The 144,179-nt window shown below is 42.5% G+C and overlaps 1 protein-coding gene and 1 pseudogene across 4 annotated transcripts; one reads left to right on the plus strand and one right to left on the minus strand.

Annotated features, from left to right (window-relative positions):
• Positions 1–26,457: 26,457 nt before the first annotated feature.
• SKIP16 (SKP1/ASK-interacting protein 16) lies at positions 26,458–75,226 on the minus strand. Of its 4 annotated transcripts, none has more exons than XR_015691059.1 (6): positions 74,905–75,225; positions 37,213–37,908; positions 27,485–27,706; positions 27,279–27,385; positions 26,871–27,168; positions 26,458–26,762 (listed from the first exon to the last, which is right to left on the minus strand). XR_015691059.1 is itself a non-coding variant. In XM_087679220.1 (5 exons), exons 1-5 carry the CDS (start codon positions 75,121–75,123, stop codon positions 27,164–27,166), a joined length of 1,266 nt encoding a protein of 421 aa, XP_087535346.1. In that variant the 5' UTR covers positions 75,124–75,226; the 3' UTR covers positions 26,458–27,163. The 4 variants fall into 4 exon arrangements, 2 of the variants coding, with proteins under 2 accessions (XP_087535346.1, XP_087535345.1); XR_015691058.1 differs by having other exon boundaries at positions 26,854–27,168; XM_087679220.1 differs by having other exon boundaries at positions 26,458–27,168; positions 27,262–27,385; positions 74,905–75,226.
• Positions 33,192–33,911, plus strand: LOC148034279 (uncharacterized; annotated as a pseudogene).
• Positions 75,227–144,179: the final 68,953 nt, after the last annotated feature.

Consider the following 144,179-nt stretch of genomic DNA (forward strand, 5'->3'; position numbering starts at 1 on the left):
GGACTTTGTGCATTTGGCGTGATTAAAAGGGGCTAAAAATTAAGTTCTAGAATGCTTTACAGATCTAAAATTGTAGGCTAAAATCTGTCATTGAATATATGAGAGCTTACACTTGAAGTTTTGGAGCATCATCCTAACACCTATTTGGTACTCCGTAAATGCTTGGATGTTGGTCCATGAATGAAAGATGTTTTGTGGATGTAAATGAGCATTAAATGCTCTGATCTAGGGACGTGAATATTGCTGGTTATAATAGTGGACTAGCTATAAATAGCCTCTGGGAAGAATATTTGGCACTACTACTTGCATACGATGGTGCAAGTATTTATGCTTTTTTGATCATATATTGAATCCCTGATGTAATGGGACATATATATGACAGCTTGAGGCTGTTTTGAGCTAGAAATACTTCAAATTACATAGAGAATTTACTATTGGTTATAGCATTGAAGTGGTTGAAAACTATCTATTACAATTATGGAAAAATGAGCAAGCATTTATGCCTATATGATCATGTATTGTTCCCTACGAGTCATGACATATGTCTAATGTGATTTGAGGATGTTTGTGGCTTGAATTTTCTTTAGTTTTGCACAGAGAATTATTGCTGGAAATTGTAGACTATGATCTATAAATGGTTTTGGAAACATACATATATGCCCTACATGTAGTGAATGAAACCTACTTTGCATGCTACTGAACATGGTTGCTATGACATATGTCTTGAGATGTTTGCCATGTTTTTGAGTTGAGAAAGCATTGATTTTTGTAGTCAACTTACTATCATAAATGTAAGAACTGAAACCATCATGTGCAAGGTTTACTTGGTCTGTAGGGAGTCAAACACTATCTAATTCAAACTGCATTAAATACATAGAGTTGCAGAGATGGAAAATGTTGAAAGGACTAATAATATAACTAAAATAGTGGGTGTTGAGATATGCAAGCTTAGTCTACCTACTACCTATCGACTCTATCCAATAGTAGATTAGCTAGATGGCATGTGTGTGTAATAAAGTCAGTCAGACTTAGCTGGTACAGTTAGACTACTTTTTTTTACACTATTAGACTTTGGTTGTAGTATATTGTACATTTTGTTACTTAGTTAGAATAAGTGTGATGAATAATAAAGAATAAGAACATTGAGAGTTGTCTGCTCTCTATTGTCCCTATCTCTCTCTCATCTTTCTTCTAGCAGTAGGGGCCGTATACGTGGGATCGTGCATTGAGGTCTAGAGAGCTTTCTTTTTCTCATGGATTGTGACTATTGAGATCCTTGTTTGGAAGTAGTAGGGGTCGAGTCAATGGTTTTGCCAGTCAAGGCTAATTGCCTAGGTAAATCCTTAAACTGTTAGGGAGTGGTTGTGTCTTTAGCTACACTTTGCACATTTTCTTGCTTAGGATGAGGAGGTGCGCTTCCTATTGCTACTTAGCTGAAGAATGCTTAGGAGGCTTGGGAGTCCTAAGCATGCTAGTTACTGCCTCTTGTTGCTGCTTTTCTTTCCTAGGTGGCTTTACATTTTCCTTCTTTAATCATTCCTCTATAACTTGGGTAGCACCTTGTGAATGGCTCCTTGCTCCCTCTTTCGAGGTTGATGGCTCATTAAGAACTCTCAATCTATCCTCAGATTTGGCGTCTACATCAAGGAGTTGTACTTCAAGCATGTGGAGCTAAGATTCTTTCTTACGATAGATGAAGTTCAAGTTCTTGGGTTCTATTTTAGAGGGCTCAATCTCTCCAATGGTTTTTATTCCTAACCTTGAGTGTGTTTTGGTCTTCTCCTTCATTTTCTTACTTTGGATGCGATTTGGGCTTTGGCTGACAAAGATGGTGGCACATATGGTTTAGGTACCAAAATCCATTGGCTACCTATGTAATGCCCTTGAGCATGTAACAATGCTTTGGGTACCTAGCATGGCATTGTGCTAACTTTCAATCTACATTTGTGGTGATAGTTTCAAGATCTTTGTCTCTTTTGATAGGATGGTCCTTTTCAATAAAGAACTATATTTGAATTACTAAATGCTTTGTCTGTCGTCACACTAGGATAAAGGAAGTCCCTATTGATGGAAATTCGCTTTTTTTCATGTGCCTTCAGTAGCTCCCTAAGGACTTCTTGACTTTTCTCTTTGGGGTTTTGTGGTGGCTCAAAGATACTTTTCCTTTGCTAAAAGTCACAATTATCTTGACACCATGCATGGTCATGTCAAGATTGTGGGAGAGAAGGAAGGAGTCTCACTTGAAGCTTTCTTGCTTGCACAATGGGGGAATACACACAAGGGTGGAGGCTGAAAACAGTTTTCCTCTTCTTAGTTGTGTAAGCCAAAAGAACTCTCATACAAAGAAATAGAAGAACCCTATATATGGGTCTCAAACCAAACTCAACTAACTAAGGTGGCATATTAACCAAGCCATGGACTAGAGTAGATAAGGATAGCTATCATCTAGCTATTATTCATGGGCGGTGTACCAACCGCATCTACAACTGACAAGTCGGTGACATAAATACACAACGGTCACCCTGGCGTATCACGAGTGGAGCTCGATATCTCAACACTCCCCCTCGAGCTCAATCCCAATTCCTGCACACCAAGCAGGTCTCTGAACTTGCGCAGCTTCTCTGCGCCCAATGCCTTCGTGAATATGTCAGCTACCTGATCCTCTGTGCTGACATAAACTAGATCAATAAGACCTAGTAAAACCCTCTCTCGCACATAGTGATAATGCACCTCAATGTGCTTTGTTCTAGCATGATAGACTGGGTTATTTGCCAAGTGTATACTACTCATGTTGTCACAATAAATGACAACTGGCCCATCTGTAGACTGATGCATATCATAAAGTAGCTTATGCAACCAAGCTACCTCACATGCAGCCATTGCTGCACCCCTGTACTCAGCCTCTGTGCTCGACAAGGCAACTGTAGGCTGTTTCTTGCTGCTCCAAGTGACTGTAGCACTCCCAAAAGAGAACACATATCCACTGGTAGATCGTCTATCAGAAATACTACCAGCCCAATCAGCATCAGTGTATCCATGCAACTGTATCTGAACCCGAGTCTCATAAAATAGTCCATACTGCAATGTGGACTTCACATACCTGAGTATGCGTCTAGCCGCATCCAAATGTGGTTTCCTTGGAGCCTGCATAAACTGACTTACCAATCCAACAGCATAGCTCAAATCTGGCCTGGTAATAGTCATATAAATCAAACTTCCTACTATGCGTCTGTACATAGTAGGGTCTTCTAGAAGCTCACCTGCATCTATGCTCAGCTTCACATTCTGCTCCAAAGGAACTGAAATAGGCTTACAGCCTGTCATCCCATATTTGGACAGCATGTCCAATCCATACTGCCTCTGCAAGAGCTGTATCCCACTTGGTGATCTAATCACCTCAATGCCCAAGAAATAACGCAGCTCTCCCAAATCCTTCATCTCAAACTTCTGCTTCAATAGCATTTTCACATGAAGGATATCTTCATCACTGTCACCTGTCATAATCAAATCATCAACATAAATGACAAGTAGCATAATACCTTTCTCTGTTTTTCTCACATAAAGTGAGAAATCTGCCTTGGAAATCTGAAAGCCAATAGTGACAAGATACTGTCCTATCTTGTCAGACCATGCTCTAGGTGCTTGCTTCAAGCCATACAAGGCTTTCTTCAACCTGCAAACAAACTCAGGATGAATATCATGCACATAACCTGGTGGCTGCTCCATATAGACCTCTTCTTGCAAATCACCATGCAAGAAGGCATTCTTTACATCCATTTGATGTAAAGACCATCCCTTTGATGCAGCCATAGCAATGACTGCTCTTACAGTTGCCATCCTTGCAACTGGACTGAATGTTTCTTCATAGTCAATGCCATATGTTTGTGCATACCCCTTGACTACTAATCTTGCCTTGTATCTGTTCACAGAACCATCTGCATTGTGCTTCACCTTATAAACCCACTTACAGCCAATTGCATTCTTACCTTTAGGCAAAGGTACTAACTCCCATGTAGCATTTGCTTCCAAGGCATCCATTTCTTCATCCATGGCTTTCTCCCATTTTTCTTTTCCCATGGCTTGCTCAAAAGATGTGGGTTCTGGTTCCTGTATCACTTTGACCATATATGCATAGTGAATGGTTGTAAATCCATCATATTTCAGCCTATCCACAGGATACCTAGCTCTTGTAGACCTGCGCAAAGTAGGTTCACTCCCAGGTGCTCTCAAAACATCCCTGGTCTTCCTTACTCCAGGTGTAACAATAGAAGGAATACCCAACTCATCATCAATGCTCTGTTCTGAGCCACTGGATTCACCATCCACATAAGAGTGACCTGTATTCACATCAAACATGGGCTGATCAACCTTCTCTTTTTCTTTTCGTGATACCTGCATACCACTATCTGCATTACTTTGAGAAGATTCTCCTTATCTCAATCTGCCTGTCCATGGCGAAGAATGTGAACCACTGCTAGAGGATGCTCCAGGTCCACTAATATTTTGTGACTGCTGCTGTGAATTCTGTGCAACATTACCATTTTGTGCATCTACATCATCAATCACATTTACTGGTTTATACCAGCTACTCATCTCATCAAAAACAACATCTCTGCTCACTGTAAACTTACGAGTAGAAGGGTTATAGCATCTATACCCTTTTTGCTGTAGAGAGTAACCAATAAAGATGCACTTCTCAGCTTTTGGATCCAACTTGGATCTCAGCTCATCTGGCACATGTACATAGGCAATGCAACCAAAAAATTTCAAATGAGAAATATCTGGTTTCCTACCAGTATACCTCTCCTCTGGAGTCATTCCATGTATTGCTGCAGTGGGAGTCCTGTTCATTATGTAGACTGCTGTAGCAACTGCTTCAGCCCAATAAAAATCTGGCAAGTCTTTTTCATTGAGCATGGCACGAGATACCTCTCCAATATGCCTGTTTTTCCTTTCTGCAATTCCATTTTGTTGTGGGGTATGACTGCATGAATATTGCTGCTTTATGCCATGCTCCTGCAGGAACCTTGCAAACTCATTTGAGAGATACTCTCCCCCTCCATCTGACCTTAGGCATTTTATTTGCAGGCCTGTTTCTTTTTCAACCATAGCTTTAAGGATTTTGAAATGCCCAAAAACTTCACTTTTCTTTTTCATAAAATACACCCAAACTTTTCTGCTATAGTCATCAATAAAAGTGACAAAATAATGATAGCCTCCAAGAGATGCAGCTTTTGTAGTCCACACATCAGAGTGGATTAATTCCAATGGCTTCTCACTCTCTTGAACATGTCTAGGAAATGGTTTCCTTGCCTGTTTTCCAAACTGACAGGCTTCACATACCTTATGCATTTCTACAACCTTGAATTTAGGCAGACCTGCAACAATATTTTGGGCCTGCATTGATTTAAGTCGTTGTACATTAACATGACCAATGCGTTTATGCCAGATATCAATATCTGCAACTACACCGGTCCCATGTGCAAACATTGCTGCACTCAATTCAGACATGTCTGCATCCAATGTAAACATTCTGCCCTTCTTCTTTCCTTTTGCTATCAAGCGACCTTTATTTTTCATATCCTCAACAAAGCATCCATGAGGATTAAATCTGACCTGCAAGCCCTGCTCAACCATTTGACCAACAGAAACCAGATTCTTGGTGATATTCGGGGCATGAAATACATCGGACAGGTATTTCTTTTTCCCATCCTGCATAGACAAAGGAATTTTTCCAATCTGCACAATAGGATGTGCAGTATCATCACCAGTCTCCACAAATCCTGGTTTTTTCATTTTTCTTGCATCCTCCATCCATTCTGCATGACCTATCATGTGGTTTGATGCAACTGAGTCAACATACCATACATCATTGCTTTCTTCTGCACTTGTCACAGAATTGTTCATGTGATGCACCATAAAAAGATGCTCATTTCTGTCATCACCCTGTCTACTAGAAGATGCATAATTTCCTTGTTGCAATTTCCCATTCATGATGTCATTCTGCTTTTTATAGCAGTCTTTAGCCATATGACCCATTTTACCACAGTAATAGCATTCAACATTACTGTTTGCATTTTGACCTCTTTGCCATCCACCACGACCTCTTTGGCTCCCCCTGCCTCTAGAGTTACCACGTCCTCCTCCATAGGACTGGTTTTCTTGAGTTTGCTGCATATTCTGATTTCTACCACGGCCTCCAAATCGGCCTCTTCTACCTCTGCCTCTACCTCTTCCAGCATTTGAGTAGAAGACAGCTTCTTTTGAAGTTTCTCCTGAAGAAGATGCACCACCATTTCTCTGCTCCTCAGAAATTAGAAGACCAATCAACTCCTCAAAATCAGGAAATCTTTCACGAACTGAAATGGATGTCCGAAACTGTGCATAATCCTTTCCTAGACCATTCAAGGTCACAGAAACTAAATCATCATCTTCCACTGGCGACCCAATGGAAGCAAGTGCATCTGCAATCTTCTTCACCTTCATGTGGTAGTCATTGATGCTTATATTTTCTCTTTGCACATTATGCAACTCTTGCTTGAGCTGCATTTTCCTGGCTTGCGTATTTGTGCTATACATTTTTGACAAAGTATCCCATGCCTCCTTTGGCGTACTTGCATCCTGAATATGCACAATCATAGAGTCTGAAATACTGATAGACAGCCAGTACATAACTTTCCTGGCTCTCTCATGCCATGCTTTAAATGCCTGCATTTGCTGTTGATTGGGAACATCAGGAAGAACTGGTTCTTCTTCATTTCCTGCAACAAATTCCCAATATCCTTTTCCCATAAGGAAATTCGTCATTCTAAACTTCCATGCTTGGAAGTTGTTCTTGTCAAGCTTTTCAGTGACAATCTGTGAGAGAGAATCAGACGCCATTACAGAACACTGCAAAAAGTTCTGTCACTGCAAAGAACACAGCTTCAGCCTCACAAGGGCTAATCTGTAAAACTGACGAAAGTGGTATTTGACCACACAGTCACTTCCTAGTGACGATTTTGCATCAACAGGCAACAAGGATGATTCTGTAACTCTCAATGTCTCTGCACACAAGTATACGATGCAATTTCTACAGTAACTTTTGACTGACCTGTAGAACAGTGGTCGCACAGCATAAAACTGGGCCTTTTCCTGAGTGCGTGCAGAAAACTTCCGCCTCCAAAACAGGCCCCGAAATGGCCTCAAATCAAAAAAATAGGGTCGCTCTCCCGCAGCATATATTGCCCTCTTGCTTCACCGCGAAGGGCGTCTCAACCTGAGACAGTGCACTCTTGCAATTTTCGACTGTGCTGCCTGCAGAGATCTGTTCCCAAAACAGAAAATGAAAGCAACACTGCTCCTCTTACCAGAACACCGCGAGCTTGGCTTGCTTTCTTGAGCTCCTTACTACGAACAAGGCTCTGATACCATGTCAAGATTGTGGGAGAGAAGGAAGGAGTCTCACTTGAAGCTTTCTTGCTTGCACAATGGGGGAATACACACAAGGGTGGAGGCTGAAAACAGTTTTCCTCTTCTTAGTTGTGTAAGCCAAAAGAACTCTCATACAAAGAAATAGAAGAACCCTATATATGGGTCTCAAGCCAAACTCAACTAACTAAGGTGGCATATTAACCAAGCCATGAACTAGAGTAGATAAGGATAGCTGTCATCTAGCTATTATTCATGGGCGGTGTACCAACCACATCTACAACTGACAAGTCGGTGACATAAATACACAACGGTCACCCTGGCGTATCATGAGTGGAGCTCGATATCTCAACAGGTCAAGTGTATTCAATGTGCTCTATAGTCCACCTAGCACTTAGTGGCACACTTGAAAGATCTTCCAATTAGAATTTCCTTTCCAACTTCCTCTCGATTCGAAAACACATAGAACATAATCAATAAGCTTTCAAACCTCTAAGGTTATTAGAATTTTGAATTTTCTTAAGGGTGAGTATTGGGATCCCCCATAAGCATAGATTGTAGCATCCATAGGCACAAGTTTGGGTTATCCAATTTGAGTCCAAGCATCATAGGTAAGGATGTTATAATCCACTCCGTTAATGAGAGCTTTAGTAATTTGCTTTCTTTTTGCAACTATCTTGACGCTAAGGTAGGCAATTGGGATTAGGTTATTGTCTTTTGGTTCAAATGTGACAACCTTAGCTATGTGTGTGGAGATATTTTAGGCTTGGTATACGTATAAGAATTGCGTTTGTATACCCTATGTTTAGGACACTCCTAACACAATTGAGTGAATCCACACTCAATACATCGAGGTTCATTTGCAATTATTCACTATTTTGGGCAATAGCGGGTCACATGGCCTAATTGATGGCAACTCCAACAAGCTTTAATCTTGCAAGGCTATGTGGCATGAGATGACTCCATAGCATCTATGATTTGTCTTTTCTCCCTTAATTGGTCACCTACGTTTTGCATTCTGCATTGTAGTTGGGTCATCTGATGATGTTCCCATTCCAAGTCTAGGTCCCTTGAAGAAATAAGGGTTTCTTGTTCTAGTTCAAGAGTGTCACCTTTGGGGTCCTCAATCCTCTCACTCCCCACAATGTCTACTAGCTTATTTATACCTTGGTCATTTGGGTGCATACAATCATAAAGTGAGTGCACTTCTTGCATACAGTCACTTGGGTGCTCTAGACAAAGGGGCATGCTATGAGAGTGTAAGTGCAACCAATGGTGCAATATATTCTAAGGAAAAATGTGCACTAATTGAGGTGCAAGGATAAGGTGTTTTCTTTTTGTGTGTGTGCACTAGATATCCTAAGATGTGTCTAACGCACTTGGTTTTCGTGCCTAGCCTATGTGATATGCCTAAATGTGTGTACTTTTGTATGAACGAGGTGTACCTAGGCTATGTGAAAATGCATTGTGTGCTAAGGTGGTTGGTGGACTAGGTACACTAAGCGAATGTGCCCCAATTAGATGTGAATCCTATGTAACAAGGTTGATGCACACACTATGTATGCAGATGCATGATTGCATGTGTATGTGGATGTGCGATGATGCACTAGGGATACACTAAGATTCATATGAATGCACAAATGCATATGGATGCATAGCGCATGTGTAGGCAGATGCACATAGTGTATATGTGAATGCATGATGATGCATTAGGGATGCACTAAGATGCATATGTATGCATAGTTTGTGGTGTGTGGTGACGAATGCACTATATTCTAAGTGGATGTGTTGTCCATTCTCTGTGTGTGTCTATATGTGGAGGTACATTGTAGGTCTTTGGATGCCTAATGAGTCTATGGGTGCATAATAGGTTTGTGAATTCCTAAGATATGTGTTGATTGTTGCACACAGTACATAGTGGGAACACTATGAAGTGGATAAAAATTGGATGCTCAAATGAGGATGCATTGTGTTGCTATGGGTGTAATAAGTAATGTAGGTGGATGTACAGATGCACACATATGCACGCACATCACACCAATGAGTCACCAAGGTGCCCTACTCATCTTTTCACATCATGTTATCCCCCTTTCCAATAGGTTGGATCTAGGTAGTGGAGAAGGATAAGGGGTTATTGATGTGCCCTAGTATGAGAGGTGTCTATATGTGTTAATGGAGTATGTGCAGTCAGTGTGTATATGCAAGGTGTGTGCAAGAAGATGCACAATGTAAATGAGCAGGATGCACGATGTTGTATATGTGTGCTACTATGTGGGGTGAATTTACTATGTGTGTAGTGAGATGCACTCATATGTGCATATGGATGCACTGTGTGTGAGTGGATGCACGGTGCATTATGGAGGTAAGTTAATGAGTGCATAGTGTGTATATCTATGCCTGAAAGGATACCCATACACTCATGTGTCTCCAAGGCGTCTTCCTCATGCCTCACTTTCTATTGTCCTTCCTTCGCAATAGGCTAGATTTGGGTTGTAAAGAGAGAGAAGGCTCCCACGGACGCACAATGTGTGTGAGGCAATGAGGCCCCTTAAAGAGAATAGATGGATGCACAATGTATTAGTGTGTGGATGTGATGTGTGTGGGTGGGTGCACACAATGGATGAATGCATAATGCAATGATCTTGTGGTATGTATCACACAAATGCCTCACTAGTTACAATCTCCCTATCTCACTCCCCTACAATCCTTCCTTCCAATAGGTTGTATGTTGGTTTGTGGAGAAGGTCTCCAAATGCACCCAGTTGCCTATGTGCTCTTATGTGTGCACAATGTCTGTATAACAATTATGTGTGTGTTGTAGTGTGCACCACAGTGAGGTGAATCCTTTACAAAGTGTAAGGTTTGTTGTCACTTGTGTATCTATGCAACCAATGTGTATAATATATTCACATGATATGTGCAATCATTAACATAAGAATCAAAACACACCAATTGTGATGCATGTATGTCGACATGCACCTATGTGTGATGGTGGTACACGAGCTTCATCCCATATTGCTAGTCCTTCGTCCCAATAGGTCAAATGGTTGAGTCTATGAGAAGGTAGGCTCTATGCTCACACGGCCACACTTGGGTCTTTGCAATAAAAAGAAAATATCATTTTCCTAGTTACACAAAAATGTATGTGTGCATGAACCTATATGTGGTAGTGGTGCTTCAGAGCTTCATCCTAACTTGCCACTCCTACCAATCCTTTTTCCCAATAGGTTGGATGGCCGAGTGTGCGAGAAGGTGGGCTCTATACTACCACAGCCGCACTTTGTTGCATATGGATACACACAAATAGTGCTATACCGAAAAGAGAAAATGTTATATTTCCAACTACACAAAACTATTGACAAGAAGAATTCTTTTATCACAGAGAATCATAGTGGCAATGATTGCACCACAATAGTTGCACCACACAAAGTAGATATCCATGTATTAAATACTTCGTGCATTAAATCTTTTCCTTTCAATGCATGCACCAAGATTCAAATAGCCACACATATTGCATTTAATGACTACCCATGAGCAATGCATAGGCTATTTAGGCCTTTCCTTCTTCCCATAATGCAATCTTTTCCCACCCGGAGGGGATTGAGTCACGTGTGGTTGTTGGGGTCCTCTTTAACAACATGTGCTTCCTTCAATTTATAAAATTAATGCTTTGCACAAGAGGTGTCAGTGCACATATGTCGTATTGTGGCGACTATGATGGTGGTAATGAAACCGCTCTTCTTGTTCCTAAAGGTATCTCCTCCCTCTCTTTGGCAACAAAGAGGAAGAAGGTGATGGAAGTGATGAAGGAAACCGATAGAGGTGAAAGCAATACAATAAGAGAAGAAGCACAAGTAAAGGATATGGAGAAGATGATTACTCTTGCTTATGTAGATGGTAATTCTTAAGAGGCTCAAGCCAGTAAAGATTACTTTGATGGAGATAAGAAGATAAAAAAGATCAATTAGAGTATGGGATGAGTCTACAAGGAACCTAGCAATCCCTAGGTTGAACTAAACACGAACTGAACACAAAAATAGATGACTTGTGATGCTATAAGTGAGAAGGAAATTCTAAGATACATGAAAATGCTTGAAATGTGTTATCTTGAATCCCAACCTAAGTAAAATGAGATTGTTATGGATATCGTTCTCAAGTAGTTGCGCTGTTTGGAGCATTATATTCATAAATTTATTGATCCTTGTTGGATACTAAAAGGGATTGTTTGAATCCTATTTTGTCTTCAACAAATGTCATACTTATCATGGAAAAATATTGCTTTTCTTAGTCTAAAGATAGGTTGTTTGCCTTGCTTTCATTTGAACTTTGAAAATCCCCCAAGGAAAAAAGTTGTACTCGTCCCAGCGGCTTTAGACGAGGTTTGATGCATGGGCAGATTACTTCCATTATTGCACAATGAAAAAATGTCAATAGAGGCAAGGGACCTCAATAACGCACTAATCAATACATTGGCCAAAGCTCAAGAGGTGACAAGGCCATTGTAGAATGCTAGTTCGCTCCTACAATAGCATGCGGGTGAGGTTCTAGACAAACCACACAATGTAACGTGCACGTTTGTCCGCTTGCGGGACACGTCTTAGCAGCCCATCGAGAGGAGGGTCTAGAAGGCTCCGTTAGCACTCGCAGGGAATGACGCAGGGTTTGCGATCTAGGTCTTTCCGAGTCTGCCCCGAGCGGAATTGTCCAGCCGTTCCCACTTGGGATCGACCTGATGTCAGGGTTCATTTCCTATTAGCAAAGTCTCTAGGAAGAAGCTAGCGTCGAGCTTCAGTTGTACCACCTTTCGTAGGAACAACAGAGACGAAGCAGTTTCAAGCTGCACTTGGTTCATGGAGAATGAGAAACAAGAGGGATGCAAAGCTCAACCTCTCTGCCATACGGCATAGTCCCATTACTTTCCCCTACAACAGAATAAATTGGAAATTCTACAACTACTGACACTAGGTCTAGGTCTTCATTGTCTTATTCTCTCATCATTTGAGAAAAGTTTCCAACTAACCGGGACCACCCTTCCGTAGGATGGACCTAAATCACGTCCATTGCACTTTCCTCAATTTGCTTTAGTTATCTAATTACCTAACACATTATGTTTTAACATGCAAAATCAGCTTCCTTAATTAAACAAATTAATCACGGGTTCCTTTACGTAACTTAGGTACTGACACAAAAACAATGCCAAGCAAGTTCCTTTTTCTCCAATAACTGCTCTTATTTATCAAAATCTTGAAATACATCCAATATCATGCCCGAAGGCTATCCCAGCAATCTACAAGATTGTTGTTCCAAGTTTCGCCTGTTGATTAGTACACGGGCCTCGAGATCCCATCTCAAGTCACGTTAGTCTCTTGTACGAGATCTGAAGGCAAGGGATTTACAGCCAGAGCCTCCCCTGGCACGCAAGCGTCCTCCCGCTCCAAGTAGCACCCACGGAGAGACCTCTTGCGGCGGGTTAGGTCCATATACTCGGTGCGGCTAACAACCCCCTTGGATAGGGTGAGGCAGACAGTCGGAGGTAATTGTTCCTGCCTCTCCCTCCAGCTTTCAACCTGAAGCATTAAGTGTTTTCCTTTAATTAGTTCCTTGAGCAAAGAGATCAAATAATGTACCTAAGTACAAGCATGAACATTTCGGAGGTCGTTTTGTGTGACCGACTGCTAAGGTGTGACTCATTTTCTTCCCAAATGCTCCCATCATCCGATCTTGGGTCTTTTCACGACTTGGCGAGATCCCAATAATTTCAAATAAGATTACGCAAGCAAATGGTCTTGGTAAGTTGACTTATACCTGCCCTTCTCCCTTGGGTTTTACCTTAGGATATCTTAGTCCCTAACTCAAGCATTAGCCGATCAGTCAAGGCAATGGACATGCCTTATTCGCAACCCAACCAAGGGTCTTTTAATCTCTAATTCCAACCAAGCTCGGTTAACACACTTGGCAACACATGATTCTTCATTTAGACTTTAAAGATGCAGTCTAGATGCATGCGATCCTTTCAATTGTCTTAGTGCGGTTCTATGCAGGATTTCCCAATCAACCTTAACCATCATGCACATTGTGTGTTTAGTATAGTTGTACCTCCCAAATGACTTTTATCTCTCTACTTTCTTCTTGGGAGCGAATATCTAGCGGAGATTGGGCAGTCCGGACCTTGACGAGTTTCGGGTTGACAGGTTTGGTAGAAAAGACTGCTGGATGGGGGTCCTTTGCCAAGAGGGTGGTTTGGGCATGGCTTCTTGCAGTTACCAACTCTCACTTCTTTCTTTCTCTCTCACTCTCTTCTTCTTCTTTTCACTTAATCTCCTACTCTCTCTCTCTCTCCCTCTCTTCTTTCTCCTCTTATTCTCCTACTCTCTCTCTCTCTCTCTCCCTCTCCCTCTCTTCTTCTCCTTCTCCCTCTCCCACTTCTTTTCTCCTTCTGCTCCTTCCCTCTCTTTCTCTTCCTCTTCTCTTCTTTTCTCCTTCTACTCTTCCTCTTGTTCCTCTACCTCTCTCCTTCCCTCTCCCACTCCTTTTCCTCTCTCCTTCTCCTTCTCTCCCTCTTCTTTTTTCCCCTCACTTTTTTTTCTCTCCCACTTCTTCCCTTCTCTCTCCCACTCCTTCTCACCTTCTCCTTCTCTCTCCCTCATCCTCCTCTTATCTCTCTCCCTCCTTCTTTCTCTTATCTCATTCTCCTTCTCTCCCTCTTCTTCCCTTCTCTCTCTCCCTCCTTCTTTCTCTTCTCTCCTCCTTCTCTCCCTCTTCTTCCCTTCTCCCTCTCCCTTCTTCTTTCTCTTCTCTCCTCCTTCTCTTCTCCCTCTTCTTCCCTTCTCTCTCTCCCTCCTTTCTCTTCTCTCCTTCTCCTTCTCTCCCTCTTCTTCCCTTCTTCTTTCTCTTCTCTCCCCCACCCTTCTTCTCTCTCTTCACTCGACTTCTCACGGTCGAATTGGATGGCGCTCACGGGGGGAGACGGCTTGTTTGGAGGTCCCAGGGAGGGTCCCGCAACGTTTAGTCAACGGCGGTGACTATGGTCGAAGGGCCCAAGGCCCGTTTCAGTATGACAACAAGGGAAAAAGGTGGGTTGAGCCGTCCCCTAGGTGGCGGCGCAGTACATCAGTCCACAGCTATCGTTGCAGCGGAAATGCAAGGGGACAACACCGTTCGGAGGCCTAGGCAGTGTCTGGCGATTATGGACAAAGCCCAAGGGAGGGGTGTGCAACGTCACCAAGCGAGGAGATGGGGGGAACCTTCAGTCAACGGCCTCAAGGCCCTGCAGCAGCTGATGGGGGGGCGATGACGTGCATGGAAGGGCGTAGCCTCCTCTCTCTCTTGCCCGAGAAGGGGAGAAGTCCTCCCCTTGAGGGGAGGAGGTAGGTGGCATGGCCACCCCTCCACGTGGAGGTTGCATGCCTCCCCCCCATCATCCACCACTCCCACTCTCTCCCCCCTCCCCCGACTGCTGTCAGCGGGGAGAGAGGGGGGAGTAAAAAAATTTGAACTAGTGATTAAAAAAATATTCTTTTGTTTTAAAATTTTAGGGGAGGGTTCCTATGGCCCATTACATTCTCTCCCCCTTAGAGGAATCGAGATGTCCTCATCTCGAGAGAACCTGAGGGTATTGTTGGGTAAGAGTATCTTCGTCCATCCAGGTGGCATCCTCTTCAGGATAATCTTTCCACTGGACGAGGTATTCTCTCAAGGTCCTTGACCTCAAATGCCTCTCCCTGGCATCTAGGACTCTATCAGGCCGTAGCTCAAGGACTCCTTGGCTAGGCATTACAACTTGCTGATCATCAAGTACATGATTTGGATTAGGTAGATACTTTTTCAATAGGCTAACGTGGAATACATTATGAACCTTTAGGATTACGGGCAGCTATAGTCTGTAAGCATTAGGTCCTAGACACTTAGTGATCTTATAAGGTCCACAATACATTGGACTTAGCTTCTTGTATTCTCTCAAGGACAGTGAACTCTTTTTAGGGCATACACGGATGAAGACCATATCACCTTCAATGAAGGATCTGTCTTGCATTTTCAAGTCCGCGTAAGCCTTCTATCTATCCTTAGCAGCTTGAATGTCCTGTCTTATTGACTTGATTTGCTCATCCATATCTTCCAGCATCTGCCTTGAAGCTTGTACCCTCAAGGTTGGATCCGAGCAGCTCAAAGGAGTACGACAATCGTGCCCATACAATGCTTGAAAAGGGGTCATCTGAATACTTTGTTGGTAAGAAGCATTGTAGGCAAACTCAACCAGTGGCAAATATTGAATCCACTTTTTGGGTTTGCGACAGCAGTATGCCCTAAGCATATCTTCAATGACTTGGTTGACTCGTTCCGTATGACCATCAGTTTGGGGATGGTAAGCTGTACTGAAACAGAGTTGAGTCCCAATGGCCTCGAAGATAGCCCTCCAAGTGTGATGTGAAGAGAGAGTCACGATCATTAATGATTCTTCTGGGTAACCCATGTAGTTTGAATATTTCCTTGATGAATAACCTTGCAATGTCTGAGGCTTTATAGTTTGTCTTTACAAGGATAAGATGTGCAACCTTGGTGAGCATATCCACTATGACCATAATGGAGTTGTATCCTCCCTGAACTTGGGGCAGGCCAACAACAAAGTCCATACTAATGAATTCCCATTTCATTTGGGGAATGTCAAGTGGTTGCAATTTCCCTGGCATTTTGACATGTTCAGCCTTAATGCATTGATAAGACAAACATTCCGTGACATATTTGAGAACGTCACCTTTGAGCCTATCCCAATAATAGCTCTTCCTGACCGCATTAAGGGTCTTGGCATAGCCAAGATGCCCTGAGAAAGGGGAGTCATGGGCTTCCCAAAGTATCTTCTGCTTGAGAGATTGGCTTGCAGGGATACATAATCTTGTCCTAAAGTAGATAAGTCCACTACTGACAGAGAATTCTTGATACTTTGTTTTTAGCTTCGGGTCTTGATCCTTGACGGGGATCTCCCTTAGAAATTTATGATAGACTGGGTCATGACATGCCTCTTCTCTAGCTAGCTCAAGAATTGGGTTGTTTGACATTGATACCTTTGTGGTTAGAGATCTTGTTGTTGATGGATCTTGCAAAATAAGAGAATTCGGAATGCCTTGCAACTGAGTGTATCGGCAACTACATTCTCTTTTCCAGGCCTATATTTGATTTCAAAATCATACTCTTCCAGCACTTCAATCCATCGACGTTGCCTCATGTTAAGCTCATTCTGGGTAAAGATCCATTTAAGGCTCTTGTGGTCCGTCACTAAGGCAAATTTGTTACCCAACAAATAATGTCTCCAAAGTTTGAGAGCATGGATGACAGCCAACAGCTCCAGATCGTGGGTAGCTTAATTCCTTTCATGGCTCTTCAGTTTCCTTGAAGAGTATGCTACGGGATGACCTTCTTGCATAAGCACACATCCTAAAGCAAGTGCGTAAGCATCAGTTACCACTTCGAACTCCTTACTAAGATCAGGAAGTTTCAGGATGGGTGCTAATACTAAGCTTTGCTTTAGTTTGTCAAAGTTGTTCTGTTCAGTAGGTGACCATACAATTGCTACTTGCTTCTTTAGTAGATCAGTCAGAGGTGTTGCAATCAAAGCATAGTTTTTGATAAAGATCCTGTACCATCCTGTCAATCCAAGGAAGCTACGTATTTCTTTGACAGAAGTTGGTGTTGGCCATTCCAGAACATCTCTGACCTTGGCTGGATCTGTCGAAATTTCATCCGTTGATCCAATGAATCCCAGACATTCAATCTGTCGCTTGAAAAATGCACACTTCTTCTTCTTGGCATAAAGCTTGTGTGCTCTCATTGTTTCAAGAACAATGCAAAGCTAGGGTTCATGATCTTTTTCCTGTTTAGAGTAGACTAGGGTATCATCAAAGAATACGAGTACGAAGTCATCAAGATAGGGCCTAACGATATCCTGCATTAACCTGTTGAAGGTAGCAGGAGCATTTGTCTGCCCAAATGACATCACTAGGAATTCAAAGTGTTCATACCTTGTGTTGAATGCAGTCTTTGGGATATCTTCTTCCTTGATCCTTATCTGATAATATCCAAATCTGAGATCTATCTTAGAGAAGATCTTCGCACCTTGAAGATGGTCAAGTAATTCATCTATTCTTGGAATGGGGTATTTATTTTTTATGGTTGATTGATTCAACCCTCTGTAGTCAATGCATAGCCGAAGTGTTCCATCTTTCTTCTTTTGGAACAGTATTGGAGCTCCCCATGGTGAACTGCTAGGACGGATGTAGCCTTGGTCTAACAGTTGCTTGAGTTGCTCTTTCAGTTCAATAGCTTCCGGGATAGACATCCTATATGGTCTCTTTGTGACTGGTGCAGCTCTTGGCGCTAGCTTGATTTCGTGGTCGACTTCCCTTTGAGGAGGAAGTTCTGTCAGCTCTTCAGGAAATACGTCAGCGTATTCCTTTAACCATGAAGGTTCTTCCCCAGATTCTTGATTCTAATCTAGCTTATTCAGATTAATCAGATAAACAGGTAGGCCCTTTCTAACTCCTTTTATTATCCGTGTTGCTTTTGTCAGCTGAATTTTTGGCTTACCAACCTCTCCTTGAGTCATAACTAGTCCCCTTCAGAATTTCGGAAGGAGACTTGGCCCTTTCCATAGTGGATGTGGGCATCATTGAGTATTAGCCAATCCATTCCGAGCAAACATTTGTGGACACCTAGGTTCATTACCCTGAATCTCTCCGAAGTCGGCTTTCCACCCACCAGTAGGAATTTCACCTTAGCAGTTTGCCTAGTACAAGAGACCTCACGACCATTTGCCAATTCCACAAGTAAAGTAGGTGCATCTATTGTGGCTATGCCTAGCCTTTTTGCACAGATCGGTGAAATGAAGGAATGTATATTGCCACAATTGATTAGGGTTTTGAAGCTTTTCCGATGGAGTTTGGATCACCGAGAATTGGCGATTCGAACCCTTCTTGTGAAGAGCGGCGTGAACGGTTTCCCTCTCAATGTCGGTATCCATGGATGGATCTTCTTCGTTGCCCAGCTCCTTGTTGGAAACACCGGAGGTTCTTCCTCTAGCCATAACGGTGGCTCCTTGGCCACGCGGTTCCTTGGAATGGCTCTTGGCGATGTCCTCTGCTAAACTTGGGACACTGCCTCTTGAAGTGACCGGGCTTGTTGCAATGGAAGCAACGTAGATTGTGGTCTTTACCTTGTGTAGGAACAAAGTTGTTGACAGCATTGGTCCTAGCTTTCTTTCTTTGTCCCTGATTCTGACCCTGCGCTCTCTTAGTTTGAGCCCTATACATTCCCTTGTTCTGATCCCTGTAAGGCCAAGTCCTGTTGTTCCTTGGCTTGGTCTGCACCTCCTGTATTATTGGTGCAGCTCGAATGAGTGCGTCTTGTAGGTCCGTTGGGCGCATTGATTCCAAGCAGGTGTTTATGGGTGGATTTAACCCAGCACAAAACTTTGACACCTGTTGTGTCATATCAATTTGTGGCGCGTACTTTAAGAGAGAGACGAACTTTGAATAATATGCATCAAGGGATAGTCCGAGCTGCTTTAATTCATAGAATTCGTTCATCTTTTGTGTGCGGTAGGCAGGTGGCAGATACCTCCCTCGCACAGCTTCCTTAAGCTTCTCCCAAGTGACTGTCCCTTCTGAGATCCCTTCGTCTCTACACCACTGTTTCCACCAAAGTCTTGCTTTGCCTATAAGCTTAAGTTTGGCGAGCATAGCTTGGTTAGCAGGTGCAGTTCCTGCTGCCTCAAAATAGTCCTCCATGGACTCAATCCAGATCTCGGTGTCAGTTTGAACAGTCCTTCCCTTGCCATCGAATTCAGGTGGCTTAATTTGTTTAAGAAGGAACTTCTTCTCTTGAATCACAACTGTACTTAGTGCAGGGGTCAGACTTGGAACTTGCACTTGGGGTTGCGCCTGGACAATAAGATTCTTTATGTTTACAACTTATCCCTCATTCCTCATATCACATTATTATGACTTGCACAGCTTTTAGCCAAGTGACCTAATTACTTAACTCATTTGCCAATATTTACAATCAAGATAGACAATAGTAAGAAGTTTTATTCATTCATGAGGGCATAGCCCTTTGAGTACATTTATTTTGGAAAAGTAGAACAAGGTAATTGGTACATCAGTTTCGAAAAAATAGGTTTGTGTTACAATCGGCTACAAGGACTGAGTAATAGTATGGAGTGGGATCATGGATTTTCAGGAAACGATAAGTCATAGGAAGCTTGGGGTATCCCTTCCTTTGATACCCATTCTTCTCATAGCGCCCTAGCACTTTGATTTTGTCGGCAGGGATCACCCGAGTCACTTTTTCATACACATACTTATTCTGCTTGACTTGCCGTCTGCCAACATGCAGGGTTGTGTTTGCGTGAGCTTCAACAAAGATGAACAGCTTCACGATCTTTAAATCCTCCATCCACTTGATTCTCTTCAAGTTGGTCTGAAGGTACGCAAGTTGGTGGGCTACTATGTAGTATATTCCTGATTCTCTCGTCCATCTCCATTCTGCATACAGGGGTGAAGGATTATAGATGCGGTCCAGAATATTCATCATGCCTAGCTCTGTCGATAATCCGAAGCACACATTGCAATCATAAACATAACCTGGAGCACCAAGAATTTGTTCCATGCTTCGTGACTCCAGCATCCATAAGTGAGTAAGGAAATGTTTTCAACAGAAAACACTGCTCTATTCCACTCATCTTCCCTTGGCTATCCCCTTATTCCCTTTACTTTCCTCCTTTAAGTTCCTTTCTAAATCTTAGATCCTGTTGGTTCGCTCTGATACCAACTGTAACGTGCCCGTTTGTCCGCTTGCGGGACACGTCTTAGTAGCCCATCGAGAGGAGGGTCTAGAAGGCTCCGCCTGGCACTCGCAGGGAATGACACAGGGTTTGTGATCTAGGTCTTATCGAGTCTGCCCCGAGCGGAAGTGTCCAGCCGTTCTCACTTGGGATCGACCTGATGTCAAGGTTCCTTTCCTATTAGCAAAGTCTCTAGGAAGAAGCTAGCGTCGAGCTTCAGTTGTACCACCTTTCGTAGGAACAACAGAGACGAATCGGTTTCAAGCTACACTTGGTTCATGGAGAATGAGAAACAAGAGGGATGCAAAGCTCAACCTCTCTGCCATACGGCATAGTCCCATTACTTTCCCCTACAACAGAATAAATCGGAAATTCTACATCTACTGACATCAGGTCTTCATTGTCTTATTCTCTCATCATTTAAGAAAAGTTCCCAACTAACCAGGACCACCCTTCCGTAGGACGGACCTAAATCACGTCCATCGCACTTTCCTCAATTTGCTTTAGTTATCTAATTACCTAACACATTACGTTTTGACATGCAAAATCAGCTTCCTTAATTAAACAAATTAATCACGGGTTCCTTCACATAACTTAGGCACAGACATAAAAACAATGCCAAGCAAGTTCTTTTTTCTCCAATAACTGCTCTTATTTATCAAAATCTTGGAATACATCCAATATCACGCCCGAAGGCTATCCCAGCAATCTACAAGATTGTTGTTCCAAGTTTCGCCCATTGACTAGTACACAAGCCTCGAGATCCCATCTCAAGTCACGTCAACCTCTTGTACGAGATCCGAAGGCAAGGGATTTACAGCCAGAGCCTCCCCTGGCACGTAAGCGTCCTCCCGCTCCAAGTAGCACCCATGGAGAGACCTCTCGCGGCGGGTTAGGTCCATATACCCGGTGCGGCTAACAACCCCCTTGGATAGGGCCAGGCAGACAGTCGAAGGTAACTGTTCTTGCCTCTCCCTCTAGGCTTTCAACCTGAAGCATTAAGTGTTTTCCTTTAATTAGTTCCTTGAGCAAAGAGATCAAATAATGTACCTAAGTACAAGCATGAACATTTCGGAGGTCGTTTTGTGCGACCGACTGCTAAGGTGTGACTCATTTTCTTCCCGGATACTCCCAGCATCCGATCTTGGGTCTTTTCACGACTTGGCGAGATCCCAATAATTTCAAATAAGATTACGCAAGCAAATGGTCTTGGTAAGTTGACTTATACCTGCCCTTCTCCCTTGGGTTTTACCTTAGGATATCTTAGTCCCTAACTCAAGCATTAGCCGATCAGTCAAGGCAACGGACATGCCTTATTCGCAACCCAACCAAGGGTCTTTTAATCTCTAATTCCAACCAAGCTCAGTTAACACACTTGGCAACACATGATTCTTCGTTTAGACTTTAAAGATGCAGTCTAGATACATGTGATCCTTTCAATTGTCTTAGTGCGGTTCTATGCAGGATTTTCCAATCAACCTTAACCATCATGCACATTGTGTGTTTAGTATAGTTGTACCTCCCAAATGACTTTTATCTCTCTTTATTCCTGGGCTTGATTCGTGTGTGCTGTGTTGGTCGTTCTGCTCGCCCCTCCAGCATTACCGGTGGCCTGGGCGCCTACGCTTCCCGTGACTTTCTTCTTGGGAACCATTCGTCTTGCGGAGATTGGGCAGTCCGGACCTTGATGGGTTTCGGGTTGACAGGTTTGGTAGAAAAGACTGATGGATGGGAGTCCTTTGCCAAGAGGGTGGTTTAGGCGTGGCTTCTTGCAGTTACCAACTCTCACTTCCTTCTTTCTCCCTCACTCTCTTCTTCTTCTTTTCACTTAATCTCCTACTCTCTCTCTCTCTCTCCCTCTCTTCTTTCTCCTCTTATTCTCCTACTCTATCTCTCCCTCTCTTCTTCTCCTTCTCCCTCTCCCACTTCTTTTCTCCTTCTGCTCCTTCCCTCTCTTTCTCTTCCTCTTCTCTTCTTTTCTCCTTCTACTCTTCCTCTTGTTCCTCTACCTCTCTCCTTCCCTCTCCCACTCCTTTTCCTCTCCTTCTCCTTCTCTCCCTCTTCTTTTTTCCCCTCACTCCTTTTTCTCTCCCACTTCTTCCCTTCTCTCTCCCACTCCTTCTCACCTTCTCCTTCTCTCTCCCTCTTCCTCCTCTTATCTCTCTCCCTCCTTCTTTCTCTTATCTCCTTCTCCTTCTCTCCCTCTTCTTCCCTTCTCTCTCTCCCTTCTTCCTTCTCTTCTCTCCTTCTCTCCCTCTTCTTCCCTTCTCCCTCTCCCTTCTTCTTTCTCTTCTCTCCTTTTTTCTCTTCTATCCTCCTTCTCTACTCCCTCTTCTTCCCTTCTCTCTCTCCCTCCTTTCTCTTCTCTTCTTGTCCTTCTCTCCCTCTTCTTGCCTTCTTCTTTCTCTTCTCTCCTTCTCCTTCTCTCCCTCTTCTTCCCTTCTCTCCCCCACCCTTCTTCTCTCTCCTCACTCCTCTTCTCATGGCCGAATTGGATGGTGCTCACGAGGGGAGACAGCTTGTTTGGAGGGCCCAAGGAGGGTCCCACAACGTTTAGTCAATGGGGGTGACTATGGTCAGAGGGCCCAAGACCCGTTTCAATATGACGATGAGGGAAAAAGGTGGGCTGAGTCGTCCCCTGAGTGGCAGTGCAGTACGTCAGCCCACGGCTGCCGTTGCAGCAGAAATGCAGGGGGACAGCGCCATTCGGAGGCCTAGGCAGCGTCTGGCGATTATGGACGAAGCCCAGGGGAGGGGTGTGCAACGTCACCGAGCGAGGAGGGGGGGGGAACCTTCAGTCGACGGCCTCAAGGCCCTGCAGTAGCTTACGGGGGGCGGTGACGTGCATGGAAGGGCGTAGCCTCCTCTCTCTCTTGCCCGGGGAGCGGAGAAGTCCTCCCCTTATATAGGGGAGGGGAGGAGGTAAGTGGCATGGCCACCCCTCCACGTGGAGGTTGCATGCCTTCCCCCCCCCCCCCCCCCCCCATCATCCACCACTCCCCCTCCCCCGACTGCTGTCGACGGGGAGAGGGGGGAGTAAAAAAATTTGAACTAGTGATAAAAAATTTTCCTTTTCTTTTAAAATTTTAGGGAAGGGTTAGCCTAGGGAAGGGTTCCTATGGCCCATTACACACTAAGCCTAGGATGGAGATGGAAAAATTCCGACCTAATGTCCACAAACATTAAAAGACCCTACTCTAGATCAAGGGCAGATTATATGGATTGTGTCCATGGGATTGGATACGGGTAACCATGTGCTTTAGATACAAGTCCTGATACTAGGAACTGAATGCCAAATCGGTGTTGCACCTTAGAGAAGATACATATAAATACATTGTTTGCTACTATTTTCCAAAACTTTATTAAGCTTCTCTTTGTATTTGTACATAAATTATATGAATAAACATTTTCCTAACATGCTAATTAAGGAACATGTTTTTATGTGTCAAATTAAACTAGGTAATTAGACAATTAAGCAATCACACCATAAAAGCAAAGTAAGAGAGTGGATCCCTAACGAAACTTTCCTATCATTGGGTGGTCTAGATAAGAATTTTTTCTCTCAAAATGATAGAATAGATGCAAGTAGAAAGGGTTGAAAACATTGATCATCATAGCAAGAGTAATTTAAAATTTCAACCTCCTGTTATTTTAGGGATCGAGGGCCAAGACTTTGCCTTATAAGTAAAGGGGTTAGTACACTATCTCCCCCTCATTTCTCACTCTCTTTGAACCAAGTGTGACAAGGGTTCACTTCAATTTGAGTTGATTTGCATAACTATGTGTGGACCAACGCTAGACAAGGTGTTAGGTGACCTTAATGTTATTTAGGAACATTATTTTCAAGTTTATCCTTGTGGGAATGGAATAGAGTTTCCCCCATAAGGTAAACTTAAGCGATCCTAGGCAACAAAGTCTATAATATCCCAAGGGAGTTCCAAATGGTATGGCCTACGTTTATCTCTTAAAAGGCTACTAAAATTGTACCACTAAGGGAGCATTTGATAGGCACGTTACACATGGTATCAGAGCAAAACAATATGAATAAGTTAACAATAATTTCTACATGTGTTTACTTAGTAGTATTATGACTTGTAAGCTCAAGAGTGAAAGAGTTGAAGATATTCTAAAAGAAACAACCTAAATTGTATGATCTTAGTTTTCTACACATCACGTGAAAGAAACACGTTATCAAGATTGAAATTGAAGTCTAAATCAAAACCCTTGAAGATTATTCGATGCAATGCAAATAAGTGCAACTAACAAGGCCATGATTCCAAAGCTACAACTAGTAGACAAGGCATACTTATGGTGGAAGCAATGGTGCTGAGATAACACTACCACCAAAACCCTTGTAATTTGGGCAAAAATTAAGAGGGTGATAAGATAGAGATACTTACCTTCCTATCATTTGATCAAGATAAATGAGTTCTTTATCTCACGTCAACTAGGATTAGGCACAGAGACCTATTGTTGTCGCTTCATAACATTTCAAAACTACACCCCATCTATGGATACTACCCAAGCCAAAGCCTTGATCATGCCAAATGGAGACCAAGTTCATGAAGATAACTAAATTAGAGTGGATACCAAAGAAAACTATGGTGACTCAAGAAACCAAGGAGAGAAGTATCAAAAGTGCAGCAAGGTAGGGCACATCCGAAAGAGAGATCTCAATCATCAATGCTTCCATTGCAATAAACTAGGATATACCCAAGTTGGTTGCCTTCAATTGGATCAAGAAGATGAGGAACTAGTAAAGAAGCCAAGCCGCACAAGTCCAATCAAGAATCAAATAGTAATGAGGGCCTAGAGCCCACTGTGACCTTTGAGGATGATTAATTACTTTAGAATGATCTCTATTGAATGTAAGAAGCCTTATACTTGTAATAAACATTACCTTACAATGGCCATTGTACCACAAAATAGTACAATGAACTTGCCTTTGATTTCATTCCATCATCTTCCTATCAAGCATGTGCAAGATTCAAGAGGGTGCTCTACACTTAACCATATCCTCACACTTTATGCTATCATCAAGAAGTGTACAACTTAGGAGAGATGGAGCTATTGTTGCTTTATGAACTTCCGCAAAGCATAAGATACAATGTCTATGAGCTAGGCTTGTGTACAATAGATAATATTGTGATTATCTCAAACATTACAAGCATTTGCTAAGATAGAGACGTCATGATAAACCTTGAGAACACCACAATTATGTTGTTTAATACCCCCACCAATGGATCAAATGATTGGTGCCTCAATTTAAATATATTGGGGAGATAGTTGAGCATGTTTAATGATACTTCTATTTGGGGATTACTTTTGCAAGACCATGATGAGAAGAGCAATTGAGGATAGACTAACCCAAGGCTATGTGGCATTAAGAGCCATGGAGTACCGATCTATACATACACAATTCTAGGAACCCTGGACAAAGCTCACTCTTTGACATATTGGTTACAACCTGCACTCTTACACAAATCTCCTAGTTGGGATGAAGTCTATATCATAGGAGATCTATAATAGAGCACTCATGACCAAATAGAGGGGAGATTTATGATGGATGGGAGCAAATGGAGAGAACCATAGTGACTGACTTCCAAATGATCAAGAGTACGCCATCAATGCCACATGATGAAGTCGGGGCAAAGATGGGAGCACCACCTAAACAATGATTTTTATGCATAGGCTTTGAAGCCTTCCAAGACAGAGATACTCTAGAATTGCTATAGGGTCAGCTAGACAACTAGCATTGCAAGGTGACATTGAGTGCTAATACAATCAAACAAAACGCATGGCTGGAGCTACATGGGCTACATATGGATTACATTCCATCTCTACAAAACATCTTGGATTCCCCTTTGTAGAGCTTGGTTGAGTGAAGCTCAACACCTCAACACAATCACTAGAATGAACATTATTCAACTACACATAGCCAAGACATGGTTTATACCTACACAATCTACGAACAAAGATGGCTTTCATTTACGTTTATCCTCCAATTGGTTTATGATCCAAACGAGATAAATGGACACATAATTCCCATGGAGTACCATGTGCCATGGTCAACATTGCGCATCCTCACATTAGGTACAAATGAGACCGATCACTATGGAGCAGATTCCCTTTTCCCAAAGGTCCACAAAAAACCAACTTTGCCAACGTGTGCAAAAGACACTAGAGAATTACATATGCAAATGCCCACTGTACTATGAGATAAAAGGGTGCTTCCACTCCATGTTCCTAGAGGGATTTGAATGACTATCCAAAGTAGTGGACCTCCCAAATCAACACTACCTTGGACTCTTCCTCTTGGGGTTGTGCTGATATAAAGACCACCTCTTACAATCCTCACGGAGGCACCTTGGGGATACATGATAGCACACCCTTACTAACTTTTCAGAGTTGCAGCTATATTTAACATTGCAGCACATACTGTAGATCGACCTGTGTGGGACAGAAGCTCTCAAATGTAAGATTACCACGCATAAACCTTGCACAGAATTATAACTCCCATCTGCAAACAAGTCAACTAGTGAGCAATGAGTGGCCCTGTTTAACAACGTGATACAACCATTAGAGTAAAGAACTAATGTGATAATGACTACCAATGTGATATGACTACCAGAGTAAGGAACTACACATGAGCATCACTGCTTTAGCTGCAAAAACATAAGGGTAACACAGTTCTGAAGTTCGAAACATTGTTGTTAGTCATTTGCAAACGTGCTTGGAAACATGACCGTGCACCATGTCATAACATTCAGCTGAAAAGCTTTCGATACCTCTCATGCGTAGTCTAGATACATATTTTGTATTTGTACAGTATGCTGAGAATTTATCTTTAAAATATGAACTGTGGCACCTCTAGACCAAATGAGGCTACTCTCACCAAAAATTCAGCACCTTCTGGATGATTTATGCTGCACAAACCACCCAAACACCATCATCTTACCTATAGATTAGATCATCAAAAGAACATCAAAAGAGGTCAATAGTGTTCATACAAAACATACTTGATGAGCTGTTATACCTTCCAGGGACAAAAGTGAAATCTCCCTCCATCGACCCTTTTGGACTATGTGACGTGCTGCAGCTTGCATATTTGAAAGGTTCACAACCTGGTTTCAGTAGCGGGTACTGTGTTACAAAACCAATGGATGATTAGTTGCAACCCTCCAAAGATTGTCTAGTTGTCTTTAAAGACCATGACAAGCAGCATATCAGGATCAAACGCACCAGGCCAATCACAGCTTCCCCGCGTACTTCATTTTTCAAAATCTTGTTTTCACGTATCACCCAATGCCTCCTCAAGAGCTGGCAGGATCTAAAAGAACAAAAGTGTGGACCATTCCCCAGAGGAAGCAACTGCATACGGACAAGGTAGCCAAACATATACTTATCTTCACCATCATCCTGTACTGAGGAGTGCTCAGGTACAAAGACAGCAGAGCAACGAACCTGCACCAAAAGCCCTGTCAGACAAGTAAACCTGCTGACCCAGAAGAAATGTTTCTTTCAGTCTCTGCATACAGAATACAGCTGCAATTTACACCAAGATTCAATCAAAGTTGGCTCTAAAGGATGCCAGATGCACATAACTTTTACAATCTGAGAAGGCCCAATCTTGGTTAAATACTCTTTTAACAAATGGACCTACATAAACTGAAAACATGGCATGTCAACTACATACACAGAAGACATGGCACTTGTTGGCTCAGATTTGCAGTAATTGTAAGAGAGAGAAAAAAAGAAAAAAAGATATATTAACATCTGCTGAGGTCAAAAAACAGCCTATGAGACAAATGATCATCAATGGCATATTGTGCAAAGAAGATAAGTGATGTACAATACAGTCCCCATTAGGGATACAACAAGAAGAGGATGGGATGGATAAATGGAGCAATACATGGCTACTGTGCGGCTGAAGAATGATACACTGACGATGCTGGTTAGGATCACTGGGAGCAGAGTATGTCATACATCCCTAATGAGATAGTATGGGGGTAGAATCTAGACTGATCCCTCAGCTCTGTCAGGTATTGCTCGTGTCAGTGGCGGATCTCCCTCATCTCTCTTTGGTGTAGACTGTGTTTGGTGCCCCTGCACCCGCAGTCTGCATGCTGCTCTAATCTCCTCAGTTCTCTGAACTATCACCCCTCTCTGTGTAGGTGCGATGTGTGTGTTCCCTGTCTAGAAGAAAGCAGTGAGTTGTGAGTCTGCCCACAGCTCTGCCACTGCCCGCCAAGCTGCGCCCAGTTCACCCGTCTGCTGATCTTGCCGTTTGTTCCCTACACCTACACCACTCTGCACCTCTACAATTTGAGCCCTGCCTACTCTAACTATCACTGCCAACACCACCCGCTAGCGCCCGTCAGCTGCCGCAATTGCAGCGCCACTCTGGTAATCTCTGCTTCTCCACAAGTCTGCCTCCACAACAAGTGCATTTACTGTTGCCACTGCCATCAGCCACCCTGCTCAGCCTCTTGCATGACATTTTGTGAAGACCCGCCCAAATCTCAATTTGTACTGCCAAAAATTGGGGCTTTTGCCCGATTTTTGTTCCCACGTGTGAATCTTCACCAACAAGCCAACATTGCACCATTTAGCAGCAGCAAGACAGAGAGTGAAAGAGAGCAGAGTAGAAAGTGTGCACGATTTGTGGGTACAATGACGAGTACACCACTTTAGGTTTTTAGAAAGATATATATATATATGAAAGTACAAGTGCTAAGGGTGTGTTCACACCCGAGAACATTAAAAGGCACGAGGCTCCCAACAACCTCCCACCTAAAGGCAATGTGCCTTAAGAGGAGAAAAGAATCAACTAAATCTAGGTACGTACAAAGCTGAAATACATATATCTATCCAACTCCCATCATCTGTTGGCAATGAGCAAACTGCTCTGCTGGAAGACCCTTCGTGAGAAGGTCTGTAGGATTATTATTTATATGCACTTTGACAAGCTCAATGCTCTTGCTGTCAAGTACATCTCTAATGAAGTGGTACTTCACATGTATGTGCTTCGTCTTCACATGAAAGACGGGATTCCGTGCTAGCATGATAGCACTCTAACTGTCACAATGGAGATCAGGTAACTCTGTAATGCCAACCTCTCCCACCAAACATGAAAGCCATAAAGCCTCCTTGCATGCCTCAATGGCAGCCACATACTCTGGCTCTGTAGTAGACAATGCAACACACTTTTGTAGCCTGGAGATCCAAGAGACTACTCCTCCTGTAAAAGTAAGCACATACCCAGAAGTCTACCTTCTGCAATCCGCATAACCACCATAGTCTGCATCCGTAAAGCCAACGACAGATGCCTTCTGCTTTCCAAAGCAGATGCATAGCTCCTTTGTGCCTTTGAGGTATCTCATAATACCTTTCACTGCTTCCCAATGCTTTTTGCCAGGGTTTGCCATGTATCTGCTAACCACTCCCACTGCAAAGGCAATGTCAGGACGTGTAGCACCCATAGCATACATCAAACTGCCAACAACTGAAGCATATGGTATCTTGGCCATTTCAGCCTTCTCATCATCAGATGTAGGGCTGTCCTCTGCACTGAGTTTCATATATGGAGACAATGAAACGCCAATTGTTTTCCCCCCCTCCATATTGAAATGTTGCAAAACCTTGGAGATATACTCTTGTTGAGATAGATAGAGCAATTCTTTTGACCTATCCTTGAGTATTTGCATGACAAGAATGTGATTTGCATCACCAAGATCCTTCATGTCAAGATGCCATGAAAACTTTGCTTCAATGAGTTCAACGCATGAGTATCCTTGCCAGCAATCAGCATGTCATCTATACACAGAACCAAGATAATCACGCTGCCATTTGCTACCTTCTTAGTGTACAAGCAGTGATCCACTTGACTTCTATGGAAACCTTGAGACTACATAAATGTATCAAACTTATGATACCATTCTCTTGGTGCTTGTTTCAGCCCATACAAACTCCTTTGAGTTTACATACCATCTTTTCTTTCCCTTTTTCAACACACCCTTCAAGCAACTACATATATATGTCTTCATGCAAATCACCATGTAAGCATGCATTCTTTACATCCATCTGTATGAGCTCCATATCTTCAGCTGTAACCAGGCCCAAAATGGTTCTCAATGTAGTATCCTTCCTTGAACCAAGACGGTTCACCACAATCTGTCAACATGACATAATCAGCCACATTGTTTGCACCAGGAATGAATCTATAAGGTTGTCTAGTAGCCCTAGACGATCTCCTAACCCAATGATCATTGTTTGCTGGCTGTTCCTGCAAATTTCCATTTACAGCATGCTATCCTAGCATTTCAATCTGCAAATCAACATTAACAACTTGCTGTCCTGACTGTTCCTGCACATTTAGTGGCTCATTATCATGGGCAATAGCTGGCTTTCCAGCATTATTTTTTACATTTACAAGTTCATTTACAGCAGGTATTTGTTGCTGTACAACGGTCACATTTTGCTATCCAAAAGGTATTTCTTCCCGGAATACAACCCTACGGACCTCCTCAGTCTTTTCGGGTTATTTATGCATGCGATCTTCCCGGAAGATAACATCATTACTGCATATTACTTTCCTTTTCTCAGAATGCCATAATCTATACCCCATTTCACCCTCGTCACCATATCCTAGGAAAATGCATTTACATGACTTTGGCTCAAGTTTCCTGCATTTTTCGTTACAAATGTGCACAAAAACCTCACAGCCAAACACTTTCAAATGAGTATATGAAGGTGGCTTGCCTGACCACGCTTCTAGGGGAACTCCCCCCCAAAGACCTATTTGGTGACCAATTAATTAAGTAAACGGCTGCCATAACAGCCTCTGCCCAAAAACCATGGGTTAATGCAGCATGAGACAGCATCGTATGGACCTTATCCTCTATGGTCCGATTCATACGCTCTGCAACTCCATTTTGGGGTGGATTATAAGGGGCAGTGAGCTCCCTCTTTATCCCTTTACTGTCACAAAATGCCTGAAAGGCCTTGGACACATATTCCCCACCATTGTCAGAGCGAAGACACTTAAGTGTCTTATCTGTCTGATTTCCAATCAATGCCAAGAATTTTTTTGACTTGTCAAGCACTTTATCCTTGCTACGAATAGGATAAACCCATACCTTTCATGTAGCATCATCAACAAAGGTAACAAAATATTTCTTCCCCCCTAAAGATAATCTTGGCATCTCACATACATCTGAATGTACTAACTCTAGAGGAGAAGATTTTAGCGAAAGAAACTTTTTATAAGACGTCTGTGCATGTTTACCATAAACACAATGATCACAATGCTCAAAATCAGCATAACGAAGACAAGGCAAGAAACCCAAACAAAAAAGTACTTTCACTCCAATTTGACTCATGTGTCCCAACCGGCCATGCCACAAAGAAACACTTGGTTGCTTGGTCACGACAACAACATGATCACTCACACTAGATACATGGAGAGAATACAAGGTATCACTTTTACAACCTCTGGCAATCACTCTAGATCCCTGACAAATCTTCCATTTCCCATCACCAAAGGTGGTATGAAATCCATCATCATCTAGCTGCCCTGTGCTAATCAAGCTCTTCTTGAGCTGAGGTACATGCCGTACATGCTGAAGTGTGAAGACAAAACCATGCTGAAACTGCAATTGCACACTGCCAATACCTACAATGTCACATGTATAGTTGTCCCCAAGATGGATAACACCATGTCGACCCTCTGTATAGACAGAGAACCACTCACGATGAGAGGTGACATAAAAGGAAGCACCTGAATCGAGAATCCAGATATGCATATCATCATCTATATTTGCAAGTAAAGCATGTGCACCAAAGTGTGAAGAGACCAAGAGTACGTCATTCCCATTGTCACTGTCATAAGTGACTACATTCACCTCTTCAATTTTGACACTGCTCTTCTTAGGTTGACCCTCTTTCTTGTTGGACCAAGAGGGGGCGCAGCAGAGAGTGATGGAGGTCGAGCAGGAGTGAGTGTGAGAGTGTGACAAGCTTGAGTGAGAGTGTGAGCACAGTGAAAGTGCAAATCGATAAGAGTGTACCAACAATGTCTTGGTACACAAAGAATAAAATATATTTATATGTAGGGCACGTAAAGGGTGTGTTCACATGTACAATGTGTGTGTACTATACATGGAGGTTACCGGGCCTTTATCCCAACAACCTCCCACTTAAAGGTCCGATATGAACCTCTAGCTAACCAACCCCCACTAGTCGAATGCAAAGCTCGTGCTGAGCTTTGCTTAGACTTTTAGTGAGAACATCTGTATGGTTATCTTGGGTTTTAATCTTGGTCAATGTGATTTGGCCATCTTCAAGAATCTGTCTAATGAAATGATATCGCACATCTATATGCTTTGTCTGTGAATGATACATGGCATTCTTAGCCAAATACACAACACTCTGACTATCACATCCCAAAACTGCAGTACCCATAGACATGCCGAGATCATCTGCAAGTCTGCTTAACCATATAGCTTCCTTAGAAGCTTCAATAGCTGATATGTATTCAACTTCTGTGGTAAACGGTGCAACAATATTTTGCAACCTGAAACACCAAGAAACAGCCCCACCAACAACCGTAAAGACATACCCACTAGTGGATCTACGAGTGTCCAAGTCACCTACCATGTCTGCATCACAATAACCCTGCAAACTAAGTGCACCCTGCCCATAGCAAATACTTTTTCTTTGTGTACCCTTAAGGTATCGAAGAATACACTTGACAGCCTCCCAATGTGCTTTGCCAGGATTTGACATAAACCTGCTAACAACTCCCACTGCATGAGCAATGTCTGGACAAGTAGCAACCATAGCATACATAAGAGAGCCACAAGCTGATGCATAAGGAACTCCCTTCATAGCATTTGCTACGACGTCATCTTTCGGGCTGTTGGTAGGACGCAAGGATTATTTTAAAGATATGTGCACCTATCTGGATTTGTTACACTCACCTTTACATACAACTGCCTATGTTTTGCATCCTATATGGAGATCAAAGAATCTAGGTGGTGATAGTGAAGTGCATGAAGGTTGGATGAATGTGATTGAGAGGTACACTCTTCATGATGTAGCAAAACAAAGTATTTTATATGATAAATTGGACATGTATAAGTCAGAGGCAAATGGATATACACACCCTCTTGCAAAGGATGTGGCAAGGATGCACCAAGGGGTGAAGTGGTGGAAAACATTTAGGGCTTGCACATCTCATTTGCAACAGCTGGCTATTAAGGTGATTTCTCAAGGTACTTATGCATCTCCTTGTGAAAGGAACTAGCATATCTTGTCTTTGATACATATAAAGAGAAGAAACAAGTTACTTCTAAAGCATACAGAGAAACTTGTTTATATCCACACAAACCTTTGCCTTGTCTCTAAGATCAAAGAAAGAGAATGGGAAAAAAATGAGATTACTTTGGAAATGCTTAATAAGGAAAAGGATGATGATAGGATTTTCGCAATTCAAGAATTGCAAGAGGAAGAGTTGGATAATGTCAATGTTACAGCACGTAGTGCTTCTCTTGTTGAGCAAGGAGAGGATGATAATAGAAATGATGATGAGGAAGATGAGGAGGAGGAGAATGATGAGGATGAGGACATTAATGACGAGGAGGATGAGGAGGGTGCATCTTGCCCATGATTGTCATATGTAATCTTTTTTCCATATAGTTTGCTTCAGCCTTCTACTACAATCTAAAGTGTAGACCAGCATTATGGCATGATCCATCCTTTGCCTTTTATGATAATCTTTTATAAACTTTTAATATCTATCCTTTCTTGGATTACTTCCACCTATAGGCTGTAGCCATCAGTGCTTCAATTGTATCTTGGCTCAAACGACTTAAAATCAAAATCTGAAATCTTTTTGGTAGATCAATGTTGTGAACTTGTAAGTTGTGTCTTCAATCTTGATTATTCATTGGCTTATTAGTAGACTACAGTGTCTATATTATAGAATCTAAAATTGTTTAAACAATGAAATTTTAGTTTTTATTATGCATGTTAGCTTAATACTAGATTATATACATTTTTATTGTTTTCTATTATTAAAATTAGAGCAATGTATGAATCAGCCTGAAGGCCTGAATCATACTCCAATTATACTTTTATACCGGTCTACGTTTGACACATGATTGCCGTATGAAAAAACTATAGCTAGCATTATTGCCTCGTACATGTACATTGTAGACCTCCAAGATATCTCTATTGGACCCCTCGATCTTTTATATATATTCAAGTATGACCCCTCACCCCATTCGAGTTCTTGTTCCTTGGATAGTATCAGGGAGAGGGGTCTTGAGACTATGTCCACCTCATATCAAGGCACACACTATTTAGGAGTTTCATCCCAAATAAAGAGTGCCACAACAACAGAGAAGTGTAAAAATGTAAGTGACCAAAACATATAAAAGAAAGAAAGGTGTTCGAGCTAGAAGGCTAGACCCAAAAGCCAAAGGTGCAAACTAAAGTTTCACCTTCAATAACAAACCCAAGGCCATTAAACAGTAGCAAGCTTTACTGCAGAATCCGTCCATTGAATAGAATATCTTTTACAAGTATCTATATTTCTTTCCAAAGGAACAAAATAGTGGAAGAAATTAAACATTATCAAGTTCGTCCCCCTTTTGTTTTCTTCTTTCTTCCATTGTTGTTGTTGTTGTCATATACTTACTGTATTTTCTTTATGATGTTTACTTCCTTCAAGATTATTGGTGTATACCAACTGTTGATCCAAAATTTTTCATCCAAGTCCTGACACTATTTTGAAGTGGCAACTTGGGCCAAACTCGTGTATGCAAGCAAAAACTGTTGAATGACATCGTGGTGTGATAGTGAATCATACTACAAATTGCAGATGTCAAGAAAAGTGACAGGATGGTATGCACACTCATACCCTATCAGAGAGACAATAAAGTTTGCAAGGAGCATAGAGTGTACAGCAAACACTGAGAGAAGAAAAACTCAAAAGAAGAGTGAAGAATGATGAACACTAAAGCATGCTGAATAAATCATGTTGATACAATGCAGCAAAAGCTTGAAGATGACTGCACTATCTTAGCTGATCAGGCAACAGTATCTATAGGGAATCTCCACAAGGAAGAGAGTCAAAAACGCAGTCCTCTAAGCAATAACGCATTAAAGGTAAATGCTGAATGGTGAAGGACAGCTGTAGAGGGAGCGAAATGTAGTCCTCAAATGCTATCAGAGAGGAGAGAGAAGTTCACCAACAACCACTGCACTCTAGAGTCTTGAGGAACAGCATGACGGCCTGCCTCTAGCTGAAATCATTCAATAGCAAAACACAGCATACTAGGACAGCAAACAGCCTATAGGCGATGATATGGATGCCTAGAAGATGCCAGGCTGCAAAATACAAATTTTAGAGTATGAGAAAGATGGCACCTGCATCAATCCAATGTCCCCCAGTCAACATGAAGATGTAAACCAGCTGGGCAGCAGCATCTAGCCATTAAACGCAGCTTGCAAAGGAAGGAACAGGCCGGCATGCATCAGACAACTGCGAAGGATCATCCACGAACTAAGTTGCCCTCTTGGTAGGGGGTAGGGGTGTAAACAGCAGTGGCAAGGCTAAGGAATAGAGAGAAGACTAATAGAATGGAGTAATCTAATAGAAAGAGTGAATGGATGAATGAATGGTAGTGTGTCAAATGAAGGGAGTCAGTAGCCTATTTATAGGCACAAACAGTTTGGAGTGGCACTCCAAAATGTGGGCGCCCAACCATTTTTGGGGCTGTAAGTGTGAAACCTGAATGAGTTGATGAAAAGAAATGCAATTAATGAACGGCCTTCTCAACAGCAGATAGATGACTTCACGAAACCTACACCAAACCACAACATAAGGTGAACTAAGCTAATTTCTAAGTAAGGGCAGGTCGGGTTAACAGTAAAGTGTAACTAATATAAAATGCTAGACGGCCGAGATGTGTAAGTCTAAAATACAATGTTGAATGCCCACAAGGTTGAAGAAAATCAATCTCTGAAATCAGGAATATGTAAATGACCCATCTATTTACTGACTTTCATAAGCCAGCATTGGTGCTACACACGTGAGACTGTTTTGTGTTCCCCGTGCTCTACCCTAAGATGCAACAAGCTAATGCCGAAGGTTAGGCTGTTGCAACATTTGCAGTGTTCTATACTGGTCCATGATGTCACCAGTGTGCTGCTAAGAACAACACTGATCCTTGCATGCCAAACGAATGCTGTTAAGAGCAGCATCAACCTACCAATAACAGTGTAAGTTACTGGGACATCGTATATAGCCTTGACCAGCAGAGCTATGTGTTCACAACCCAAGGCCAGGTGAACTTCGTAACTGAATAATCAAAGGCCTATATTGTGACACACTAATTATTAATTCCCTATATCCTTCAGCCCTGCTTTCAGCGCCATTAAAGTAGCCGGTTGATGCTGAGAGAATAAAGTCAAAAGTTGAAATTTTTGCCTATCGCAAAATCATTAACCTCTTCTATTCAGGAATCCAGAAGAGGGTATGGAATGCACCTCAAGTTACTCGCTATTAGCTGGTACACTTGCTAGGCCATGTGTCTGAGTGATGGATGCTGGCTTCCACAAGTACCTGAATAACTAAGGTTCTGTTTGCATGTGCAACATGCATGCATCTGTGGAATTTGGTCCACCTTGGCAGATAATTTATTCTAGAAGAAGTTTGGCATCTTTCTATGGTATCAGTTTGTATTGGAAGTGTCAACAAGTTACAGGTTCAAAATTGATATGTTGCATAACACATTTGTAAGAATGCAAACACATCCATAATAATACATGAGTATAAACAGCAATAGCATTTTTCACTTTTCATCAGAATTGAAAGCCACAGAAACTGCTGACTGATATACAATTAACAGCATTACTAGATTACACAAGCATGCACACCAATAGAAAGGAAAAGAATTTCACACCTGTACACCACAAGTGATGGCCTCTGTACATAAGGGCTCCCGCTCTGGGAAAAGGCTTATGCTCCGAGCTTGATCTGTCTGTTGGATACTGAACATCCCCGTATTTAAACAAGCACAGTACTCCTCAAGCCAACGCAACATCGCATCTTGCATACTACTAGATGGTGGTACACAACTCATCATTTCACCATCACTATCCAAATTTCGAGTTCCAACATGGATCGAACCATCACTACAGTCAAGAAAGAAGAACTTACGCAATGGAATAGAAGCTGCAATAATAAGCCATTTTCTGGAAGCTTCTAAGTGTCCCCAACGACGTATAAGATGCTGTGTTAACAAAATGGCCAATTGCAAAGATAGCAGATAAACATTGACAGTGTGGTCATAGATACAGTAACCACCAAGTAAACCCACAGAATGTTTCACTGCATCATCATCCATGTCATCCTCAGGTGTGTCCTGCCCATTTAAAAACCGATACAGCAAACGAACTGGTTGTGGAAGGCTCCAGCCAAGCTTTCTTTCAAACTGGTCTATTTTTTGCTCACTAAGACCAGGTTGAAGTGACTCCAAGAGTTCTTGGGCATTACTGGAAGCCCAGGATTTTAAAAACTCTAGGACTTTCTTCGTACGGAGCACCAATGGCAGTGGATAAAACTTGAGCAAGCTTGCAAACCAACATCTGTAAGCTTCCTGAGACAGGAAAGTTTCATTGTCAAGACTCAAAAACAAGTGTGTGCACATGTGCATGTGCGCATGTGAGGATGATTGATATGCATCGCACAACTACCATGGCTTCAAATTCTTCTTGGCCATTATAACCACCAGGCTATCCCCCATCAACCATACCAGGGTTCAGCAATCCTTGTAAATTTCAACTTAATGAGATAATGAATTGTGGTTTCACCAGGAAAAAATGTGTGTGTGTGTGTGTGTGTGTGTGTGTGTGTGTGTGTGTGTGTGATATTGAGAAAGACCCATATATTGACTCTCACTTCTTCTTTCAGAGATCATTTCAGCCATTTTGTTTCATTGCCTGTCCCTTCATGAGATTAATCACCCTGTATTCACCTCTTTCTCAATTCTTTCAATAAAATATGTAGTTCTTCTTTTTTTGTTTTTGTTGTTTTGCAGGCTGCAATAATTGCTTCTTCCAACCACCACAAGAAGATAGATTAAATGCACATATCATCACATAAAAATGCATCCAAAGTTTTAACTTGATCCAACATGAAAAGACTTGCAAAAAAAGACAAAGTTCTAAAAACTGGAAACTTTTAGGTATGTGCCAACAAAGTAAAACAATGCACTCAAAAAACTTTGAAGCTGAGCTTTGTTGATATTAATTCTCCAAGCTTCCATCCACCTTTTCAAAGTTTCTACATCTTTTTGCATTGACCCTCCAAGGAAGGGCTAACAATGCCACCATGATAGCTAAGCTTATGAGATATGAAAAGTCTTGAGTTTCCCAAATGGTTTACAAATAACTAAGTGCTATGCTTGAAAATCTCAATCATGTCACTATGTGTTGTTTTCAACCACAAAGGAAGGATTCCAAAATCATTAGTTCCAATATGTACACTATTCCCAATAATCACAAACAAATGTAGACAAGGACTAGGACTTGGGGACATGGGAGGGGCAAGAATTACCAATCCTTGTGAGTACATAGCCATATGGGATGGGATCAACAACAAAAAAAGCTACCATCCTCAATATTCCTAAACCTAAAACTAGGGCTTCCTTGTGACTATGCTATTTGCAGTATCGTTGTCTGCATCATTGAGCATATGCAATGATTATTCAATCCCTCCTATGTTTGCAAAAGAGGACATTTTCAGGTCATGAAACATATGTGTGGAAGATAACTTTTATGTGGAATATAAAATGTATAATCACCTTTTGCAAAAATGACCCATGAAGAATCTGTCAAAGTGATGACTGGACTGAAAGAAAATGAACACGAGAAGAGGGAGAGAGAAAGGGGACAGCAGAATGTCAAAATCTGCAGTATATGCATGCTGAAACAAAGATGTATACATGGGCTCTCAAATGTATCTCTGCGAACCGATCTCTCTCTCCACCAAAAAACCAAGTGAATGATGACCAAAGCAAGCCAGGCAATAAATAGGCCCAAAAATACACAAAATAATGAGGTCGAAGAGCTAGCCGCCTACTTCCCAAAAAGCGAACCAAGGCTCAATCTCCTCTACCTGCTGGATAATAAATACCAAGGTTTGAGGTCCCCTCACAGACCGCAAAATCCTCATAGTAGCTTGCGAATGAACCAGCTTGGGTCCACTCATGAACCGTGCAAGCAAACCTACTAGAAAACACAAATCAATCTAAGTATTAAGGAGCCATATTAACAACTCAATCAACTACCTATAGCAGGTAGCATTCGCCGTTGGTGAATTGGCATAGGCCATAGCCTTCCAGTTTGGATCCATGGAAGTAGAAAGAGCCTTATACCCTCCATCTCAAATGTAATCAAAAGCCCCTACATATACCGCTTTTGGGAGATGAAAATCCCCCTCAAGAGTTTGCCAAATCTCATGACCTAGAAATGAGTGGAGAAGACCCATATCCATCATCTTGAACATCTTGTGGAGTGCCTACTTGACCTTCTGCGCATGGTCACTTGTCAAAATGAGATAAGACACAAACAATACGTACCCTCCAACTAAGGTGTGGACATACAATTGGTGATCAGCAAAAGAATGTCAATACCCTAACTTTCCTTGGAGGAACAAGTCTATCTTCTTGTTCCAAGCAAGTAGAGCCTATTTGAGGTGATAAAGGGCCTTCTTCAACCTATATACCTCGCCATTTGATGAGAAAAAGCTACTTGATCTTAAAGATCCATTTGACTCCAATCATCTTCCTATGAGTGGGCCGGGGCACAAGATCCAAGTGCCATTCTGCTCAATCGCATCCATCTCCTACTCCATAGCCTTCTTCCAATGTTGTGACTGCAAGGCCTCCTTCACGAAGGTGGGCTCCCTATCCTACATGGCATGAGACATCAAACAATAGTTAGTACAAACAAGCTCGGTGGAGTGTGCCTGGTTCCTTCGAGATCGTCATTGGCCATCTGGTGGTTACCACTTCTCAATAACTCCTTCAGTCCCTACATCACAGAGTGTATCACTTGCCCAACGAGAAGGAGGCCAATACTTCCCTTGCCACTCTGCCTTTGCCAAAGTCTCTAGCGCGTCAACTAGTGCCAGCTCAACAGGAGAATCAGGTGGTGAAGCAATCTCCTCCTCCACTGATGGGGGAGCCTCAAGAGGCAGAGGCTCCAAAGGCACTGGATCAAGTGCCCCACTGTCACCTGGATCTCCAAGTATGGAATGCTCGACATCCTCCTCTATAGCTGAAAACTCTACGAACCGAATGTCTAAACTCATGTATACCTCCCATGAAACAAGATCATAAAGCCTCTATCCTTGGGATTGCAAGCTATAACCCATGAATACCTCTTGCTTGAAAGTCGGCTCAAGCTTATCCCTACATTTCTTCGAATGCATCACACTTGAACACCCTCAAGTACGAGACATCCAACTTTTAACCAAAGTAAGTCTCAAAAGGTGTCATACCAACCATGGCAAATGTTGTCATTGAGGAGATAGAAGAAAATAAAGATGCTGATTTGTTGGTTACATCTTCAAATCCACATGCTATGACGGTGGAAGACATGTATATCACTAAAAGGGATGTGATAGATGCCTTGTTGTCTACTCGTGATGGTTTGTCACAATCATGGATTGTTGACAGTGGTGCTTCATTTCATGTGACTCCATCTTTGGAGTGTTTTTCTTCTTATGCAACAGGTAACCTTGGGAAAGTTTACCTAGGGAATAACCATGCATGTGATATTAAAGGAGTGGACACCATACACCTGGCTCTTGAAAATGGCCAGGAATTGATTCTTCATGATGTTAGGTATGTACTTGGCATTAAGAAGAGCTTGCTTTCTGTTGGGCACTTAGACAGCATGGGTTACTTCACTACCTTTGGTGGTGGAATATGGAAGATACAGAAAGGATCCATACTTGTCATAAGAGGCAGTATAAAGAGAACTCTACATTATAATCACTGCAAGGCACTTCCAGGAAAGTTTATTGCAGTTGCAGAAGTGCAGTCACACATGAAGCTATGGCACAAGCGTCTTGGACACATGAGCCAAAAGAACTTGCAAGCACTTTCTTTACTTGGAAGAGTTGATGTGAAAAACTCAAAGCTTGACTTTTGTCATGACGGTGTTTTGGGAAAACATATAAAGAGTTCATACTCTCAAGGAGCCTCTAGGATGGCATGTATTTTGGATTTAGTCCATTCTGATGTATATACCATGCCAATAAAAACTCATAGTGGTTTCCCTTATTTTGTGTCTTTTATTGATGACCACTCTAGAAAGATATGGGTTTACTTACTTAAGCAAAAAAGCAAGGCATTGGATGCCTTTTAAAAGGTTTTATGAATTTGTTAGTACTCAAAAGGGTTAAAACTAAAATGCATAAGAACAGGCAATGGGGGAAAGTATGTATCTAAAGAATTCAATAAGTTTAGTGATGTAAATGGGATTAAGCGGGAGCATATAGCCCCTTATAATCTATTGGGAATAAAGGCCTCATGCCTTTAAATGTGCTCGGGTGTGAACACACCCTTAGCACTTGTACTTACACATATATATCTATCTAAAAACCTAAAGGTACACTCTCGTCAGTGTACATAAAAACGTGCTCACTCTCTACTCTGCTCTATCTTACTCTCTCTGTCTCTCACTGCATGTAACGACTAACTGTCTCAATCTTCGTGCCTAACCCATCACTACAAAATGGTATCAGAGCTGCGGTTAAGAAATTCATACTTCTCGGAGTTTGAGCAGGAGTTGACAAGCAAGCTCAGGTCGTGAGTTCATGGGCGATAGGTCATAGCCCAGGTGGGACGTTCAACGGACAATCTGGTTCGCAAGCCTGACGGGCTGCGGACAACCACACAACTGCAGGCGACCAGGAGATGACCACGGGATTCCAAGCGACCAGGCAATGACCACGCTACAGCAGCAGGCAGCCAACGGACAGGTCCAACGGACAAAGCGTGCAGCAGTCTGCAGACAACAGTCGGCGGGACAGGTCATGACGGGCAGCAATCATTGGGACACGTCGCGCGTGGTGGGACAGTCGAATGGGATCAACAGACCCCGCCACATCTTTCAAACAAAAAAAAGGTGAGATATTCTATTTCTTCAAAATCTCCTTGAATTTGCTTTCTATATCTGAGTGTTCACGCACACAAGCACAGTGTGCAAATCTGTGCAAATTTAGGCCCACAAATTTGAGGCTTTTCCCGAATTTAGGGATCTCAACACAGAACTGGACAATCTGACTCAAAAATTGCAAAGTCGGTGCACATTTGCCCGGGAATTTTGGGGGTTTTCACAGTGAAATTCTTTCAATTTCACTGAAATTAGTGCATGCAGGACTTGGAAAATTTGGGGATTTGTCCAGATTTGGTACGAGCAAGATGCAATAGTGATATCTGTCTCAAAAATTGCAAGAATTTGTGACATTTTGTCCCTGACATTTGGGGCTTTTCATGTACATACACAAATTGGGCTGGAACTTACTCAATTTCTTGACATTGATGCACATTGGACCCCGTGCAATTTGGGGCTTTTGCAGTTTGGGCAAAATCTATCCACCATTTGGTCATTTTATATATATATAGGTTGAATTCCACACAATTTGGACATCAACACTTGGTAAAATTTGGGGGTATTGCTAAAATTTCTCTATTTTGGCAAAATTGTTCTATGCATGACAGAGAAAATGCAGATGTGTGGTTGATGCTTTGACCACAAAAATTTTGGGGCTCTTGACCATGTGTGTCAAATTTTATGCCCGTGGGTACATGTACAACAGAAATTGCAGTTAAAATTTGGGATATCTCAAGTAATGTGATATATATGCCCTTGGAACAGCTGTAATCAGTTGGATAATGCTGCAGCACATGGCTTGGTGCTTCTGAAAATTTAATTACAGATCTGAAATCTCTGCTTCTACGTGGTCATTTATTGCTGGTTAGTACTTGTTTGTAGCTTGGTCACTTGGGTGACAGTTTTGGGCCTGCATTTGCTCAATTTTTTGTCACATTGGGCTGAAAATCATGGCTGGCAACAGTGACAGCAGTAATCTCATGCACATAAAGAAGCTTGAAGGAGCACATAACTTCGCAGTTTGGCAAAAACAATGCTACAATACCCTGTTGCAAAAGAAGGAGGCAAAGCCGATCAAAACCAAAGGGGCAAAGCCGGTGGACATGGAACAAGGCGATTGGGATGAGTTAAATGAGCTTGCACGCCCAACCATCAAGCTATCGATTTCTGATGCCTTGCTGTTCCACATTGAAGGTTTGGATTCTGCATATACTATATGGACTAGACTGCAAGAACTATATGCACAAAAGAGTGCTGCAAGCAAAGAGCTTATGGATTTGCGTATGAAAGAGAGTACAACAATGTCTACTCAGTTGAGTGAGTTTAACTCCATTTTCAGCCAGCTGGTTGCCTTGAAGTTCATGATTGATAAGGAATTTAAGGCTACTTTCTTGCTTTACACACTACCAGAGAGTTGGGATACATTCAAGAATGCTATGAGCAATTCTAATGTGATCCTTTTGTATGCTGATGTAGAAAGTGTTCTACTCATGGAAGAAATGAATCAACAGAACAATGTATCCAATAAGTCTTCCAGTGCTTTGCATACTAGGGGCAGATCACAGCAAAAGGGCAAATATGATAGCAAGGGATGCAGTAAATCACGTGGCAAAGATGTTGAATGTCATCATTGTAGCAAGAAGGGTCACTTTAAACATGATTGCTACAAATGGAAGAAAGAGAAAGAAAAAGGCAAGAAGACAGATATTAGCAAGGAAGAGAAGGACGACGGTCAGCCTAAGAAGAGCAGTGTAAAAATTTAAGAGGTGAATGTAGTCACTCATGACAGTGATAGTGGGAGTGACATACTCTTTGTCTCTTCACACTTTGGTGCACATGCTTTACTTGCACATACCGATGATGACATGCATACCTGGATTCTCGATTCGATTCAGATGCTTACTTTCATATTACCCTCATCGTGAGTGGTTCTTTGCCTATACAAGGGGTCGACATGGTGTTGTCCATCTTGGGGACAACTATGCATGTGAGATTACAAGTATTAGCAGTGTGCAGTTACAATTTCAATATGGCTCTATCTTTACACTTCAGCATATACGGCATGTACCTCAGCTCAAGAAGAGCTTGATTAGCATAGGGCAGCTAGATGATGATGGATTTCATACCACCTTTGGTGATGGGAAATGGAAGATCTATCAGGAATCTAGAGTGATTACCGGAGGTTGTAAAAGTGACACCTTGTATCCTCTCCATGTATCTAGTGTGAGTGATCATGTTGTTGTCGTGACCGAGCAACCAACTGTTCTTTGTGGCATGGCCAGTTGGGACATATGAATCAAACAGGTATGAAAGTGCTTTCTCGTTTGGGTTACTTGCCTTGTCTTCGTTATGCTGATTTTGAGCACTGTGATCATTGTATTTATGGCAAACATGCACAGACGTCTCATAAAAAGTCTCTTTCTTTCAAATCTTCTCCTCTAGAGTCAGTACATTCGGATGTATGTCAAATGCCAGGATTATCTTTAAGGGGAAAGAAATATTTTGTCACCTTTGTCGATGATGCTACACGGAAGGTATGGGTTTACCCTATTTGTAGCAAGGATGAAATACTTGACCAATTTAAAAATTTCTTGGCATTGGTTGAAAATCAAACAGATAAAACAATTAAGTGTCTTGGCTCTGACAATGGTGGGGAATATGTACCTTTCAGGCATTTTGTGACAGCAAAGGAATAAAGAGGGAGCTCGCTACCCCTCATAATCCACCCCAAAATGGAGTTGCAGAGCGTATGAATTAGACCATACAGGATAAGGTCCGTACGATGCTGCCTCATGCTACACTACCCCATGGTTTTTAGGCAAAGGCTATTATAACAACCATTCACTTAATTAATCGGTCACCAAACAAGTCTTTGGCAAGGGGAAGTTCCCCAAGAAGCGTGGTCGGGCAAGCCACCTTCATATGCTAATCTGAAAGAGTTTGGTTGCGAGGCTTTTGTGCACATTCGTAAAGAAAAACGCAGCAAACTTGAGCCAAAGTTCTATAAATGCATTTTCCTAGGATATGGTGACGAGGGTGAAATGGGGTATAAATTGTGGGATCCCGAGAAAAGGAAAGTAGTATGCAGCAATGACGTTATGTTCCAGGAAGATCGCATGCACAAACAGCCCGAAAAGACTAAGGAGGTCCGTAGGGTTGTATTCCGAGAAGAAATACCTTTTGGACAATAAAATGTGCCCGTTGTACAGCAGCAAATACCTACTGTAAATGAACCTGTAAATGCAGGAAATGATGCTGAAAATGATCAGCCAACTATTGCCCGTGATAATGAACCACTACATGTGCAGGAACAGCCAGGACAGCAAGCTGTTAATGCTGATTTGCAAGCTCAAATGCCAGAACAGCATGCTGAAAATGGAAATTTGCAAGAACAGCTAGCAAACAATAAGCCTTTGGGTTAGGAGATCGTCTAGGGCTACTAGACAACCTGACAGATTTGTTCCTAGTACAAACAATGTGGCTGATTGTGTCATGTTAACAGACTGTGGTGAACCGTCTTGCTTCAAGGAAGCAATGGATAGACAGGACAGCAAGAAATGGTATAAAGCCATGTTGTCAAAGATGGAATCTCTGGAGAAAAATGGCACTTGGGACTTGGTGCAGTTGCCTAAGGGGCAGAAAACACTTCCATGCAAATGGGTTTACAAGATAGTCACTCCTGGTTTCTCACCAAAGTACAAAGCAAGACTGGTTGCAAAGGGGTACAAGCAGGAGCATGGAATTGACTTTGATGAGATTTTCTCTCCTGTAGTCAAGATGACTACATTGAGAACCATTTTGGGCTTGGTTGCAGTTGAGGATATGGAGCTTATACAGATGCATGTAAAGACTACATTTTTACATGGTGATCTCCATAAGGACATATATATACAGCAACCTGAAGGGTTTGTTGAACAAGGGAAAGAAAAGATGGTATGTAAACTCAAAAGGAGTTTGTATGGGCTGAAAGAAGCACCAAGAGAATGGTATCATAAGTTTGATACATTCATGCAATCCCAAGGCTTTCATAGAAGTCAAGTGGATCAATACGAGAGGCTGGAGAGAAGAGATAACGGACTAAATGAATCAACCATGAAGAATGAGTGAGAGAGTGGCCTATAAATAGGCACAATAAGTCTAGGATGGCACCCCTTTTTGGGGCTGCAAACCCTAACACAAAACGCAGAAACGCAAAAACGCAAACTGCGGATGAAGGGTGAAGGGTTTCTCAACACCCCTTCTCAAGCCCAAAAAGGGAACAAAAAGAAAAGTAAGGTGGAGATGCAATGCTACATGCTGAAGAATGCTTATGCAGCAAGTGTCTTTTGGACAATGTCCCTCTTAGGGAAATTGTTCACTTGCCCAAGCGCCCTAGTACAAAGATGATGAAATCATGCGATGCATAGGAGGAATGTCAAACTTTGTGTAGTGCCGAGAACCATAAGGGTATTCCCCTACTCAATCTCGAGAGTTGGCTCCATACCGACTAAATGACCAAGGCAAGAAGAAGAGGAGAAAGAAGATGTAGAGGATCCCTAAGATCCAAGACTTCCACCTGAAAGGTAACCTGCAGTAAAGAACAGTAGACAGAGTGAACTGGAGAACCCAAAACTCAACCTCGAGAGAAAAGCCACTAGCTCCGTGCATCCATGCGGAAAGAAATACGAAGGCCTCGTCACCAAGTCGCGGCTGAACCTCCAAGGCCCCAATCTAGGTAGATTCTCGAGATCCTGGGAATCAATAGGTGAGATGACCGCTGGAAGAAAGCCACCCCATCCAAGGGTAGAAGAAGAAGGTAAAAGGCCTCTGCCAAGTTGTGCGAAGGACTGAGCGGTGGGTGGGGACCCCTTGTGAAACTGGAGAAATAGGGCCCCCTTTGAAGTTGCAGTAGATGTAGATGCCTCCTCAGAGGGCAAAGAAAGATCATCCCCCTCTCAAGTAGATAGGGAATCCAAAAAACTCATGGATCATAGACTCCGAAATGTCCGAGGATGAAGAAAGTACCACCGGTCGTGTCTAAGAAGGTATCCAGCTGGGGTGGTGAAGAACTCTCAGAGGAGGCCTCTTAAGCCTCAGTAGACGAGGGTGAAGGGTGGGACTCAAACTGAGCAATGAGTGGGTAACAGTCGCTGTTGCTCAATAGAGCGGACCGGGAAGCCGAAGAAGAGAAAGGAGTCGAGCAGCCACTCTCTCTCGAAGGAGCAGACTGACGAGGAGACTGTATCAAACAATCACTATCTCTCGATGGAGCGGACTGCAAAACAGCGGGCCGTGATAGCCATTGTACCGGAAAAGATTGCCATTGGCATTGCGATGATCTCCAGGAAGTTGTAGCGCCAATCGATCCTCCATGTGCTCGGAAGGACTTAGTGCGTATCAAATGGGTCTTATTGCCTTGAGCATAGTACCCTGATAGCCAATGCAAAACGATCTCTGTGGCCCAGAAAGGAGAGGTGGCACAAGGAGTGCCTGGTGAAAGACGCATATACTCCATGGGGATGGGGAGCAAAGGTCGAAGTCGACAATCTTCGGTGGGATGACCGTTCGTACCGCAGTAGTAGCACCGAGTAGAAGGACAATCTATTAATGGAGACGCCATGGTACTGGGGTCGCAAACTGGAGAAGGGAGGGTAGATGGGAGAAAAATGATCTCTCCCAATGCACAGCCCAAATGATAAAGAAATCAAATATTGATGCCGAGCCCGCCACTAGTCTTTGTCTTCTCTGATAAGGAGTATCTTTGTGGGCAAATGCAGCCAAGAAAGGTTGGATCTAATGTCGACGACAGTGCAAGAGAGAGAAAGACTAAAAACGCAGGCTACAGGAGAGAGAAAACAGCAAACACAAGCTGCAAGAGAGAGAAAGACTAAAAACGTAGGAAAAGCCAGCAATAGCAGTCAATATGCTAAAATCAGCTCCGAACAGTGTGTGATAGGCTGGAAACAAGCGCCAAATTGTTATAGACAGCAATAGCCAGCTTGGACCGCGATGTACTCCGCATCCAGGGTGTGGGCAGCAAGCTAAAATACCTGAAGTCTGCAAAAACGAGATTGTTTTCTGAATGGAAAGTGATCAGCAACGGTCGCTCTACTGAAAACAGCTGCAAATTGCAGGTGGAAGGTTGGAAACAGGCACGATTACGATATCCTCCACGAAGGAGGTGTGGACAGCAAGCTGAAAACACCTCAAACCTACAAAAACGAGATTTTGATGCAACGGAAGAAGAAGAGAAGTGGATGCCGAACCCGCCACCGGTCTTTGCCGTCATTGGAGTGGAGGGTCTTTGCCGTTGTTTGAGTAGATCCAACTCTGATACCATGTCAAAAGATGACGTACCAGAGAGACAGTAGGGTTTGCGGGGAGAAACACGAAGTGAACTCGGCAAACATGGAGAAGAAAAGAGAAGAGAGAAGAAACTCTTATGAATGGAATGATGAAGTTCTGAATCATGGAGTGAATGTGATACAAGGGAACAAGGGTGTCATAGCACAAGGAAGATGATGAAGACAACCACGAACCACAAACCACAATATCGTCCTAAAGGGCTGTGAGGGCAGTGGAGAGGCTGGAAAGAAGAGGTGACGGACTGAATGAATCAACCGTGAAGAATAAGTGAGAGAGTGGCCTATAAATAGGCACAGTCAATCTAGGATGGCGCCCCTTTTTGGGGCTACAAACCCTAAACGCAAGCTGTGGGTGAAGGGTGAAGGGTTTCTCAACAGACCATTTGGTGGTACCTAATCTAGGCTTTCTCCCATGGCTTTGGCGTTAACACAATTTTCTGTGTTCTGTGTTTATCAGTCTATGCTTTGTCGTACTATTGGTTTTGTGTTACCTACATTTAGCGCATTTCTTCACAACAGCTTGAGGACATGCATTGACAACCCCAGTATATCTGCCCTCTCCATTTCAACATTCATTGACTGTAGATTTCTGCATTCTTTGGTCTCTTTTCTTTCTCCCTTTCTCTTGTGTTCATTTTCTTTCAATCTCGTCCATACACTTCTGCGTTCGCTGCACTCTGACATAGTATCAAAGCAGCATAGAAGGGCTAATTGATCGTGGGCAAACCTGAACGGGAGGACTCTTTGCGACAAAAGTTTGAGTTTTCAAGCTTTGGAGGCTACAGTGAACAAGTTGTGAACGGAGAAGGAGCAAAGTTGCTGTTGTTCGCAAGTCCTTGTTGTTTGTGAAGGAGAAAAGACTACATTTTCAGCCTTTTGGCAGATTTTGAGTTTCCATCACCTCCAGTAGGTGAAACTCTTTGAGGACGAGCGAAGGATGCCCCAACAGGCCCAAGCACCTTGCATGGAGTCAAAGGGGGCTGCCCTTGTTTTTGTGCAAGTCATTCTATTGACAATGTCGACCAAAATTGCCGGAGTTTCAAGCTATTATGGACCATAAGGTCCCTATATTGCTAGCTCTTCCTTCAAATCAAAAGCTGAATGGAGAAAATTACCGCATATGGTGTGTAATGATGCTTCTAATCTTGGAGTCTTATGATTTGGTGCAGCTTGTGACCAAGGCCATAGACCGTCCTACAGCTCATGCTACCTCTTGGATGTTCTCTTAATGTGAAATCGTTTTTGTTCAATAGCAACTAAACTCTATTCTTTTACGATCACTCAAATCAAAGAAGCTTTCTTCAAATGAGAAAGCCGAGTTCATGAAGGTAGAAGCACATTGGGACAAATTGAATGCCCGCATTCATTCTTTCCTCTCTCTCTCTTACACACTAGCAGTCATTGCTCACATCGAGCACTTGATTGTGGCTCAAGACATATGGCTAGAGCTTGATCAAATATACAATCGAATGACCGTGATGAAGCGGATGTCTCTGGAGGTTCAAATGAGGACCTTGAGTTCCTAACAAATCTTCTTCTATATGGGAGCTTCAACAATTGCAAATGCAGGTCCAAAATGCAAGGAAGGCAATTACCTCCGAGGACATGGCAATAACTCTTCTTTCTTAGTTACCATCCCAATTCTGTGTATTTTACTCTACCTTGATTCCTTCAAGGCGATCAGAGACTCTTTGTTGGGAAGAGTTGGTTCCTATGGCTTTGAACCAGGAGGAGCAATTGAAAGGATAGAATGCTTTCAAATCGAAGGCATTGGCAAGTTAGTTCTCTTAGAAGAAGGGGAAGAACCTAAGGAAGAAGGACAAATCGAAGGAGAACAAAGAAAAGGATTCCACTTGTCACATCTGTGGCAAGACATATCACTAGAAGAAGGATTGCCTTGACAAGAAGAAGGACAAGGAAAAAAAGGAGAAGTCTTCAAAGGATTCAAGAGCAGTGGCTGCTCCCTCATCAACTGCCTTCCTTCACTTGGAGGTGATTGAGGCATCGACCCCTAGGGCTTCTCATGTTGCATTGAAAGCCCCACACCCTCAAGTGGATTGTTGGCAATGATGCCTCTAGGCACAAGACTCCTTCTGTAGAAGGTGTTGCCCATTTGCAGCCTTCGCATGGGTAGATTCTCATTGGCGATAGCTCTTCTGTTCCTATTCAAGGGAGGGGTAACATGTATCTTATTCCAGATGGGCAAGGTGGTGCTCATACTTCACAAGTGCTTTATGTGCCAAGCTTGGGTTACCATCTACTTTCGGCACACAAGATTTGTTCCCTCGACCTCTTGGTTGAGTTTGACAAGGATTTCTTTCAAATTCTTGATCGTGTATTTATTGGGAATAAAGGCCCTCGTGCCTTTTAATGTGCTCGTGTGTGAACACACCCTTAGCACTTGTACTTTCATATATATATATATATCTATTTAAAAACCTAAAGTGGTACACTCATCATTGTACCTACAAATCGTGCACACTCTCTACTCTACTCTCTCTCACTCTCTATCTCTCTGTTGTTAACTAACACTGACTGTCTCGATCTCCGTGCCTCCCAGTCACAACAAACCGGTATCAGAGCCAATGGCTCATGCAAGCTATTGAGGAGTAGACCAACAGGCGTAACAATCTTGTGGACTGCTGGAGTAGGCGACACGTAACGAGTAGGCGACATGTGACAAGTAGACGAACAAGTAAGCAAAGAACAACTGATGGACAGGCGACTGCTGGTCAGGTGCTGTCAACGGCAGACTGACGACACGTCAGATGGGCTGCGTGACAAGTGACGAGGTCGCACTGCGTGACAAGTGACGAGGCGACCTGAACGCAATGTCAAACGGTCTCCGTGACAGGCGACGGGCCTGCGCGACGACCTATATGTGATGGGCGACAGGTCATCCCATCACACGAACGGGGTAGAACGTCAACGCCACATTTTTCCCTTTAATTTACTTCATCCTATTTTCCCCTTTACCGGGTGTTCACACCTACAAGCACAGAGTGCAAATCTGTGTCTTGAAATTTGGGGGTTTTCCCAAATTTGGTGCCTGACACACATTGCACTAAACTCTGGACCAAAAATTGCAAACATTGAATGCACAAGCCTCAGGAATTTTTTGGTGATTCTCAAATGCAAGTGGAATTTTTTGGTTGGATGAGTCAATTTCACTGAAATTTGCGCAATCTTGGTCCGAAAATTTGGGGCCTTTCCCGGATTTGGGGATTGTGATGCAGGACAAGACAATTTGTCTCAGAAATTGCAAGAATTTGTGACATTTTGTCTCCGAAATTTGGGCCTTTTCATGTACATGCAGAATTGGGCTGAAATTTATCCAATTTCTCCACATCAATGCACATTGGACCCCGCGCAATTTGGAGCTTTTGCTATTTGGGCAAAATTTGTGCGCCATTTGGTCATTTATGTACATGCAGGCTTAATTCCATGCAATTTGGACATCTAGCACTTGGAAAATTTTGGGGATTTTTGCTGAAATTGCTGTATTTTGGCAAAATTGGCATGTTCCATGCATGATAGAGACAAAGACAATGCAGATGTGTGGTTGCTGCTTTGAGCACAAAATTTTGGGGCTTTTGACCGTGCGTGTCAAATTTTATAACCGTGGGTACATGTACAACAGAAATTGCAATTAAATTTTGGGATTTCTCATGTAATGTGATATATATGCCCTTGGAACAGCTGTAATCAGTTGTGGAATGCTGTAGCACATGGTTTGGTGCTTCTGAAAATTTACTTACAGATCTGAAATCTTTGCTTCTACGTGGTCATTTATTGCTGGTTGGTACTTGTTTGTACCTTGGTCACTTGTGTGACAGTTTGGGCCTGCAGTTGCTGAATTTTTTGTCACATTTGGGCTGAAAATCATGGCTGGCAGCAGTGACAGCAGTAATCTCATGCACATAAAGAAGCTTGAAGGAGCACATAACTTCGCAATTTGGTAAAAACAGTGCTACAATATCCTGTTGCAAAAGAAGCAGGCCAAAACCAATTAAAACCAAAGGGGCAAAGCCCGCAAACATGGAACAGGACGATTGGGATGAGTTAAATGAGCTTGCACGCTCAACCATCGACCTATCGATTTCTAATGCCTTGTTGTTCCACATTGAAGGTTTGGATTTTGCATATGCTATTTGGACTCGACTGGAAGAACTGTATGCATAGAAGAGTATTGTAAGCAATGTATATTGGCTGAAAAAGCTTATGGATTTGCGTATGAAAGAGGATACAGCAATGTCTACTCACTTGAGTGAGTTTAACTCTATTTTCAGCCAGCCGGTTGCCTTGAAGTTCATGATTGATGAGGAATTTAAGGCTACTTTCTTGCTTTGCACTCTACCATAGAGTTTTGGGATACATTCAGGACTGCTATCAGCAATTCTAATGTGATCCTTTTGTATGCTGATGTAGAGAGTGCTCTACTCATGGAAGAAATGAATCGGCAGAACAATGCATCCAATAAGTCTTCCAGTGCTTTGCATACTAGGGGAAAATCACAACAAAAAGGCAAATATGATAGCAAGGGACGTAGTAAATCACATGGCAAAGATGTTGAATGCCATCATTGTGGCAAGAAGGGTCACTTTAGACGTGACATCTACAAATGGAAGAAAGAGAAAGAGAAGGGCAAGAAGACAAATGATAGCAAGGAAGAGAAGAAAGGAGGTCAACCTAAGAAGGGCAGTGTCAAAATTGAAGAGGTGAATGTAGTCACTCATAATAGTGACAGTGGGAATGACGTACTCTTTGTCTCTTCACACTTTGGGCACATGCTTTACTTGCAAATACAGATGATGACGTGCATACTTGGATTCTCAATTCAGGTGCTTCCTTTCATATCACCCCTCATCGTGAGTGGTTCTCTAACTATACACGAGGTTGACATGATGTTCACCATCTTGGGGACAACTATGCATGTAACATTGCAGGTATTGGCAATGTGCAGTTGCAGTTTCAACATGGCTCCGTCTTCACACTTCAGCATGTACGACATGTACCTCAACTCAAGAAGAGCTTGATTAGCATAGGGCAGCTAGATGATGATGGTTTTCATACCACCTTTAGTGATGGAAAATGAAAGATATGTAAGGGATCTAGGGTTATTGCCAAAGGTTGCAAGAGTGATACTTTGTATCCACTTCATATATCTAGTGTGTGTGACCATATTGTTGCCGTGACCGAGCAGCCAAGTGTTTCTTTGTGGCATGGCCGGTTGGCACACATGAGTCAAACAAGAATGAAAGTGCTTTCTCGTTTGGGTTACTTGCCTTGTCTTCGTTATGCTGATTTTGAGCACTATAATCATTGTATTTATGGCAAACATGCACAGACGTCTCATAAATAGACTCTTTCGTTGAAATCATCTTCTCTAGAGTTAGTACATTCAAATGTATGTCAGATGCCAGGATTATCTTTAGGGGGAAAGAAATATTTTGTCACCTTTGTCGATGATGCTACACGGAAGGTATGGGTTTACCCTATTTGTAGCAAGGATAAAGTGCTTGACCAGTTTAAAGATTTCTTAACATTGGCTGAAAATCAGATAGATAAGACACTTAAGTGTCTTCACTCTGACAATGGTAGGGAATATGTGTCCAAGGCCTTTCAGGCAATTTGTGACAGCAAAGGGATAAAGAGGGAGCTCACTGTCCCTCATAATCCACCCCAAAATGGAGTTGCAGAGCGTATAAATCGGACCATACAGGATAAGGTCCGTACGATACTGTCTCATGCTGCATACCCCATGGTTTTTGGGCAAAGGCTGTTATGACAGCCGTTCACTTAATTAATTGGTCACCAAACAGGTCTTTTGGAGGGGGGGGGGAGTTCCCCAAGAAGCGTGGTCGGACAAGCCACCTTCATATGCTAATCTAAAAGTGTTTGGCTACGAGGCTTTTGTGCACATTCGTAAAGAAAAACGCAGCAAACTTGAGCCAAAGTCCTGTAAATGTATTTTCCTAGGATATGGTGACGAGGGTGAAATGGGATATAGATTATGGGATCCTGAGAAAAGGAAAGTAATACGCAGCAATGACATTATCTTCCGGGAAGATCGCATGCATAAACAGCCCGAAAAGATTGAGGAGGTCTGTAGGGTTGTATTCCGGGAAGAAATACCTTCTGGACAGCAAAATGTGTCCGCTGTGCAATAGCAAATAGCTGTTGTAAATGAACTTGTAAATGCAGAAAATAATGTTGGAAATGATCAGCCAGCTATTGCCCATGATAATGAACCACCACGTGCAGGAACAGCCAGGACAACAAGCTATTAATGCTGATTTGCACGCTAAAATGCCAGGACAGCATGCTGAAAATGGAAATTTGCAGGAACAACCAGCAAACAATGATCATTGGGTTAGGAGATCGTCTAGGGCTACCAGACAACCTAACAAATTTGTTCCTGGTGCAAAAAATGTGGCTGATTATGTCATGTTGATAGGACAACAAGAAATGGTATAAAGCCATGTTGTCAAAAATGGAATTTCTTGAAAAAAAGGACACTTGGGACTTGGTGCAGTTGCCTAAACGGTAGAAAACACTTCCATGCAAATGTGTTTACAAGATGAAGGTCACTTCTGGTTCCTCACCAAAGTACAAAGCAAGATTGGTTGCAAAGGGATACAAGCAAGAGTAAAGAATTGACTTTGATGAGATTTTCTCTCCTGTAGTCAAGATGACTACATTGAGAACCATTTTGGGCTTGGTTGCAGTTGAAGATATGGAACTCATACAGATGGATGTAAAGACTACATTTTTACATGGTGATTTGCATGAAGACATATATATGCAACAGCCCTAAAGGGTTTATGGAAAAAGAAAAAGAAAAGATGATATGTAAACTCAAAAGGAGTTTGTATAGTCTAAAACAAGCACCAAGAGAATGGTATCATAAGTTTGATACATTCATGCAGTCCCAAGGCTTTCATAGAAGTCAAGTGAATCATTGCTTGTACACCAAGAAGGTAGCAGATGGAAGCCTGATTATATTGGTCTTGTATGTAGATGACGTGCTGATTGCTAACAAGGATACTCATGCCTTGGACTCGCTGAAGCAAAGTCTTTATGGCGGCTTTGACATGAAGGATCTTGGTGGTGCAAATCACATTCTTGGATGCGAATACTTAGAGATAGATCAAAAGGCTTACTCTATCTATCTCAGCAGGAGCATATCTCCAAGGTTTTGCAGCTTTCAATATGGAGGGGGGGAAAACAATTGGGGTTCCATTGCCTCCATATGAGAAACTCAGTGCAGAGAACAGCCCTACATCTAATGATGAGAAGACTAAAATTGCCAAGATACCAGATGCTTCAGCTATTGGCAGTTTGATATATGCTATGGTTGCTACACGTCCTGACATTGCCTTTGTAGTGGGAGTGGTTAGCACATACATGGCAAACCCTGGCAAGAAGCATTGGGATATAGTGAAAGGTATTATGAGATACCTCAAAGGCACAAAGGAGTTGTGCATCTGCTTTGGGAAGCAGAAGGCATCTGTTATTGGCTTTACAGATGCAGACTATGCTGGTCATGCGGATTGCAAAAAGTCCACTTCTGGATATGTGTTTACTTTCACAGGAGAAGCAGTCTCTTGGATCTCCAGGCTACAAAAGTGTGTTGCATTGTCTACTACAGAGGCAGAGTATGTGGCTGCCCTAGACATGCAAGGAGGCTTTATGGCTATCACGTCTAGTAGGAGAGCTTGGCATCACAGAGTTACCTGTTCTCCATTGTGATAGTCGGAGTGCTATCATGCTAGCACGGAATCCTGTCTTTCATGCAAAGACAAAGCACATACAGGTAAAGTACCACTTCATTAGAGATGTACTTGACAACAAGAGCATTGAGCTTGTCAAAGTGCATACAGATGATAATCCTGCAAACCTTCTCACAAAGGGTCTTCCAGTAGAGCGGTTTGCTCATTGCCGACAGATGATAGGAGTTGGATAGATATATGTATTTCAGCTTTGTACATACCTAGAGTTAGCTGATTCTTTTCTTCTCTTAAGGCACATTGCCTTTAGGTGGGAGGTTGTTGGGAATAAAGGCCTCGTGCCTTTAAATGTGCTCGGGTGTGAACACACCCTTAGCACTTGTAATTACACATATATATCTATCTAAAAACCTAAAGGTACACACTCATCATTGTACCTACAAACGTGCACACTCTCTGCTCTGCTCTCTCTCTCACTCTTTGTCTCTCTCGCTGTGCGTAATGACTGACTGTGTAGATCTCCGTGCCTAACCCATCACTACATGTCGTACAATTGTTATTTGTGTTTCTGTGTCAGAGTATTTCTTTACACGGTATCAGAGTACTATGCTCAAGGCATTGAGACGCATCCGATGCGCACTAAGTCCTTTCGAGCACATGGAGGATCGATTAGCGCTACGACCTCCTGAAGATCGTCGCAATGCCAACAGCAATCTTCTCCCACCTATTTTTGGGTACAATGACTACCACGGCCCGCGGTTCTACAGTTTGCTCCATCGAGAGACAGTGATTGTTTGATATCGTCTCCTCGTCAATCCGCTCCTTCGAGAGATAATGGTTGCTCGACTCCTTCCTCTTCTTCGGCTTCCCCGTCCGCTCCATTGAGAAGCAACGACTGTTGCCCACTCATTGCTCAGTCTGAGCCCCACCCTTCACCCTCGCCTACTCAAGTTCAAGAGGCCACCTCTAGGAGTTCTTTACCACCCCAAATACCTCCTTCGACACGACCGGCGACACTTCCTTCATCTTCAGACATTTTGGAGTCCGTGATCCATGAGTTTCTGGATTCTCTATCTACCTCAAAGGGGGATGATCTTTCTTTGCCCTCCGAGGGGGCATCTACATCTACTGCAACTTCAGAGCAAGCTTCTATTCCTCCAAGTTCACAAGGGGTCCCCACCCACCGCTCAATCCATCGCACACCTTGGCAGAGGCCTTTTACCTTCTTCTTCTTCTACCTTTGGATGGGGTGGCTTCCCTCTAGCAGTCATTTCACCTATTGATTCCCAGGATCTCGAAGATCTACCTAGATCGGGGCCTTCGAGGTTCAGCTGCGACTTGATGATGAGGCCTTCATATTCCTTCCCGCATGGATGCACGAAGCTAGTGGCTTCTCTCTCGAGGTTGAGTTTCAGGTTCTCCAGTTCACTCTATCTATTGTTCTTTATTGCAGGTTACCTTTCAAGTGGAAGTCTTGGATCTTGGGGATCCTCTATATCTTCTTCCTCCTTTCTTGCCTTGATCACTTGGTCAATATGGAGCCAACTCCCGAGATCGAATACGGGAATATCCTTATGGTTCTCGGCACTACACAAAGTCCGACATTCCTCCTATGCATTGCATGATTTCATCATCTTTGTACTAGGGCGCTTGGGCAAGTGAACAATTTCCCCAGGAGGGACACTGTCCAAGTGGCACCTGCTGCATGAGCATTCTTCAACATGTAGCATTGCATCTCCACCTCACTCTTCTCTTCTTCCCCTTTTTGGGCTTGAGAGGGGTGTTGAGAAACCCTTAACCCGCAGTTTGCGTTTTTGTGTTTCTGTGTTTTGCGTTTAGGGTTTGCAGCCCCAAAAAGGGATGCTATCCTAGACTAACTGTGTCTATTTATAGGCCACTCTCTCACTCATTCTTCACGGCTGATTCATTCAGTCCGTCACCTTTTCTCTCCAGCCTCTCCATTGCCCTCACACCCCTTCAGGAGGACATTGTGGTTCGTGCTTCGTAGCTGTCTTCATCATCTTCCTTGTGCTACGACACCCTTGTTCCCTTGTATCACATTCACTCCATGATTCAGAACTTCATCATTCCATTCATCAGAGTTTTTTCTCTCTTCTCCATGTTTGCCCAGTTCACTCCATGTTTCTCTCCACAAACCCTACTATTTCTCTAGTACGTCATCTTTTGACAAACATGACCACCCCAAGTTGAAAACGCAAACATCAGCATTTGTGTTTGAAACCAGCCTTCCTTTTCGGATAGGGTGGGTTTAACCTGATTAAGCACTTAATTACAGCAATTAGCAAATGAACATAAACTGAAGTGCTCACTTTACCTTCATAAACTTGGACAATGGACACCCTGTTGGCCCCAAAACTGGCGCCCCTTTCGGTATTTCTTTAATTTCAATTGCTAATGGTAAATTACAAGACAAGATTTCACGATCTCCTTGGCTGATTCAAAAGCCCCTTGCTGTTCCAATAATCAGCAAAGCATTCAGGCAAACTCCCCCTTGATTTTCACCCAGGACTTGCTCTAATGGAACCCCAACTAGTCAAATGCTGCCCCAAGTTCACAATAGATGGCCTACCTGAAATCCTCACAATTCCACGAATTTCCGGTGCTGATTTCAGTGTACAATGCCTTTGACTGATGGCACGGGTCCCAAGGTAGCTGCTAAACCCTAATTACTGCTGTAATTTAGGGTTTACAGCAGTAAACTCTCTGTTGTCCACCAAATTTGGCTGCACTCTGCTACCAATGGCTGAGAATTACTAGGAATGCTTAAGCATAGACTGGAGGAGATGAGAGAATGCTGTAGAGAGAGAGAAAATCAGCTGAAATGTATCTTTTGATTCGTAGCTCTAATGACAAATCTGATGGCACTAACAACTTCAAAAGGGGGGTAAAACACCAGCTCAGCTAGCAAGCCCTCCTCTTCTACCGCCACCTCTCTTGAGGCGCAAGAGTAAACCTGCTGCCCCCTGTCCTGTCGCGGCACGCGATCAGTCGTCGTCGCCTCTCATAGCCAAATCTGATCACCTCCTCTCCCTCTACCAAGCTCAGAATGGCTGCAATTCAGCTTTCACCACCCTCCAACAGCCTTCTCCCTAGTTGCATGGGAAAGTTTTGCCAGGTGGCAGCCTTCCTAATGCATTTTCAGCCATTAAATTAATTTTTCAGAATTAATTAATTCTGAAAATTAATTTCAGCCCTTTTGACCCTGCCCAAAATTAAACATGCCCATCTGTAATGAAATTGGCTAGGCCATTTGCAACTTGGAGTGGTTCCCAACCTCTGTTGACCCTTAGACTAGCATTAATTAATTAATTAATGATAGTCCCTAGTGTCACCACTGACACTTAATGGCCAAACAATTGTCCTAGGGTCCAACCTAGCACCAACTGACCACCAAAACCCAGTTGGCATAACTTAACACAACTTTTGCCTTTAACACCCCCACTGCATCCTCGGGGTCCTTGGCCCGCTCCCATGAAATAACTACCATGTTCATCACATGTGCTAAACAACCTTGCACATTTGATTAATAACTTAATCAAATGTTACTAGCAAGATTAAAGCATCTCAAAATTTCACGTCCCCGTGACAGACCTCCTCTTGAAAACCTTGCAATCGTCCTCAATTGCACTGCATTGGGCCAAAGCAAAAGTATATAGCACTGGAATTTCAATTTGGCATGACAATCACCACAACATTGGCCACTATTGTTGAACCGTTGCATATGTGCAAAACTTATTGAAAATTTCTAGCCAGCAAAACATAATAGAAAACTGAAAAACTGTCCAAAACTGTTGCTAGAAACCATTGGATGCATCCATAACTCATGTTTCTCAATCGTTCTGACTTCAAAACCATAGTAAAGCATATTCTCAGCATAAACCATGGCTCAAACTGTCAATGACATTCATTTGCATGCGGCTGTCCATGGAATCAGCTGTAAACCATTAAAAACTGAGCATGACCTGATCATAAACTGATTATGGACTGATATGAGAATTGATCACAAATGGCTGCAAATGTGACTCCAAACTTATCACAAGCTAATGGTAAAAAAACTGATCAGAAACTGATGCAAAAACTGATCCCAAAGTGATCATAAACTGTTCTCAAACTGATCAAAAACTGAGCTGAAACTAATCAAAAAATTGATCTCAAAACTGAGGCAAAAACTCATGCCAAACTGGTCCAAAAACTCATGCATAAGTATAGTCTCAGAGCCGCAATGACAACCATACTCATATACATGTATCTCACAGTGACTAGTACACCGAGTAGTGACCTCATGGCAGACATACTATCAGCACAGTAAATTGGATACATGCTGAATACATCCGAGATCCACTACATACGAGCGCTGTCCAAAACCGGTGGAGTGGAGGTGCTACCTCCCCCTTGAGCATCAGGCAATGCTCTGGACCCCCGCTCTGCTGAACCTGAGTAAGCCCGATCCAAAGTTGGCTCGAACTAAAAGGCATTGAGATAAAGTTGCAACAACTGAGGATGGTTTGCCAAGTCATCCTCAGTTGTTGCAACTTTATCTCAATGCCTTTTAGTTCGAGCCAACTTTGGATCGGGCTTACTCAGGTTCCCTCTGACCTTCCTTTCCTTATGTGCCAAAATCTGCTCGGGTACCAAGATCTCATCTAGTTCCTCAACCTCTGGCTGAATTTCAGTAGATACATCTTCTGGCACATCATCACGAAAAGGTCTCAACAAACTAACATGAAAGGCATTGTGTATCCGCCAATGTGGAGGTAATTTCAGCCGATATGCAACATCGCTGATCTTTTCCAACACTTGAAAGGGCCCATAGTATCTCATGCTTAACTTCGAATATAGCCTCTCTCTTCCCTTCATCTTTTTCAGCCTTGCCTTTTCGAAACGCAGCAGTACATAATCGCCCTCTACAAACTGCAAAGCACGTCTATGGCGATCAGCTGCCTGCTTTTGCTTGTCCTGTGATCTCTAAAGTGCATACTTTATCTTTGCATAGGCTACATCCAAGTTTTCCACAAAGCGATAAGCCTCAAAGATCTTATCCTTAGTGTGCAAAATATATGGAACCTTCTTCTCACCCTCAACCACCTCAAATGGAGCATTGCCAGTGGAACTATGCACCGTATTGTTGTATGCAAACTCAACCAATGGCAAATATTGCTCCCACTATGTCTTGTGGTCTGAAACATAGCAACTCAAAAGATCCAACACTGCGAAATTTGCTTTCTCAGATTGACCATCTATCTGCGGATGGAAGGATGATGAGAATTTCAGCGTGGTACCCATATTCTCAAACAACCCCTTCCAGAATAGACTAGTCATCCGAGAGTCTCGATCACTGATGATCGACTCAAGACATACCATGATACTTGAAAATGTGCTGTATAAATAATCGTGCCATATGATCAACCTTTATCTTCTTCCTCATCGGAATGAAATGGGCTTATTTGCTAAACCTGCAAATAATAGTCCATATCCCATCACTCCCTGTAGATGTCCTAGGAAGCTCAAAGATAAAGTCCATAGCAATGCTCTGCCAAGGCCTATCTGGAATAGGCAAGGGCTGCAATAAGCCCGGCATCTTTTGTCTATCATGCTTTACCTTCTGACATATGATGCATGCCCTAACATACTGCTCTACATCATGCCTCAAAGCTGGCCGATAAAAGAAATGCTCCACTACCTTGACTGTGGCATCAATACCTCTGTGTCTTGCATATGGAGGAGCATGATTTTCAATGATCACTCTAGGCCTCAACTGCTTTGTGACACACAGTTGTCCATGCATCAACAGAATTCCATCTCTTACCATAAAATGCTCATGCCTTTTGGCCATTGCAAAGCTGATCATAAACATTAGCAAAGTCCGAATCAGTAGCATATTACTCTTTCATGGCATCCAACTCAGTGTGATAAACCATAGTGACGGCTGAAATTTGTGGCTTACGTGACAGTGCATCAACCACAACATTCTTTTTACCATCAATGTGAAAAATCTGAAAATGAAACATAGAGAGAAAATTTGCCCATCTCATATGCTTCTCCGACAACTTTGTTTGCGTCAGAAAGTACCTCAAAGTCTGATGGTCTGTCTGCACTATAAAATCAGCCCCCAACAAATAATGTTTCCACGTAGACAGTGCATGAATTACAGCCAAGAGCTCTTTCTTATAAACCTATAAATTCCTCTCTGCACCGTGGAGAATTCGGCTCTCATAAGCCACAACTCGGCCATCTTGCATAAGGACAGCCCCAATGCTGTTACCACATGCATCACACTGAACCACAAATGACTTCCTTAGATCACGCAACACAAGCACAGGATCTGAAGTCATCTTTTCCTTCAACTTTTCAAATGCTGAAATTTCCACTGCTGTCCATCTAAATGGCACATCTTTCTTTTCCAAAGCATGCAATGGAGATGCAATTTTAGTAAACCCGCGTACATACTTCCTATAGTAAGAACATAAACCCAAGAAGCTGCGGATCTCATGAACATTCTTCAAAGCTGGCCATAAACGTTTTGCTTCAACCTTAGCAGGGTCCATACAAATACCATCAACCGATACAATATATCCCAAGAAGTGGATTTCATGCAAAAAGAATTCACTCTTCTTGTCATTGATAACTAGCCTATACTTACGTAGCTCATTGAAAACAATGTCCAAATGCTTTCTATGCTCCGTCTCATTCTTTGAATAGACAATCATGTCATCAAAGAAAGTACCCACAAATGCTCTATGTGGCCGAAAGATGCGATCCATCATCCGATTAAAAGTGGCAGGAGCATTCGTAAGTCCAAAAGGCATGACAAGAAATTCATATAACCCAAAAGATGTCCTAAAAGTTGTCTTAGGCACATCCTCCGATCTAATGCGTATCTGATGATACCCACTTTTCAAATCTATACGACTGAATATTGCTACCCCCTGCAATCTATCCATAACATCATCGATCCGAGGGATCGGAAAGCGGTTCTTTATCCACGATCTTGTTCAGAGCACGATAGTCAATGCACATACGCCATGAACCATCCTTTTTCTGCACCAAAAGCACTGGAGAACAGAAAGGAGATGAGTTGGCTGAATCAGTCCTTTTCTAACAGCTCATTTACCTGACTCATAATCTCCTCCTATTGGGCTGCACTGAGGTTTATTAGAAGGGCTACTTTCAGGGATAAGGTCTATACCATGATCTTCAGGTCTTTCAGGTGGTAGCTGCCCTGGAAGTGACTAAGAGAAGCAATCAGCATACATTTTCAGAAACATGCGATCCTTCTCTAATTTAGACATATTCCCAACATTCTCACTATCATCCTTATCCTTAGCAAAAACTAAATACGCTGAAAGATGATTTTCCATTACTTTAGAAATAGCAGCTGCAGATATAACAGGGACAGATTCCCCTTTCAACTTTACATCAAGTGTGAGTGTCTTTCCCTTATGTTGAATAGTGATCTCTTTTGCATATGAATCAATCACTGCATGCATACGGTGGCACCACGGCATACCAAGCAACACATCACAACCCTCAAGTGGAGCAATGTAAAACTCTTCGTTGTCCACATATCCCTGTATGTGCAACCGAAGCTTTCCAATGAGTGGTGTGTTCTGCATGATCCTTACATGCCATTCCAACTTCCCCCATGGCTCCCATCTCATTCTCTTTGATGCCTAGACGGGCTGCCATGTCAGTAGAGATGAAGTTGGCTTGTGCACCATTATCAAAGAATATCAGCGCATGCTGATCCCTAATTTTGCCCCATGCTCTGCACAACTCAGTAGCATCATCATTGGGCTGATCACTAACATCGGGCACCAATCCCACTGATGTTTTGGGCCTTTTACCCTTAGGATCTCCCTGATTTTCTGATTTTGCAGCTTGCTGCCTATTGGGACAGTTCTTTGCAATATGATCCTCCTGTTCACAAATAAAGCATTTATTTGCAGCCATCAATTCCCTACGTTGTGGCAATGTTTTTCGAGCCCTTTCTTTGCTGTTTTGGCCTCTTTTCAGGCTGGTTTTCAGATATGCCCCTTTTCTCAGCCTTAAACAACTTTTTATTCGGCTTCTCCCCGCTCTCTTGGAAGCCCGAATCCTTTCCATGCAGCAAAGTATCGGCTATAGCAGCAGTCTCTATGAGCTGAGACATGCTAGACACGGTGGATTTTATGCAAAAATCCCTAATTCCTTTGGGTAACCCACATACATATTTTTCCACTTGCTCATGAAGGGGTACGACACGATAAGAAGTGGCGGGCAGCAATGCATCCCAAAACTTCTTATTGTATTACTCTAAATTCTTGCATTCCTTAGCATCAAGCTTGTTCCAAGCTATCATGATGTCCACCTCAAAGGTACTAGTCAACCAATTCGATGCAAACATTTGCTTGAATTGTACCCATGTTGGCGGTGCTCTACCAAACATCAAGAGCGTGGATCACCACTGCAATGCATTCCCCTTCAAGAAAGTGGCTGCCTTTCGAATCTTAGAGGATTCGGTGAAGTTTCCCCCTGAATAGGCTGCATCAAACTGCTAAATGAAGGTCAAAGCTTTCAGCCTATCTTGTGCACCACTGAAGGACTCAAACTTCACTGCTTTTCCACCCTCATCAGTCTATTGCTTCCCCTTTGGGAGTCAAGTTGTCATACACTGGCTGCTGCAAAAAGGGTGCATTTGCTGTATTTACATCATGACCAAGCCCAAATGAAGCATTTGGATGACCAGCAGTCATTCCTTGAGCCCCATAAGCATTTGGGGGTACAGATGCATTGCCAAACATTCCACTTTGTGCCCCAGGCATCAAGCCAATGCTACCGTACATAGGATTTTGCACATTTCCAGCCATACCCGAATACAATGGGCCTTGCACACCATGCATTGGCTGCTGCATACCATATGATTTGTGCCATGCATTCTCGTATGCGGCCCTTGGCCAACCATTGCATGAAAAATCGTACTACCACCAAAGTATCCTGGCTGCCCCATCATAGCATGCATGCCCGGCTATCCAAAATCCATTGGATTGGCACTTCCATAATGGCCTTGCATTTGCATTCCTTGCCCCATAGGTACCAACTATTTAGCTTCATTGGCCTCTTTAGGAGCTTCAAGTGAAGGATTTGGCACTACCTTCGGTGCACCTTGCTGTCCCGAAGGTGTAGAAGTTGACTTCATCTTCTTGCCCTTGCCGTCCTTCTTCGGAGCATTCAAAAATCGGGTGAACTAAGGATCCTTTGCCAATTCAGCAAAGAGATTTGCTGCTGTCCTCATCCGATTCTTGAACTGGTCATCAAATTCCTCTTCACTTTGCTGGTCATCTACCTCATGACAGCTTGAAGGCCCTGCATCTTGCCCAACAACAACATTTTCAGCTTGTTGTCCATCATGAGAGCCTTGTCCAAGATTAGGCATTGCATTTCCTTCATTCCCATGAGAATGTCCATACTGAAAGAAATCATCACTGCTTGATTCCATCTCACTTTATAAAGACATGTTGCTATAATTTCTCAGCTGAGCACAAAAATCAGCACTAGCACAAAGCTTTGGCTTGCAATCAGGTGCCTCGGGCTCACCAAATCAAGACATTGAGTGATTATCCCGGCAATGGAACCATGAAACCAGTCTTCCTTCTCGGATAGGGTGGTTTAACCTGATTATGCACTTAATTACAGCAATCAAAAAATGAACATAGACTGAAGTGCTCACTTTACCTTCATAAACTTGGACAATGGACACCCTGTTGGCCCCAAAACTGGCGCCCCTTTCGGTATTTCTTTAATTTCAATTGCTAATGGTAAATTACAAGACAAGATTTCACGATCTCCTTGGCTGATTCAAAAGCCCCTTGCTGTTCCAATAATCAGCAAAGCATTCAGGCAAACTCCCCCTTGATTTTCACCCAGGACTTGCTCTAATGGAACCCCAACTGGTCAAATGCTGCCCCAAGTTCACAATAGATGGCCTACCTGAAATCCTCACAATTCCACGAATTTCCGGTGCTGATTTCAGTGTACAATGCCTTTGACTGATGGCACGGGTCCCAAGGTAGCTGCTAAACCCTAATTACTGCTGTAATTTAGGGTTTACAGCAGTAAACTCTCTGTTGTCCACCAAATTTGGCTGCACTCTGCTACCAATGGCTGAGAATTACTAGGAATGCTTAAGCATAGACTGGAGGAGATGAGAGAATGCTGTAGAGAGAGAGAAAATCAGCTGAAATGTATCTTTTGATTCGTAGCTCTAATGACAAATCTGATGGCACTAACAACTTCAAAAGGGGGGTAAAGCACCAGCTCAGCTAGCAAGCCCTCCTCTTCTACCGCCACCTCTCTTGAGGCGCAAGAGTAAACCTGCTGCCCCCTGTCCTGTCGCGGCACGCGATCAGTCGTCGTCGCCTCTCATAGCCAAATCTGATCACCTCCTCTCCCTCTACCAAGCTCAGAATGGCTGCAATTCAGCTTTCACCACCCTCCAACAGCCTTCTCCCTAGTTGCATGGGAAAGTTTTGCCAGGTGGCAGCCTTCCTAATGCATTTTCAGCCATTAAATTAATTTTTCAGAATTAATTAATTCTGAAAATTAATTTCAGCCCTTTTGACCGTGCCCAAAATTAAACATGCCCATCTGTAATGAAATTGGCTAGGCCATTTGCAACTTGGAGTGGTTCCCAACCTCTGTTGACCCTTAGACTAGCATTAATTAACTAATTAATGATAGTCCCTAGTGTCACCAGGGACACTTTATGGCCAAACAATTGTCCTAGGGTCCAACCTAGCACCAACTGACCACCAAAACCCAGTTGGCATAACTTAACACAACTTTTGCCTTTAACACCCACTACATCCTCGGGGTCCTTGGCCCGTTCCCATGAAATAACTACCATATGCATCACGTGCTAAACAACCTTGCACATTTGATTAATAACTTAATCAAATGTTACTAGCAAGATTAAAGCATCTCAAAATTTCACGTCCCCGTGATAGCGTTTGCTGCGAATGCAGCCTCCTCTACATCATGTGACCCCTTCTAGCTGCAGGTGATAGCTCTTCTTCTAGACGAACAGGTTTCTGGGCAGGTGACAGCCTATCTTGGCCAGGCACAGCATCTACACAATGCTTGTAGTTGATTTCTCCTAACTAATGCAAATTTCGGACCTTGTGGGTGTCTTGTAGTAAGATGGAGGTCACCTAGCCCATTTGTTGGAGAACAAACTCCTCCCCATTCTCTCCATGTTTCACCAAAGGCGCCTTCTTTTGGCCTCCATATGCCATTCATGGCACCCTCTATCCAGGTGCCCGTACTCGCTTCTTTACCCAAAGAAAACTAGCTTGATGGTTCAAACTACTCACTTTGGTCATATAAGGTGGACTCTATCCTTGATACCTTCGATCTTTGGGAATTTGTTATCCACCCTATTCCCCGTCTAGTGGAGGATCCCACCTTTGGATCATCGATAGATCATGTGGCCTTATGGGATCAGCTCAACTATAGAGCTCAATCTTTCCTCTTTATAAACTTACAAGATTTTGTCCGACTGCATATGTGCAGGTTGCGGAAAGTAATGGAAGAGTGGACAAAGCTTGCTTCTTTGTACCATCAGAAGACATTTGCCCACCGGATTACTCTCGAGAAGAAATTACGAATGCTTACCGTTGATGATTCTCCTTCCATGAAGGATCATATCAACAAGTTAAAGGATATGAGAGATGAGCTTGCATCCCTTGGCAAGATGATCTCTTCACAGGATATGGCAAAGATACTTTTGATTCATCTGCCATCTCCCCAATTTGATGTCTTCTATACCAGCCTTCTTACATCAAGGACCCGTGAGACATTTCTATGGGAGGAGCTTACCCCACTTGTTTTGGAGGATGATGAGCGTGCTAAAGAGGTAGCCAGTGGATCCACCTCCACCAAAGCTTTTGTTGCAAGTTCAAGAGGGGAAAAAATGAAAGGGAAGTCAAAGGCTAAAAGACAAGAGAGTCCTTCAACCCCTAACCCTGATGTGGAGAGGCCTAAATGCCCATCCCGTGGGGAGGGGACACATCCAGAGGAGAAATGTTGGAAGAAGTACCCTCACCTTTGCCCAAGAAAGAAGCATGAAGCTAACACATCTGAGCCTTCCACCTCTGCTCCAACAATTACCCATGGGTCAGTGTTCCTTCATATTGTTGACTTGGAGGAGCCTTCTTCAATGGTTGCCTGGCCTTCTAAGAGGCCTTGGTTGGTTGATAGTGGAGCTTCTAGTCATATGACTCTACGAGATAATTTGTTGTAGAATCTACACCCTTTTAAGGGTTCCATTACTGTTGGCGACATTGTATTGGCGTCTATTAGTGATATTGGCACTTTGCCTTTGTTTCTAGTTCGTGCATCAAGGTCCCTTTCGCAGGCCTTTTATGTTCCAAACTTGGGCTTTTCCCTCCTCTCAATTTATGGCCTTACTAGGCTTGGTACCCGGGTTGTCTTCACCGAGCAAGCCACTTGTATTGAGGATTCTTCTACAAGGGCTGTCATCGCAACATGTTTGCAGGAGATCAAGCTTTACAAGCCCCATTCCCCTTCTCTTATGCAAGGTCCTCTAGGCAATTGTCTATTGCTACACTCGTTCCCGCTTGTGTACCATATTTTCCACATGTTCCTTTTCATCCCCCATCCTCTCCTTCGATGGTTCCCATGTATCCCTTATCCCTTTCAAAGGGGGATGATCTCAGTGATGCAACTATGGATTCGTTGGACCCTGTGTTTCAAAGGGGGTTTCCCAAGATCATGAAAAGCTTCTTCCTCAACAATCTTCATGGGCAAACTTCATCGACATTGGCATTCCTCTTGCCACCCCAAGATCCGTTTTTCCCTTAGCCTTCCACCACATCTAGAATCTAAGAGGAGGTGTTAGCAATCATAATTGTCATGCCTTGTCATCTCCTGCCTGTGAGCCTCAGTGACAAGGACTTCAAGAGCTCTAACCTATCTGTCACTTGTTTTTATGGAGGAGGTAGCTCATTATAGAGTAGTCAGTTTATTGCCTTTCATTGCATTTTCTCCTCCAATCAAGAGTATGTGTGCATTTCCGAGGCAGTTTCACATACACCACTCTACCTCACTTACATTGTCCATTTTTTCCAAGATTTTTCTGTGGCCGTCTCGCATTTCTACCATCATTAAATGCTGGTCGGCCATTTTTGGGGATGCCCAAATTGCTACTCGGCCATTTTTGGGGATATTTGGCTATTTATAGCATTTTCCACTCACAGCATATCATCTTCCTTCTTCCTTGGCAAGTGCACACTCCGACTCCGTCATCTTCCTCCATCTCTGGCACTGTTGTCATCATCAACCTAATCTGGTGCCCTCACTAACACTATAGGCTGCATGCAAGCTTGTATTCAATATTTGTTCCTTGTTCAATGCAGATTTCTTTTTTTATTCTCTTACAAATTCATTCTCTCTCTCTCTCTCTCTCTCTCTCTCTCTCCAAACACTAGACTTTCCCAAACATCTTAAGATGACCGCGCTCCATGAGCAGTTCCATACTGCACTTGAAGTGCATCTAGATTGTATCGAGTCGGTATACCATTTTGTACCTACTCACCTAGTTCGCCATAACACCAAACAGTAGCTTTACTAGGACTTGGAAAACTTTCCAAACATTTTGTATGTAACCTTTTGGTCTCATAGGCCAACTTGGCCTTTTGTAGACATTAATATATCTTTCTTTCTTTCTTTTCTCTCTCCTATTGTGCACTCTCACATGGTATCATCCCCAAACGAGAGGACAGTGGAGATTGTTGCAGACGTGACCACCCTAGGCTGAAAACGCAAACATCAACATTTGCATTTGCTACACACACAGTCTCCTTTGCATCAAGTGACCCTTCTGGCTGTTGGCCATAACTCTTCTTCCCCAAGCGAACAAATTTTCGGACACGCCACAACCTATCTTCGCCATGCGGAGCATCTACACAGTGATTGTAGCTAATTTCCCAGCTCTTGCAGATTAAGACCTTGTAGGTGTCTTGCACGATATCGAAGATGTCTTATAACCAATTCCCTGGCTTTGATGATACAGATGAGGAGCATTCTCATCACTCCTCCAAACAACAGTGAGATTATCACAAAGAATATTGCGCAGATCCTGAAGAACGGAGGTCACCTAGCCTGTTTATTATGGGAACCGTCTCCTCCCCATTCTCTCCATGTTTCATAGAAGACCTATTCTGTTGGCCTCCATATGCCATCCATGGCACCCTCTATACAAATGCTCGTACTCCCTTCTTTACCCAAAGAAGACCAGCTTGATGGTTCAAACTACTAGCATTGGTCATGCAAGGTGGACTGTATCCTTGATACCTTCGATCTTTGGGAGTTTGTTACCCACCCTATTTCATGTCTAATGAAGGATCCCACCGTCGAATCATTGATGGATTGTGCAGCCTTATAGTATCGGCTCAACTCTAAAGCTTGATCTTTCCTCTTTATGAACTTACAAGATTCTGTCCTAGTGCATGCGCGTAGGTTGCGGAAAGCAACGGCAATGTGGACAAAGCTTGCTTCTTTGTACCATCAAAAGACATTTGCCCACCAAATTGCTTTCAAGAAGAAATTACGGATGCTCGCTATTGATGATTCTCCTTCCATGAAGGACCATATCAACAAGTTGGAGAATATGAGGGATGAGCTTGCATCCCTAGGCAAGATGATCTCTCCAGAGAATATGGCCATGATTTTTTTGACTTAGTTACCATCTCCCTGGTTTGATGTCTTCTATACCAACCTTTTTACATCAAGGACCCGCGAGACATTTCTATGGGAGGAGCTTGCCCCGCTTGTTTTGAAGCATGAAAAGTGTGCCAAAGAAGTTGCCAGTGGATCCACCTGTAAAGGTAGACTAGGGTTTACACTAATGAAACATAGCATGAACGACCAAGTCTAAAACACAAAGATTCACATAGAGACAAGCAAAACTTAAACCCTGAATGCAAAACACAAAACTCAAAACTCAAACACAGAGAGAAGAAACTCTGAAGTGAATGAATGTTGTAAAAGAATGCAAGAGTATACAGAATGCCCAAGAGCAGAACAATGGAATATCGAAGAGTGGAGTCTACCGGAGATGGATTCCGAGTGTTGTAACCACTAGTCAAAGATAAGAGAGTGTTGAATAATGAAGGGCAACAGGCTAGTCACCAAAACATGGCAATGGAGGTTGAAATCTAGTCAACGCAGCAATGTATCACCAGAGAAGGCTGAAAACTACTCACCCAAGGCAAAGAACTGCCAGACGACAACAGGAGAGGTGTGTGCTAATGTAGGCTACCTATTGGATAGCAAAAACGCAAGTATTGCAGCAATCGCCTAGTGGGAGAGATGGCAACAGTTTGTTGCCTAGCACCAAATGCTAAAAACACAAGCTAATCAAGTGCTATGATGATAGAGTAGATGGAGACCTCCAAACAACAAAGGGATGGCTGAAAATAGGCCTTCTAGGACTGGATAGTGATGGGCTGCAATCGATGATGGCTGGACAGCAAATGGTAGGTGGCTCATGGCTGAAATCTATGCGGTAGAGTGAGAAACGTGCACAAAAGGATAAGGTTGAATGGTGGGCAACTTGTCTATTTATGGATATTAAAGGGTGCCCCAAAAATTAGGGTTTTGGGGGCCACTGAAACTCTCACAAACCATGCACCAAACTTGTGTTTTTCATTAATTAAGCATGTTTTGGGGCTATTTAAAGATGCTAATCAACTGTAAAGGGTGTTTTACATCAATACCACCTCCACCAAAGCTTTTGTTGCAAGTTCGCGAGGGGGAAAGAAGAAGAAAGGAAAGTCAAACGCTAAAAGATAGGAGAGTTCCTCAGGCACTAACTCTGATGCGGAAAGGCCTAAATACCCATACTATGGGCAAGGGACACATCCAGAGGAGAAATGTTGAAAGAAGTACCCTCACCTTCATCCAGAGCAAAGGATGGAGCTAACACATCCAAGCCTTCTACCTCTACTCCAACAATTACCCGTGAGTCAATGTTTCTTTATATTGTTGACTTGGAGGAGCCTTCTTCAATGGTTGCCTCATCTTCTGAGAGCCCTTGGCTGGTTGATAGTGGAGCTTCTAGTCATATGACTCCACAAGGTGATTTGTTGCAAGATCTACACCCTTTTAAGAATTATGTTACTATTGGTGACATTGTATCAATGCCTATTAGTGGTGTTGGGACTTTGCCTTTGTTTCTCGACCATACGTCGAGCTCCCTTTCACAAGCCTTTTATGTTCCGGACTTGGCTTTCCCCTCCTCTTAGTTTATGGCCTTACTAGGCTTGCTACTTGGGTTATCTTCATCGAGCAGGCCATTTGTATCGAGGATTCTTCTACAAGGGTTATTATCACAACAAGTTGGCAGGAGAGTAGCTTTATAGGCTCCATTCCGCTTCTCTTATGCAAAGTCGTCCGAGACAGTTGTTTATTGCTACACTCATTCCCGCTTGTGTACCATCTTTTCCACATGTTCCTTCCCATCCCCCACCCTCTCCTCCAGTGGTTCCCGCATATCCCTCATCCCTTTTGAGAGGGGAACAATTACAGTGATGCGGCTATGGATTCCTTGGCCCCTAAGCAGTCTTCATGGACGGACTTCATTGACATTGGCATTCTTCTTGCCACCCCAAGATCCGTTTCTCCCTTGGCCTTCTGCCACATTAAGGATCTGAGAGGGGATGTTAGCAATCATGGTTGTCATACCTTGTCATCTCCTACATGTGAGCCTCAGTCTAAGTTAGACAAGGACTTTAGGAACGATGACCTATCCATCACTTGTTTTGACAAAGAAGGTAGCCCATTATAGAGAAGTCAATTTAGTGCTTTTCGATGCATTTTCTCCTCCAACCGGAATTTCGTGTGCATTTTCCAAATAGTTTCTGTATATATCAATCTGCCTCATCTACCAGACATTGTCCATTTTTTTCAAAAAATTTATATGCATGTCTTGTATTTTTACCAATATTAAATGTTGGTCGAGCATGTTTTTGGCCCAAATTACTAGACCATCAATTTTGGGGATATCTGGCTATTTATAGCATTCCCCACTCACTTGGCAAATCATCTTTCTTCTTCCTTGGCAAGTGCACACTCCGACTCTGTTATCTTTCTCCGTCTCTGGTGTTGCTATCATCATCAGCCTGATTTGGTGCCCTCAATGATGTTGTGGGCTGCATGCAAGGACTGATCAGTCCTCCTCTAGTTAGCATTTGTTCCTTGTTCACTGCAGATTTCTTTTCTTTCTCTTCTTCTTCTTCTTCTTCTTCTTCTTCTTCTTCTTCTTCTTCTTCTTCTTCTCTCTCTCTCTTCCATTGTGCACTCTCTCAATAAAACCTTGGTGCAACTAACAAACCCTCCTCTTCTACTGCCGCCTCTCATTGAGGCCGCACTACATGTTCAATTCAAAGCTCACCGGGCAGCTCCTCCTTCCTCCCTCAACTACCTTTGAATGCTAGAATCACCCTCAGCAGCCAGTCCCCCAAACAGCCTTCTCTCATCATAATTTTGACAAGTAGCACCCTCTTTTGCCACTCTTCTAATCATAATTTTCTAATTTCTGAAAATTAATTAATTATTTCTTTGACCCTATCCAAGAATTGGCTAAGTACCCCAACTAACAATTCTGGAGACTTGACACACACTTCATTGGACAATTGCTGGAGACTTGACCACATTCTGCCGGGCATCTTGTCATGTGATGGTTCTATCTCCTAGATCATTACTGGTGGATTCCTTACCTTGTTAATCGCATCTTGTGTCTCTTTGTATTCATTGATTATCATGTTGTGTTGTTCTTTTGCTTCCATCTTATTGCCCTCTCTTGGATGGGGCAATGTGATGGCCCTTGGAATAACAGATCCCATATAATGATCTTTTTCAATAAGAATTTACTCTTCTTCCTGTTGATGAACAGCTTGTATTTCAGGTGTGTAACGGACAGTTGTGACTAGTTGCGCCATCTCATTGCTCCAAGAGACGCCTGGGCACTGATGGCTTTTCTGATCAGAATGCAATCACCGTCATGTCTCGGTCATGCCGCAGTACCAATGGTGTACTAGATCATGGACACGTTAATCAACTATGAGCTGCAAGGTGTGAGCACTGACGAACTTTGTGCATGTAAACCGAATGAGAAAATTGTCCCTAAAATGACAGTCCGCCAGAAGCGATTGATTCATTTTTCTTGCAAAAAAATTGCCCGGTAAAACCAGCAATGTACCTTGTAGGCAGAGATGCACTGCCTACTACCAAACTTGGATGACCAAAGCGTTTTGTGCACTAGCCATATCTCCATATCACATGGTGAGCCTTGAGCTGAGAAAGAGTGTGATCGTACCTGATAAGAAGGGCAGGGATTGCCTTGGTGATCGTGAGGAGTGCAAAGCTGTAACTGCAAGGCGCACAGGTCCTTCCAGAAGTCATCGTCACCTACGATGCTGTGCCATCGGCGGTCCACGCATGCCGAGCGGGCGATGTCAGCAATCTCACATTTCGTGAGAATAGACTGCAAAATCGAGTCTGGTAACTTCCGTGAGTGATCTGCTGCTTCCGCCATGCGTGCGTGTGTGTGTGTGTGTGTGTGTGTTGTGAGCGCTTTCCTCAATCCCTCTATTCAAGGTATGTCCAAATCAACATCGACTATGCCTTATTTCTTTTTTTTCCATCGAGGCAGAGAATTTATATTAACAGAAAAGAGAGAACAATAATACAACGAGTAAGGGGGGCTTCACCCAGAAGGCAACATGGCCTAACGATCTGCCTACAAAAGGACCCAGGCATGGAAGTCACACACTTGAGACAAAAATAAAACAATCCAGACATATCCTCATTCCACACCATAACATCTGAGAGAGGGGGGCTTCACCCAGAAGGTAACATGGCCTAACGATTTGCCTACAAAAAGACCCAGGCATGGAAGTCACACACTTGAGACAAAAATAAAGCAATCCAGACATATCCTCATTCCACACCATAACATCTGAGAGAGTTGACCATCCCCTGAAGTCTGTCCATGAAATCGCTAGCTTTGGAAATAGCCTCGTAAGCCTCCTCAATTACCTCTTTGTTAGCAACCAACATATTTCGATTCTCTTCAAGTAGGGCGAGCAACACTAATTCAGCATCCCTTGCAATTCGGTTGCGGAGATAATAAATATTTGTCTAATTAATCTTTAGTTTGTGTACTTGCAGGTTGAAGTCAACAAACAGAGAGCTCAGGCGAGGAGCTTGGTAAGCCACTTCGAACACAAAACAGTTCCTCAGTTTCTAGATTATCCACAAAAATTCAGATCTTGAGCGGTTCCAAAAACTGGTTAGGCTACCCACATAGTCCCCTAATAACAATTGTTTCCATGACACAAGGGCTTTGAGAACTGCATTGACCAAAGACAGGATGACTTTAGACTGAGGGCAGGAAAGAAGTAAATGACATAAAGATTTAGTGGCAAATTTGCAGCGGAGCAGACCCCATCAAACATCCCTGCTGCCAAACTTTTTTCCCTAGTCCACACAGCTTTGTGAAGGATGAGTCACATCAGAACTGACTTTTTTGGTTGAATGTACTTGTCCCATAGTTTCCGAAATTTGAAGTACCATTGCCTCATGTCAAGGCTGACCTGCCAACGTCGGTTAAGAGTGATGTGCAACGGCGGTTGAAGATCCCTGACTATCACTTGGGGGTGAGCCAACTTGAACCCCCCCACCCAGCCAAAAGCATCCAGCTTAACTTCCACCTTGACTGACAATTTCCATAGGTTCTCAACACGGAACAGAGCCATTCTATTCTGTATGAGGGAAATTTCCCAAGGTTGCTAGAACTGAATGAGAAGTTCGTGGCCTGACTTCCATCTATTCTAGTGTGGGTTCCAGAGAATCCCCTAGGTGGAGACGCCCTTCTTGTGACACCTAAGAGCAGTCCTGACTTGTCTCTCTCCCAAAGTAGGGATCCTTGAATCGAGAGGCCACCAAAACGAGTCGACTCTCCATACTGAGAGGGATTTGTTAGATGCCCTGAATGCCCTCAGATTGTCTCTCGAACAGTTCCATGCCCCCACAAGGACTGTAATAGGTCAGACCCCTTGGCATTGATCGAGTATTAGATGAAGAATATGGTAGTATAGGGCAAGTTACTCCACCCCTTGTGCTTACCCAATGCAAACTGGTGAAGGTTTCTGAACAGAAGCAAAGACCACTCCTGGTGAGGATCCACCAAGGCCCTTGTGATAAGCTTAATAGCCAGCTTGTCAACCCAACTGGGTAGGTTTTTAATCCCTAAACCTCCTTTAGATGTAGGGAGACAAGAGACCTCCCACCTGACTTTGGAGGTTGCTTGTCTGAAGGGATCACCTGCCCAAAGAAAGCACCTACAGTGACTAATTATACTCTTCAAATGAGAATCTGAAGGTCTCAAGCAGCATAGGAAAAATAGTATGCATGGAGCGACAAAGTGGTTGATGACCAGGACCCTTCCAGCTCTAACGAGGATTGGAAGCCTCTTCGGCGTTCTAGCTTAGCAACAAACCTCTCTATCACCCAATCCCACCTTTGCTTAAATGACACATGAAAACCAAAGGGAATACCAAGTAACCTAAAGATGACCCCATCCTTGATGACATTGCAACCCTATTGCAGAAGCCAGTTCGGGAAGGGGGATAGGGAGGCTCTTACTCTGGTTTTACTGTGATTCACTCAAGAGCCCGAGGCAGTACAGAACAATTCAATGGCCTCCCAAAATGATTGTAGATCCTCATTGGTCAGAAGAGCATTAGTATCATTAGTAAGTAGTGAAAGACATTGCTGTTTATCTAAGTTTGGAAGGGGGATGCCTTTAATGGTCCCCTCGAAAATTCTACCTTTGACCAAACAGTTCAAACCATCAGCATTGATTGCAAACAAAAGTGGGGCCAGGGGGCATCCTTGCTTAATTGATCTGTTGAGGGCAAAAAAATCAGATAATGCTCCATTAAGTGACACTCTAGCTCTAGCATGTCCGAACAAGGTGGTTACAAACCGGATTACCCCAGGGCCAAAGCCCATTTTTCCTAGACTTACTAGGATGAAGGACCATTCTAGGCGGTCATTGGCCTTATCAAAGTCAATTTTCACAAAGAAATAGTCATGTCCTTTGTCCTCAACAAAGTTAGAAACATCAGATTCCATTTGTGGCTAGTAAAAATCTTCAACCAATGTTCTTAAAGTGGAAATAATACCTCTATGTCCTTGATATGGAGGACAATGAATTTCATGCAACACAAATGATCTAAATTAAACAGTGACACACAATCTTTTCTCATAAAACATAAATCCATCAGAATAAGACAAAGAATCAATTGGAATCCAGTTATTAATGACTAATTTGTTCCAATCAGCTTGAAAACTAGGGTCATGGTCATAGGTATCCTTCATAGGAGTAAGGGAATCAAAAGATAGAATGGAAATATTATGGATACTCGGTCTTCTACTCAAGGCATCAGCAACAACATTTTCTCTTTCTCGCTGATATTGGATAAGTGGATGAAAACTTTGAATGAAAGCATTCCATTTAATATGACAGTCAGAAATTTGTGATTGACTAAGGAGATGTCTGATACTTTGCTGGTTAGTTTTAATCATAAATTCAGATCCCATTAGATAGTGTTTCCATTGACGTAAACCTTGTACTATAGCTAACAATTATTTATCATAGGTAGAATACTTCAATACAGAAGGTTTAAGTTTGCAACTAGAATAGGCTATGGGATGTGAATCCTGCATGAGGACAACTCCTATTCTTGATCCGCTAGCATCAGTGACTACTAAGAAGAATAGTCGATTAAAATCAGGTAATTGCAAGATAGGTACATGTGTTAAAGCATGTTTCAACAAATCAAAAGACTTTTGCTGGTTATCAGACCAACAATACACAATACCTTTCTTTAACAATCTCTTCAAAGGTAGTGCAAGCAATGAAAAATTTCTCACAAATTTTCTATAAAAGCTGGCGAGGCCTATGAAAGAACATAACTCATGCACATTTTTAGGGATTGACCAATTCAAAATTGCCTTTATCTTTTTAGGATCAATGTAAATACCATCAAAAGAAACAATGCGACCTAAGTATTCAATTTGGATTTGAAAAATTCACTCTTGTCATGGTTAGAATACAATTAATTCTCTTTCAACAAATTGAAAGCTAAAGATAAATGTTCACAATGCTCATTCTCATTCTTATTGAAAACCAATATATCATCAAAGAAAACAAGCACATAATTCCAATACTTCAAAAAGATGCGATTCATCATACGACTGAATATAGTTGGTGCATTGGTCAAACCGAAAGGCATAACACGAAATTCATAATGAGCAAACTGAGTTCTAAATGCAGTCTTAAAAATATCAGATGTATCCAAGTGTACTTGATGATACCCAGATTTGAGATCTATCTTGCTAAAAACTATGGCCCCTTGTAGTTTATCCATGAGGTCATCCACCCTAGGGATCGGATATCTATTTTTAACAGTGATTTTGTTTAGGGCACGATAGTCAATGCACATCCTATAGGTATTATTTTTCTTCTTAACTAATAGGATAAGTGCACCAAAAGGAAAACTACTGTGCCTAACGAGTCCTCGGTTCAACAGTTTCTCAACTTGTGCTTGGATTTCTTTTTGTTCAATCTGATTGTGTCTGTAAGGTGCTTTACATGGTGGTTGAGAACATGGAATTAAATCTATTTTATGGTCTTCAGGACGTATAGGTGGTAAACCATATGGTAAATCAGCAACAAAACAACTTTAAATTGTGAAAGAAATTATACATGCCTAGGATGCAACTGATTTTTCTTAGCTTCAATTTCATTCATTCATATTAAATATGATTTACTACATTTTCTCAATGCACGTTTAGCATGTGTATGACTAAGCATTGGAAAATTATCAAAGGTGTGCAATCCATGTAATATGACTTGGTTTTCATTAAGATGAATTTTCATGGAATATGTGGAATAATCTATGTTAGGATTATATCTGTGATGCTAAGGCATTCCTAAAATAATATCACTAGCTTGCAAAGGCACAACCAAGAAATTTCTAGGCTTAACATAATTACCAATTTTAATCTCTAAATCATGTACTTCTTGTGTACCATTGTATCTAGTGCCTAAGAATGCAGCCTTTATGCAATAATGAATTGGAACAATAGGTAAATTCAATTCTTTTACAAACTTTGTGGAAATCATCATGCAAAACAATCTTTTATTGACCATGCACAAAACATTTCATTGTTAATAACGAATGAGGATTTGGCATACCTAGTAAAGTATTTGAAGCATCGTCGATATCATTAGCATCTTCAGTGAAGTCTAGCATATCTTCATAGTCCTTGTCATCAGTTGCTTCTTTCAAGTGATTGATTTGAACAGCTTGTTTCTTGGACTAACGATTCGTTGCTAAGTGTCCAGGTTGATGACACTTGTAGCAAACCATAGGCTTTGCTTTGGAGACATTATTGGTAAGGGCTAGAAATTTGGGTATATTGGGATTTGGTTGAAGAGAAGGCTTAGGGTTTGAATTTGTATTTGATGGTAAAGTAGAAGGTCGATTCCAAGATTATGAAAAGAAGAAGGAGCAAAGCGAGTTTGATTGAATCTTCGAAAGTTTAAATAAAATTGCTTTGTACAAAGTTACCCTTAATTGAAAATTATTGCGATCGCTTTTCTCGTCCACGAATTTTATCCTCTGCATCATGCGCTAAAGAAATCACATCCTCCAAGCAAACTGGACATGTACTTGCGCTTGTGGGTCGCCTCAGGAACATCTTCAAGCATTCAAAGTTGAAGTAAGGCACTCTAGAAATGCTTAGTGTATTGCGAGATGGATTCATGATCTCTTTGTTGCAGAAGATCCCACTGTTTGATAGCTTTCTCATGGAGTTGAGGTGGAAGGAAATTCTACAAAAATTTCTTTTGAAAGGCTTCCTAAGTAGAGGGACAATCAACACTCTTGCGGACAACAGTCCACCATAATGATGCTCTCTCTGCTAGATGATTAGTGACATATTTAAGTTTATCTTTTTCAGCATATTGCTCTTCATGAAAATAGTCCTCAAACTGACTAATGAAAGAAAGAACAATTTTGCCATCATGTTGCCCATTAAAAGTGCAGAATTTAAAATTTCTTTTACTTATCTTGGCCTCTGTGGGAGCTTTCGCTCAACTGCCAAGACCCACGGACCGCTTATTGTTTCAAGCGTTCCAAGCCGAGCACTAATGGCTACCTCTCACATAGCTGACGCGCCATTCATATCTACGGGTGTAGTGAGCTTACCTCCATGCCGATCGAGTTACCTCTCCCGCGCACTCCGGTAGCTCCACGATCCAAGTGCAAGCTTCAAGCAAGCTCCATCCTCAAGCTCCATGCTCCAAGCTCCATAGCTGCGAGCAAGACAAGAGAAGAGAAGAGAAGAGAAGAAGAGAGGGGAAGATGGAGAGCTTCTCCTCCCCGGTCCCTCACCCTCACACACTCACTCCCTCACACTCTCACGCTCCTCTCTTAAGCACAAGCTCAAGCAAGCAAGAAGAAGAAGAAGAAGAAGAAGAAGAAGAGAGCCACTTTTGGCCACACACAAGAATGAGCTTCTCATTCACTTTTCAACTTTATATACAAAATCCTAAATCCCTTTTGGGCGGTTATCCCCTTATCCCCTTTTTTACATGGCGGGTCGTGGCCTAGGCTTTTCCTTGGCTTTTGTCTTCTACTTTAGCTTTTCCATATTTTCCACCTTGTTCGTCTGACGGTTAACATTACTCCCCTCCTAGGCGAGTGCCAGTCCCATGGCACTCACCGTCGTAGGTAGTAGGCTTTGGCATGCACTGAAGACGTGGGTGGAAGGGACATCGGTGGTTGTCGTGGAGGAGTGTCGGCGGTGGTGTGGAGGAAGGTCGGCGGTGGTGTGGAGGAAGGTCATTGGGGGCACGTTGGTGGCCTAGGTGGCTGGTGGTAGGGTTGTTGGAGTTGGTGGTAGTGCTATTCTTTGTTGGGGATTGCACTGATGGCCAGTACAAGTGTTGGTTTGTTAGGGATTTTGCACATGGCGATTCTCGGCGGGCTTGCAGGACGATAAAGGATAAGAATTCAGAGTTGCGTGCCAATGAAGAGCGAACGACACTTTCGTTGGAGTCTTCAATACCTGCAATTGAAAACCTTTCATAGGTGGTCTTTCCCTAGGGGTAGTGCTAGTCTTCTCTATCGTGCACAAGACATAGTTCAATTAGTTTGGGAGACAGGTTGAACTCTAAGCAAGCTGAGAGTATTGTCCTGCACTTGAGGACCCAAACTGTGTATATATTTCGGTGCAGATATTATGTGAGTGCTCGTGCATACTTAGATATTACATAGTTAGAAGACCGTAGGTTGGTTTCTCGTAACAATGTGTGGATGAAGCGAAGTTATCCATGTTGAGAAGAAGTACACGTGAAGGTGTATGAGACATCCTTTGCGTTGTGATTGCACGACGTAGGATAATTGAACATAGGGACACTGCACTTTTGGTAGCTGGGAGCTATTGGACTTGCTTGATGAGGACGGTGTACTTTTCATGGCCATTCGTGCGGTGCTTACCACAATTGATTGCAATGGTATTAAGGCATAGTACAAGAGGGATCGTGCGAATGGGCCAGGGTGACAGGTCTAACCATAGGCGAGACAAGCTCCCTAGGTATGTCCTGCCCTTGATATGCCCTGAACAATTGTGGGTGATGCTAAAGGGCTAGGGGACTAGGGACAGAGCCAGCTGACCAAGGTCACTGGGACGTATCTAATTTGAGGACCCCTAGGTGTTGTGCTATGATTGTGGGTGCTTTGTATCTTTTCGTTCTTTTCTTTTCTTTTCTTTTTTCCTTTTCCGTTTTCTTTTTCGTTTCTTTTTCTTGCTCTTTTTTTTTCTTTCTTTCTTTCTTTATTTCTTTTTTTTTTTTGGACTTGCCTAAGTACAACCATTGCAATATGTTGAGGCTATCAGCCTTTCAATGCATTGGGAAATGTCAAGCTTCGAAGGCTCAGGAGATGGATATTACAGTGATGATTGTGCCCTAGCCTTGTTGTTAGAGAAGTAGTTGTTGAGATGGGGAGATACACTTGAGATATTGCAACGCTCTTTGGAACGTGCGATGTGGGTACAATTGAGATAGCAGCTGTCGTGAGTGCCTGGCGTAGAGTGTAACCCAAAAAGAGGAAGTGGTTAAGATCATGCTTTGGGCCATGCGACATGGGCACTCACAAGGGTGATTTTTGCTTTCGGCAACCTGGCTTTGTCGTGGCTCTTTGTGAGGTTGGCGGTCTTGCGGTGACTTGGGCATTGAACACGTTCGCACGAAGACCTGCGTCATCCTACATCCACTTGTCACTTCATGAGAGTATATGCAAGTCACATGCATCAAGTACAACTAACAGATGCAATCATGTCAAGATATTACTTTATCAAAATGCTATGATGCTAATTGCAATGCATATTCCGGTGCTTGTTAGAGACGTGGCATATATTAACAATAGGTAAGGAAAGTGTATACAGGAAGGGAGTCTGCCCCTTTAACCATTTAAAGACAAAAAGTTATGGCAGGATGGCCTTTGTTAAGCTGCTTATTATCATAGGGGCTACTCTATTTGCATGAGGCGGGGCGATTTCGAGTGGTCGGGCAACTGAGGCTGTGCCGGTATGGGGCTCCTGTGAGGCTGGGTGGGGAAGATGTTGGCCAGGACCCGGATGGCATAGTCTTTGGCCGCAACTGTTTCCAGAATGCTTTTAAACAATGCATCAAATTCTTGCTTGTCTCGAGCTGCCCTCTCCTCTTTCGAGCACCTGGTGCCCGAGCATTTGGTGGGAACCTGCACGGCTGGTGTTGCCACACCTTGTATCCTCCCTTGAGCCCTTGTCCTCTTGGCTTGGGGGGTTTTCGGCCTGCATCCTGGGTGGTGCTGTTTAGGGCCGATGGCAGAGAGTTTCCTTGCATTCCAGCTGCACTATGTGGTCCATGATTGCTACAGTAGGGGGACCTGCAAAATGCGAACCAAGGATTAGGCCTTGAGGCAAGATAAAACTATTCGCATGGAAGGGATTATATAGTGGGTTATCAAATGCATATGATGAGGAGGGGAGAGGTGAGGCATGCAATGTTTGTTGTAGAGGGATGACCCCCATGATGATGTTCGTTTTGCCTCCAGCCATTAGCAGATCTTGGCTTATGCTAAGTTGCATGGACTGGTTATTATGGTGTGGGGCAGGGCTCATCCTCGGAAGGATAGACCGAAAAGGGAAAAAGGTGTATAGAAAGGGACGGTACCCCGTCTACACCATCAGAGATGTTGGTGAGGGCTTCCTATGGCGATAATGAGGGTTGCATGCCCTCCACCTGGAGGCAGGAATGGTCACACGACTTCTAAATGTGTGGTGAGAGGAGGACCTGAGGAGCTCAGCCTGTCAAACCCAACTCTTCTCCCTGTGCTTGACTATCATTTCCTATGTGTGTTGATGTTATCTAGACATGGTTGTAAAATTCATTGTTTATTTATATACATATTTATGAATCCATGTCACTTCACGAGGGTAAAACCCAATTGTAGAATTGCGGATTGTACTAGAGTGTGGCACACACATCCAGTACTCGTGGCAGCTTACTCAATAACGATAGATATTTTGCAACATCGAGTAGCGTGGTACTTTGTCCGAGTCTACTGGCAACATGTAACTCTTCCTCAGTGAGAACCTTATCAGTCAAAGAGTTCTCTTGACTAGTTCCAACTAAGTCCATACCTCGAATGGTGGTCAGCACTCGAAAGGAAGTTGGTGCCACATAGGTTGGGTCTCTTTGAGACCGCCATTTGGCCAATCGCTCCTCTGAGACTGTCATAATTTGAGCTCCTAGTTCGGCCATTGCAACGTGGTTTTCAAACCAAAAATTTTCAAATTGACTTCAACCCTCGGATTGTTGCTTTAGTTGCTCTATCTCTAAGAGATTTGGTTGGCAGAGCACATCATTGAATGTTACAATTAAGCGTAGTTCATCGGCTTTCTCGTCAGAGGTGAGTCACATGCGTTCATACACGAGCCTGTCATAGTGCTCGTCAAGATATTCTTGCTCTTCCCAGGATAGGGAAAATGGCAAGTATTCTTCAAGATGCTCCTTAGGGAATGCGCCCATGTCCGCAAGGACGTAGAAACGTGAGAATACTTTGAGTTTAGCATCCAACTCAGTTAAGCATTCTGTGACACTTCTATGTTCAACGAGGGCTTGTTGGTCTGTTGCTATCTCATGCAAGGTTCTAGGAGTTTCCCTAGGCTTTAGCATAGTTGGGGGCTCAGACCTAGATGAGCAAGATTGGTCAACGCTAGGATTGCTTATGCTCTCAGGGTTTGTGCATTTTTCCTGAGGTTCTGATACTATTTTGTCATGGTTCTCCTCGGATGTAACTGGTATAGATTTGTCACCTTGTCGTGACAGTGTTGTATCCACTCTTGATTGATCACTATGAGTTCTATTGTCGGTGGATTGAGTGTTGCAAGCAACCGTTGATGGTAATGGCTGCTTCGATTTTTCAGAACACATGGATGTGTCTGAGGTTTCACCGCTATTAGGAGAGACATCAATGGGTTCATTGGTGGATGGACTCCATGCTTTATTCCTCGGCTCTTCGACACTCTTGGTTTCAATCTTCTTGGGGTCTACAGCCACTTGCAACTGTTGTTGTGGTTTTCGTTATTTTCTCTTCTTTTTCTTAGGCAATCGAGGTGTATCCCTTGAAGACTCAGGACCTTTAACTAGGTCAGTCGCGTCGATGTGCTTGGTTGGGCCTCAGCATTCTCTTTCTCTAGTGTCTCCTCATGGGACATAGCCGTGGCTTGCTGAGTAGCCTCGCTAGGTTGTGAGGGTACAACTGCCTCTCTTTTTAGAGAGTTTAGCCCTTCAGCCAATTCCCTTCTGTTTAACTCCTTTAGCCTTGGCTTTGGGCACTTTGGAAGTACTGGAGTTGTCAAGGAAGTTGGTTGTGACACCTCCTCCATAGGTGAACTACTAAGGACACGTTCCGCAAGGGGCATTGTCACGGCCAAGGGCCGTGACTGCTGTGACCCCTGATTGGAGGTAGTAGCAGCTAGTTTAGTGGACTTGCTACTATTGGTGGATTGCAGTGTCAAGTCCTTAAGTCGATTGGAAGTGGTCGTGTCTTTTGTTGCCCTTAGAGCATTCACTTGTGTAGATCGAGCATCAGTTGAGCTAGCCATGGTGGATTGCACAGGCATATCCTTAGGCTTAGAGCTAAGGGTGGTGTCATGTCCCGTCTCTTGGACATTTGGAAGCTCAGATGTAGATAGAGATTGGGATTGAGCAGCTGCCCTTGACAACTACTGTTGTGCTTCCTGTGTCCGTTTGGGAAAAGAGAGCGTAGGAGATCTAGGATCTTAGGTGGACTTGGCAGTGGCTGAACGATTTGCTCGAGGTTGCTAGACGATTGTGCCATTTGCTTTGTTGAGCAATCAGCCTTCTTAGGAGCAGCGTTGTGGCTCTGGTGCTCATCATCCTCTTGGGAAGTCAAAAGCTCCTTGAGCACTAGTGGTCTTTGTACACTCTCAATGGTTACATATGACATCTGCTTATTAAGCATGCTAGGCTGAGGCTCTTTCTTTTGAACACTCATGTTTGGTTTCTTGCCCCATGACCTAGAGTTTCTCTTAAATTTCCTCCTGTGCTTCGTTGCTTTTGATGCAATTTGGCCTTCAACTGATAGAGGTGGTTTAATAGGGGGTTTTGGTACCCAAATCCATCGATTACCTGCATAATACCCTTGAGCATGTAGCAATGCTTTGGATATCCATCTTGGCATTGTATTGGCTCTCCATGGATGCCTTCGTCTATAAGGCTTAGGCTTCTTTTGGGGTCTTCTACAATATTTATAAGTCCAAAGCCCGTCCTTGGCATTGTCTCTTGACCTTCTTGTTTCAGGCATGGCCTCACTCACTGGTTCTCGTTGTTCAACCTGTGCTTGTATCAACTCTTCTAACAAGTCCTTGCTCTCGTTAGCCGGCTTGACTGTTATGTCAGCACCTTCCTTACCTTTCCCTTGAGATTCGATGAGGTCACCCCTGCCAAAGGTTATGACTATCCTCACACTCGGTAGTGTCAGGTTTATTCTCTGTGCTACATAGTCAGCCTCACACTTGGTCGCCCTTTTAAGGGTCTTCCTAGGAGGGTTTCCTTCTCGCAATTAGCACTATTTGGAGGAACATGAAATAGGATAGGCAAGCTTTTAGTTTCAATTGTCGTAAGGATTTTGCACTTCCCTATGAGTGCTTGTGGGTGTCCCCTGTAAGGGCTAAGATTTGCATTAGTTGGTGTGAGCTCTGGTTAGCCTAGTCGGGTCCATGCTTCATAGGTCAAGATATTAAAATCTGCTCCTTCATCAATTAGAGCATCAATAGTATGCTCTCTTTTTGCGGTGAGTTTGACCCTAAGATAAGCAGGTGGTACTATGTCTTCGTCTTCTGGGTCTTGGCTTGTAAATTTAAGCCTTCTAACAAATACCCTTGGGTCCTTAACTGCACGACCAGATGTGGATTCTCCACTGATGTCTTGGATCGTCAATGCAATGCTATTCAAGGTGCATCTATTGTCAGGACTGTCATATCTAGTCATTCTCACAGTTGTAGCTTGATGTTGTTGATTTTCGCTTTGACTAGATGCAGCCCGAATGCAATACATACATGTTTTTGCGGTATGGCCTTTTTGCCCTTGTAGGCTAGATTGGCCCATTGAGGTTTTAGGATCTCTGTTTGTCTTTGTTCGGGTATGGGCTTTTGATTACTCCTTTGCAAGTGAGAATCCATGCTTGTGTAGAGCCATTACTACACTATGATCTAATTTGGAGGACCTGTCACAGCGCGCATTTTCTCTCCAACCTACTTGGGGGAGGCCCCCTCTGTGGGGGTCCACGGGGGGGGGGGGGGGGGGGGGGGGGGGGCAGTCTCCCCCGGCCCGTAAGGCCGTTACAGTAAATGCCATGTGCGATTTGAAGGATCGTTCGTAGCCAAACTTTGAACTACTTGCTCTAAATTTCAGCCTAGTGATCGATCTATGATATGGTTTTGACTCTATATGGTCTCTCGATCAGTTTCAGTGTCTACAGGCTAAAATTTGGACAAATCCAAATTCAGCCCAACATGTCCGAAATGCAGGGTCCGAATGCCCGATTCAACCCAACATGTCCGAATTGCAGGGCCGAGTCAAGTGGCCTCAGGGTTGAGTGGTGAATTCGGCCGGACAAAATGTCAACTTGTCCGAGTGGGGTTGGGCTGAGTTGGCAGGGCCGAGGGCCGAATTTCAAAGTTGGTCCGAATGCTTTACTCGGACGGGTCGAGTGAAAGGCGTCCGAGTGTAGTGGGCCGAATGGTCTGAGGGCCGAGGGCCGAGGGCCGAGAGCCGAGTCAGGTGGGCTGAGTCAAAAGGTCCAAATTAGGTGGTTCGAGCGGTAGTGGGCCGAGAGCTGAATTTCGATGCGTCCAAGTTGAGTGGTCCGAGTCAGGTGGTCCGAGCGGTAGTGGGCCGAGGGTCGATTCTGGAACTCAGCCCAGAATATTTGTCACTCGGACTGGCCGAACACTGTGCGACTTTGGTCAGTGCAACGATAAATTGCTCGAATCACATGATTCAAGTCACGGCCTATCACACATACCTCCAGATCAAAGCTATGGATGGAGGGGAAGAGTTGTATATACCTGGAATAGCCAATAAACTCGAAAATGCAAATCAGCAACCGAATCAAACCCTCATGCCCTATTATGACAGTAGAAACCATGATGCTTGTTTTTCTTGTTTTTCTTCTTTTTTTCCTATCCTAATGCACTCAAATCACAAAGTAAATAACTACACTACTCCAACATGCTTTTCCAAATCCAAAAAACCAAAAACCTACTTGCTAAGGAGATCGAATACCTCTTCAAACTCCCTCGCTTCCTACCTATCTACCTCAAGCACCGGTTCGGGGAAAACCCTTACTTCGATGCTCGATTTGAAGCGCGCAAGCACTCAAGGCTTGAATCTGTTCGTCCCGACAATGGAACCAAAATGTGGGAGCTTTCTCTCAACCGTCAAGACCCATGGACCGCTTATTATTTCAAGCGTTCCAAGCCGAGCACTAATGGCTACCTCTCACATAGTCGACACACCATTCATATTGATCCGGGTTTTTTACAACCCGGATTATTACCACAAAATTTTGGCCAAAGCCCCTATCAAGAGCTTACCATATCACTTTGGGTTTACTCTTCAAGCACTAGGTATGCTACATTGCTTCTCGATTACGATAACTCTAACAAATGGGGGGAACAAGTTCTTAGAAGGCACGTCAATGTAAAGGGTCAAAGGGATGGTTATCTTAGTGAAGATGAAAATGGATTACACCTAGGAGCTGAGTGAATGGATAGATTTTTTCAAAGGACTAGCCTCCAACTACACATGGGCTCCGTCTGCATCACTAAGATTTAGAATCTATCACCATCATTAGAGGACACCTCACCCTAGCACACAAGTCAATATCCACATCATGGTGTCATTTGGATCTTACACAAAAGCTTACAAGCATGGATCCCTTTTGTCACATGCTTATATGTATTTATATACATATGGGGGACTAAAGTCAAAGCAACTTTTGAAAGCCATTTTTTATAATCTCAATAACTCCCAAGAAAAAGCGAATTTCAAGAAAATTCCTGTGATGCCCGATCGGTTTCGACCTGGTCTACAAGGTTGCAGAAGAAACTTTTTTCAAATTCCTCACGGATTTGAAGTTACGAAGGTGCAGACTGCTGGCTACATGCAATTTTCTTCTCTCTTTCACCACACCAACTTTCCACTCTATCCTTCTTGTAAATATATTATAATAATGTGCTTTGGGCACCCACTTCTTGTAATCTAGCTCAATTTCTCTATTTTGTCTACCATCACCCTTGGCTTCTTGCATGATGACCAAGGTGGGGACTTGTCCCATCCACTATTCTCCATATTTTCAAAGATGCCATATATAATCTCTTTGAGGTAAGCTATGAGTGAGTTCTTTTATTATGTAGCATAATGGCAAGCTTCCTCTACCTCTTCTCCTATTATCTCCCTCTCTTCTCATCTTCTCATTCCATGTAGCATAATGGCAAGCTTCTTCTACCTCTTCTCCTCTTGTCTCCCTCTCCTCTCATCTCTCTCTCTTATATTCCAATATGGTGTCTAGTACATATATTTTCTCTTGTAAATTTGTGTCTTGGTTCTCTTGATTCTCTTTGAGAAAAGGGATGTCCTAGCCCATCCTCCCTTTGGCTAGGTGGTGCCCCTTTTAGTTCTCTTAGTGAGGATTGGAGGTTGGATGGGTAAGAGGCAACCCGTTCATCATTTCAGCCCTCATTTTTTGTGCCCCCACTGAGGACATTCTCAACCACAATTCTCTACCTCCTTATGTGGAATGATACAACACATGGTGGTAAATCCTCTACAAGAAGTTCCCCAAGTGGCTCTTCCTCAACGCCTTCACCAACTATTTTTGAAGCTGGTCGAAGTCCACGACTCCCAGAATTGTCTCCTAAAGAAGCTCAAGAAAGAAAGTATGCCTATCGGATGACAGCACGCATGCGGGTAAAAGGTGTTCACTTTAGAAATTCGATTATCTCACAATGGAAAAAATTATGTTGCCATCAATTGCTAGGTTCTCATAATTGTGGTGAGTGTTTTGCAAACAAAGTGAAAGCCCTTCCGAGAGGTCCTCGTCTCCAAATCATCAAATCCCTCTCTCTCTCTAGCCTAATCCACATCAAAGGAGGACAACTATGCATGAACGGTGTGGAGTTTTGTAGAAGTGCAAAGTATGGAGACTACCTTCAACTGTTGTTAGCTCGAAGGTTGGGTGTGGTTGAAAAGGTGGCCATCACACCTTATGAAATATATGTCACAGAGGATGGACACACCAAGGCAAGAACAATCACTGGTGAGCAAATTCTCTGTATAGCAAAGTTGGTGGGTTCCAAAAAGAAACACTCTAGGAAAAATCCTTCATAATTCAAGAAAGTGCATTCCCTCTACTCCCTTAAGTAGTCTCCACTCATGAATAATAACAATGGCCCAAATTTCTACACCTTCCACTCTGTACAAAACATCCGAGTTAATGTATGCATCAGTAGGAAGATTTTCTTCCAGCAGCGTCTTGTTATGTACTTTGGGGCTGAAAGATTAAGGGAGATTCTTGTATCACCAGAACCTATAATCTTCCCAATGCTAGACTACAATGCATCCTTCAATGTACATGTCTTTATCCTATTATAATAGTTTCTCATGAATCAGAACGAGTTGTATGGACCTATCCGTCCACTTGCTATGCAAACTGTGCATATTGTAGCTAGCACAAAGCTTAGATTCCAAGGCATTATTAGAAGCATACTGGGGCCTAGACGTCTTGCTGAAATCAATGCATCTGTGAACCCATTCATCCTTCCCCTTATAAAATACAACTTAAGTCTAGATGTTTTCATCTTCATACTCTACTAAGGCAACATGGCATTTCCAAGTTTTTTTGGGCACAAAGGGGAGAAAGCTCTAGACTTTTTGGATGACTTGGAAATGGCCTTCCTAGTCACAGGCCGGGATGATGAAGCAACCAAAGTACGGGCCTTCTCTTTAGTTCTAAAGGGTGATGCTCGAGTGTGGTATCAAGCTCTCCCGGAGGCTACAAGGGGTAATTGGGAGGATCTCAAGACCGCATTCATGCACAAGTACCAAGATACAGAGCCACCTGAAGATATTTGGAGACAGCTCTTAGATCTTCGCCAAACCGTAGCAGGGGAATACCAAACCTATGAAGGCATGTTTATAAAATTGTGGGATAAATGGACAGCCTCTTTAGCCGAGGGAGAAAGAGTACCTGATTGCCTTAAGAAAGATTGTTTTCTAGCCGGACTCCATCCTCTACTAAGGGAGAAGGTCAAAGGAAAGTTTCCCACATCCTATGAAGAATCAGTCACTCATGCGAGGGAGAAAGATAGAAAATTGAAGTATCAAGCCCAGTTGAAGGGGGGAGTTGAGCCCATGCAGGTTTTACCAACCATGCCAAGGCCTAGAGAAATAGCAGAGGCCCCACCTGAACTAGAGATACCACAGCAAGAGCTCTTACAATGCATTACTAATCAACTTGAAAGCCTTTCATTAAATTTGGTGCAAGGAGTGCGGTCCCCTCCCCTCATAAATGAAGGCAATCGAGGTCCAAGGAGGCAAGAAAGAGAGTATGTTTGCTATAATTGTGGGGAGACTGGCCATGGTATGTACTTTTGCCCTCATCCTAGGCGTTTTCTAGGAAATGGGTTCCAACCAAGAAGGAGGGGACAACAAGTGACACCACCTAGGGAAAGGTTTGTTCCACCGAATCCAAGGCCTCCACCACCGGTTCAAGTTCTCCAGCATCCTCGACCACTTACAGAGGTGCCGCCCTTACCTGTCCAACCGCCAGAGAATCATGATGTTAGGATAATTAGTTTAGATGAGAGTGATGTCAAAGGGAAGGCCAAAGTAGTAGAGGTTGAAGTAATGCCGGTGAAGAAAGCCCAGAGAATTGAGAGAATGGAGCCTACACCACCAAAGGAGGTTGAAAATATGGAAGAGGAGGCAGTCATCAATGGCTGCAAAGACACGCAACAGTAAAAAGAGGAGGGCTCGCTCACGCCGACACATTGAGCCAGATGATTTTTCCCTGGGTAAAGGTACTAAAGCTTATGATTTGCTTGCTGATGTGAGGAATCAAGGGCCAAAAATTTCATGGCCACAATTACTACATCTATCTCCAACAGTACGGCGACAATGGTCAAAGATGGTAAGCATTAGACCCATGAAGAATAGACATGTGAATGCAATCCAAGCTAGAAAGATGAAAGATATTGTGCCTCTAGTGGAAGCCGAAATCAATGGGCAGAGAGTGTCAAAGACATATGTGGATGGAGGTGCAGAGATTTGTGTCATGACGGAAAAGTTGATGCATCGTTTGGGATTAGAGGTAAATGAAACTACTAAATTTGGGGCCAAAATGGCTAACAATGTAGTAGTAAATTGTTTGGGAGTTATAAACAAAGTCAAGGTAAAGGTGTGTGGAGTGCAATTGGAGCTTGACATGTATGTGATGCCAGTGAAGGGGGACGGCTATCCGCTCATTCTTGGGCGACCATGGCTAATGGGAATGAAAGCCAGACAAGATTGGGAGACAGGGGCTTTAGAGCTAAGGCCTCAAAAGGGGCTGCATAAAAAATGGAAGAGCACTATCTACAACATGAAGGAGGGCCGACAGGAGGATCTTGTGTTAGAAACCACCGCTGATGAATGGAGTTCCAGCGAGAGTTGGTCATCTATGACAGAGGGAGAGTCTTCTAATGAGGAGGAAGAAAGCTCTCTAGAAGTGATGGGGATTACATTAAAAGGGCCTTCTAGTAATGCAATTCCAGAGCAGCTTCCAAAGGTCGAGAAGGAGGGGTTAGAAAAAATGTTGGCTAAGGATCTATCAGTTGAGGAGAAGGCAGCCTACATGGAAGTGGTGATAAAACACTCTGCACTTTTTATTTCTGATTATGAACACATCACAGGTGTGACAGCAGTACAACATCACATTAATCTAAAAGAGGGAGCATGGCCAGTGGTGCAGCGACTACGACGATTGGGAGTAGTTCAACAAAACGCTCTACTCACTGAGGTGCAACGACTTTTAAAGGCAGGCTTCATCTATCCAATAGGGGACTCAGAGTGGGTTTCACCTGTGGTGGTGATACCCAAGAAGAATGGAAAATGGAGGATTTGTGTGGACTACAAGCCGCTAAATGCTGCAACAAAGAGAGATCACTTTTCTCTTCCCTTTCAGGATGAAATACTCAAAGAGGTGGCCGGGCATGAGAGATACACTGTTTGTGATGGGTATTCAGATTATTTCCAGATCCGAATAGCTGAGAAGGATCAACAGAAGACCACCTTCATTACACCTTGGGGTTGTTTTGCTTACAAAGTAATGCCATTTGGATTAACAAATGCCCCAGCTACCTTCCAGCGATTCATGAATTATGTCTTCCAGCCATATTTTGGAAAATCCATTAGGGTCTTTATTGATGATTTTTATATTTATAGTTCTAATGCTTTACATCTAGGAAAGGTGGATGAAGCTTTCAATCGCCTCGCACAAATGGGGGGGCAATTAAACCATGAGAAGTGTCGCATTGGTGAAAGCAGTGTAACTTTGTTAGGGCATGTCGTAAGTGAGAGGGGCATTGAAGCAGATCCAAACAAAGTTAAGGCCCTGTTGGCGGTGCCATCACCATCTTCTATGAAGCAACTAACCTCTTTCATTCAGAAGGTGCGATATATGGGGCAGTTCATTCATCTCGTCTCCCAATTAATATTTCCACTGCAACAGTTAACCCACTCTGAGGAGCTCCTGTGGAGTGACGAAAGCGAAAGGTGCTTTCACGAGGTGAAGGCGGCTCTTAGCACCCTTCCTATAATTTTACAGCCTTGTTGGGATCAGGAGTTTTTTGTCAATCCGAGTTTTGGGGAAGATGCTCTAGGGGCAGCACTAATACAAAAGGATGCTAAAACTGGCCTAATGAGACCGGTTTACTTTTCTAGTAGAGTAATGACAGCATCAGAACGAGGGTACAAGATGGTCGAGTTGATGGTTTTGTCTCTAATGTTTGCTGTAAGAAAGTTTCGTCCTTATCTTCTCCCTAGGCCATTCACAGTGATCATGACATAAGAGCATTTTCCCTATGCCTTACAACACATGGATGTTTCAGCTAGAATCGCTAAGTGGGTGATACAACTCCAAGAGTTTGACTACACCTTCAAGGTGGAGGATTCTACTCGAGCTTGCCTAGCTGATTTGTTGACCCATAGATGCCATCAAAAGAAGGAAAAGGAGAAGGGAAAGGTAAAAGAGGAGACACCTCCTCTTGAGGAGCCACCGCGGGTGGAGAATGCCCATGCTCTCTACTTCGATGGGGCCTACAAGCGTATTAAAGACAAAGCGGCAGCAGGAATAGTGGTGTTCAGTCCCGAAGGTGACAAACTTTATGGAGAAGGTATTAGCTTGGAGGATGTCCATTCTAACAATGAGGCAGAATATCAAGCCTTGCTTTTAGGTTTGAGGTGGTGTCTCTCACATGGTATCACTCGGCTTAATGTTTTTGGGGATTCTATGCTCATTGTTAAGCAAATGAAAGGAATCCGGGCTTGTAAAAATGATAACTTAGCAGTGAAAATGAGGGAAGCTAAAACTCTCATGAGAAAGCTACAGAAAGCCCAAATCTATTTTGTGCCAAGGCGCACAAATAGCGACGCAGATGCTCTAGTAACTGAAAAATTGAAAGAGGTAATGGTGGGCATCATTGCAGTAAAGCTTCCCTTGTTTCAAGGTAAGTTTCAACTACAAGATGTGCTTTATTTTCTTGAGCATGGTGAGGCACCTACACATATGAGTAAGAGTGAGAAAAGGTGGCTAGCTACTAAGGCCACTAAATACCGCTTGATAAATGATGTGTTGTATTGCAAAGGAAAGGATGCAGTGCTTAGAAGGGTGCTAATAGCAAAGGAGATTATAGATGTGATTAAGAGCTGCCATGAAGGGGTTTGTGGCGGACATTTTGCTCAAGAAATAACTAGCAGAAAGATTCTCCAAGCCGGTTTTGTGTGGCCTAGTCTACATCGAGATGTGCAACATTGGTGCCGCACTTGTGACGATTGCCAAAAGGCCGGACCAAGGAAGCTAGTGCATGAGGAACAAAATCCCATAACTACATATGGCCCATTTGAGAAATGGGGGATTGATGCAATAGGGCCACTCCCACGAACTCAATCTAGTAAGGAATACATCATAATGGGAGTGGACTACATGACGAGGTGGGCAGAGGCTTCAGCAAATAGTAGGATCACAGCCCAAGAAGTGGAAAAATTTGTGTTTGAAAATATTTGTTGCAGGTTTGGCACACCTTTGAAAATTATCTCTGATCGAGGTCCTGGTTTTAGGGCGAACCTAGTAGGGGAGCTAATGGAAAGGCTAAAAATCAAGCACATGCATTCTACTCCCTACTATCCACAGTGTAATGGTTTGGTCGAAAAAGTGAATGGGCTGATTTGTAAGATAATTACCAAGCAGGTACACATGCACCCCAAGCACTGGGATAAAAAATTGAATGCATCTCTTTGGGCCTATAGGACTTCATTCAGAACCTCACTTGGCTATACTCCATTTCACCTCGTCTATGGCCAAGAATCTTTGCTTCCTATAGAGGTGGAACTGACCAGTTTGCGTGTTTTAGTAGCCAGTCAAGAGAAGAATCAAGATAAGAAGTTAGAGGAAAGGATCTTGGATCTAGAGAGGCTGGAGTTAAATAGAGAAGCAGCAGTCCAGCACTATTCCATGCAGGCTGAAGAGAGGAGGAAGACCTTTAATAAGAAGCTGGCTAGCAAACACATAAGGGAAGGATCACTTGTGCTACGCTATGATAACCGCTTTGATAACAGAAAGGATGCTAAACTTGTGTTCAAGTGGGAAGGGCCATTCATGGTCATAAGGAGATATTCAAATGGCAGCTATAAGCTAGGTGACATGGATGGGAAGGTTCACAAGACAAGGGTAAATGGATGGCGATTGAAGCCTTATTTTCAAAGAAATATGAACACTTTGGAGCAATCATTCAATGAAGAGCCACCAATGAGGGGGTGCAGTCCTCCTTGTTCTATTGGACCATCATTATCAAGCTAGAGGCATGAATACCTCTAGCCTAAGGGGAGGGCTAATGATCTGGGTTTTTTACAACCCGGATTATTACCACAAAATTTTGGCCAAAGCCCCTATCAAGAGCTTACCATATCACTTTGGGTTTACTCTTCAAGCACTAGGTATGCTACATTGCTTCTCGATTACGATAACTCTAACAAATGGGGGGAACAAGTTCTTAGAAGGCATGTCAATGTAAAGGGTCAAAGGGATGGTTATCTTAGTGAAGATGAAAATGGATTACACCTAGGAGCTGAGTGAATACATAGATTTTTTCAAAGGACTAGCCTCCAACTACACATGGGCTCCGTCTGTATCACTAAGATTTGGAATCTATCACCATCATTAGAGGACACCTCACCCTAGCACACAAGTCAATATCCACATCATGGTGTCATTTGGATCTTGCACAAAAGCTTACAAGCATGGGCCCCTTTTGTCACATGCTTATATGTATTTATATACATATGGGGGACTAAAGTCAAAGCAGCTTTTGAAAGCCATTTTTTATAATCTCAATAACTCCCAAGAAAAAGCGAATTTCAAGAAAATTTCCATGATGCCCGATCGGTTTCGACCTGGTCTACAAGGTTGCAGAAGAAACTTTTTTCAAATTCCTCACGGATTTGAAATTACGAAGGCGCAGACTGCTGGCTACATGCAATTTTCTTCTCTCTTTCACCACACCAACTTTGCACTCTATCATTCTTGTAAATATATTATAATAATGTGCTTTGGGCACCTACCTCTTGTAATCTAGCTCAATTTCTCTATTTTGTCTACCATCACCCTTGGCTTCTTGCATGATGACCAAGGTGGGGACTTGTCCCATCCACTATTCTCCATATTTTCAAAGATGCCATACATCATCTAAGATTATGTTAATCAAGAAGATTAGCTTAATCTAATCCCTCATGGAGGTTATATAAAGAGCCCATGGAGAATGAAGAGCAAGGGGAGAGGAAGAAGGACAATGGCAAGTCCATGAGAGCATTCTAGAATATCCTTATCTCTTTGAGGTAAGCTATGAGTGAGTTCTTTTGTTATGTAGCATAATGGCAAGCTTCCTCTACCTCTTCTCCTATTATCTCCCTCTCTTCTCATCTTCTCATTCCATGTAGCATAATGGCAAGCTTCTTCTACCTCTTCTCCTCTTGTCTCCCTCTCCTCTCATCACTCTCTCTTATATTCCAATATGGTGTCTAGTACATATATTCTCTCTTGTAAATTTGTGTCTTGGTTCTCTTGATTCTCTTTGAGAAAAGGGATGTCCTAGCCCATCCTCCCTTTGGCTAGGTGGTGCCCCTTTTAGTTCTCTTAGTGAGGATTGGAGGTTGGATGGGTAAGAGGCAACCCGTTCATCATTTCAGCCCTAATATCTATGGGTGTAGTGAGCTTACCTCCATGCCGATCGAGTTACCTCCTCTCCCGCACACTTCGGTAGCTCCACGATCCAAGTGCAAGCTCCATCCTCAAGCTCCATGCTCCAAGCTTCATAACCGCGAGCAAGACAAGAGAAGAGAAGAGAAGAGAAGAAGAGAGGGGAAGATGGAGAGCTTCTCCTCCCCGGTCCCTCACCCTCACACACTCACTCCCTCGCACTCTTACACTCCCTCTCTCAAGCACAAGCTCAAGCAAGCAAGAAGAAGAAGAAGAGAACCACTTTTGGCCACACACAAGAATAAGCTTCTCATTCACTTTTCAACTTTATATACAAAACCCTAAATCCCTTTTGGGTGGTCATCCCCTTATCTCCTTTTTTACATGGCGGGTCGTGACCTAGGCCCTTTTTCCCATTGTCATTCTATCTTCCTAGCTTCCTTTCCACCGCCTGTCTACATTTACAAATTGCACGGGTGAGAGCTCGACGCTCCTTAAATTAAATCATGATGCGCTTGCGCTCTTTTACAAAAGTATTGACTTGCGCTTTTCCTTGTGCGCATTTTCCCCTTATTTAGGACTTTTCTGCGCTTCTTGTATTTCTAGATTTTTCTTGGCGCGCCTTCATCTTTCGTTTCACTTTGCCTTGGCCTTTGTGTTCTACTTTAGCTTTTCCATATTTTCCACCTTGTTCGTCTGACGGTTAACAGCCTCTTTCCTAAGAGCCTGTGCATTGAGTGTTGCATCAATAGTACGTCGAATAACATCTTCAAGTTGCACTCCGTCTTGATCGACAGTGGATTGTTGAAGTATAGCCAATTATGCTTTAAGTTTTGACGTGCTCTTCGCTCTTCTTGAAGTTGCATCATGATTAGATCCAATTCCTGCTCCATAGTCGGCTTTGGCAAATCACCTTTGCCCATAAAATTGTCCATATTATGATCCGATATCTGGGATTTGATGAAGATTCATCACTCATCTTCTAGTCACGTACGAAGAAGCTTACCATGAACTTGCTTTGGTTATTAGGATGCCTTTGCTTTTACGATATTGCTTTTCTCGGGTACGACAATTGATAATGGGGTCTTCTTCCAAGCAAAATAGTCTTCCGCATAGATTGTGTGTGACAGCCTAGTTGCTGTGAATTTGCTCAGCTGAGTTGCAAGTGGGAACAAGGACTTGCTAGAACTTCAAAACCAGTTCGGGAATACCACGGTGTGAACACCCGCTTTGGAAGAGATTGATAATTGAAACTTTAAGCTTTAGATAAGCTTAGTAACTGTAAGCTGTTAAAAAGCTTAATGATTTTAAGGAACTTGGCGCAAGACAACGGCATGTTCTCGCTGGATTTGACATCAATGAGTTCATACTTCCACCACAAATCGTTGAATTATTGAGGCTTATGCCTCTTTTAAGCTTATTAAGCTTATAAACTCAAACATCATAAACTTCTTGTTTGCTTCTCTATCAACAAAAATGACTTGTAAAGGAGCTTCATGAGTAGTCCTTTGCCTCTTGGGAGAGGTCCTTTGCGATTAGAGGGTACAATAGGGGGTTCTTCACCGCCAGGAACACGCCCGTGTTGTCAGTTTGTCGCGAGTTAGCCTGTAGAGCTCATTCGTTCCAGGAGCCTTGCCTTCTCACAAGGTGATAAGCGATTGGAAGCTCTTGATCTAGCTTCGCTTTGATACCATTGGTGCACAGATCAGATGCTATATGCATGTGTAACAAATGCCAGAATGTCCCCAAGAACAAAGAACTCTACAAACCTTCATAAAAGCAAAAGAGAGCTTGCACGGCATGAGACAAAAAGACAAATTGGGTGCAATCTCCCTCCATGCCTTGTGGAGCGCTTCACAAGGCATGTATTTATAGATTTATTTATCTTTAAGCTAAAAAATAGCCCACTTTATAAATAACACGCTTTTGCTTTTGCATTTGCTTTTGTCAAATTATAAAGCAAGGCGTTTGGACGTCCAAAAGTCGAAATGTGTCCAAATACAAATATCAAATAATAAAATATTTAATCGAGTGCCTATGGCATACAAGATAATAGATGTTTTGTTAAGCACTTTAATAAATAAGGGTGTCTAAATAAATATTGATGCCATGCCTTTATTTAGCTTAAAGATAAATAAATCTATAAATACATGCCTTGTGAAGCGCTTGCACAAGGCATGGGGGGAGATTGTGCCCAAATTGTCTTTTTGTCTCATATCGTGCAAATTCTTTTTGCTTTTATGAAGGTTTGTAGAGTTCTTTATTCTTGGGGACCTTCTAGCATTCGCTACGTACGCATACAACACCCGATCTACGCACCATAGTTGGGTAGATTTTGGTTACATGTGGATGCTATGACTTCTCCTTTGCACCCTAATCCTCATATAGAATCATCTAACACCAAATAGAACATATACTGAAGACTTATTCTAATGTCATGTCACACACAAACACAAAATGTGGATCGGGAAGAGACACTTAGTTTGGGGTAGGGGAATGACTAAAATGTAAGCTAAACTTTAAAACATCTATATAAACCTAAAATATAAGGATTTCTCTGATTGTGTTATCTATGTCCATGTTCATGTTCATATGGTTGCTTATACACCCATGATGACAATAAGAGATGTTGCTTCTACCCACAATAAGGAGAATGCATATATCTCCAAAATATTCGATGACTTGATGCTAATGCTATCCTTACTTGTTTGATTCTAGTAATACAACTAGGAGCGAAGGCATCCAAAGAAATGTAATGAATGACATAATAGAATGTAGTCCATTCCATGTGGACTCGAGTAAAGGAATATTGAACAACTTAAATATTAAAAAAAGTGAATTGTGACTTGTATCGTTGGGTCTAGGAAGTACTAAATGAACCTCACCAAATTGGCCCCTTTTGTATATAATTGTGCCTTTTGTTTCATTTTTAACATCCTTTTATATGAGATGTACAGTTGTTGTCTTTTGTCTTTGAGCATGGAGGTTGGTCTGATCCAAAAAAATGTTGTATAAAGATGAGACAGAAATTGCCATTTTACAAGGAGATCGCCTAATGATGTATATTATAGAGGTGAGATAAGATATACCAGAACATGAGATATATGTATGATTTTAAACCATAATTATCTTAAGAGGTAGTAAAGTGTATGTGTACGTGCGTGCTGTGTATAGTATATCAATTGCATATAGTGTACAATGTTTAACATGAGATGTGTGTTAAGAGTAAAGTTTTTAGTGTGTATAATGTATTATCATTTTAAATTTATAGAAGCATTAAGTAGCAAAAAAAGGGGTTAATTGGCCTTATCTTGTAGGGTGTGTAGCCTTAAGGATGTAAATTCTGTCAATCCTCTTTTGATGCACATGTGAGAGAGAATTGCTAAGTGGGGAGATGGAGAGAATTGAGTTCATAAGGTAGTTTAACAACCTTTAAAAACCTTATAAGCATTGAGAGACAAAATAATTGGACTTACCTTGCAATGTGTCAAGCCTTTGGGTCGACTTAGAAGGGAGATATGCTACTTGGGGAATGGAGAGAACTATGTTGATAGGGAGAGACTAGGCGCTTCGCGCCTAGACTCACCTCGGTGCTTCGCACCGGGGCGGGCGCGATTTTCGCAGCGAGGGCAGGTGCTGGACGCGTGGCACCCACCCCCATGTTTCTTTATGGGGAGGTTGGGGGCGGGTGCCACGTGGGGGCTGCCATGTGGCACCCACCCCCAACCTCCCCTTAACTAATAATAAAGATGGGAAATCAAGGAAAAGGTGAAGAGAATGGCTACTATCGGGTATGTCCAAGGAGTGCTTTGTTACGCAGCTTGTGAAGGAGAGTAACGGAGTACTTGCACATCACGATCAGGTTCGTGCACTAGGCTCATTCCCTAAGGAGCCTAGTGTGTATAAATCTATGCATTTATGGGTGCCTAGGCATGCATATGGTAGTGTTACAAGTGAGATGTGTGTGTGCGCCTAATATGATGAGAGTAAAGTGCATGTGCATGTATAATGCCATAAGCAACTTTGGATGTCTAGGGTGGATGGCTCTATGCTGTCACTAACTTATATTACGTTGCCTAGGATCTTTACATGTGCGGTGAATGAGAGTGATGTATGATATGGGTGATGGGTATATCAAGCATTATGTGGCTATCAAAGTTGTATTTGTGTGCCTAAGAGGGAGTATGGCTATTCATGTTTGTAAGGAAACATGCTTATGAGGACTATGGATGCCTTGAATAGGTATGTGTGCTTAAGCTTGTGCTAAAGAGTGCTTAGAATTGAGAATGTGTGTGTGTGTGTGTGTGTGTGTGTTTTAATTTACCTAACCATTATTTACTTAATGCAAAGTAAGGATAGGATTGTTGAGATTTAGAAAGTGTGTCATTTTAGTAAGGAAAATCAAAGTCTATGCTTATATATTAATTGTCAAATCATGGACAAATTATACAACTTCGATTGAACCATCATCAGATTGATAAATGTGCTTGAAATGATACAAAGGAGTCCTACAATAACTTGAATGCGGGTTGCAAGAACACAAAGGCCCTAAATACATGATGAAGAGGTAGTCCTATTACTTGCAAGCCAACATATAATATGAAATAGTAATAAACACTAAGAAGTACTAATGGGTTGTAGGTGTTAGGGGACCACCTTGATTGTTATCCCCTTCCCACCATGTGGATGACACTTGATTTGAAGTAGAAGAAGCCATAGCATGATCTAAATATTAGTAGTTGCCCTAGTCTCTCAAAGACAATTCGTTTGTTATGACTAATCTTTAAAAATGTGCAATTAGACTTGTGAGGATGTAGGCTAAGTGATCCAAGTGCTATGTAAAGGAGTGTTGAGGTAGGTGAGAAGGAAGATTAAGAGAAGGTGTCCATGAAAAGTGATATTGAAGGTTATGAGAATGAGAGAATGTGAAGGCAAGGACCTTAGATGTTTTTATAAGGTAGAAAAAAGTGAGAAATAAGTGTTTTTATGCCCCCTAATGTGAGACAAGCCATGCTACTTGAGAGAGATAAAGAGTAAAGAAACACCATATTAATGGTTTATGTAAAGGTGCCATGTAGTTTTAAAATAATCTTGGTTCTCAATAGTGATGGCACAACATTGTGATATACAATAGAAGATGAGAGAGAATTGGGCTCTACGGTTTTTGTTGAGCCTTAAGGTTTTTTGACTTAATCTTATTTATCTGGTTAAATTAAGGATAACCCTTTGTAATCACTACAAGATATAGGCATTATATCAACGTTAAAAGCGACAAAAATGTTCATAAAGAAATTTGCCCCCATTGTCACAAACATCGTCGTTATTGGCGATGCCATAGAACAATCAGTATTAGCATTGTTATCAGCATCACTATTTGCGTCGGTATCAGCGTCGCAAAATGCTGATACCGATGCAAATAATGACGCTGATAACGACGCTTTGCGACGCTAATAGCGACGCGTGTAGTAAATTTGCGATGCTAATAACGACAATAACAAGAATTTTTTTTTTGTGGCAGGGTAGATATAGCACTATGTGCTTTATTTGGGCCATACAAAATAGTTTCAGAAATGTGTATAATGCTCGTGCAAATAAAGACAAAGTATACTTAAATCATAACACTGATACATAAATAAATACATGATCGATAATGAAAGCGATCGGTACAATCATGGCAAGATACTACTACTACATAGAAAATGTCTACATAGATCACGTGACAAAAAAAGAAGGGTGTGTGAGCTTCAGGGATCCAAGGGCGAGCTATAGATCATTGCCATCCGAAACCTCATCCCACCGCAAAGGAGTATCGAACGGACTCTGCAAAAAAAAGAAACAACTACACATCAGTCCACCATACAATAATGCATTCTAATTAAACATGGTAACTACGGACAAGAAAGATGAGTGACTTACAGGGCCACCGCATCCATACAAATCAGTCGATCAATGCAGTGAGACCATGCCTCTCTGCATATCGAGTCTCAAGGCCGATGGGATCGCGATTTGTAATGGAGTGTTGCAAAGAAAATAAATACAACTATTAGAAACACAATTGTCAGTACAAGGGATATTGCAAAAAAATATGCAAGCAAAACAAAAGAAAAACTTACAAAGTCCTCCAGATATATTATGTGGCCGCCACTCCTAAGATGATGGACCACTCCGGCCTCTAGTTGTGCCCTCACCGCCTCACGTTGCTGTCTCCAATGTCCTGGAGAATCTATAGCCTCCTCCCTGAGTCGGCGCGCCAGTCGTCCACGTCTAGCCACTCGGGCTTTGAAGCCCCACTCTTGAGTGCCTTGCCTGCGTCCAATCGTCTATGTGACATATAGGCATGTATACACTCCATCATCCAGCCCATATAAAATCTATCTGCTGCGGCTGATACCGGAAACTCCTCATGCAAGGATGTTACTATGTAGTCCTTGCTCCCCTCTGGTATATTCTTCCAATGATCCAAGATGTTGTGTCGAAAAACTTGTCGGCACAACTCTCTCATGCGAGCCATTACCCTCCTCCCCTCATCATTCATGATGATGGCTCCTGACCTATCATCTACAAGATAGGCATACCCCTTTGGGGGGGTGCCTAAGATAGGTCCTCTCCCACCTGTGGCCACGCTCCTGGGCATATCCAGGAGACCCACGTACATCTGGTGTACCTACTGGGGTAGTATCTATCGGAATAGCACCCATAGGGTTGCCACCTGCAGATGGCTGAGCCGGAGTGAGTGGAGTAGATGCCCCACAGGTGTGACAAATCCCGGAGGTGATGCAACTCCAGCAGAACGATGAGACGGAGACACCGTGTCCGTGCCTCCACAGCAACCACCTAAGCCACGCTCTCTCGAACTGCCATGAGAGCGAGGAGTAGCATCTGTATCCCGAGTCGACCGTGGGCTCACTGCATCCAGATCTCTGTAGCATCCCCCTGAACCACTCCCTCCATCTGGCCCAAGTCTGGAGCGTCGACCTCGTCTGCTAGAAACTGAAGCATCAGATTGCGCCGAAGTAGATCTAATAGAGCGGTCTGACAGTATCCGAGACAATTGTCCGCCATGTCTCTGAAGCTTGCCATCTGATTTGGAGACATACACGTGAAGATCTCCTGCAGCTCCTCATCGCTCATCCCTTGACTCAACCTGATGATCTAAATATCCACAAAGGTCACCTGCACCAGACAAAAAATGATGTTAGCATAATCAATATAAATCATACAAAGCACAGTAATATAAATCTTTAAAAAATGATCTTACTTGAAATGCATATCTTATGTACCCTTATAAGCGATTCGTCAACGAATTGAGTAGATGGATGCTTCGACTATGAAGTATTCTATGGCCCCATGTCAATCTCCTGACATAACTCACATATACTGGAAGGTCGATAGACATGTTACCACAAAAGGATGAGTCCACCTCGTTCTCTTGGACTCCTGTATTTCCATCATTGTTACCCAATGCTGGCTCCTCTACATGCTCCAAGCTTTTGGTGGCCTCCACTCCTTGCAATATCGACCTCTCTATTTGCATATTATCCTCATCTATGCTCGAAATATCGCTTTGATTATATACTCTTGCACTTCGGGGAGCTAAAGGTATAACATACCACCATCGAGGTTGTCGGGGGTTTGGATAGAAAATTACATGTTCACAATCACGTACAAGAGAGATTTAACTATTGTGACATGTACCATGCCATAATACATTAAAAAACACATGAGTTTATGCACCTATTCACAATGGGCCGGCAACACAAACGTGTCGCGCAAATCCGTCCATTTTTTTTCGAAATCTATTTCGAGAAATCCAGATGGACCTCGTCGAATTGTTGCTTCAACTCCTTCAAGTACCACTTTGAATCATTGCACATAGAATAGGATCATGGAGAAGCTACGGTAATCCACCGTGACAATACTTTGCAAGTTCCCAAAATACTCCATCTCATCTATAATCGTGTTTGGATCCATTGCTCGTCATCGGCTCTCTTGCTCGAACCTTGCTATGATACCATAATCTGTTGTGGAGCACATTTTGTCAATATGCTCCACGCGCAAATGCCGTCTGCGCGACCACACTGCACTATATATTTTGTATTGTACATTGAAACACTCAATTAGTTGTCCCATATAAAATATACATATGATAAACCCTAAATACATCATCACCTTTGGACTACATCCCCTCGAGAATTCCCACTCCTCGGTTGAGACCTGAGCCCCTTCGCGAGATCCTGCGGTCGGTCAAAGCTCCATGGAACCATCGCATTGACATAAACTGCGGTATCTCCACCATGCCCTCGGGATATTGAATCAGTCGATGGTGCGTACTATGTTAAAATTCAGATTGCGCTTCCTCTCGATCTTTCCTAGCTTGCTGGTACTTAGCGAGCCACATCTCCATAGAGGCACGGTGCAATATACAAAAGCGATTCACTTTCTCCTCCATTGCAGCATCCATTCTTTTTTCTACCCCATTTCCAACCACCACATCTCTGGTCAGTCTATCATCGTTCTTCAGCGACCATAGCATATTGTTATCTGAATCCACCATTGGTAGCCATTGTGAAATATGCACTAGCGCCTCAGACACCAACCAATCTTCAGCCATGCTACCTTTTGGCCGACCTCGTTGTCGCACAAAGCCTTTCATGGTTTTCATGAAGCGCTCCAAGAAGAACATCCATCGCATATGGATAGGTCCAACAATCTCCACTTCATCTACAAGATGCACAAGAAGGTGGATTTGTATCGTGAGCATGCTGGTAGGCAGGTATTTCTCAAAGAGACACACCGTCTCCACTACTCCCCGCCTCACGGATTCAATAGAGGACGTCTTAATCTCCTTTTATGAGATCCATTGCACTAAAGTCGACAACCTATAAATTGCCCCACGTATTTTTGGAGTAAGGCATCTTGCGATCGCGATCGGTAGTACAAACTGCCAAAAATGAGAAAGCATTATGAACAACGACTACACTCCAAATAGCAAAATATGCAGGCTACTTACAATCCATTCATAGTTCAAGCTTGACATATCTTATGCCAATCATGGGATTTTAGCCCTGATAATCGGTCATCTTTAGAAAACGCAGACCTGAGAGAACGCATCATACCCATCGGAGTACGGATAGACTTGACTATTTGCTTCACAATGCGCTCTTCTTTAGTGGACAAAACCCAAGAGTGTAAGATAGCTGCAAGCGACCATCAGCACTCAACTGTGGCCAAAGTGCCTCCATCTTGCCTACCACCTTTAAATCCATTCGTGCCCCTATAGTATCTCTCTTTCCTGTGATGTGGTCCCATAGCAAGCTGCCCACATTCTTGAAAATATGCATGGGATCCAACAAGTGGTTGATCTGTAAAGTGGGTCCAATATAACAACTCGTAGAAAACTGAGGACAGTCGCATTCCATTTGGATGTGACTCCGTGTGGACTATTTTCAGCTCGTATCAGCTTTGGGCATTCATACTATTGGAGGTCATCCAAGAAAACCTTCCCTAAGTTCATCACCCTCTCTGGCAAGAAAGCGGCGTGTCCTTGATATACCATCTTCTTCATGGTTCGTGACCTTCGCGAGTCTAACTGTGGCCCGCATAATGGATATCCATGATAACCTGAGGTAACCAGACATGTCCCAACATCTCTATATAGTGAATACAAACTTGAACGAGCTATGATAGATATTACCAACGAGAATGGAAGCCTACTTACCCAAGCACTCTCCGAATCCTGAAAAGTCATGCATCATCCACATGAGAATGGCTCAAATATTGACGGACCATCGACCATTGCCTTGCTCATATCTTGCACGGTGACCCTCTCCTCCCACAAAATCTTAAGCTCATCGACTAATGGATGAAGAAACATGTCCATATTTTTGACTTTGTAGTGGCCGGGAGCAAGCTAAGGATGAGATGTCATTTATTCGTAGAAAGCTATGGAGGGATATTGTAGTTGACAAGGACTATAGACAACACAATGTAAGAAGTTGAGCATAGACCGAATGGGTTCATGCCATCCATTGCAAGATCGAGCCGAAGATTCCTTGGCTCTCGGGCAAAGCCTCAGAAGGTAGAGTCAATGTGGATCCATGCGCGTAAATCCACTGATATTCGTTGAACTCCATCTGTGGACCTATTCTGCGCATGCCACATTGTCAAGGTCTCCATGCCGGATGTACGAAACATGTGGTTTATGCGGGGGATAAGCGGAAAGTGTCTAAGAACTTTTTGAGGGATGGTTTGCCCTTGCAAGTCCTGTCGATACCTGTGAGCACCACACTTTGGACATGTCTCCATAGTCTCGTATTCTCCTTGAAATAGTATGCAATCATTGATACATGCATGGATGTTGTTGTAGTCCATGCCAAGCTTTCGTAAAATATGTCGTGCATCATCACAAGACTCATGCATGGTATTTGTAAGTGGTAATATATGATACTTCAGTAGCTTGAAAACAATCATAAAACACTTTGAAAAAGCATAAAATTTTTTAATGATAGTGCCGAAAAGAAATCAACGAAGAGTATGTACAAGGTACCTAATCAACTCGGTCACACTCACATCGCTCCACCCGTATTTTGCTTGCACCCTTAGGAGTGCAAGTAGTGTCTTCAGGTGAGATACTCGGCACCCATCATATAATGGTATGGATGCTTCCTCTCTAAGCGGATCAGAAGTCTCGACATCCATGGGTATCAATGCATCAATCATCGCCTCCATCTCAGGCTCCAAGATTGTAGGTAAGTCTCAAAGGCTGCATGTCTTCTCTGTATTGACGGTATAGATTGGGTAGTACCTTCCAAGTGGTGGATTCGCTCAACCACTCCATCCATCGCACACCCACGAACTCTTCTAACTAGCCGCAAAGGGTGCACTCCTCCTTGGGATGAGATGTCACCTCTCTGGATAGAAAATTTACCAGCCATACCTAATCTTTTTGTATATGGTCTTTAATTAGCTTGCGAACACAATGCATGATTGATATAAACTTTTCTTACCGTTTGCTCAAAATCTAAGATCACATGATCAATGATCTCAGATTGAAACTCGCCAAAGCACCGTACATGTTCTATAGACAATTGACATTTTTGTCTAATTGCCAGCTTACATTGAGAGTAAGAACATGGGACACGCTTATTAAGATACGCCTCACGAACTTGAACATCATGATCTTCATTGTTTTCCATTTTGTCTATGTTACGACAAACAATTTGTTTTTGTTATCATTTTCTTTCTTTCTTAAATTGTTTGAGAAGGGATTTCTTCTCTTGTAACTCAGCAAAAATTAATGTATGTAAAGTTTTCACCCACCCACCACAAATTAATGTATGTCGGAGTGTTTTCCGTCTCGTGGTATTGCACCGGACCTCGCCACCACTCTCTCTTTGTTTTTTATTCATTCATTCTCTCCTCTCCTTCCATCTCTCTCTCTTTTTCTCTTTCTTTATTATGTTGTATGTTTATTCCCTCTCTCTCGTTCCTTCTTCCTTTTTCTCTTCCTCCCCCTCTCTCATTTCCTTTAACAAAACGTATCTCTCTCTCTACTACCAATTTCCTTTAACAAAACATCTCTCTCTCCCTCTCCCTCTACCACCACCACTACCATTACAATAAACAAGAAAAGAAGAAACAACAACAACAACAATAACTACAACAACAACAACTACAACAACAACAACAACAACAACAACTACTACTACTACTACAATAACAACAAATAAGAAAATAAGAAAAAACTACTACTACCATCACTACAACAAAAACAATAACAAACAAGAAAATTAAACAACAATAAACAAGAAAACAAAAAAAACTATTACTATAACAACAACAACAACAACAACAACAACAACAACAACAACAAACAAACAAGAAAACCACCACTACTGCTACAACCACGATTATGATGACCACGACTACGACTACGACAAACCACTACCATTACCATTACCACTACCACTACCACTACCACTACCACCACCACTACCACTACCACTACCACTACCACTACCACTACCACTATAGTAAACAAGAAAAGAAGAAAAAACAACAACAACAACAACAACAACAACAACAACAACAACAACAACTACTACTACTACTACTACTACTACTACTACTACTACTACTACTACTACTACTACTACTACTACTACTACTACTACTACTACTACTACTACTACTACTACTACTACTACTACTACTACTACTACTACTACTACTACTACTACTACTACTACTACTACTACTACTACTACTACTACTACTACTACTACTACTACTACTACTACTACTACTACAATAACAACAAACAAGAAAAGAAGAAAAAACTACAACAACAACAATAAACAAGAAAAGAAAAAAAACTACAACAATAACAACAACAACAACAACAAATAAGAAAACCACTACTACTACAACCATGACTACGACAACTCCGACTACGACTACCACAACAACAAACCACTACCACTACAATAAACAAGAAAATAAGAAAAAGCAACAACAATAACAACAACTACTACTACTACTACAATAATAACAAACAAGAAAAGAAGAAAAAACAACAACAACAACAACAAACACGAAAACTAAACAACAATAAACAAGAAAAGAAAAAAAAACTACTGCTATTATGACAACAACAAATAAGAAAACTACTATTACTACTACTAGTACTACTACTACAATTACGACTACGACCATGACTATGACTACTACAACAACAACAAATTAGAAGAGAAGAAATTAAACAACAACTATTACTATCACTATCACTATCACTACCACTACTACGACTACCACAACAACAACAAATAAGAAAATAAGAAATTAAACAACAACTACCACTACCACTACCACTACCACTACCACTACCACTACCACTACCACTACCACGATAATTACAAAAACAAAAAACAAGAAAATAAGAAATTAAATAACAACTACCACTACTGCTACTGCTACCACTACCACTACCACTACCACTACGACTACCACTACCACTACCACTACCACTATCACTACCACTATGACGACTACCACAATAACAACAAACAATAAAAAAAGAAAAGAAGAAATAAAACAACAACAACAATAACAACAACCTCTCCCTCCCTCTCCCTCTCCCTCTCCCTCTCTTTCTCTCTTTCCCTATTATATTTAATGTTTTCTCCTCTCTCTCATTCCTTCTTTCCTTTTCTCTCTTCCTCTCCCTCTCTCATTTCATCTCCCTCTCTCAATACACATGATTTTTAACAAAAATAAGTAAAAGAAAAAGAGAAAAAATAAAAACAAAACAAGAAGAAACAATGCACTTATTATCGTAAAGGCCCGAGGATGGATTTGACGGCTCCTCTTTGTTTACTAGAGCACAAAGGAGCGGGGAATGGAAAAAAGGAAATAGCAAAAGGCACAGGACAAAAGGAAGAAAAAGGTGCCTTAACCGGTAACCAGACCTAGAAAAAATTAAAAGCACGGGCACGACCCTCAGGAAGTCTTAGAGTCGCCCAAGGAAAGTAAAAGAGTAAAAAGCGCACCAGTAAGTGTGAAAGCGCTCCCGAATCCTTGTAAAAGAGCGTCAGGCTCACTCCTGTGCAAATTGTATGCATTACTTGGGAATAGGATAGATTAGAACAGTGGGAAATGAGAAATGGGCCTAGGCTAATGGCCGGCCATGTAAAAAAGGGGATGACCGTCCATGAAAAGTAGGGTATGTATATAAAGTTCAAAAAGTGAATGAGAAGATCATTCTTGTGTGTGGCCAAAGCTTCTTCTTCTTCTTCTCTTCTTTATTGCCTTCTTGCTTGTGCTTGAGAGAGGGATTGAGAGAGTGTGAGGGAGTGAGGGAGTGATTGTGTGAGAGTGAGGGATTTTGGAGAAGAAGCTCTCCATCTTCTCTCTTCATCTTCCCCTCCTCTCTTCTCTTCTCTTGTCTCGCGCGTGGCTATGGAGGATGAAGCTCATGGGAGAGGGATTGAGGTTGCTTGAGCTTGCCTCAAGGATCGTGGAGCTACCGGTGTGCAAGAAAGAGGAGGGTACTCGATCGAGTATCAAGGTAAGCTCACTACACCCGTAAGGTAGGCATTGCGTGTCGGCTATGTGAGAGGTAGCCATGGCCGCTCGGTTCGAAACACTTGAGCAATAAGTGGTCCGTAGGTCTCGGGGTAGAGCTTGTAGCTCCCCTTCATTTTGGTTTTGTTGCCGGGACCGACGGAATCGAGCCTTGAGCGCCGCGCGCATCAAATCGAGCATAGAAGTAGGGTTTGCAGCCCAAATCGGTGCTCGAGATAGCTAGGAGATTTAGGAGGTTTTAATCCGTGAAACAAGTAAGTGTTTTGGTTTGTTGAAAGCAATAGTATAGGACTACAATTCTGCATCTCTATTTTGCATTTTGACTGCACTAGATTAAGGTTAGATTATGTTAAGAAAAGAGAAAACAGAAGGTTTTGGCTGCTGCTGGAAACAGGGAAACAGGGGACCAGATTCAAATTTCTGGGTAAAACATGGAAAAGGGAACTGGTTTTAAGGTTTTGCAGTGCTAGGAAAGGACCTTAAGAGGCTTGGGAGGCCAGTGTAAACCTCATTTCACTGGTTAGCTTTGTGAGAGAGAGAGAGAGAGAGAGAGAGAGAGAGCTTCTGGTTGCCAGGAAGAGGGAGCACTATCACAATTCTAGGTGCCATCAATTTGTGCTACTCCAGGTGATTCTGGTGCTTCTTAGTAGTGCCCTAATCATATCTGGAAAGTCTCTTGTGATTGTGTGTAGCAGGCGTCAAGTGGGATCGAAACACGTCAAAATCGCGCCTGCTGCCAGACGCAGTCGGACCAGGTCTCAATGGTCCGATTCCCAGAATCGGACCACCCGAGTCCTGGAGTCGGATCGTCCAATTCCAAGAATCGGACCGTCCGACTGAGGGAGTCGAACCACTCTGTTTGATTGCAAGAATTGGACCATCTGACTACTAGAATCGGACCGTCCGACTGAGGGAGTCGGACCACTCTGTCCGACTACAAGAATCGGACCGTTCGACTGAGGGAGTCGAACCACTCTGTTTGACTGCAAGAATCGGACCGTTTGACTACTAGAGTTGGACTAGCCCTGTCCGATTCCCAGAATCGGACAGTTCGATCGGATGTGCCACGTGGCACTCGGACCGCCGATCATAGTCGGACCATCAGACTTTAGGAATCGGACCATCCTGCCAGAAGAAAAAATAAAGATCTTTAGTTGACCCTGCCACAGACCTGACCCCCAGGACACAACCCTGAACACCCCCAAGACCCAGTTTGACCATTAGAACCTCAGAGACCAATCGAACTTAGAGCAGAATAGAAAACACAGCACAGACCTTCAGAAAGACCATAGAATAGCCGGGAACCGAGCTTAGAACTCAAATCAGGCTAAGAATGTGGAGAGAAACAGAGTGGAGTTCGCATTAAACGCTTTCTGAATCAGCACTTCACTCTTGTGTTCCACTAAGTTTGCACTGCAAGAAAAGAGAAAAGTCTATTTTCGCACCAAGCACCATGAAAGCACTAAGCATAACGTATGAATAAGGATTGCAGCTGCTTTCAAATAACAAGAAACACATCAAGATATCTAATAACATTAAGGAACCCACTAGTAGGAGAAGACTCCAAGACTTAGACAGGTGCCTGAGTGCCCTACTAGTAGGACCTGGATAAGACATGAAGACACGGAAAGCAACAATATAGAGGATTGGACGCTGTCAGAGCTGCTTGGATTTATTGACAACCTCGTGGAGCTGGAAGCAGAAACAATGTCAGGATCAAGAGGCGAACGAGGAGAGGACCAATTAGACTTAGGAGAATTTCCAACCTGAGTCGAGGAACTGGTCCACAACTACGATCTACTCAGTAGGACTGTGATCCAGGGCAGACCTGTAGAGGAAGTGGTAGCAAACCTGGAAGAAGAGAGAAGAGCAATCAAGAGAGCGCTAGAAGGCATAATTGCCTACAACCATGAGCAAAGGGCTAGAAGGCTATAGCAAGATGTAGATATGTACAAGGCTAGACGAGTGCTAGACCTAGCTGGAGCGGCCAAATTTGGACCGAATGTAGAGAGTGAACGGGCAGCAGAGGCTGACATGACATTGAGCAAACTAGTAGCAAAGCGACTCTTGGACAATACGTTCATTGAATAGAGCGCTACTGCCCTAGCCACCGCGCTACTATCGGGATTGGGAGTCACGCAAGGGGCTAAAGGGCAGGCTAGAATCCCCATCGTAGCAAAACAACTAGCTAGGTACGAACCTAGCAGTGACCCGTACAGCTTCATGGAGCAGTTCGAGCAAGTATAAGAGGCAAACGGTCTTACTGACCTTGCGCAGCGAGCTCAAGATTTCAGCCTGTGCTTAGGCGATAAGGGGAGGACCTGGTATTCTAGTCTAGATGACATAGAACGTACGAACTTTGTTCGCCTTAAGGGCCTCGTCATCAAGAGGTTTTTGGAGGCAGGGTATTCAGATAACCTCATCATTAGGTTGATGAATATCAGCCAAAGGGAGAAGGAAGACGTTAGGGATTACGTCACTCAGGTGCATAGCCTCTACAAGAGAATCCCTGCCAATGAGTGACCTACCGAGAAGGCAGTGTCTACAGTGTTCATGAATGGGATTCGGAGTGAGGAGCTCTACAAGGCTTTGGCCAGTAACTCCACCTTGCAACGAGACGTGCTAGCTAGAGTTTTCGAGGAGGCAATACGCGTAGATGATCAACTCAAGGAATGCAGCATGAGGACTACCAACCGAGAGAGTGCAAGCCAGAGGGACCTTGAGAGATCAACTAGTTTGGGGAAAAAAGCAACTGCTAGTGTGCAAGATAAGGGAAAGAGTGTAGACCATGACCAAGGGATGGCAGAAATGAGAATGGAGATTGCACAGTTGCAAGAGCTGGTAAGGAAGCCTGTGAGATCGCATGTGCAATGTATATACTGCGGTGGCAATCATCTCCCAGTTGAGTGCCAAGATCCTAGATCTCGGACGTGCTCAAATTGTGGTAGATTCGGGCATGATGCAATGCATTGCAGAATGCCGAGGAGATTCCCATACGCACAGCAGTACAACCCTCCATACTTAGGTAATAGGCCACCTAATTTCTTTGGGAGGGGAGCCCAGTTAGCTCTCCCAGGACTGACTGACTCAAGACTTGCCATACCTAGGCTAGAGATGAACCCAACTGGTATACCCAGACCACCACGGCCTTTTGTAACCCACCCATCTAGCGGTGCTCCTGTTCACTTTGTGGAGGAGCCTAATGAGGAAGAAACATATGTCAACCCGTACATATCCTATGACGAGGAGGGCAACCCAGTCCTGATGGACTATCGGCCCGGTGCCAGTGATGGCTTTAGGAAGAGGAAAAGGCAGAGGCTTTGGAGGGCCAAGCCAAGATCCACCAGTCACACGCTGGACTTGCGGCCACCCAGGCCACATTTCATCACGCTGCCTAGAACGAGAACAAGCTAACAAGGACAAAGCGGATCTCCGATGCACAGAGTATGGAATCACACATTTGTTTCCTGACTGTCCTAGGCGGAAGCCATCAACCAGCTCTGCCAACATGCCATCGGTGCCTTTGGGGCTTTTTGGAGTGGAAACCTTTGACAGTGAGGATACACCCATCCCACTACATGTTGTGATGCGAGCTCAAACAAAACAGGCAGGCATCTCTTTGCCAGGGCCAAGTAACCTTGACGCAATCTCAATAGGAAAGAAAAGCCGAAGGAGACAGAAAAAGAGAACCGATGCAAAGATAACTCCTAAAATCGAGGAAGCGACTACGTTAGTAACGGGAAAGAGGGTCATAGATGCAGAGGCGGAGACCTCAGCTCCTAAGACAGCCGAGCTAGGTGTGCCAAGGTAGGGGAATATCCCCATCCCAAACGGCAGCTCGAGGCTATAGCTAAGGTCAAGGAGTGGGTCAAGGACGCCCAAAAGCACCTCAAGGATGCTGAACCCATATTAGAAGATCCTATTGACAATTTCTCCAGCGTGAGCACACCAGTCTCACCTTCAAAACCACAAGCTGCGAGCATACCTGCACCACTGGGGGCAACTCAGTAGCAAGGCCAAGGGGAAACTTGCCAGGGCAAACAGAACGCATGGCCTAGAAATGCTAGCCTCAGGGGAAGACAAGAGCCCAGTAGCCTCCTCACAACCTTGTTGTCTACTCCAGTAACTCTAAGCTTGGAAGACCTGCTTAGGCAGAATCATTCCCTATGGCAGGAGTTAAAAGACTTGATGGAGGGACACACAAGACTTGCGGGTGCTAATCCGCAAGATCATGATGCGGTTACACAGATCCCAAGTCTAACTCTACACTCAACTCCTAAGTCTTTGCACATCAATGCTTTTTGGGAAGGCACTGAAATGCATGTAGTTTTATGCGTCCTAGCCTTAGGAAATATGACGCGAAAAGGAATTGTAGACACAGGCGCGCAGATGTTAGTGTACTAAGCCATGCAGTCTTAGAGGCATGGGAAAATCCTCCTATAGAGACTGCCAGGTTTAACGTCACGTTAGCAAATGGAATGAAGGTAAGACCATTCGGGGTCTTAAAGAATTGGCCAGTAAAGATTGCCGGTGTGCAGTTTTCCGTAAACTTCATTGTCATGAAGGGAGTGGATTACGACATACTATTAGGCCGACCTTGGATGAGGAATGCACGTGTCATTGAGGACTGGGGCAATGGTTTGATTTTCCTAGGGAACAGAACTAGTGCAGTAAGGGTAGAGATGGACACTTGGAGACGACCCCTGTTGACCTAGATGCCATCTCAGCTATGCTGAAAGGCGATACTCAAACGACCAAACCCTATGGATCACTCACTAAATATATTCCTTGCCCTGAGGATGAGAGGGATTGGATGCACGTTTTGGTAACCATTGACCTACCATTCTCAGATGAGGAAGAACTATATCGGCAGGCTGCTAAAGCCGCAACCATGCCAATTGAGGAGCCAATTGTGCCACTCTGCATGATGGCAAGAAGCTCACTCAACCCAGGCAAACCAGCCTCGTTCCATATCCCCAACAACAAACTAGAGCTTCAGGAAATCGTAGAGTATCTGACCAATAAACTGGAAGGCAACTTGGTTGCTAACTTAAAACCTCTATGTGATCTATTAGCTAAGCCAGAATGGAAATGGACCAAGGTCCACGACCTGAATTTGTTATATAACTGGGCTTTAGTTACTGATGACAAGGAGACTGGAGAGGAAATCTTAGGTGATGATGAGCAGTCAGAAGGACATGACTCTGATAACGAGGAGTATGAGGACTGTCACTCTATGGGAGAGGAGAGTGAAGAAGAGATAGATACAATAGAGTACGACACGGAAGGAAAAGCGATAGAACAAATCAGAGCAGACTCGAGGCCTAGGAGAGGAAGGACCAGTCAGAACGAAAAAGGAGTCATGCGAATGGAGTGTGACAGATCCTAGCTAGAACACATAGGAGCCGTGGATTACGAGCAAGCTGGAGTGGCACGACCATGGGTAATCCTAGTGCTCAAGACGGATGCACCTAATGAACTACGACCCCCTGGAGAAACACCTTCCTCAAGTGAGGGATGCGAGTTTAACTCAGAGTCCGAAGTCAGCACTGAGAGTGATCCCGAGATACCACAACCTTCTAAAGTCAAACGCACCAAGGGAGACTTGCCAGTCCACCTAAGGCGCAGGAGGCTAAAGGAGGAGGCTAGGAAGCAAGCAAAGGAGTCAGAAGCAGAAAGGCAAAAGAAACCGCAGGATCTACCCAAACGGTTTACAAAATTTAAAAAGGATGACAGAGTGGTGATTTTGCTAGGTGCGAAAAGACAAGGCCAAACTAGTGAACCGATCGAGGGGCCCGCCAAAGTCAAGGAAGTTAACTTGGCTGGGGAAGGTGAAAAGCCAAGACCTGTATTCATTACAGATGACTTGACGGAGGATGAGGAGACCAAACTTGTTGCACTCTTGCAAGAGTACATTGACGTATTTGCCTGGACATTGGATGAACTTAAGGGAGTCGACCCTAGGGTTGTGACTCATAATATCCCAATGGTCCCTGATGCAGTGCCAATGAAACAAGGACCTTACCCCATGAATCCCAAACACGCCCATGTAGTAAAAGAGGAGATTGATAAACTCATGAGGGCAGGATTTATATATGAGATCGAGCACACGGACTGGGTATCACCTATCGTGATTGTCATGAAGAAAAATGGAAAAATCCGAGTGTGCATGAACTACAAGAAAGTGAATGCCGCTACAAAGAGGGATAACTATCCTTTACCTTACATCGAGCACATGCTTGAGAGGGTAGCAAGTAAAGAAGCCTACAGTTTTCTAGATGGTTTCTCGGGCTATAATCAAGTGCAAGTGCACCCCAACGACAGGCACAAGACTGCCTTTGCCACGGAATGGGGTGTATTCGCCTACATTGTCATGCCTTTTGGGTTGATGAATGCACCTGCGACTTTTCAATGCCTAATGTGCACTATCTTTAAGGACATGCTTAGGCGCGAACTGGAAGTGTTTGAAGACGACTTATGCATACACTCTAGTTGGGCCGAACACTTAGAGAAATTGAGAGCTGTCTTTGAAAGGTGTAGGTTGTACCACCTCTCGTTGAACCCCTTAAAGTGCCAGTTCTGGGTGAAACACGGATGCATCTTAGGGCACGTAGTGCCAAGGAATGGCATTGCCACTGACTTTTCTAAAGTCAGAGTCATTGTTGACTTACCGCCACCCGATAACTACAAGGAAGTTCAGTGCTTCTTAGGACACACTGGATATTATCGACGCTTTGTACTAAATTACGCACTAATTGCTAGACTATTGTACAAGCTGTTGATAGTGTTCGAGTGGACTGAGGAATGCCAGCACGCATATGAGGAGTTGAAAAAGGCTCTTACTACTGCACCAATCTTACGAGCCCTAGACTCGAACATAACGTTTCATGTACACATAGACGCCTCTAAGTTTGCTATTGGAGCCATGCTATGCCAGCCTGGTGAACATAACTTAGATTACCCGGTGAGTTTTGCTAGCAGGCAGCTCACAGAGACCAAGATGAACTATTCCATGACAGAAAGGGAGGGGTTGGCCATGGTATTTGCGGTAAAGAAATTTAGGCAGTACCTGTTGGCCACTCCCTTTGTCTTCTTTGTTGACCATCAAGCCTTGCTATATCTTGTGAACAAGCCTTGGGCTACGGGACGCATAGCTAGATGGTTACTCCTTCTATTGGAGTTTGACTTCTCTGTGGTTGTACGCAAAGGAAAGCAGCATTACATGGCTGACCACATGTCCCGCATACCCACAGGAGAAGCCGCTGGACAAGGCATACCTGACGATTTATCGGATGCTTATCTCTTTAACCTGTCTAGCGAGAGAGAATTGTTTAAAGCTGATCTGACGCCGTATTGGGCCGATGACATAGTGCAAGTGCTAGAGAGCGGACTACCTAAGAGACCCATTGAGAAGGCCAGGTTGAGAAGACTTATCCTAAAAATTTAGCCATACCAACTGATAGCCGGCCAACTCTACAGGTTGGAACAAGATGGTTTATTGCGCAGATGCGTATGTGAGCATGAGATGCACGATGCATTGAAAGAAGCACATGGCGGAATCGCTGGAGGACACTTTAGCGGGGAAACAGTAGCCCGAAAGGTGCTACAATCCCAACTATGGTGGCCCACCCTTTTCCGCGATGCAGCTACATTTGTAAAGCATTGCGATGAGTGCCAAAGGACCAAAGTGCCTGTGCGGAAAGACAAGATGGAGTTGACCTCTGTCATAGCCCGACAACCCTTTGAAAAATGGGGCATCGATTTTATTGGACCTATCAGTCCTACGGCACAATATTTCCAAGCTCACTACATCATAGTGGCAACTGGTTATCTAACGAAGTGGGCAAAGGCATGAGCCACGAGGAAGAATGATGCTAGAACCACTGCAAAGTTCTTGTGGGAGCAGGTCATTTCACGGTTTGGCTGTCCAATCGAACTTGTAAGCGACCAAAGCACGCACTTCATTAATGAGGTGATTTCCCACCTGCTCTCTACCTTCCAAATAATTCATCGGAAGTCCTCTCCCTATTACCCTCAGGCTAATGGCCAAGCCGAATCCACAAATAAAATCTTAGTCAACGTGTTGTAAGTCATGTGATAGGCCCACAAGGCCGCCATCAACTTGTTATCCCAATCACTACGCGAGGTAGAGATGACTTTGGTCAGGATGTTTATTAATATTCTTTTTGTGGACTCAGCTTGACCGTTTGCCTGAGGGTAATAAGGTGAAAATTTTTGATTAATGATTAGGAAAGAGGACATGAGGTGAGCTATCACTTCATTGATGAAGTGTGCGCCTTGGTCGCTAACTAGTTCTATGGGGCAGCAAAATCATGAGATCACTTGCTCCCATAGGAATTTAGCAATGGTCCGAGCGTCATTATTTCTCGTGGCTCGTGCTTCTACCCATTTTGTCAAATAGTCAGTAGGCCACAATGATGTATTTGGCTTGTGAATACTGTGTTGTAGGACTAATGGGTTCGATGAAGTCAAATTCCCATTTCTTGAAGGGTTGTCGTACGATAATTGGGGTTAGCTCCATGTGATCCTTACGAATCGGAACTTTAGTCCTTTAGCACTCGTCATAGTGCTTCACAAATCATGCCGCATCTCGGAAGAGAGTGGGCCACCATAATTGGGATTGCAACAGCTTGGGGGCTGTCGCGTCCGATGAAATGTCCTCTTGCAATTCCACTGTGTGCCTCTGTCAACACTCATGCATCTCGTGCTCACACATGCATCTACGCAATAACCCGTTTTGCCCTAGCCTGTAAAGTTGGCCAGCTATCAACTGATAGGGTTGGATTTTCAGGATGAGCCGCTTGAGTTGACGGGCCTTTTCTATCGGTCATTCCGGTAGTCCGTGTTCCAGACTTGAACTATGTCATCTGCCCAATATGGCATCATGTCAACTCTAAACAAATCTTTTTCGCTGGATAAGCGGAATAGGTGTGCGTCTGGTAGTTTGTCCACAATACCTTGTCCAACCGCTTCTCCCATGGGGATGCGAGACAGATGGTCAGTCATGTACTACTATTTCCCTTTACGCACCATCACAGAGAAATCAAAATCCAAAAGCAGAAGAAGCCATCTAGCAATGTGTCCTGTAGCGCATGGTTTGTTAACCAGATACAATAAGGCTTGATGGTCAACAAAGAAAGTAAAAGGCGTAGCCAGAAGATAATGTCGAAATTTCTTTACGACAAACACCACGGCCAAGCCCTCTCTCTCCGTTGTCAAGTAATTCATTTTAGCTTTAGTGAGTTGTTTGTTAGCAAAGCTCACTGGGTAGTCCAGGTTGTGTTCACCCGATTGGCACAACACAGCTCCCATGACGAAATTTGAAGCATCGATGTGCAGATGGAACGTGTGTCCAATCTGGGGCTCGTAGTATTGGTGTTGTGGTTAGAGCCTTTTTTAGTCCCTCATACGCACGTTGGCATTCCTCGGTCCATTCGAATATAATCAACAGCTTGTATAGAGGTCTAGCAATCAATGCATAGTTCAACACAAACCGCCGATAATACCATGTATGTCCTAAGAAGCACTGAACACTCTTGTAATTAGTTGGGAATAGAAGATCGACAATGACCTTGATCTTCGATAAATTTGTGGCAATGCCATTCTTTGACACCATGTGTCCTAGGATACATCCATGCTTCACCTAGAACTAACACTTCAAGGGGTTCAATGAGAGGTGGTATAGCTGACATCGTTCAAAGATCGCTCCGAGCCTGTTTAAGTGTCCTTGCCATGTAGAGTGAACACACAAGTCGTCCACAAAGACCTCTAACTCCTTCCTTAGCATGTATTTGAATATTGTACACATCAGTCATTGGAAAGTGGTTGGCACATTAGTCAATCCAAAAGGCATGACTATGTAGGCAAAGACTCCCCATTCAATGGAGAATGTGGTTTTATACCTATCGTTAGGATGTACTTGCACCTAATTGTATCCAGAGAAGCCGTCTAGGAAACTATAGGCCTCTTTGCCAGCCACTCTCTCGATGTACGACAATGGGTAGTTATCTCTCTTTGTAGCTGCATTTACCTTTTGTAATTGACACACACTCTAATCTTTCCATTCTTCTTTAATACAATGACTATGGGGGAAACCCAGTCTGTGTGTTCAATTTCATAGATGAATCCTGCTCTCATTAGCTTGTCGATTTCTTCCTTGACAGCATAGGTGTGCTTTGGATTCATGGGATATGCTTGCTGTTTGACTGGTGTTGTGTTAGGTGTCATGGGTATGCTGTGAGTCACCACACTCGGGTCTACCCCTTTGAGCTCTTCTAGAGACCAAGCAAAGACATCTACATAATCTTGCAAGAGAGTAATGAGACTTGCTTCATTTTTCTTAGCCAAGTCATCGACAAGTCTCCCCCTCCCTAGCTAAATTGACCTCTTTGACCTTAGCGAGTCCCTCGATCGGTTTGCTTGCTTGCCCCTATTGTTTTGGCTCCCAACAAGATCGCCACCCTATCTCCCTTTTTGAACTTCGTGAATCATTTTGGTAGGTCTTGTAGTTTTTGTTGCTCTTCTATCTACATTTCTTTAGGTGGCTTCCGTCGTTCCTCCCTTTAATTGTCGGTATCTTAGGTGGATGGGTAGGTCCCTCTTGGTGCATCTAGTCTTGGGAGGCCTAGGTATTTCAGGGTCACTATTTGAGCTAATTTTCTATTCAAAATCGAACATTCCGTCTTCACTAGAAGAGGAGCTCTCTCCTAGTGGTCAAAGCTCAGAAGGTGAGTTAGTTGGGCTAGGCTTGCTTGCTTGTAGTCGATTACACCCATGTGCTCCAAACAAGTTCAGCCGCCGCAGTCGTTGTGTCTACTCATATTTGTTTGATTACACACCCCCTAGTGCCATACTCTAGAGTATCAATTTCCCTTTCGCTCCCATCACTAAAGGAACATCAGTCCTCATATTTGTCATCAGAGCTGCCTTTGTCTGGGTGCTCATTATTCTCTTGGTTTTGACAATTCTCTTCTTGTTGGTTAAGGATTAAGGCCCATGTCAAGAATTGTGTGGTGGGGGGACTTGCTTGAGCTGATGTGCCAAACACACACTGTATACGCAAGAGGAAGCTCACTCAAGAACACAAGAAGAGAGATGGAGGCCAAAACTTTTTCTTGCTAATTTCTTCTTCTTCTTTCACACACTATATAATGTACATAAAGTATAGATAAGATACAATATAAAGGAAAGTGGCCTACTAAGTCAAACAGTGCATAACATACTACACTAATTGACTGGCGCTATAGCTTTCCTAGTTGTAGGTAGGTGTAACAACCTAAATATAATAAGTGATAAGTCAGTGGCCATGTGAGTATCATTGTAAATAAGCTAATTTCTACAGTAAGCTTTTAAACTAAAAATACAAGAAATAGACACAAAATGTCAAGAAGCCATAGCCAAGGTGGCTTGGCATGAAATGGTATTACCAATGTTGGTTGAGAATCAAATGATGAGTGGCTGTAGCAAGGTATGCACCCCAAGCTATGGTGGCCAAGAGTATTTACCCTCTTGGATGGTGGGAGGTTGAGACCTCAAATAAGTAATGATTGTAAAATGGCAAAAAGATCCTTCACATGTTACACCTCCACCTTTTATACTTACCCTAGACTAAGGCATTTATAATTTATTACAAGCCATCCTGACCTAAAAGAGCTTTGTCCTCAAAGCTGGAATTGAGACAATTTACAAGGAAATATTGCAAGGATAGCTTTGTAAATGTTGAATCCATGCTGAAGAATATCTCAGATGTCCATGAAGTACAAGTATAAATTTTGAATATACTGCTGGAAATTGTCCAAAACAGGCTGCTGCACAAGATCAACCATAACTTGAAGAAGAAATGTCCAATCACCATGTATGAGCTATAGAAACGTAAAGGACAATCCCTAGTATCCAGGCGCGCCATAAAAATCAAATTTTGATGACCATAGAGCAATTATTTTTATGGCAGAAATTTAATACAACAAGCTGTCCTATTGGGATATTTTTCTATTTCTTGCAAAAGCCATGGAAAAGAATCAAGGTACGATGATGGTTTCCAAGTAGACTCCTCCATGGGTAAACCTCACCATTTAATAAGGTATTCCAGCAGCAGCGAACGGTTCCTTGAAACTTTTTCTCTTTTGCCAATAACCTTTTCAGGCTCATAAATGATAAGATTATCTTCATCCATGGGAGGTAACTCTTCTAAAATCTTTATAGCTGGACCCATATATTTCTTAAGTTGGAAAACATGGAAGGTATAACCAAGCTTGTAAGCAAGCTCACCAACTCATTTGAGGATTTGATAAGGCCCATAATAACGATGGGCCAACTTATTATGACCGCCTTTGAGAGAAGCATACCTATACCCAATCTCCTTCTTCAAACTCCAAAGGTCTCCTCTTTTCATCAGCATAAGCCTTCATAACATCTTGTGCCTTCCTAATATTTTCCTTGCATTGATGCAAAAGAGCTTCCATTTTCTCAACTTCAGCCTTGGCTTGTGGATTCACATCTTCATGAAAAAGGGCTGAAGGTATTTGCACTTTGTATCCATAAAGCGCTTCAAATGGCGATATGCCAATGCTCATATGATGAGTGTTATTATAACAGAATTCAGCAAGATGTAACCAATGATCTCACAAAGCTTGAGTGATGGCAAAAATGACAAAGATAGACTTCCAACCATTTATTGACATGCTCCATTTGGCCATCGGTTTGGGGATGATATGCTATGCTAGGAGTCAAAATTGTTCCTATAGAAGTGAATAAACTCCTCCAAAAACTTCCCATGAACTCAGTATCACGATTGGATACTATCTTCAATGGCATACCATGAAGCTTAAAAATACATTCCATGAATTATTCAACCACTTGCTTTGCTATAAATTGAGCCTTGGTAGGGATAAAATGAGGTGATTTAGTCAACCGGTCCACCACCACATAAATGCTATTCCACCCATGCTTTGTTGTAGGTAATCCCACAATAAAATCCATTGTAATATCAGTCCACTTGCCTTGAACACCATATTGGGGAATATGGGAATTTTCCATAAGTTTGAAATATGTGGTTAAATCTTTGGATTTGTCATAACTTGAACACTATGATTCCAAATCGAGTGCTCTATACCTCAATAGATTCAATTTTTCAAGTGATTTCCAATGATAGGTAGATCATATGGTTTTGAGAAACTTATGGGCATATTATCAAGGTGTCACCTTTTTAGTATTCAAAAAATGGGAATTGGGAGATTCCCAAACTCACTAATATTGTGTTCTTGAGGAGTAGGAAGTGACTGAAGTAAATCACCAGGTAGAAGAGAGGAATCTTTATTTTGTTGACACAGAAGACATTGCATAACATAATCCTTAACATCCCTCCAAATGCCCTTCCAATAGAAACTCTTATGGATATTGTCAAATGTTTTGAACAACCCATGGTGTCCCACTAAAGGTGAAGAGTGCGTCTCATGCAAGATACGGCCTTTGAAAGAAGATTGTGGTGTCAAGAAAACTCTACCATGACACCATAAAAGACCATTGTGCCATTTGAAACTTGGATAGTCTTCTCCTTTGCCTTATTGAAATTCTTTCATCATCTTTGATGCTTGCTCATCAAGCAAATACTCCTCTTGAATATCATGGATCCAATCCTTATGCACAATTGAAATAGTAGAAATGGAACATGCCCACATTCTTGATAAGGCATCTGCCACCACATTGTCTTTTCCAGCCATATAAGATATTTCAAAGTCATATCCTTGAAGAGTAGCTAACCATCTTCGTTGCTTAGGAGATAAATTTGGTTGTGAAAGAAATTATTTTAGCACACAATGATCACTTTTGACCTTGAAATGGCTGCCATAGATATAATGATGCCACTTTTTGATAGCATGCAATATTGCTAACATCTCTTGCTTATAAACATGTAGTTGACGCTCCTTGTCATCAAGCTTTCGGCTCTCATAAGCTATGACTCTATGATCTTGACATAAAACATCCCCAATTCCTCTTCCACTAGCATCCACACATATGATAAACTCCTTAGAGAAATCCGGACATACAAGGATGGGTGCTGAAATTAGAAGAGATTTCAGCTCATGGAAACTTTGATCGGTAATGGAGTCCCAAAAGAAAGCCTCATTTTTTAGTCTATCCGTTAATGGAGCCGCCACATGAGCATAATTCTTGATAAACCTTCTATAGAAAGATGATGACCCAATGAATCCTCTCAAAGAGGTTGCATTCGTAGGAGTAGGGCATTCTTTAACACATTTTACCTTATTGGGGTCCACTCTAATCCCTCGTTCTCCCACAACATGACCTAAGTATTCAACTTCATCTTCCATGAAAGAATACTTCGTCATCTTGGCAAAGAGTGTATGTATTTGTAATGTGTCAAAGACCTCTCTCATATGCTTCAAATTCTCATCCTTGGATTTGCTATAGATTAGGATATCATCAAAGAAAACAAGGATTGTTTTGAACAAGAAGGGCTGCAATATTTTATTCATGAGGGCTTGAAAAGTAGCGGGTATATTGGAAAGCCCAAACGGCATAACCAAGAAGTGGTATAACCCTCTTTCAATCCTAAAGGCTGTTTTGAACTCATCTCCTTCCTTCATTCAAATTTGATGATAACCCGATCAAAGATCTATTTTGCTGAAGACCTTGGCATCTTTAAGTTCATCCAAAAGATCATTAATTCGGGGAATAGGATACCTATTCTTGACCGTTGACTTGTTCAAATCCCGATAATCAATACACATGTGAAATGATCCATCCTTCTTTTTTACTAAGAGCATGGAGAGGCAAACAGTGATTGACTTTATTGAATTAAACCCATTTGCAGTAATTCTTTGACTTGTCGCTCCACCTCTTCCCTTTCAAACTTGGACAAGTGATAGGGAGGTTTGTTGATGGGCTTAGTGTTAGGCAACAAATCAATAGGATGGTCAACCTCTTGCTTTGGAGGTAAAGATGATGGTTGCTGAAATAAATCCTTGTATTCCTCCAATAGCTCTTCTAATCTTGGATCCATTTTCTTTGAAGAAGAAGATGGCTGATTTGTTGATTGCCCTTCATCTACTTTTGCAAGCAAAAGAGTGAAGATGCATGACTTGGCATTGATTTCTTTTCGCAATTTCTTCATGGAAATGAGTTCTATTTGTTTGTGGTCTATGCCTTTCAACTCTATGTGTTGTCCTTGCCAATTAATTCCCATTTGCATTTGCTCCAAGTCCAAGGTGAATTTGCCAAGTGTTTTCGGCCAATTACAGCCAATGACAATGTTAATATGCCCCATATCCAAAGTGATCAAGCCTACTTTTATTGTGCAAGAGGGCCATAACTCAATTGAAGTACATGGACACACTTCTTTACTAGACTCATATGCACCATTGGCAACTTGTATCCACAAGAAAGAATCCATATCAATGGGTAGCAACTTCAGTAAAGAGCACCCTACCACGGCACCATGAGAACCATGAATTGGCCAAGAGAGGCTAGAAGCACACTTGCTAGCCATGAAAACCTACAAGAAAACTCTCCTTCTCACCAAGAATCCATACTCTCCAAACACATAAGAGAGCGGCACACACAAAATTAGGAAATTCTTCCATCCTCACCCTCTTTCTCTTCCTCGCTCTCCATGAGATCTTGCAAAGGAGCACAAGAGAGAAAGAAACAAGAATGAGAAAGATGAGAGTTGTGTCAAAATGGGAGAGAAAGAAATGAAGCATGAGAGGAGAAGATAAAGGAAGAGAGAGGGTGTAACCACCTCAACCTCCCACCTCCTCAGATCACCCGACAAGCCTCCTACTTTTCCTTTCTTGATACTATAAGATTGAATTGAATACATTTTGGCTAAGGTCTAAAGACCCTTTATTTTTGGAATGGGACAAAAGGTGTTTGACCTTTCCTTTTCCTTTCAACATTTTTTAAATGTGAGCCTTTTGGATTATACATTTTATATTTCTTCATATTTGAATTTTTTTACAAGAGAGTACAAAAGCAAAATGTATTTTTGCAAAAGATGTTCCCATGTTGAGCACATTTTGGTGCCTTTATTTGCATTTATTTCCTGGTTATCATTCCTCCCATGCTTAAGTGTGAAGCGTCCCCACGAACAAATTTGAAAAAGAACCACAATTAACACTTTCAAAAAAACTTAATCTTCATCTTTGTCTTCAATCTTCATTTCTTTTCTTCATCATCTTTGAATTGTCATTGGATTTGGAAAGGAAATAATCACAAAAATACACACATAACTAGGTTGTAAAGCCTAGGTTTAAAAGTATGCCAAATAAAATCACAAGCAAAACCCGAAAGATGGGGCTCTTCAACAAATTAAACACAAGAACATCATCACACTTAATAGGGGGAAAGAAAACCGCACTATGAAGCACATAAATAAGACCTAATAAAAATATAAACTTTAAGCACACCCTTACAAAGGATATTAAATTGGAGTTCTCCCACCTGAAAACTAAATGAAAGGAAAAGTGAGGGAAAGTTTTATTGAGGATAAATCAGACAAACTGAAACAAAACAAAGTAATGGCTTGTGTGGATTGATGAGATGGGAACTCTATGGTGAGAGAAGGCACAAGAAAGAAGAAAATCAACCATATGAATAAAGCATTGTAGGAAAGTGGTTTAACTTTTTTTTCTTTTGTTTTTTCAAAATTGATCTTGGAGGATAAGGAAAGAAATAGAAGCCAATGAATTTTCACAACATGAAAAAAGATGACGGCCATTGATTTTGCTGCTGCAAGAAGAAGTCCACGCTTGTAAATCTGATGTTGTGCAGAAGATCGAACACTATTGAGCAACCGAAAATCGTTGTGGAGCTTCTGGGTTTTGCCCCATCACCAGCGTCTTCATCTAAGCCAGACCTGTCACCATCGTCATCTGAGCCAGAGATCTCAGCTGGGCAATCACTGTCTTCATCGTTATCATCATGGACACTGCTGGGCCAGTTCGTCTTGTGATAGCGGAACCGCACCTCATTATTACACTCCGATGTCGTAGTGCTATCATCGATGCATGACAACGACATCGGAGTGGACATTGTGGTGGAGTCTCGGCTCTTGTTGCACTTCCCATGCTGCTAAACTTTGTCTGCTCCATGATTAGCAGATGCATCTTTGTTGACCGTGTAGCTCCTCCTTCGGACGTTGCGGTCCTGCAAGGCTGGCCAGATGTTGGTGCACAATGTTGCGTGTTTGGGTGTCATTGAGAGAATGGTAGCAGGCCTGGAGATTTTGTAGCAAAACCGCTACATGACGCACTAGGTGATGGACAAGGAAGCAGGTGAGATTGGTGGAGAAGAAATATACTAGCGGTAGTAGATGGATGCCACCCGGATGTCAGAGTAGCAGCATCAACTTTGGAATAAGTAGATCGATGCATTTACCATCTTCTTCTGCAACTCATCAAGTGTAACAATGTGGAGCATTGGTTCTTGATCTTCCCACCATCTCTACAAGCATAGCTTCACTCCTTTCCTCATGTTGAGCACAAGTGTTTTCATTTGTAGATTTATTGACCAAAGAACTCCTTTGAAAGCACCACAAGAACTCATGAAAATAATGAATCATGAGCTTGAAACCCTCAAACCTTGTCATGCCAATGGCTTCAAAACCCCTCTTCCTTGCAAGCTCCATAGCCACCTCTTTCCCGACCAGTGCACCAATGAAGAGCACCCTGCCACGGCACCATGAGAACCATGAACCGGCCAAGAGAGGCTACAAGCACACTTGTTGGCCATGAAAACCTGCAAGAAAACTCTCCTTCTCACCAAGAATCCATACTCTCCAAACGCACAAGAGAGAGGCACACAAGAAATTAGGAAATACTTCCATCCTCACCCTCTTCCTCTTTCTCACTCTCCATGAGATCTTGCAAAGGAGCACAAGAGAGAAAGAAACAAGAATGAGAAAGATGAGAGTTGTGCCAAAATGGGAGAGAAAGAAATGAAGTGTGAGAGGAAAAGATAAAGGAAGAGAGAGGGTGTAACCACCTCAACCTCCCACCTCCTCAAATCACCCGACAAGCCTCCTCCTTTTCCTTTCTTGATATTATAAGACTGAATTGAATACATTTTGGCTAAGGTCTAAAGACCCTTTATTTTTGGAATGGGACAAAAGGTGTTTGATCTTCCCTTTTCCTTTCAACATTTTTTTAATGTGAGCCTTTTGGACTACACATTTTACATTGCTTCATATTTGATTTTTTTTTTACAAGAGAGTACAAAACCAAAATGTATTTTTGCAAAAGATGTTCCCATGTTGAGCACATTTTGGTGCCTTTATTTGCATTGATTTCTTGGTTATCATTCAGCCCATTCAAAGATTTGGTGTTGACGAAGCTATGATTGCTGCCCATATCCACTAGAATATGTGCAACCTTGCCATTAATGAAACCTTTGAGTCTAAGTATATTTTCCCCTTTTGCAACCGGTCCATGCATAATGTGAGATGGTACACAAGGAAGAATGAGAATCATGATTACCACCTGGATCAAAAGGAAATCTATCCATGGGATCATAGAATTTTTCATTGATGGCATTCTCTTCCTCATGAATCTCTTTTACCATGGGATATGCATCAACATGTAGTAAATTTCCCTCTTGATCTTCTTCTTCTTTAACTTCCACTTCTTGAGTGATTACCATGTTGATTTTTGAGTTCTTAGCTTTACACTTCAGCTTATGATCTTGTGACCACTTCTCCCCACATTTGAAGCATAATCCTTTTGCATGCATTTCCCTAAGCTTGTCATGAGGAAGGAAGTTGCTGTTAGAACTGTTTCGGGGCAGTTTAGGAGCATTTTTAGCTCTTGAAAAAGTACCTCTTGGCTCAGTCACATTTTTGAAAGTTTGCCCTTGTTTTTGTACAAAAATTCCACCATGTTTAGAAGCATAAACAATGGGAAATATTGGCACTTTGCTGTTATAATTGTTTGGACTGTTATAATCTCTGTTTTCTTGCCTAAAAGAGTCTCTTGATTGGCTGAAAACTTGCCCATACTTTGTAGGTTGATTGGAAATATTATTGCCCATACTTCTTTGCTGAAAATTTTCTGCATCTCTTTTGTACTTCAAGGAGTATCTTTCATCCAATTGTATGGCCTCATGTAATGTTTTTGGTTGATGAGCTCCTACCTTCGATGATAGGGCAAGGTCAAGACCAAAAATGTATTTATTCAACTTAGCAAAATCTGAAATACCTTCAACATACATAGAAAGATTCAAGTAGGTATTGGAATTGTCTCTAATGGACATTCCTCTTTGAGCGCATGCATACCATCTTCTTTGAAGCCTTTCTTGTTCCAAAGGAGACACAAAGACATCAATCATTGCTTGCTTGAACTCCTCCCAAGAGTCAAAGTTTTGCCCAATCTTTTGCATGTAACACCACCAAGTATGGACGTAACCTTCAAGATGAAGAGCTGTGAAATAAATTTTGGCCTCTTCACTTCTCGGGTAAAGGGTGAAGTACAACTCAAGCTTATTGATCCATTTCTCCCATTCCGAAGGTGAAGCATTATCTCCTTTGAAATGAGTGATATTGATCTTCTCCTTATATTCTTTTTCTTTGTAAGATGGCTGCCCATGAGATTGTTGTCTCCATGAATATTTATTCCATGAATTTTTACTAAAAGTAGGTGGCCCAAAACCATGAGATGAAGGTTGTCCATTTGAAACGTGCTCTTGGTTTGGGATGTCATGAGCTGATCTTCGCTCATCATGCCTTCCACCTTCATGAGCTTGATTGTTGCCTGCATTTCCTTTTTGTGCATTTGAGGGCTGATGATAAAAATTCTTATAAAAGGGGTCACATCCATGACAATCATTATCCCATCGAGTGTTGTCTTGTTCCTCTTCATGTCTATGATTATCATTTGGATTGCTAAACTGAGGCCTTGGGGTATGAATGCCATGAATTTGTGAAGGATAATGGTTGCCTCTCACTCTAGATGGTTCTCCCCTTTCAAAAGTGTGCATTACTGGTTGAGACTTATCTTTGCTTGGATGGGAAGGATTACCAACAAAGGGAATTACATGGAGTCTTCAATAGTTTGAGGTTCTCTTTGTGGCTTGCTTCCAATTTTCTTTATGGATGAGATGAGCTCTTGGAATAAGGATTTATCGCTTTGCTACAAATCGGAGATTCCTTGGCTTACTTGTGCCATCCCTTGCAACAAACCTTGATTCATATGGGTTAAATCTTCATTCAGAGCCTTCAAATCCTTAGAAAGGCCTTCATTGACATGTCCCAACTCTTTTGACAATAGGAGATAATCATTCCCTGCATGCTCTTCATATATGTCATGCTATCCTTGATGTGCGCTATAAGCAATCCCAATGATTAATTCTTCATCTATTTGATCAACATTATGGGCTTCAGTTGTGTAATTTTGATCCTCCTGGAAGTCTTTGACACCATCATTCAATGCCTCAGTAATAGGATCTTTCTTCCTATTCCTAGCCATTAGAAAATATTGATGTAGTAGTAGACAGTTTGTCACTTAATCCCCTATTACTTTTAGACTATAGTACCAATCCCAATTCTTAATAGCTCAATGGGAAGCTTATTATATGGGCATATACCATATTTCAAAATATATGGACTTGGGTTGAATTCTTTGGATGACTAGTGCCAAACTTTGATAATGGGGAATGTACCTGCACCTAAATTTGAGAATTGCATGGGCTCCGAGATAAGAGAGGTGTGCAAAGTTTTACCTCAAGCCGGGTTGTGCACCCCTTTAGGGTCTTAATCGGGAAGGGAGGGTCACCTCTCTTTTGTCTTCCCGACTCACTTGCATCTACTTTTCCTCGCGGGAACCAACATGGCAAGTACATTCTAATGGCTGATCAAACAAGGATGCTATGCATGGACTGAAAAAGCCTTTGAATTCTTCAATGAAATGCAAGTGTGTATTGGGAAATGACTAAATTGAAAGGGCTATGGATAGGGCATTACCCTTTTGTAGTGACTCACTGCTTTTACAATGTTCCCACTTACCATTTTCATCATTGTTTTAGTCCTATAGCATCAATGCTCAATCATCCAACAAAAATCCAAGTCAAGTAGGCAGTGAGTAGCATTTATGCAATCAATTGAGCTTCAACATTTGAATGGGCAAAAAAGAACTCATCAAGCAATCATAATCAGTCCTGAGCTGAATTCTACATGCCTTCAATAGAAATTAAGAGGTTCTATTACACTCAATCTCTCTTATGGACAATAGGATTGGTTCAACAATTGGATAAAAAGAGAGATTAAGCTGAAAGTACTAGAATTACCTCTTTAATGCTAATGGAAAGTAGTAGATGAATCCAACCAATCAACCTTTAGCATAAGCCACCATCAATAGACCAAGATTTTAGATCAATAAGACCAACTTTAAGAAGGCTTTGTCTAATATGATTGCTCCCATGTAATCTTCAGCTCCCGATCAATAAGATTGCTCCAATGCAATCAAATGAAGTCAATGATTTTATAGAAGTCCACAATAGCTTGTTGGAGAAGATCCTTTGAGCTTTGATGCATATAAATTCTCATTACAATCATGGATTCCATGAATTTTCAGACATTGCCATGTTCAAGAGGTTGAAAATGCTTTCAAACTTAAAGAATTTCTTTAATCTAACCTAAATGTTTGAAGAATACCTTCAATTGAACCTTCCCGGGGTTGTAGACAACAAAAGCCCCATGAAATTGAAGGAAATAATCCAAAAATTAGATTCTTAAAGCTTGCTGCTATGTTTTGACTCCATAGCCACCATACTTTGAAGCTTCACGTCCAAGAATGCTTCAATGTCGGTCCCTTGAGTGTTGAAGAAGCTCCAGGATACTTGTTAGAGTAAAAGCCCTTTGATCTTTGAAGAAATTTCCGAAAAAAGCACTAATGTCCTGAATCTGCCATAGTTAGGGTTTGAGAGATCAAGAATGCTCAAGAGGATGGGATTTAGTTCAATATGCTTGATAGAAGACTCAAAGAATCATTGTCACAGCTTGCACAAGCCATAGCCAATGCCACATGATGCAGAATTTGTGGGGAAGAGGAGCTGGAAAATCAGCACAAAATGTGCAAATTCAACCTGCTGTCCTGCTGATGATAGTTGCCTTGATCAAGGCATATGGCTACTCTATGGGAAGCTAAAAGCATGGAGGATAATGTCTTGAGGTTATTTGGAAGAATGAAGGGCCTCGAAGAAGAGCAAAGTCAAGATCCACCATGAAATCTTGAGAAATCTTGAGAGAAAGAAGAGAGAGAAGCTGATCCCCAAAAAAGTAATCAAGGTTAAACCCCTGTAATGCTAGTTTAAACTCTAGTTAGAGTCAAAAACCATCAAAATGGACCTCCATTTGACCATGCCCTACTATTTCGGCCAAGAACCTCCATATTCCTCAATATCTTCTTCAAGAAGCCTTCAAAATTAGTCCAGACTTGTTGCAGAGAACTACAAATGTCTAGTAGGTTCCTAGGGACAAGTCCCCAACTTGAGGCCAATGCCTTGCCCTTCTTGGGGATATCATCTAGCCAATAAGAAAATAAGGATGGTTGGAGTGAAAATAAAAGTGAGAGGGAAAAAATGATTTAGTGTCTCCTCGCGAGAGCTTAGTAGGTTCTTGGATACTGATGCTGGGCTTGTCGATGCCCTGTTCTCCTTGGGTCTTAGATTTACAGAAGAGTATCAAATAATGAAGAATAAAGATTGAGAAAAATGAAAAAATATGCCTCTAAGTGGACTAGGATATAGGAGTTCTCTCCTAGTAGGAGTTCCTAGTCCCATTGTCCTAGGTCAAGTAGACAAACCACCACTTAGTCACGGTTTGAACTGTACCAAACCCTGTGACTAAATCTTGGTGCTCCAATTAACTAGTTCATGTCACTGTGACTAAATTCTCCATGAAAATGACTCTTTCCATGGATCAAAGTCCATGCTCTGATACCAATGTAAAGAAGCTAATTTCCACAGCAAGCTTTTAAACTAAAAATACAAGAAATAGATACAAAATGCCAAGAAGCCATAGCCAAGGTGGCTTGGCATGAAATGGTATTACCAATGTTGGTTGAGAATTGAATAATGAGTGGCTGCAGCAAGGTATGCATCCCAAGCTATGGTGGCCAAGAGTATCCACCCTCTTAGATGATGGCAGGTTGAGACCTCAAACAAGTAATGTTTGTAAAATGGCAAAAAGATCCTTCACATGTTACACCTCCACCTTTTATACTTACCCTAGACTAAGGGATTTGACATATACTAAGTCAATCTCTCCTGCAAGTAACTTCTCTCTCACAAAGTGGTAGTGCACCTCAATGTGTTTTGTCCTAGCATGGAACTTTGGATTCCTAGCTAACTGTATGCTACTCATGTTGTCACAATGAATAACAACTGGACCATCTCCCTGCACATCCAAATCACCTAATAACTTTTGCAGACGTACCATCTCACATGCTACCATAGCAACACCTCTATAGTTAGCCTCCATACTCAATAAAGCAACTGTAGGTTGCTTTTTGCTGCTCCATGTAACTACGCACTACCAAGGGAAAACATGAATCGACTAGTAGATCTTCTGTCTGACATGCTACTAGCCCAATCTACGTCTGTGTATCCAAAGACTTGTACATCCTTACCTGCCTCATAAAAAAGTCCATAATGTAAAGTGGACTTCACATATCTCAATATACGTCTAATTATATCCAAATAAGGCTTACTAGGCATCTGCATAAACTAACTAATAAGGCCAATAGCATAGCTCAAGTCTGGCCTTGTGATAGTCATGTAAATCAAACTCCCTACCATCCTCCTGAACATAGTAGGGTTTTCTATCTCATCCCCAACATCGACACTCAACTTCACATTTTGCTCCAATGGTACTGAAAGAGGCTTACATGCTGTCATACCATACTTGGATAACATATCCAAGCCATACTACCTTTGTGATAGCCATATACCATCATCACATCTGATCACCTCAATACTAAGAAAGTATCTCAGGTCACCCAAATCCTTCATCTCAAACTTCTTCTTCAAGAAGTCCTTAACTTCACCAATCCCATTGTCACTGTCACCTATAATAATCAAGTCATCCACATAGATGATTATGATGACCAAACCTACATCTCCCTTTCTCATATAAAGTGAGTGATCAGCATTACAAATACAAAATCCAATATTGACAAGATACTCTTCAATCTTGTCAAACCATGCTCTAGGTGCTTGCTTCATCCCATAGAGCGCCTTCTTTAACCTGCACATATATGTGGGATGCTCTAAATCCTCACAACCCACTGGCTGCTCCATATACACTTCTTCTTGCAATTCACCATGCAAGAAGGAATTCTTAACATCCATTTGCTGCAAACTCTAACCTTTGGGTGCTGCCAAGGCTATCACACACCTAACAGTTGCCATCCTAGCAAACTGGACCTAAATGTATTTTCATAATCTATGCCATATGTTTGAGCATAGCCTTTTGCAACCAGTCTAGCCTTATACCTACTAACTGAACCATTTGCACTATGCTTGAATTTGTAAACCCACTTATAGCCAATAGCTTTCTTACCCTTAGACAAGGGTACTAAATCTCAAGTCTTATTGGCTTCTAATGCCGCCGTCTCCTCATGCTGCATCCCAATGAGCATAACCAACAACATTTTCAAAACAAGTGGGCTCAGCATCCTCAACTAGTTTTACCATATAAGCATAATGGTTAGCTACATAACCTTCAAAGCCAAATCTTTTGATATGGTATCTGACCTTGCTAGACATGCGTACCACTGGATCACTCAATGGAGCCTTTACATTACTATGAGCTTTCTCTACACCTAGTGTCCTGACTGAAGGAATACCAAGCTCATCATCCAAACTCTTCAAACCACTAGAATCTCCATCAAATCCCAAATGACTAGTAGATGCATCATTACCATGTAGCACTTTTTTCTTTCCTTTGTCTTTCCTGCAACACTTATAGATACACCTAAAGATGTGGGGCTACTTCTTAGTTTCCCAAACCAAGGGCTCACTGTAGGTGTAGTACCAGATGATGTTTTTGGTCCACTAAGACTCCTGATTCTTGCTTTTATTTTTGCACATAGCTATCATGATCATTATCATCATCTAATAGTGATACATCACTAGCATATGCATACTAATTGTTCATCTCATAAAAAATAACATCCCTGCTCACTTTGAACTCACCTATGACAGGTGAGCTGAAAAGATGAGTGGGTTGCCTCTTACCTACCCAGCCTCCAATCCTCACTAAGAGAGCTAAAGAAGGGCACACCTAGCCAAAGGGAGGATGGGCTAGGATATCCCTTTCCTAAGTGAACGGAAAGAACCAAAACACAACTTCACAAGAGAGAATTTGTAGCCCATCTTAAGGGAAATGAAGATAATGGAAGGTTAAGAGAGGTGATGGCTCCTAATTTCTCCCATGAACATATATATAACATGAGGAAATAAAGATTCCCCACCAATAGAGAATATGGCAAGTATTACTTAATAAGTTTAAGTATGAATGTAGAGGGAGGATTAGAAGAGAGTACATACGATCTAGACACCATATGATCTAGACGTCATATTAGAATATGTGAGAGAGGGAGAGAGATGAGAAGAGAGGGAGACAAGAGGAGAAGAGGTAGAGGAAGCTTGCCATTATGTATTCATGGAATGCTATATAAAAAAAGAGACTCACTCATAGCTTATCTGAAAGAAATGGACTAGCATGAGGGTGTTGTATAATGTGCTCTTAGTGGCCTCCCTTTGGGCTTGGTGATCTAGAGTGCTCTCATGTGCTTGTGATTGTGTCTTTGTTTACATCTCCATGGGCACCTTATATAGCCTCCATGAGGGATTAGATTAAGCTAATCTTCTTGATTAACATAATCCTAGATTATGTATGGTATCTTTGATAATATGGAGAATAGTGGATGGGACAAGTCCCCACCTTTGGTCATTATGCAAGAAGCCAAGGGTGGTGGTAGACAAGCTAGAGAAAGGGAGCTAGATTACAAGAGGTGGGTGTCCAAAGCACATTATTATAATATATTTACAAGAAGGATAAAATGGGAAGTTGATGTAATAAGGGTGAAAGAGAGAAGAAAATTGCTAGCAGCCAACAGTTTGCACCTTCATAACTTCAAAACGGTGAAGAATCTGAAAAAAGTTTATTCTACAACTTTGTAGATTAGGTCAAAAACTGCTCAGGCAATGGGAGAATTTTCTTGAAATTTGATTTCCCTTGGGATTTATTAAAATTATTAAAAAAGACTTTCAAAAGCTGCTTTGACTTTAATTCCTTATATATATATATAAGCATGTGATAGAGGGGATCCACACTTGTAAGCTTTTGTGTAAGATCCAAATGACACCATGATGAAAATAAAAAAAAGTCGATATATCTAGGAGCCAAAGCCTTTATGAACACATCAAGGCAGGAACCGACCTACATGATATATCATATACCAGCTCAAGAATCTAGTAAGGATGAGTTAGTCAAGCTACCAAGCCAGTATCAAGAATTCCAAAATATCTTTGAAAAAAAGAATGCAGATCTCTTGCTCGAACATAGACCATATGATTGTGCTATATAACTCCATGAAGGGTTCAACCACCTTTTGGACTCATCTACAAGCTATCCCTTGATGAACTAGCTGAACTATGCAAGAACATTGATGAAAACTTAGCTAGGGGGATCATTAGGCACTCAAAGTCTCCTATTGGAGCCCCAATTCTATTTGTGAAGAAGAAAGACGGGTCACTTTGAATGTGTGTGGATTATCAAGGAACTGAAGAAGATAATAGTCAAGAATCGATACCCTTTGTTGTTGATACCAGAGCTCTTGGAATGCCTTGAAAAAACCAAGATCTTGCTAAGAAAGACCTTTTCCCTCAAATCCCTAATCAACTCCATGGCCTTCATATGTTTCATTGATAATGGCTTTGTGAATAGATACCAAATTCTAGTACTCCAAAATATGAATCTTGCAAACTTGCACCAGTTGAAGTTGTGGATGGAAGATCTCTAGCATCTAGAGATATTATCAAGGAAACCCGACCACTCATGGTAACTCTTGGAGATCACAAATCTTGTGTATGCTTTAATGTCATATCCAATCCCACAAATCCAATCATCCTTAGGACACCTTGGTTAAAGAAAAACAACCCAAAATTTAATTTGGTGTTGAGTGTTGAAGTGTCTTGTTTTTGGGCTGATTTTTTGTTGTTTTTGTGAGCTGAATGGTTGATTTTGTATGTTTTTTAATTGATTTGGAAGTGTTTGAGAGTGTTTTGGATTGGGATGTATGGTTTTGATAAGATCATGATGTTTTTAAGTAGAATTATGAGGCTTTATTGAGGTTATGTGATGTTCTGTTATGCTCTCTTGATGTTCTGTTTGGTTCTGTTTTCTTCTGTTTTGCTTCTGTTTTCTTTTTGTATGGAAGCATGGAGTGATGATTGATAAAGTTTGAGGTTGTTTAAAAACTTTATTGAATGGTTTTTTATGGTTTGGGATGGTTTTAGTATGAGTTATGTGGTTATGTTGCTCTTCTATTAGCCTTCTGTAAACCTTGTGTGAATCTTCTGTTGAACTTCTGTGGATCCTCTGTATGCCTTTGTAAATGTTCTGTGGAGTGTATGTGTGACTTTGGGATATTGTTCCAATCTTGGGAAAGGATGAATATAAGCTCAAAATAGCTCGAAGAAGTTGAAGAAGTAGCTACTGAAGACTCAAGTGCAGACTAGAGTGATAGAGAGAGAAGCGAGATATGAAGGGTTACTGTAGATGCTCTGATGCCTCTTCGACGCAGACATGCCTTTTGGGAGGTGTATCCACGACCTAAGGAGGATTATTGAGAGTGATTATTGAGTATTATAGTGAGGAGATGATGTACTATTGATTGATTGAGAGAGAGAGAGAGAGAGAGAGAGAGAGAGAGAGAGAGAGAGAGAGAGAGAGAGAGAGAGAGAGAGAGAGAGAGAGAGAGAGAGAGAGAGAGAGAGAGAGAGAGAGGGAGTTAGAGATAGCCAATTCTATCAAAACAATGTATCTGTCTATGAGAGATTGAGAGAGAGAACTATGAAGCCAATGAAGATGAATGCTATGTGATTATTTCCATTCAAAAGTGGTGTCTTTCTTTTGTGTTTCTCATCTTATTGATGGATTCTATGAAGATTTTGAAGATTATGGTTGATTCTACCAAATCCGTGGGAGATATCTACTATGATGCTACGTGAAGATTTGCTCTTTTCCTTGTTGTGGTTCTCAAAAGAATGAAACAAAAGCTTATTGATATTACAAGATAGATTTTATTGTAGTAGAAACCCCTTTTCCTTGGTGTCTCTCTTGGGGCTCCATTCGATTAAGCAAAAGATTACACATCATGAAAATCAAGAAAAGTAGATATATTTAGGAGCCAAAGCCTTTATGAACACAGCAAGGCAGGAACCTACCTACATGATATATCATATACCAGCTCAAGAATCTAGTAAGGACGAGTCAGTCAAGCTACCAAGCTAGTATCAAGAATTCTAAAATGTCTTTGAAAAAAAGAATGCAGATCTCTTGCTCAAACATAGACCATATGATTGTGCTATAGAACTCCATGAGGGGTTCAACCACCTTTTGGATCCATCTACAAGATATCCCTTGATGAACTAGCTGAACTACGCAAGAACATTGATGAAAACTTAGCCAAGGTGCTTATTAAGCACTCAAAGTCTCCTGCTAGAGCCCCAATTTTGTTTATGAAGAAGAAAGACGGGTCACTTCGAACGTGTGTGGATTATTAGATGACATTCAAGAATCGATACCCTTTGTTGTTGATACCAGAGCTCTTGGAACGCCTTGAAAAATCCAAGATCTTCATAAAGATTGATCTATGAGGGGCTTACAATCTTGTATGGGTTAGAGAAGGAGACAAATGGAAGATAGCCTTTTGCACAAGGTATGGTCACTTCGAGTATGTTGTTATGCCATTCAGTCTCACTAATGCCCCTGCAGTGTTTCAATATATGATGAATGATATCTTCCGAGAGCATCTAGATGATTTTGTAGTTATATACTTGGATGATATATTGATATTCTCAAAAGATCCAAAGGAGCATAAGCACCATGTAAAATTAGATTTGAAATAGCTCGGAGCAAAAGGACTATATGCAAAATTTGAGAAGCGTTTTTCCCATCAAACATAAGTTGAATTCTCGGGGTATAATGTCTCCCAGAGAGGATCTTGATAGACCCCAAGAAGATCAAGACTATTCTTGATTGGCAGACACCCACATGTTTCTACAATGTCCAATGTTTCCTTGGTTTTACCAATTTTTATCAAGGATTACTCAAAGATAGTCACACCACTCACCAAACTCACAGAAAACTCAAAGTTCTCATGGGCCCTAGAAGCCAAGAAGGCCTTCTAGGCCCTAAAGACCACTTTCAACACTGCCCCAATCCTAGTGCACCCAAATCCTACCAAGCCATTTTTCTTGGAGATCTATGCATCACACTATGCCTTAGGAGCCATCTTGTCCTAACATAGAGATGATGGTCATATGCATCCAGTGGCATTCCACTCAAGGAAGTTCTCCCCTCCAGAGATAAACTATGAGATCCATGACAAAGAACTCCTCGCCATTATAGAAAGGCATCATCATCTATGTTGGAAAATGACAAATGATGTATGCTCCACGAAGAGCTATCTTGAATCCCATATGCACAATGAGGAGAGTGGAACAGCCCAACTTCTATAAAGCATTGTACTTGACTATCACTTTCACAAGGATGAATACAATATCATGATGCTTTCCTCTTTCAGTTACTATCATTGTCTTTATCAGTCCAATACACAAGATTGTCTTTATGAGTCTAAGCTTCCATCTTGGAACCTGTGTAATAATGGTCTACATTGTCTATGTCAATATGAATTTAGTCTTCATCTTCCAACCTCCATAGCTCCTGCCATGCTCTAGATCCGACATTCTTAACATGGTATCAGAGCTCAATTGAGCATGGTTAGCTCCTCACTCTACTTCTTCAGATCCCTTTCACCTCTGCCTAGCTTGGTATAAGCTCAAGTCTTCATTTCCTACTCCAGCTTCACCTACACCTTCATTGGAGCTTTCATGGCTGCCATCATGGACAACAGTACCTTGTCTGCTTGTAGCACCTAGATCTTCCTCTACAAGCCGAATCTCATCAAGCATCCTTCTAAAGAAGTGTTCCTTGACTCAATAAGGATCTCTATGTCACTTTACAATAGAGCATTGGGGTCTCTGTTGCTCAACATTGCACAAATTATTGCTTGTTGTCCCTGTGTGTGCCTGTAGGCATCATATCTACTGATCTTGGAGGAGGTAGTGTGAGCAAACTAGGCCATTCCAGGATTTGCACCCTTCTGGAGACTTCTTCTACAAGTCAAGATGCACCCTTTCAGCACCTCAAAGCCTGAAATAACTGACGAGAGTGGCCTCCATTGACGTTTTGTCTAGATCTGGTGTAGTTTGCACTAAGCAAAAATTCATGGATTACTCCAACCTATAGGCCGATGCAATCTCTACTGCTACCATAGGGCTTTGGTAGCCCCCCAAGAGGGCTAACCTCACCCAAGAGGGTTTCCCAAAATACTATCTCTATTGATCACAATCTGAGAAACCCTAACTGTCATCTGTGGGCAGCCATAGCCATTGACCTTCAGGTCATAAACACTTAATTTTCCACTTCAGTCCAACACATTGAAGCGTCAAACACTCAAGTTTGAACAGTTTCGAGCAAGAGAAATTCTCAAGAAGAAGTTTTGGAACATCAAGCATCAACTATCAATCTCAACATCGAGTCTTCAGGGCATAGTCAAGGCATAGTATCTCTTGATACTCCATTAGTACTTCTTAGCACTTGGATCATAAGCTCACTCAAGAACAACTCAATTTTTTATCTCATTTTATCTGCTTATTGTAATGCCCTAATTGATCAAATCTCTTGTAAGTCTTAACCCCTTTCTAAAGGGATAGACACTGCCCGAGTACGCTCATGGTAAGACCTCCTTCAAAATGAGTGAACTTGAGCAAATAGCTAAATTCAATGGTGAAGGCTTTCATACCTAGAAGCAAAAGACCATATACCACCTCATGAGGAAAGACCTCTGGGATCTCTTTGAAGATGATAAAGGTGATGTAGATGACGAGAAAGAAGATTCAAAAAGCGGGATCCTTGCAGTAGCTCCACCAAAAACCAAAGAATGAAAGAAGATAAATAACAAGGCACTAGGCATCATTGCCTAGGGACTAAGTGATGATGTGCTACATCATATCTTTGGCATTAAAGATACTAGAACTACTTGGGAGGAACTTGACAGGATCTTTGGTACCCAAGCAAAGAATTCAAAGGTAAAATTACTCATGCAATTTTATAAATTGGATATAAAAGATAGTGCCTCCTTGACCATACACATTAACAAGTTCAACAGCCTAAAAACCCAGCTTGCAACTCTTAAGAAAAATATTGATGAAGATGAAGCAATAGTCGTATTGCTTGCAAGTGTAAATAAGGATCCATATGAGAATCTTGTGTCCACCCTAAGTAATGTTCCAAGTCTCTCACTTAAAGATTGGTGCGCAGATCGGACGCAGGTAGCTCACGTAGTGAATTCCCAAAGGTCCCCAAGAACAAAGTACTCTACTTTTTAGCACAAAAACCAATGTAAAAGCAAGCACGACATGAGACAAGAGACAAATTGGGTTCAATCTCCCCCATGCCTTGTGTGAGCGCTTCACAAAGCATGTATTTAATGTATATTTCCAATCTTTATGCTCAAAAATAGCCCAATTACAAAAATATACAAGCTTTTAGCTTTTGAGTTTGCTTTCTACCAAAAATAAGAAAATAAAGCTAATGGACGGTGCCCAAAGAGTCTGGCACGCCCAATCTCAATGTCCAAATAAAAATAACATATCCAGGCGCATAAGCGCATACAAAATAATAATAAATAGTCGATGTCTCTATAGACATAATCAAAATATAGGCGTGGCGCCTATCAAAATATAGTCGAAAGATCGGAAACCCGCTAGACTCCAATGCTTTCCTCCGCCACTGCTGCTATCTCTACACATCAACTGAAGCATTCACAATCGTTAGTAAAATAACACAATTAAACCGACAAAAGTGAATACCTAGCAGTCTTCAGCTACATAAATAAATCAACTGGTTAGAAATAAATCCTAACCTTAATTTATTACGAGTGCGCACTCTAAACTCATAAACGTTTATTAATTTAATATGCATTTTGCGGAATCACCCGCTATGGAATCACCCATGTACACACTAAAT

This window comes from Lygodium microphyllum, chromosome 6, assembly GCF_053477565.2.
Source record: "Lygodium microphyllum isolate KBCC chromosome 6, Lygodium_microphyllum_v1.1.10, whole genome shotgun sequence".
Classification (NCBI taxonomy): domain Eukaryota; kingdom Viridiplantae; phylum Streptophyta; class Polypodiopsida; order Schizaeales; family Lygodiaceae; genus Lygodium; species Lygodium microphyllum.

Bases quoted from the DNA above. Each gene is read 5' to 3' on its own strand.
- SKIP16 (XM_087679219.1), bottom strand. From the start codon at position 75,123: ATGGCGGAAGCAGCAGATCACTCACGGAAGTTACCAGACTCGATTTTG. The intron at 37,909-74,904 runs GTACGATCACAC...TTCCTGTCTCAG, and splicing joins ATCCCTGCCCTTCTTATCAG to GAAGCTTACAGATGTTGGTT. The intron at 27,707-37,212 runs GTGTGAAATTCT...CTTTTGGTGCAG, and splicing joins CCATCACTTGTGGTGTACAG to GTTCGTTGCTCTGCTGTCTT.